The sequence below is a fragment of the Gastrolobium bilobum genome, unplaced genomic scaffold (genome assembly GCF_033153095.1).
Source record: "Gastrolobium bilobum isolate Gb01-03AN ecotype WA unplaced genomic scaffold, APGP_CSIRO_Gbil_v1 utg2887, whole genome shotgun sequence".
Classification (NCBI taxonomy): domain Eukaryota; kingdom Viridiplantae; phylum Streptophyta; class Magnoliopsida; order Fabales; family Fabaceae; genus Gastrolobium; species Gastrolobium bilobum.
Window position 1 is genome coordinate 177,863 of NW_026897225.1, and position 121,597 is coordinate 299,459.

The 121,597-nt window shown below is 34.3% G+C and overlaps 7 protein-coding genes and 1 long non-coding RNA gene across 12 annotated transcripts; 5 read left to right on the plus strand and 3 right to left on the minus strand.

Moving 5' to 3' along the window:
• Window positions 1-27,090: 27,090 nt before the first annotated feature.
• Window positions 27,091-34,455, plus strand: LOC133304965 (serine protease SPPA, chloroplastic-like). 2 transcript variants are annotated; one of them, XM_061505051.1, is made up of 13 exons: window positions 27,091-27,531; window positions 27,629-27,812; window positions 28,113-28,250; window positions 28,440-28,610; window positions 28,687-28,790; window positions 29,123-29,190; window positions 30,047-30,213; window positions 30,940-31,009; window positions 31,318-31,472; window positions 32,736-32,841; window positions 33,328-33,415; window positions 33,500-33,643; window positions 33,741-34,455. In XM_061505051.1, the coding sequence occupies exons 1-13, from the start codon at window positions 27,136-27,138 to the stop codon at window positions 33,969-33,971; spliced, it is 2,022 nt and encodes a 673-aa protein (XP_061361035.1). In that variant the 5' UTR covers window positions 27,091-27,135; the 3' UTR covers window positions 33,972-34,455. The 2 variants fall into 2 exon arrangements, with proteins under 2 accessions (XP_061361035.1, XP_061361036.1); XM_061505052.1 differs by lacking the exon at window positions 27,091-27,531 and having other exon boundaries at window positions 27,734-27,812; window positions 28,097-28,250.
• A 2,295-nt stretch (window positions 34,456-36,750) lies between these two features.
• On the minus strand, window positions 36,751-37,395 carry LOC133304960 (basic leucine zipper 43). The gene has a single exon (XM_061505045.1). The coding sequence runs from the start codon at window positions 37,393-37,395 to the stop codon at window positions 36,751-36,753; it is 645 nt and encodes a 214-aa protein (XP_061361029.1).
• A 2,563-nt stretch (window positions 37,396-39,958) lies between these two features.
• Window positions 39,959-41,470, minus strand: LOC133304966 (uncharacterized). The gene has a single exon (XM_061505053.1). The coding sequence runs from the start codon at window positions 41,310-41,312 to the stop codon at window positions 40,131-40,133; it is 1,182 nt and encodes a 393-aa protein (XP_061361037.1). The 5' UTR covers window positions 41,313-41,470; the 3' UTR covers window positions 39,959-40,130.
• A 12,834-nt stretch (window positions 41,471-54,304) lies between these two features.
• Window positions 54,305-59,566, plus strand: LOC133304973 (uncharacterized). Of its 3 annotated transcripts, none has more exons than XM_061505063.1 (3): window positions 54,305-54,618; window positions 57,443-58,751; window positions 59,099-59,566. In XM_061505063.1, exons 1-3 carry the CDS (start codon window positions 54,343-54,345, stop codon window positions 59,326-59,328), a joined length of 1,815 nt encoding a protein of 604 aa, XP_061361047.1. In that variant the 5' UTR covers window positions 54,305-54,342; the 3' UTR covers window positions 59,329-59,566. The 3 variants fall into 3 exon arrangements, with proteins under 3 accessions (XP_061361047.1, XP_061361048.1, XP_061361049.1); XM_061505064.1 differs by having other exon boundaries at window positions 59,114-59,566; XM_061505065.1 differs by lacking the exon at window positions 54,305-54,618 and adding an exon at window positions 56,391-56,682.
• Window positions 59,567-66,748: 7,182 nt separating this feature from the next.
• Window positions 66,749-70,779, plus strand: LOC133304977 (uncharacterized). Of its 2 annotated transcripts, XR_009750700.1 has the most exons (6): window positions 66,749-66,833; window positions 67,153-67,198; window positions 67,277-67,360; window positions 68,041-68,156; window positions 69,354-69,821; window positions 70,292-70,779. It is a non-coding gene; the product is annotated as an uncharacterized LOC133304977 (long non-coding RNA). The 2 variants fall into 2 exon arrangements; XR_009750699.1 differs by having other exon boundaries at window positions 67,277-68,156.
• An 8,404-nt stretch (window positions 70,780-79,183) lies between these two features.
• Window positions 79,184-91,604, plus strand: LOC133304975 (peroxidase 47-like). Its single transcript, XM_061505067.1, has 5 exons — window positions 79,184-79,229; window positions 88,691-88,857; window positions 89,435-89,623; window positions 89,897-90,059; window positions 91,215-91,604. Exons 1-5 carry the CDS (start codon window positions 79,184-79,186, stop codon window positions 91,592-91,594), a joined length of 945 nt encoding a protein of 314 aa, XP_061361051.1. The 3' UTR covers window positions 91,595-91,604.
• Window positions 91,605-95,068: 3,464 nt separating this feature from the next.
• On the plus strand, window positions 95,069-102,859 carry LOC133304963 (uncharacterized). The gene is made up of 6 exons (XM_061505047.1): window positions 95,069-95,390; window positions 96,786-96,839; window positions 98,060-98,133; window positions 100,608-100,725; window positions 100,817-100,875; window positions 102,303-102,859. The coding sequence occupies exons 1-6, from the start codon at window positions 95,229-95,231 to the stop codon at window positions 102,379-102,381; spliced, it is 546 nt and encodes a 181-aa protein (XP_061361031.1). The 5' UTR covers window positions 95,069-95,228; the 3' UTR covers window positions 102,382-102,859.
• A 307-nt stretch (window positions 102,860-103,166) lies between these two features.
• Window positions 103,167-106,243, minus strand: LOC133304962 (4,5-DOPA dioxygenase extradiol-like). The gene is made up of 3 exons (XM_061505046.1): window positions 105,789-106,243; window positions 103,674-104,044; window positions 103,167-103,497 (listed from the first exon to the last, which is right to left on the minus strand). The coding sequence occupies exons 1-3, from the start codon at window positions 106,194-106,196 to the stop codon at window positions 103,305-103,307; spliced, it is 972 nt and encodes a 323-aa protein (XP_061361030.1). The 5' UTR covers window positions 106,197-106,243; the 3' UTR covers window positions 103,167-103,304.
• Window positions 106,244-121,597: the final 15,354 nt, after the last annotated feature.

The window sequence follows — 121,597 nt, forward strand, 5'->3', positions numbered from 1 at the left end:
AAGTGGCATGACACACCTTTAGGTGTTTAAGCTGCGTGCCTCAGCATTGGGCTAGTCTCCATTGCTATGGTAGAAACACTCACAGCTACTTTGGGAATCAACAATGAAGGGGGGCAAAATAAAAAAGAATTCAAAGTGAAAAGGTGAATGAAAACTATTAACACATTAATGTATGAGATCATGCTAAATGAATAAAACAGTGTTTACATAACTTTTCAATTATGTATTATTATATTACTAAAAAAAGTGTTATATAATTGTTATGATATGATCAATCATTTTACATAACATTATTTAGTTTGAATTGCATCTTGCTTAGACAGTTAAATCCGATTGCCTTTTTACTATGTGACTTAAGTAATGAGATCTACCAGTTTGTTTACTATTTGAGATGCAAATGAATGGATGGATCTAAGTTAAATAGAAATTTAAAATAACCAGAGATTTTTTTAATCAGAAAAGCTATTATATACCATTTGCAAAATGCTGGTGTACTAATTAAATATCTTCTTCTATATGTGCCTTACGTAAGCTTAGCCACATCATCAACGTTTAATACAAAATGTCAGCTTTGTTAGTTATAGATTCTGTGCAGATTAACGAGATCAGAAATGATAGGAAAACGAACATTTCACTTTACTTTCTATTCATTAATTAAATATTAAACGAATTTAACAATTAATTTGCTATAATTATTTAAAGATTTGTAATAAAAATTATGACTAAGTGTAAATGGTTAAATAGTTAATAATAAATAATTTAACTGATTATTTAGATATATGTTTAAGTGATGTAAGGTGATAATATAGAAGTATTTATTATCTTGTTCTGTAAGGTCTAAACGAAATGAGTGCTTTTACATACTGTTTTTTCTTACACTTAATTTTCAGAACTTAAAATTAATGGAACTGGTTAGCCTAACAGATATTGGGTTGGGTATGATTATACACAGTTAAAGACAAAGAATGTTGATGAAGAGAAGAAAGTTTCTCTAGAGCTTTGCCGAGATGCTGGGCTGTTTGGGGAGATGGGGAAGCAGCAAGATTGATGTATGAGCAGTTTGGAGGAGACTGGTGGGGATGCATATAAGATACTTCGACGTTTAAGTATTTAAATAGAGACATCATACCTCTGCTGAATGCCTCTATATTTATATTGCGTGCATGTCTTGCTTCATATCATCTTTCATAGGATGATGCTCATGTTCATTGACGAAGAACGGTGGTCTTTTATAAGTTATTCCTTGGTCAAGAAGTCTAGAGATAAGCTAGTCCTCGCAGATGTGGTGGCAAGCTGATACTGTCATTTATTCATTCGGTTCATGTAGAGGTCAAGTTGTCTAAGTTACTGATTTCGACAATGATGTTTCCTTTCTAAGTTACCTTGACTTGCTAGCCAAGTTAGGTGAGAGATCCAGACAGCTTGTATGTGGGATGAGTTGTCTTGTTGGTCAAGTCTTGTGATAACTTTTGGGCCTCATGGGCTTTTATTAGATTGAGCCCCTATCTTGCATGTGATAGGTCGATATCAGTAACAATCTAGCAATCCATCATCTCTAACTGAAGAAGTATCTGAAAATAAATTCAGGCCAAAATCAGAAAACTGAAGAATGAGCAATAGTCTTTCACACCCTGCTAATTACTGGCATTCCGACATGACCGCAAGACAGGGAATGTCAAATAGGCAAGGAAATTTTCAAATATGATTCTTGCTCATTCATAGAATTTGTACTTAAGAATAGAATCAAGAACTGTTACCCATTTATTCGTTTTGGTATCTCAGAATATGGCTTTACAGAAGTTTTGGAATTTCTCTCACCGCCTTATATTCTATAGAAAAAAATCATGAGTTACACTGCTTATAGCAAACTCTGAACCTGCAAACAGTAGCTTGAAGGAAACCAGACTTCCGTTATTCATATTCACAATTAACATTGTTTTTGTCGTAATTTAAAATTGAATAAACATTATTATACTTTACTTAATAACTACGGTTCTTCCAATCCCCACCATTACTTTAAGATTTGTATCTCCTTGAGCCATGAAATGTTCAAATCAATATCTCTTGGATTTGTGATAAGGCCAACATCACATCACAGCCAACTTACGGATATGAAAAGAATAAATCTAAATTCATTCTTTACAAAGGGATTTATTTTATTTTGTTAATGCACCTTTATTTTACTTCTAAATTGAGACAAAATCGTATCGAAACTTTGTCACAACAAATTTGGGGATAGATTATTTTATTTATTATTTTTTCTGCTTATCTTTGTCTATCACCCTTCAATACCGTTAGATCAGAATTTCAATAGAAGAGAAAAATAAAAAAGTAAGCAAAAAAAATAATAGGTAGAATAACCTATCTACAAATTTAATAAATAAATTAATATCTATTAGTTAAAAATAATCCACATTCAGTCATTAAAGAATGTAAAAAGAATCTTCCAACTTGTCTTTTAAAATTAAATAATAGGGATGCATGACCACCTTTAAAAATGTAAAGCAAACCCATTACCACAGCAATTAAGAACAAAACAAAAAAAAATTAAAAGGTAAGCTTAGTTGAGTGAATATATGAGTCAGACATCAAGTAGCCATGGCACGTTATGGAACTGGAACTCACCAGTGTCATTCCTCTACGGTGGTCTTGCACCCATTTTTGGTGTGGTAGGGATAGCATTGCTCGTCTTAGCTTGTTCTAGGCGTCGCAGAACTGAAACAGAATCGTTGTGTAACTGTGACATGTCCAAAGAAGGAACAAGCAATGGAGTTGATCATGAACCTAACATTTTGGTAATTGTAGCGGGAGAACAGCACCCAACTCATTTGGCAAAACCCATCTCTCTCACTCATCCTTTGTAACACCAAACTACACATGATGTTTGCTAGAAAAGGGTGTTGTACGTAGATAAAATAATTCCCTCTTTTCACAGTTGTTGTGCTTCTGTTATATACGATGAATTTGTATACAAAAAATTGCTTTTATTGTTTTTATACAAATTCATCATTATATTGCTGTTATATAAATTGTTTTAATTATATATTGCTTCATTATAACAATATTTTGGTTCTGTTCTAGAGTTTTCTGCTACATAGTTGCTTCATTGTTAATTTGTTTCCTTTCTTTCCTTTTTTTTTTTCTTCTTATATTTTGTGTTGCAAATGAAACTATGAGCACTTAAATTGTAGAAGCATGTTAAACCTGTTAGTATTGTGCGACTTTTCTAGGTTTTTCACCTTCTCGTGAGCTCTTAGATCGTACAAGTACAACAGAGGATGCATTAAAATGCATACCTATTTTACCAAAAAAAATAAAATAAAAAATATATACCTATTTTTTTTTTATTTTTTTTTTGTAGATAGAAATACATACCTATTTAAATTATGTACGATGTATGATTTGATTAAATTTAATATCGATATGAGGACAATGAAGTTTTTATTTAATAGATAAATATTTAGTACATATTTCGATTAAAAATTGTGAGAAAAGTATATAAAAAATTATAAGAAAACCTTTCTTTAATTTTTTTAATGCAGAATAAATCAATCTAAACAAAATAATTATAATCTTATATAGTATAACAGGGGTATGTTTAAAAAAACTCATATTTAACATTTAATAATTAATTATAGAAATTAGCTTTATTTCATTTGTTTATAATTATATTTAAATACATAATATATACATATTTGTTTTTATGTTTATTCTTGATTTTGTTTTGTTTTTGTTTATGGTATGCTTACATGCACTTATTAAAAAAAAGCTACGGTTATTATATTTTTTAGATATATTAATAAAAAAAATTGTAACATTTTTTATTTTTATAAATATTTTTAACCCAATCTTAATTATATTTTTATAATTGTTCTCTTAGAGTTTTATGGAACTTTTTTTTGATATAATGATAAAAATTTGAAAGGATCAGAACTATGAAAAGTCAAGAAAAATACTAAAGAGATGAATAAAAAGTAAAAAAGAAAATAAAATGTAGTTATACTTTAAATGAATTTTAAAAATAAAAATATAGAAAAAAAAATGCCATGTGACAATTTTAGAAGAACAACCCTTATATTATTATAGTACTTAGGTTACCTTATGCATTATACGTAAAATGAGTTCTTTGTTTGCTATTTAAAAAAATGCTATTTGTTTTAAAAAATAAAAAATATTTATAGAAAATTTTAAAAAAATTAAAAGACTACAGCATATAAAAAATCAAGAAAGAATATAAAAGAGAGAAATGTAAAGTAAAAAAAAGGTTATAATTAAAATTAAAAATTTAGAAATGCCATGTGATAATTTTGTTTGAATAATTTATATATCATATAATAGATAATAGATAATAAATTAAACACAAAGATAAATTGATGATGTGCAACTAAATTTTAGAAATCTGTTTAAATTGTTTTCAAGAGAGAATTTGTAGAATGAGAACGGACCTGGAAATTGCTTTTGATCATTGCGATGCATGGTGGGGCGTGGCTCTTGATAAATTGAAAAGTTTCTATATAGAAACACTTAAAAAAAAGTTTTTAATAATGCTTGGTTTGAATCAACGATTTTGAGTAGATTACACAATTTTATCCACCTATTTTTTATGTGAATGTTGTTAAGTTCAATTTGTTTCTTTGGAGGACCTGACAAGATCACACCTAGAGTCACAAACAGCCGAAACCCCGAAATGAAAAGACAAAAAATTTAAACTTAAACTTAACACTAAATTACAACCAAATCAATTATGATATTTCTACCAATATATTTTTGTTAATCTATGTATACAATTGTAAATGAAGGTTAAATAAAGTTGTTAACTCTTGTATAGCTCGGAGGTTTTATTCAGTAAAATAAATCTAAAAACAGCGGTAAAAGGATTGTTTAATTTGTAATAATTTACTTTTTGTCACTTGTAGGCTGTTAATAATTTTCCCTTTGGGAAAATTATATTTTACCTCTTGAGGTTTGCAATGCAATAACTACATTTATTCCCCGTAATTGGCGGTCCAATTAAGATACTGATAGATACTCGAGCTCGAGCAGAGCATATGCCTGAAACGTGGCTACTAATGGGTAAGTTGTTAAATACGCATCTCCCAGTTGAAACTCTTAATATTCTGCCTTAGACAAGATTCGGTGTTCGAGTCAGATTGAATCATAGTGTTTAAGTCGTTAGCGGTGATAGAAACAATTGTAATTTAACTAAATATTTAGATCCGTTTGGTGCACTATAACGAAAATAAGATATAATAATTTATCCTATCATATGTATCTGTATGAACTGTTTGGTGTGTTACGGATACTAGAAAATTATAGAAAATTATCAGGTTGGCTAATAGGGACTTGGGTTAGCATATATATGGTAGGATAAGATAGCAAAATTAATTTTTGTTTTTCCCAACAAAATTGCAATGTCACAAACCCCTTCTTATTCCCAAATCAAACTCACCCCTGCCACCACCGTCTTTTAACCTCAGCCCATGAATAAAGATGGAACTTAAAGATTCTTTGATCATATATTTCTCTCCACGTACGTGCAAAATCAGAAAATTTCTCTGCATCTTCTCAATCATGATGTCCAACAATTTTCTCATTGTCTGCTCCAAAACGATGGCTGTACTACCTGCACTTTGCACTTCCACCTGCAAACCATAAACTATCATTTTACAGGATTCATAACTACTCCTCTTACTACAGGACGCTTACCTAGCCAACATCATCCGACTCTATTCAAACTTTTTTGGTTTATTCCAACATTCTCAGCTTGTCCGAATGTTGCTGAGCAGTTTTTGGATATCAAACATACCTCTTCATAAGATAATTTTAACGTGGTCCCCCCGCCTGCCCGCCTGCTCTCTCGCTCTCTCTTAGATGGGCCATTCACAGGAAAACCTCTACACTCCTCTAACCTCAATTCCAGAGAAAGAGAAATGCAAATTCTGGATAAGATGTTTGGACAGATGGTGAAACAGAAATATTACAACTATTTGCAAAAGATGTTACATTCCATAATCTGATAAAAGATTTAACATAACTATCAAAATCTTTTACTACTTATCTAATTATCATTAAATTAATATTTTTTCTCTCTTAAATTTTTTGTAATATTCTCTCTCTTTGATTCAATGAAAATATAATGTATAGTAAGTTAGTAGTGAAAGTTTTTAGTAGTTAAAATATCTTCACTCTTAATAAATAGCACGGCGTGTTTTTCTTTAAAGAATAATTTTGGTATTTTATAAAAAAATGAACACTGTCAACTGTCAAGTGTACTTTTGGACAGAAAATCAAGTTAGTAAGGTAGATGATAAAGCAACTTTAAATAGGGGAATAAATAACTAAAAATTTCAGGAAGAGAGGTAAGTGATTCTAAAGAAACTTACATGAATTTTTTTGAAATTTTTCTTATTTTTTTTAAGGGTTTGATCTTTGTCATTTTAAATGACATAAGTTATGCCATTTAAAGAAAGAGATAGACACAAGAAATGAAAATTATAGAGGAGAAAGTGAATGGTTTTTTTTGTTAATTTAAATTTTAAATAAAAAAATATTATTTTGTGTCTATCTCTCTTAAAATGACATAATTTTATGTCATTTAAAAAAATATTATTTTGGGATCATAAGACTGTGGCTAAATACTCTTCGTAAGCATAAGCCACCTTCATTTGATGGATCTTATGATCCCATTGTTGCTGCTAGATGACTTCAGACTCTGGACAAGATATTCAGAGTAATGCAGTGTACAAATCTTCAGAAACTGTTACGTACATACTGGAGAGAGATACTCACGAGTGATGGATGAATACCTCGCTTTTCCCTTCTTCTTTTTTAGATATAATTTGGGTCCAATGGATCTGTTGCATCCACTAACATAGGCCGATAGTTCGTTCTCTCACAAGTCATATTCAAGTAAAGGCCTCTGTTTATTTAGTCCAAAAAGAAAAGATCGTCACAGCGCTCATCCATACAGGGCCCGTTTGGATGAATTTTTAAAGAAATAATTTTTTATGCATTGCTTTTTTAAAATAACTTTTTTTAAAAGGAAAAGTTATTTTACGTTTGGATGTATGATCTGAAAATCACTTTTACATAAAAAAGTTGTTTGGATGTTAAAATAAAAGAAAACACTTTTTATATATAAAATTACAACAAAGGAGAGATAAAATAGCATTATCGTGGGATAATGAGAGATAAAATAGATATGATAGGATAAGGATAAAATTGTATTTTAAAAATTTATATTATCTTTTTTACAAAAAAAAAAATTATATTATCTTTTAATTTTTGCTTTTTTCAAAAGCAGTCAACCACTGGCTATAAAAAAAGCAGCATTTTAATTTTTATTTTAAATTTTGCTTTTTTAAAAAAGTTGTTATCCAAACATCTAAAAATTCTCAAAAGGACTTTTATTTTAAAAAAAACAACTTTTTTAGGAATAAAAGCTCATCCAAACGGGCACACTCTTATATTCTGTTGTTCCTATCGTCGAAGTCATGCTTATTTAGCATGATGTGTGGCATTTTTATTTCTATTTTAGATTTTCCAATCGATTTTCATCACTAGTTCAATTTGAGATGGGTCACGAAATTAAGATTTTAATTTTCTCTCAAAGATAATACTAGGGAAGATCAAACACATTCTCTTATCTCCATCTACTTGTGTTCGATCCTCCTCAGTATCACCTATGGCATTAGAATATCTGATCGACTATATTTTATAATAAATTACAATTTATAAGTGCAAAAATAGTCTATTTTTTAGGGATTTGAGAAAAAAAAATTAATAAAGAATAATTGATTTTAAACCTAAGGTGTATAGAGAAATTTTTTTTTTTTTATAACAATAGAGAAACTTTTTATAATATTAAAAGAAGTATTACTTTTTACAGAAAAAAGAGATGCACTATTAGTTTCATAGGTAACTAATTTTTTTTCTTATAATTCATAAGTAATTAATTAATTTATATCACGCTTTCATCCAATATAAATATATATATATATATAGACAAAATTATTTCTGCAGCTCCTGGCAATTAAGTCAGGATACGGTTCCGTATATTGGCTTCTTCTTTCTCAAAAAAAGCAGTGGGGCTCATTTTTTTTGTGTCAGCTGCAGATAGCAGCTCTCTGCAGAAAAAGTGTCCGTATATATATATATATATATATATATATATATATATATATATACATATATACATACATACATACATACATACAGAGAGAGATTGATATTTTTTTGATATATACTTTTTTTACTTTAAGTTTAAAATTTTAAACTAATTTAATATATCTTTACTAAATTTTTAAATTTTTTAGTATTTATTTTTGAATTTTTTTATTAAATATACATTTAAATTTTTTAGTTATTTTTTAATATTTTTGTAATCTCTATATATTTATGCATAAAACTTAAAAGAATATAGATACTGAATAATATCGTGTATGCCCCTTCACGTTTTTGTCATTTGTCACATGACAACAATTCCTACTCGACAACATGGTTTGTTGATCATTTTCGAATGCTAGGTAAAGTGCAATCGCCATATATGGATATATATTAACTTAAAAATATCCATATTTTTCTTTAAAACGAATTAAAATTATTAATATATTGGCCATTTATATTTTAGTTGTTTAATGAAGTAAAAAAAAATGAAAAATTGATTTTAATGAAAAAAAAAATATTTGTATTCTATTTAAACGAAGAAAGAAAATATAATAATGTTTAACTATTTGATTTGTCTTAAAATTACAAAATGATGTTTAATATATAAATTTTAAAATTGTATTCAACAAATACTTTTTGAGAAAACCCATCATATAATATATATAATAAAAGTTTGATTGGTAGATAATTTATAACTTATTATTTAATAAAATTGTATGAATTAATAAATTACTGTCTTACAAAAAGTTAATAAATTACGTATTTTGAATTACTTTTTTTATTTTATATGTTGTATTTTTATACTTATTTTTTATTTAATAAATAAATCATATTTCAAGTATTATTACATCTGTTAATGAAATTTTCAAACTAAAAATTATTAGTAAAATTCTATTTGTTTTATTAAAACAGAGCATAAGTATTTTTTTATGGATTCAATGATTTTTAACGACACAGTAAATAAAATTATTTCCTGTAGAAAAAGTACAACTCATTTTGGAAAAAAAAATATTTCAAGAAAAAATTAAAATTCTCAAAATATCATTTTTTTTTTTGGTAAACATCATTTTGTTTACTTAAATCCTAAACGTCATCATTTTATAATTTTAGCAAAAAAATTTATCTATTAAAGAAATATTTTTTATTTATTAAAATTAATTTATTATTGTTAATAATAAATAAAATTAAATATAATAAAAATATTAATAGTTTTGATTTTAGGCCTATATGAAGTGTTTTTTTCGATATAATGGGAGCAGGTACTCTCTTACCAAAAAGAGAAAAAAATAAGGATATGAAATGAAATAACCATAAAAATAATAATAATATAAATGTGTTACATTTTTTTATATTTAGTAAAAGATATACTGAGTGATGAGTACATATATAATACTGAACTAATATGCAAATTTTTTTAAAAGTACGTGGAAAATGTTTTATTTTTAAAAAAACCTTCGGTAACTCTTTGCAGAAGTAAATGTTGAGTGGAGAATGTCCTTTGATGAAGCTAGAGTCTCCTATCTTCCTAGGTTGCTATCCGACCATAACCTCATTCTCATCGAGCTTTTTGAAGAATATAGTGCTAATATTAAAAAAACCTTTTAGGTTCTTTGCTGCGTGGCAGGAGCATCAGCATTTTACAGAATTTCTTAACTCAAAGTGGGACACGAACTTTGATCTCCCTTATATGCTTCAAAGATTAATCCTGGATATCAGGGTTTGTAATACTAGGATTTTTGGAAACATTGATAGTAGGAAAAATACCCTGATGAAGAGGATTGCCCATTTGCAGCACAGCCGGGAAAGTAATGATACTCCATATTTGCAAAATGTGGAGAAAAACTGTCAAGAGTTACTAGAGAATGTCCTTCGTGAAGAGGAGCTGTTTTAAAATCCTCAGTAAAATTCTAGTTAACAGAATGAAGCCCCTAATGGAAGAGATGGTGTCCCCCTTCCAAGCTAGTTTTGTTCCTAAACGACATATCCAGGACAACATCATCATCACCCAAGAGCTGATCCATTCAATGCGTAGAATGAGAGGAAGAAAATGTTTCATGGCAATTAAAATCGACTTGGAAAAGGCTTATGATATGTTAAATTGGGAGTTTGTTCGTAAAGTTTTGGATGAAATTCAAATCCCACACTGGTTCACAAATATTATCATGAATTGTATCAACTCTGATAAGGTCTCAGTACTTTGGAATGGAGCCATTGCAGGTGACTTCCTTCCTTCAAGAGGAGTTCGTCAGGGTGATCCTTTATCTCCCTACATTTTTGTTCTAGCCATGGAAAAATTGTCTCATCTCATTCAAGATGCGGTTGACAATAAGAGATGGAAGCCAATCTCTGTGGGATCAAAAGGTCCTAAGATAGCCCATCTGATGTTTGCTGATGATTTGATGCTGTTTGCAGAAGCTTCTCTAGATCAAATCAAAGTTATAGTGGATTGCTTGGAGACTTTTAGTTCAATGTCTGGCCTAAAGGTTAGTATTCCGAAATCTAGTATTTTTTTCTCGAAAAATACAGATGCTCACATTGCAGATGATATCACAAATGTGTGTGGCTTCAAGCAAACTCACAATATAGGGAGATATCTTGGGTCCATGATGAAACATGGTCGAGTAACCAAAGACCATTATGCTGATGTTGTTGCAAGAATTAGGCACAAGTTATCTGGTTGGAGTAACCAGGTCTTATCTTTTGCCGGTCGAATTACTCTTTCCAACTCCGTTATTTCAGCAACTCCTATATTCCAAATGCAACACAGTCTGCTTCCTGTAGCCATTTGTGATGAAATAGAGAAGTTGCAGCGTGCCTTTATTTGGGGTGATAAAAATGGTCAAAGGAGATCTCATTTGGTTGCATGGGATAATATTTGCAAGCCTAAGAGCATGGGTGGCTTAAGGGTGATTAACCTTCGTGTCCAAAATATGGCTTTCTTTCATAAGCTTGCATGGACGATTCTTACTTCGCCCGATTCATTGTGGGTTCGAGTTGTAACAAGTAAATATAAGAGAGGTTTGGATCTTCGGAGGGAAGTAAATCATAAAGCATATGACTCATACTTCTGGAAAAATCTGTGTAGTGTTTGGCCATCTTTTCTTCAAGCAATGCAATGGGAGATTGGAGACGGTAATGATGCTTTATTTTGGACAGACAATTGGTTGGGTTTAACTGAGTGTCTTGCCTTTCTGGCTACTCGTACTCCAACAGGTTTGGAGTTGAATCTCCCTGTTAGTGCCTTCGTGAACAGCAATACTGGTAAATGGAACTTTCCCTATATTCGTCAATATCTCAATGATCAAGCTGTTGCAAGGATCCAAGCTGCTCTCATTCCTAGCGCATCGGATGGAAATGACCGCATTATTTGGAGAAATCAAAAGGTTGGCTGCTCTTTAGTTAAAACCGCGTATTATTGTTATAAAAAAAAAACCGCGTATTATAACATGCTTGGTTTCCCTCTCATGCCGTTGAAAAATTCTTGGACTACCATATGGAAATGGCATGGGCCTCAACGTGTTAAATCTTGTATGTGGATCATAATGCATGGCCGCCTTCTTACTAAAGACCGCACATCTAGATAGAGTGGGGAATCTGGTCATTGTAAAATGTGTCCTGGTGAGTTGGAAACAAATCTCCATGTTCTAAGAGATTGTAAGCATGCTAGAAGTGTTTGGAATTCTCTGGTTTCAGCTAATCGGCAAAGCTTATTCTACAGCTTGGATCTTAGGAGATTGGGTTGAAAATAATATCTCAAAAGCTTGGAATCAAAGTAATTCAGATGATTGGCGTGATGTCTTTTTTATCTCTTGCTGGTTCATTTGGGGATGGAGGAACAAAAGTGTCCATGATACTAACTTCAAGCATCCAACCCATGGAACGCACATAATTGCTATGTATATAGAGGAAGTTCGTAACTGCATGGGTAGGAAGGCTATGGCTACTACTAGCATTCATCCAACTCGTATGAGTTTATGGAAACCTGCAAGGCTAAATTGAGTGAAGATTAATATTGATGGGGCAGTTGAAAAGAATACTGAGGTGGCTGCTTGTGGTGGGATTATCAGATCTGATGATGGCTCTTGGTTGGGAGGCTTTGAGTATCATATTGGTGCTTGCACTCCTTTAATGGCGGAGCTTTGGGGAACTCTAAAAGGTCTGGAATTGGTTTGGCAACTGGGATTTAAGAAGGTGGAACTAGAAGGAGATGCTTCTGAAGTATTCTCTTTGCTTGCTGATTGCAATGCAGCTTGTCAGCCTCGTATAGTGGCTAAGATATAAGCACTCATCGGTCAGGATTGGGAGGTAACGCTTTCTCATATTCCAAGAGAAGCTAATTCCTGTGCAGATTGGTTAGCCAAGTCTGCTCTTCACAAAGATACTGGATTCTGGAGTCATAGAATTATGCTGTTTCACCTTGCTCAGTTATTTGATCACGATCTTCAGGGAATCTCCTCTTGTCGGGATATAGACCCTGGATAGTTATTTTTTGTTTCTGGTTGTTTGTTTGTTTTTGTTTGGGGCTTCGCCCCTTAATGTTATCAAAAAAAAAAAATATGTGGCTAATTATCAAAAAATTTAAAACAAAATTTGTTACGTTTATTTAGCTACGTTTGAAACGTGGCTAAATTAACCAATATCAAAATATTTTTTGGCACCAACGTGACTCTGCCGTAGTATTTTTTTTAACACGTTATTAATGGTCTCCTTTTCAATTTTGTGAGGTCCATGTTATTTCTCACGTGTGTAAATACTTTTTCCGATTTTATTTAGCAGACAACTTCAACAGAAAAACTGTAGGTACCCACCGAAAGAAAAAAAAAAGTTGAAAGGATTGTCTTGATTGAAGAACCAAATTATCGAATCCTTAGGTGGACCTCTCAGGAAGACAAGCACGCAAAAAAAATAAAAAAATACTTTTTAAAAAATAAATATTTATTATTAAATTTGAAAGAACTAAAAATAGAAAGAGATTATAGCTACTGTTTTTTTTTTCTTACTACTTCTTACTATTAAATCTTAACCATTAATTTTTGTCAATTTAACTGTTATAATTTATTGGGTCATGCTTATTAATTAATTATTAATTCCTAATAAATTATAACCGTTAGATCGACGAAAATCAACGATTGAGATTTAATAATAAGAGATAATAAGAAAAAGAGGTAATAACTATAACCTCTCTTACAAAATTATAACATATTGTAAACTAAATCGAACTTAAATACATGAGTTTGTTTTTTCTGATGTTACTTTAGATAATTTTATCTAATGTTCATCAAAACGACGTCGTTTTGGGACGGAAATCATGGTATTTTTGTAATTTTAATTTATTTCAGGGTTGTAATAGTCTTTTGTCACTCTAATTTTTTAATTTTTCAACCCCAAAACTACGTCGTTTCGATGAATATTAGATAAAATTATCTAAAGTAACATCGGAAACTTTTTTCCCTAAATACATACTAAAATAAACTCATAACTGAATTGGTATTAGTGCTATGATTAATTTAAGGAAAAACTTCAAAAACTCCCTATAAATTTCTTCAGAATCACTTACCTCTCTCTCTAAAAATTTTAATCATTTATACCTCTACTTAAAACTTTTTTATCACTTACCCCTTAACTTAATTTTCCATCCAAACTAAAGTTAACGGTGTTAGTCTTTTAAAAAAATACCAACACTACCCTTTAAAAAAAAAGAATTAACCCCTCGACACCTTATTTATTGCTAGCAAGAGATAACAAACTATCGTCAATGATCTACTGAAAACTACCATTCAAGTAACATGAATTTTTTTCCAGCCCCACTATATGCTTCACCTTTTTTTTTTTTTTGTATACCCTATATGTTTCACCTTTCGTTTGTCAAAGATGGACCAATTTTCAATGCTTCCATATATTAATTAAAGGACTAAAGGTGTAAATATTTTTAGCAAGTAAAAAAAATGGACAGCAAAAAAATCAATTAAAGGACCAATTTCATTAACTATTATCCATAAGATAACATGTCTGGACAGCAAAAAAAAATGGGTTTCCAAAAAATCTGAAAAAATAACAACAAGCTTAAAAAAAATCTCCTTTCAAGCATATTAATCTAAAAAAAAAAAAAAAAACTGGACAACAACAAGCAACTTCAAATCAATGAACCTTCAAATCAATGATTCAATATATATAGACACACACACGCTGATTTAAGAACTCGTACGCTTATATATATATCGACGCTGATTCAATATATATATATATATACACGCTGATTCAAGAACTCGTAACAGCATCTATATATATATATATATATTTCGCACAACTCGCAGATTCAAAATTTCACATAATTCGCAAAATCAAAAACTCGCACATGGTATATATATATATATATATATATATATATATATATATATATATATATATATATATATATAGTCCAAATACTCAGATAGAATGGAGATTTACCAGTCCAAATCTTTGATTGCTATGTGTTTCTCTCAGAACCCGAGTTATATAAGCGGCTAATCAGAAGCAGGGGCAGTGGAGCGTCAGAAGATTAAGGCTCCACTTCTCAATGACTATCTCTTGCAGCGGTAAGGTGCAGCGCTGTGTGTTACTTTTCTTTAAGAGTAGTTTTTGTTTTTTTTTTTAATTAACACCGTTAACTTTAATTTGGATGGAAAATAAAGTTAGGAGGGTAAGTAATAAAAAAGTTTTAAGTAGCGGTGTAAATGATTAAAATTTTTAGGAGGAGAGTAAGTGATTCTAAAGAAACTTATAGGAATTTTTTTGAAATTTTCTTTTAATTTAAAGAGTTGAAACTTATAAAGATAGTTAGAGGCAGCTCGACCCCGGTAATTAGGATCATATAAAAAAAATAAACTCATTTTAAAGAAAGTTTATCCTAATAAATGGGCCTTGTCCTATATGGTAATACCAGCTATCGCCTATCATTATAAGGCATACGGATGAATAAGTGGAGCTCTTTGATCAATTGGGGTTTTATTTTTGAGGTTTTAATTTATCAAATTGGTATTTGATCCACAGTATTTATCAATGCGGGTCATTTAGTGATGCGAGGGGGACCCAGCGTCACTGAGTGCCGCTATCATCCCCACGTTACTTACATTCTTTTATTTTTATTTTTATTTTTTTCAATTGAGTGACGCCTCCCTCCCCTGGGACACTCTCGGAATTGTGCCAAGTGGCACAATCTCGTGAGTCCCGTTACCGTAAAACTTTGAAAAGCCATAGCTTTTGACTCGGGTATCCAAATCAGATGATTTTTTTTTATTTCACATAATTTTTCAAAATCTACGCAATGACACATCATTTGACATATTTTATCTCTCACAAATATAGTTCAAATTTATAAAAAAGTGAAACTATGTTAATGGAAGATAAAATATGTCAAATAAGGTGTCATTGCGTAGATCTCGAAAAAGTTATCTGAAATAAAAAAAATCATCTGATTTGGATACCCGAGTCAAAAGTTATGGCTTTTCGAAGTTTTACGGTAACGTGACTTACGAGATTGTGCCACTTGGCACAATCCTATGAGTACCCCAGGGAAGGAGGGTGTCACTCAATTGAAAAATAAAAAAAAAATAAAAGAATGGAAGTGACACGGGAGGATGGTAGCGGCACTCAGTGCCGCTGGATCCCCTTCACATCACTCAATGATCCCATTAATAAATATTGTGAATCAAATACCAGAATAAAAAATTAAAAGAGTAAAAATCTTAAAAGGGTAAAAAAGCCAATAAGTGAGGAGCCCCAAAGTCTTCCTAAAGTGACAATTATGGGGCATGGTATGTCCGAAGCTTCTGGCTTTGATACTTATAAGTTCGTTTTGTTTTTTCTGTTTCACTCCCTTACCAATCAAGAAGGGCCCCTCTCTCTATCATTGCACAAGTATACACTTTCTTATTGTAAAGAATTATTATAAGATTAAGTGTTTAGCTGAGATATTATTTTTCTTTAATATGTCTCTCCGTATAAAAATTTATTGGACTTAAAAAGCAGATTATACACTAAAATCTATTTATATATGTTAAGAAAGTTCCCAATATTCAATTAATATTCTTTAATGGAAATAATATTACTTCTGTAAGATGAAATAATTTTATTTTTTACATTATTATAAAAATGGATGGATTCTACGAAGAAAGAATAGAGAAAGAAAGAATTGAATTATATCCACTTTAATGCGAGTGCAGAAGATAATATTATCTTCATTTTATAAAAAAAATATTAATCCTTTTTATATAAAATAAGGATGGTGAGATCAAACTCATAACTATTTAATTACAAAAACTTTAATACTTATATTATTAAATAAGATTGCATTAATAATTTGTATAATATATTTCTCTAATATTTATATTTTAACTTGAGAAACCATTTAGCATCGAAATATGGAAAAAAAATTGGTGCATTCGATGCACTTATATTTTGCCCAAAAACATTTTTTTTTTTTGGGACATGAAAATAGAAATACAAGGAAGGAATAGAATGCAATTTTTTTTTTCCAAAATTGAAAAAAATAATATCCATGTGGATACTTCCGCTGTACGCAAGTTTTGCTCCGCCAAGTGTTCAGACTGTTACTGTGGCAGAAGATGAACAATAATTCAACCAAAGGTTTATACTTACGATGTGCTATGGCGTAACACGGATTCAAGTAAAGTCACGAACCATGTACATTGCATGTTAAATGTAAAACGTCCTTTCAAATGTCAAAATGTCATATCGTAAGTTAAGAGTTTAGACCATGGTAATAAAGTCACTATTATTACTTCACCACCTAACAAATTTTATTTTATTTTTCAATGTATACACTTATCTTTACAAACAATGAGCTGATTTTTATGATATAAATTTGTGAAAAAAGGGAAATAAATAGGTACGTGATTTCTCTTAACAGGAGCTAGGATTTTTTCAGGGAAAAATTCCTTTACCAAACATTCCCTCAATTTTTTTCTGCTTTGAAAATTGTTTTTTAACTTGTTTATTTTAAAATTTTCTAATTATTAAATTATCATTAACATTAAAAAAATACTCTCATCGATATCGTTAACAAAATAATCCAATCTATTTCATCAATGATAATGGTGATGTTTTGTAACCTAAAACGAAGTTAAATGGCAGGAATAGAGTTTACCCAAAAAAAATAGCAGGAATAGAAAATTAGCTTAATAAAAATATTATATCAATTTAACAATTTATAGAATTATTTAAAATGAAATTTAATTTGACAATAAATTCAAAAACTTAAAAATGTTTAAAAATTGAAAGTATAACTTTTGCCTTATACAAGGTAAAATAAAAATTTTGTTTCTTATAATTTTCGTTTATTTTTAATTTACCTCTTATAGTTTTTCCTTTTGAATAAGTCATAAATAAAAAAAGTTTGTTTCTTATAATTTTTGTTCATTTTAATTTATCTCATACTGTTTTTTCTTTTAAATAAGTCATCATACTTCCAAATAATTTTAAAATAGCTACCATCGTTATAGCACCGTTGGTTGATTAACTCATGAAGTCTTTCTTTATCTAGTAGAAGCTTGTTTATGTGCTTTTTTGTTGTGTAAAACGTCTTATACTTTTGTAAGTAACGAGAAAAGTTATATTGACAATTTTTTTTATTACAAATTTATAAATTATATTATATCTACTAATTAGATTTCATTCAAGAGTATCTGATCGATTAAACATAATATAATTTATAAAAATTTATAAATAAAAAATTTATAAATATAATCTTCCTTCTTCTTGTAAAACAGATCTATGCTCTTTTATTCAATAGGTGCTCTTTAAATTTAATCACAAAATTACAATGACCAAATTTTTATAATACTATTTTGTGGAAGAGAAAAAAGGGGTATGTAGTTTCTCATTATAGCCTTATAGGAACTAGCATTTATTATCTTTATCCAACCATGCATCCCCTACCCCTAATAGATAGACATAACAATCTTGTCATTGAGAAACTTGTGATACCCCTTTAATATTAGGCTTAAAGTAATTATTCTGTCGCAGCAAAGTTGGTATTCTCCTGCCCGTGAGAGGTTGATTTGCGTGTTAACATTTTCTTTTTTTTCTTTTAAATCAGTGAAACCTATTTAATTGTATGAGATGCAAATTATTTTTTTCCTCGGCCGCGTGAGAAGATACAATCCCTTAATATTATGATGAATATTTTAGGAGAGTATTATATATTTTTTATTTTTGTCTATATATATAGAGATGGGGAGAGATCTTTTGACTTTAGAGTAAGATTTATAATTCTTACTCTTCATCTCAATCGTTGATAATTTCCGTTCATCTAACGATTATTATTTATTTAAAATAAATAATTAATCAATTGTTATAAATAACCGTTAGATGGACAGAAATCAACGGTTGAGATGAGGAGTAAGAATTGTAAGTCTTACTCTAGAGTCAAAAGATCCTCCCCGACAGAAATATACAGAAGATATATACAGAATAAAAACAGATACAACATAGCAAATAATATCTGCAGAATTAAAACCAGATACGTGTAATATGATATAATATGATAGAAATGTGAGTTGGAATCTAAATAAGATATATCCAATCTAATAGAATGTGATTTCATGTCATGACCCTTGTTCCTAATATTGGTACATGTTATCATGAAAAGACTTACATATAATGAGTTTTCAAAATTAGAATCCTTGCTGTCATCTGGGTATGTGTTTTGGGGTATGAGATCATAATAACTTGGTTACTCCCCCAAGAATCCAAGAAGAGGTTGCAGCTAGCAAAGAACCACAGGAATTTTCAAAAAGACTTCCCAGCTGGTGTGGGCATAGTTTAAATTCTGGAACTCCAGTTGGATTTTGAAGTTAATTTTTCAGAAGTGAAAAAAAAGCCTGCATGTTTCTCTCGACAGGACAAAAGAATTAAAGGTTTGAAAGCTAAATCAGGTAATGAAGAGGTCCTCTAGCGTACTACTTAAACTATGGGTCTTATATTCTCTCCAGTTTTGTAGACTGTGCCCTGTGCCAATCTCTACCTATGCATTTAAATCTGTCTTTCTTATTTATGACAGATTCAGAGAAATAATGATGATTGCATCTTCTCTTATGAAACCCAATGACTAAGTGAACGACCCTATGTCCTTTCAAATTCAAGAAACTCTTATATTTATGCTTTTTGTAAGGTTAATTTCACTTTCATTGACAGCTTCTAGCTGTCTGCTTGCTGGGTAAGTCAGAGAATTAATGGTTATTTAGATTTCCAGGTGGTGTGGTCTGGTGAGACTTATCCAATTCATTAAAGATATTCTCAATATTTTTTTTAAGTGACTTTCTTTTGAGACCGTGACATTAGTGTACAATATCTGAAGGATTAAGTGGTATTTTCAGGTGTCTAGAAGCAGAAGATACTTGTTATTTTTTCCTATTTTAGAGATATATACTGTTTCTTCTACTTGCTTTGTTTAACCATTCTCATTCTCCTTCTTCTTTGGCCTCAGGATGGAACCATCCCAGATCTTTGGAGGTGCAGAAGAATGTCACAGCAGTGAATCTGGATGGACCATGTATATTGGTTCCCCCATAGATGATGATGGACATAGTGATGATGGAAACAATGATAATAGAGACCATGAAGCTACTCAAGCTGATCCAGAAGATGAAAGTGATGATTCTATGGCTTCTGATGCTTCTTCTGGGCCTAGTCATTATGGGATTAATCCAAGGGGTGATTGCAAAGGAAGCTATGGCTTGGAAGATATCCAGCAAGGGACTAAAGAGGAATATGATGAAAACAAGTATTGCTTGCACAAGAAAGCAAATAAAACCCAAGAAAAGGAAATAGAAGGAAAAAAGGTGGAAAAGAAAGAGATGGTACTCATTGATAGCAAAGGTAAGTCTCCAGCAAAGGTGAGGAAAAATTATTGGGTGGGAAAAAGGAAGTAGATGTATTTTTATTTTCCCTGCTTAGCAACTAGTTTGTTCTTTAGGTTTTATTTCAACTAAATAATAGCTACAAGTACTGTGTAGTGATTTGTTGTTTCCAGAGTAGTTGTGAATCAAGAAATTGTCATGGCCATATTAGCTTCAGCGCATGCAAGGATTAAAGGGTAGGGATGCATATCTGGTTAGTTCTTAATATCTTGTTCAGATGTGTACTAGTTTGTTACTGTAATGTATGAGCTATATATGAGGCATTACAAACACTGAGGGTTATTTCTCTATTTTTTTTATAATTGAAAATTTTCATGTTTAGACTTTGATGATCTTAAAACAAGGCATAGATTAAGTATCCCATATTGCTTGGGATACCCACCAAGAAGTAGGGAATAGAATGATTTTCTTTGTATATCGATCAAGGGCTCGTTTGTATTGACCGTAAAAAAAAGTTCTTTTTATTACTTTCTTTCTTATTTTAAAAGTACTTTTTATAAAAGTTATAGCTACTTAGATTTTTAAAAAATATTTGATTTTTGAAAAAAAAAAAATTAGCTTTTGACTTCTGCTTTTTCTTTAGAAGCTAAAATTTTTAGCTTCTGAAAAAATTAGATTTTCAACTTTTTTTTTTCACGATTTCTGTTTTTTTTTAAAAGCAGATATTTAAATAGACTCTTTTTGAGAAGTGTTTTTTTCCCTTAAAAAAAGTAGTTTTTGAAGGAAAAAAAGTCCATCCAAACGGGCATCGGATCCCTAAATCAAGAAAGCATCTAGAAGGGGAACATTGTCAAGCATGGTTAAATCTCAACGGACCAAGATTCTTTAGAAAATGCTAACTCACAAGATCCAAAATAGATAGTTTTAATTTGTTCAGATTGTCTTATTCTTTTATGTGATTGTTCATTTTAAAGCAACTGTGTAGTATGACAACAGTCTCCTATGCAAGGTTTAACAAATAACTATTGAAAGTGAACTGTTACAATATTGCGCCATAATAAGAGTCTTAGCAAAATCATTTTAAATCATAGATGCTTGTAACTATAGTAGATACGACTCCAAATACCTTGAAAGAAAAATGTCTTATCTACATTAATATCATACTTTCTAAATTAAATTTGCTTAATTAGAATGCATTTATAAATGATTTTTATTTGAAAATGGATCCTTTTATATCTTCCATTGTTACACTTTTTGATTCTTTATCCTGCGTGTTCTTTCGTTTTTGTTAACCTTGATTTATTTATAAACGGTTAAAATGGTCTCAATTGGTCATGTTAAATGAGATATTAAAAATTCATTCCACTTTATTTGTTATTATTTAATATTTTTATACATTATTATATTATTTTTTAGTAATTAAAATGAAAGCAATAAATATGATGTCCAAATTAAAGCATTAATATTTTTACACAAACAGTATTATAGTAATTAAATTCATTAGATTTTGCTTGGTGTGAAATCAATGAATCATTGATATCTATATGGTTTTTATATATTAAATCATCAAACTTGAACTGCAGTTTATTTTTGTTTGACGACAAATGTTAAAAACTTAATTCAATATCCTTGTTCTTCATGGTCATACTTGGAAAGCAACAGCTGCCGGAAGGAGACAAGAGATGTCAACGTACTCCTACGTACTCCTGCTATCCAAACACTGAACCTTCTTTCAGTCGCGTTTCCGCTGACAAATATTTCACGGGAACACAATTACATTCTAAATGTTTTTACTTTTAGAGATGGAGTTAAATTCTTATTTGACTGATATGTTTTTCATGTTTTGAATAATGTTTCTCTTTAATTTATCTATGAAGTGAACAAATCTAATTAATAGTAAGTACTAAATACAGTTCTATTCTCAAATTGTTGATTATGTGCTAACTAGCTAGGTTGCGTTGAATTAAATATTTTTGTTAATAAACTCCACTAAGCAATGCCTTCTTTGTTTTACTGAATTAAAGAATTATAATTTTTTGGTGATTGAACCTTTATTATGAACTTATAAATTATTCGGAGTTATATAAAGTTTTTGAAATATTATTTGTTTTAATTTGATTTTTTTAAAATAATTTTATAACCTTGATGGTGATTCATGATTTTGTATCTGTTTTAAAATAATTTATCATTTTGTCATCTTTTCAAATTATATACCAAATTGTTCTTATTTAACCAAAATTTGATCAGCACTTACTCAAATAAATAAACTATTTACTGAAGTGAGTAATTTAGTTTGGTATTGACATTGGCTGAACTTTAGTCAAAGGAGTACAAATAAATATATATAATTTAAGAAAAGAAACAAATTGATATATAAATTGAGAATGAGAAAAATAATAATAATTTTTAAAATGGGGATAAAATGATCAATCAGTCTTGATGATGTTATAAATATCTATAGTCTCCTTCTAGAAGCCAAAATACAGTATCCTTCTATATGGTAAAAAGTTTAAATAGAAATATTTTTAGAGAATTTTTTCGAACTTTTTATGTATTTTATTTTTATTTTTATTTGAAATGAATATGCAATATTGCATTTTTAATCTAGTTACAATAATTTGGAAGGTAAATAAATTGAATAAGGATAATAGATTAATTTTAATTAGTTTGGAGCTTTAACAGACAACAATGGATAATATATATATATATATATATATATATATATATATATATATATATATATATATATATATATATATAAAAGGAGCGTGAGCCTGCCTAAGGAATTTGGTGGGCTTGGTATTATAAATTTAAGGAATCACAATGAAGCATTTCTCCATAATTGGAGAAACTGTGAGATTCATGGTGTAGATTTTTCAAGGCCCACGAATCCTGAATTCTGCATCTCATCCTTCTTGAATCAGATTTCCTTGAGCAGATCCCACACAACCTGCATGGTTTCCATTTGTTCTTACGTGAATGCCATACCTTCTTGAACCTGTCCTGAGCATGACACTATAAAGCTAAATGTTGATGGAGCTGTGAGTAACGAAAAGGCTGCTTTTGGGTGACTCCTCAGAGACTACAATGGTACATGGCAAGGTGGTTTTAACAATTTCTTGGGTTCTTGTTCCCACCTGCAATCAGAAATCTGGGCTGTTCTTCATGGTTTAATTTTTGTTGGAACAGAGGATGGAGGAAGATTGTCGTAGAAAGAACTCTCTTCAAGTGGTCAACTTACTTACCATTACTGGTAATGACACTCGAAAGCCTTATCTGGTAGCTAAGATTCGAGTCTTACTTGAAAGGAATTGGATTGTTTCCTTTGCTCATGTCCCTTGAGCTTGCTACACATGTGCGGATTGGCTAGCCAAAGAAACCAGCAACAAGAGCTATGGATTCTCTTCTTTTGCTTTTCCTTAGCATGATCTACAACTTCTCCTTTTCAGGACTCGGCTGACGTAGAGAGAGAGAGAAAAACTTTCATATTATAAGTATAACTATTTACTACTCGGAGTACATAGTTAGAAAGGGTAAAAGAATATAAACTTATATCTTTTAAAAGTACACACACTAAACCCATATAATATATACAACAACTATCAATTTATACTTGTGTAAGTCTTATGTAAAATAACAAGAGACGAGAGGAACATTAATAAAATATGTATATTGAATTGATTCACAAGAGTACAATATATAAAGAAATACTAACGAGCTTAGCTCATACCTAACCTAAATCCTAATAAAATAAGGAAATGGACTTTTACAAATAATAAAAATATTCTTTCCAACACTCCCCCTCAAGCTGGAGGGTAGAGATCATAAGCAATAAGCTTGAATAAGAAAGATTAAGAAGCATGATATCAAAATAAACGAGTGGAGATTGTAACAACTCCACAACTCACCCTAAAGAAAAATAACAAACATAATAAACTAAAATAAAATATTATCTATATCTTGAATATTCCCCCTCAAGATGGAGGGACACTTCATCTTAGGAAAAAAGAAAACTAAAACGAAGCTTCCGGAATATAAGTGGGAGAAATCGATAACAAATCAACTGGAATGACCATCAGTTTGAAGAGCTAGTAAAGAGACAGTGCTGGAATGGACATCAGCAAAGGAAGAAAAAGACATTACCAAGGAAGGGCTAAGATAGACATCAGCCAAGGAAGGGCCAGGAAACATATAATGTTACAACTGGAATACAAGCCGACAGAGTCAGTGTAACTGGAATAATCCGTGGACCAGGCAACAACGGATATAAATGCTCCCCCTGAATGGGAAGCCAAAATAAAATCAAACAATGGCAAAAATAAATCAAATACAAGCCAAATCAGACATGAATAACACCACAAATATATGTGAGAATAAAATAATTGGCCAAATACAAGCTATAAAAGAAAATCAAAATCAAAATAATAAATCAACAAAGAAGAAGAAAACATTACCGGAAGAAACAAGATTCTGTCGGAGAATAAAAGATGATACGACCGAAGGAAAGAGATGCAGCCAGAACAATGACTTGATTTGGTTACTGGAGAAAGAGAGAGAAGAGAGCTTCGCCGAAAAACAAGAACAAATCCGATGAACACATGTCAATGGATGCGAGTCAGATAGTGGACAACAGAGGGAATCCGACAAAAATATATAAAAAATATATCTAAATTAAAAAGAAAAAATAAACTAAGGAAAAATAAATAAAAAAATAAGACTATATATGTTGAAAGCTTACAATAGTAACAAAAAATATTGTTTATCAAAATAATAATAATACTAAAAGTAAAAAATAAAATATTCTAAATCAAAAAGAAGAAAATAGACTGAAGATAAAAAATAAAAAATAAGTCTAAATATGTCTAAATCAAAAAGAAGAAAATAAACCGATAACAGAAATAAAATTGAAAAAATAATAAATTGAAATTTTACAAAATTGATTCATTTTTTCTATTTCTTTTTTATCTTATTTTTATTTCTTTTAACAATGATAGAAAAGATTAAAAATGAAATAAATGAAAATAAAAGAAAAAAGGATAAAATATATCTAAATAATAAAAAATAAGATTAAATATATCGGAAACCTATTTCTTTTTTATCTTATTTTTCTTTTCTTTTTTTATATTCATACTATTTTATTATTTCTGATTAAGACTATTTCTAACATATTTGGCTTTATATTTATTTTTTCTTTCCAAACTATTTTTTTATTCTACTTTCATTTTCTACTTTAAATATTTTTCACGTAAATATTGTATGCTTTCTGTCATTAATTTATTTTATTCTTCTAAAAAGTGTGAAATTAATTAATTAATTAAAGAGAAATATATTTCGGTTTTTTGACCATTTTGTCCTTCATTAAATAATTAATAACTATTTTATCTCTTAGTCAGAACTATCTACCAATCTGCCCCTCTTTAATCGATTAACTTGAAGATTTAATCGATTAAATGGTCAAAATAGACAAAAATAGTTGACTTGGAGATTTAATCGATTAAATCTTCGAGTTAATCGATTAAATCTTCGTATCAACTTGTCACAAAAACCAAACATTCCTTTTAGAATTCCAGAAGCAGATTTACAACAAAAATGCATAAACATATTCCACTCAAATGATTTATGTATGCTTCTTTAACAATTACCAAAAAAGAAGAAGAAAAAAGGACAGGGATTCTCAGCCTTGAGTTAGTCTTCCATGATTCATTGGTTTTGTTTGGATGTAATGTAATGAAACATGAGCAAAAAGAAATACCTTGTTAAAAAAACACGACAATCTTGCGTTAGGATTTTCATGCCGGTAACACTCAGAATCACCTAAAGCCATTTCCACAGCATTCTACAAAAAAAAGAATAAAAATGATGTAACTCACTCACTGAATCACTTAGAACCAGACAAAAAATATACATGTTAGGTTTTGAAAGATGAAAGGGCTGACCCTAAAAATGGTGTCTGGAAGGCCACATATACCCAATAGAAGCGATGAACTAACAGTAGCAGCAGTTGGAGGAAACCTGTAGTGAAGGTTCGTTTATCAGATCAAATATTAATTCAAATTCACTATTTATAGGGGAAGAAGGATGAAAAGCAATGATACTCCTGGAAATCATCGAATTCTAAAAGGAATGTTTGGTTTTTGTGACCAGTTGTGCTTCTGAAATTCTAAAAAGAATGTTTGGTTTTTGTGACAAGTTGATATGAAGATTTAATCGATTAACTTGAAGATTTAATCGATTAAATCTTCAAGTCAACCATTTTTGTTTATTTTGACCATTTAATCGATTAAAACTTTAAGTTAATCGAAATAGTTCTGAATAAGGGACAAAATAGTTATTAATTATTTAATAAAGGGCAAAAAGGTCAAAGAGCCAATATATTTCTCATGTTCTATGCAATAAAATTATTCTATATAACACATAAAAAAGTGGATTGGATCCAAGGAGAAGAAAAAAAATATGAATATCATCCACTTTCTATGTGTGTATAAATAATATTATTCTATGTAATATTAGAGAAATATTTTCTTTAATTAAATTTCTAGTAGCGTTTAGAATGAATTTAGATGAAAAAATGATAGGGGAGGATATTGTAACAATCAAGTTGTGTTACTACCAAGTTACTACTAATCAATCTCACTGTTAGATCGATTATGTTGATCCAACGGTTATATTTATTTTTATCTTTGTATGGTTATATTTCCAAATTTTAATACTTTATATTTTTTTTTCACCTTTGTATGATTATGATTTCTCATATTTAATGCTTTCATTTTAAATATGGGGAATCATAATCATACAAAAATAAAAATAAATATAACCGTTGGATCAACATAATCGATCTAACGGTAAAATTGATTGGTAGTAACATAATAATAACACAACTTAATTGTTACAATATCCTTTCCCAAAAATCATAAAAGATAAATGATTCGAAGCAAAATAATATGAGATTTTTTGAATTTTTCAAGATAACGGTGATTGAGAAGAAATAAATAGCGCACGTAGGAACGATGACGTGGAGGGAGTCTGAACTCTGGAGCTTTTCCCCACGCAGTCTTTGCGTTTCCCTCCCACATTTTGCACTTCGTGAAGAAGCGACCAAGTCACAGAAATGTCATACACTCGCATTGTCATTCACCGCTTCCGCTTATTGCCGCCAATCCTATCATCGTTATCATCATCATCTTCACTTTCAGTTACTCGCTTTCAATTCCAATGCCGCTCTTCCCCTTTTTCTTTCCTCTCACATCCCAAACACTTTACGCGCCCACGCGCCACAGTTCCCTTCCACTTCCATTCTTCTTATTATTATTCTTCAGCTCCATCTCCGTCTTCCGACCCTAAACAAGGCTTGGTTGGTGACGATGAGGATTTTCCGAGTGGAGACTTTGATTTCGAGCCAATTACAGGTTGGAAAAAATTTATTGTCAAGCTCAGGATGCTAATAGCGTTCCCTTGGGAGCGTGTACGATACGGCAGCGTTTTGACAATCAAGTTGCGCGGCCAGGTTTCCCCCTTGTCGTTCATCCTTGCTTCTCAGTTCTCACTAGTTTTTTTTTTTTTTTCATTATTTATTTATCTGTGGATTTCGCATATTTTTTTAGATATCCGATCAACCGAAGAGTAGGTTCTCACGGGGATTATGTCTGCCACAAATCTGTGAGAATTTGTTGAAAGCAGCCTATGATCCTCGTATTTCTGGCATCTATCTCCATATTGATCCTTTAAATTGCGGTTGGGCTAAACTCGAAGAAATTCGAAGGCACATCTTGAATTTCAAAAAATCAGGTTATTTATTTATTTATTTTATATGGATCTTTATGTATGTTAATTATTAAAGTTGCATGTGAGTAGTATGCTTCTGTTGCCTAAGTCACTAGTCGGTATTTTTTCTCTTTCCATTGAGCACCGATGCATGTTATTTTCTGAGGCTATGATGCAACTGATGTTTATATTATATCGCAAGTGAATAACTGAATATGATGATTGGTGATATATTCTGTTATTCATCGGATTCTCTAATATTTTGATCTATAGTGCTGATCTCTGTTACTTATGGAAGGCTTTGATAGTTGATGGTTCTTGTAGGAAAATTTGTTGTGGCTTATGTCCCTTCGTGTAGAGAAAAGGAATATTACCTTGCATGCGCGTGTGAAGAGATATATGCCCCTCCAAGCGCTAATTTTTCTCTGTTTGGATTGGCTGTTCAAGCCCCATTCCTCAGAGGTAAGCTGGTTCTGCTTTGCCTTGCATCTTTTTAAGCAAAGTTTGACCATCAGTAATGGTGGTATGCCTCCCTGCTAAATTATTAAATAAAATCATAAAAATTTTGCTGTGTTAATTATTAAGAAGTAATTCTAATACCTAATGTATCAACTTACTCTCCCATCCATAACTTTTTTTTATTTCTTTCAGGTGTTTTTGAGAACCTTGGAATTGAACCGCAAGTGGAAAGGATTGGCAAATATAAAAGCGCAGGAGATCAACTGACCCGTAGAACCATGTCTGATGACAATCGTGAGATGCTGACTGCATTGCTTGATAATATACATACAAATTGGCTGGACAAAGTCTCTTCTGCTAGAGGTGCATTTGCGTTTGAAGTCCTAGTTGAATCTTGAATCAATAAATTGACTTCTGGGCTTCTGCTAATTCTATACAGGGAAGAAAAAAGAAGATATTGAGAACTTCATAAATGAAGGTGTCTATCAAGTAGACAGGCTGAAAGAAGAGGGCTTCATATCAAACATACTCTATGATGACGAGGTACATAATGTACTCTGGTATTGTATGACTGATTACTTGCACGTGTCAAGCTGTCACTTGTCAGCATGTTTAATATAATCATATTGAGAGAGTACGATGGAAACTCATCTAGTGGCTAGTGGTGGATACAAATTTAAATGCAAATATTCTGAAAAAGAGTTTTGTCTGGCTCCTTAGGAGTGTGTTGGTTTTATTTATTTACTTACTTATTCAACTAACTTGTAGAGCCTATTTCATTCATATGTATTGATAATCCATACTGGTTAGTTTTGAAGGATACTATCAATGGGGGTTAAAACTTGAAAGGATAAGAAACAGTAAATGTTTTGCAGGTTATTGCCAGGTTGAAGGAGAGACTTGGAGTGAAAACAGATCAAAATCTACCTATGGTTGATTTCAGGTATGTCCACCCCCCCCCCCCGCGCCCCTCCTTCTCTTCTCTTTTCTAGGGCATTAAAGAATGCACTATGGTTTTATATTGTAATATGTTATTTCTTCATATTAGATAAAAGTTAACTTTCAAAATGTCTACAAATTCATTGTCTGGCGATGATGATTTGGTCTCTGACTCTCTTGATTCAAGCAAATATATGTAGAATTTAAATTAGATACATACACTTTAAAAATGTTTTACACTTGCATCCAACAATGTATTGCCACATCATTTATGAGCTTGACTATGTTATCAAACATGAGATATTAAACTTATCAAATGATGTGGGAAAATATCATTGGAGGTTGGTGTAAAACATTTTCACACTGACAATGCATCAAAATTAAACTCATACATTAGCATGGGCTATGCTTATTTTTAAGAGTACTTGTGAGATTGAAAGAATCTTCAACTTTCACATGGATGTTTGACAAGCCTGTATGATCTTTTGAGGTCGGAGATCAATTGTAGATGCTATGAATAATTAAGAATTGTTTTTAACACGAAAATGAAAATTATTTACATTTCTGTTTGGGGTTTTCTGTGATCTTAGAAATGATTATGAATGCTCATGGACTCTCTCTTTTTTTTGTAAAAAGAAAAAAAAAATAGTATTGGTATGTATATTTTTGTGTTTTTCTAGAGTTCACGACATGAACCCTTACAGATAGAACCTTTTAGTTCTCATGACTTGTGAGATATTTATGTAAAGTACAGTTTTGTAACAGACTTTATAACAAGTAGACGCATTTTTTTGATAAATTAAGACATGCCAAATAACTCATATTAACTATATACAGATATTTTCTTTCCTCAAATACAGAAGATACTCTAGAGTTAGGAAATGGACTATTGGAATATCAGGTGGTAAACAACTGATAGCCATCATTCGAGCCTCAGGGAGCATTCGTCGTGTTGAGAGTCCATTAAGTGTCCGTGGCTCAGGTATCATTGGAGAGAAGTTCATTGAGAAGATTCGCAGTGTTAGAGGTACACTTGATCTTATAAATTTACCTTTAATCTTCAAATCACGAGGCTAAGTGAAATTGGGACATAATTAATGGAATGTTATGAGGCTTTTGCATTGGTATGGCAGTGTTCAATAATGCAGCATCATAGCTATCTTTGACTTTGTCCTATTAGAGTTTTATTATTCACTGTTGTCACTAAAACCGATGGGAAGCGAAGGTATTGCACTTGTTTTAAGCTTTTTCAGCTAAACATGGACCTTTAGAAATAAGGTTTCCCTCTCAAGACTTTGACAAATGTAAAAGGAAGTGAATTGTAGAAAAGAAGCTGCAAGAACAAGCTCAGGGATTACACTTTTTTAAGCTTTTACAACTAACGATGGGCCTTTGGAGGTATGGTTTTCTTCCCAAGTCTGAGGTATAGATTTGACAGAAACCTGTCTGCCATAGGAAATTGGAGAAAAGAAATAAACATATATGGCTTGCAGAGATCTTCATCCTTTAGTTCCAGGTTGTAAGAAGTGGGGTTACTTCTGTTCATTTAGGTAATAAACAGCAACATGCAACTGGTCTATTTGCTTGTAGGACCATATCAAAGGGATAGCATTTGTTTTCATTGTTCATCTATAATGCTGTTTTGCCCTTCCTGAAGTCGCTGACAGTATTATTATGCTTTGTTTCTTTTTGCTCATTATATATGTTCCATTGTTTCTGTCTTGGTCATACTGAGCCTTCTTTTTGTCCTCAGAGTCAAAAAAATATAAGGCTGCTATTATCCGAATTGACAGTCCTGGAGGTGATGCTCTTGCTTCTGATTTGTAAGTGCTAGTAAACTCCCCTCTGTTCAAAATGCATTGTCTGTTAATATGACGTACAAGAAATGGTTGGTCTGATAAAAATCTATACCATGGCAATAATACTTTGTGAGAACCTGTACTGCATTGAATTTTCTGAAAAACTTTTTTCATGTGCTACTTTTAGATTTGAGGGGAGTTAATATAGCCTAAATGGTCTGGTTAACTTTGAAATATGTCGGTGATCTTTGTGATGGAATTGTGATGCTAAATGTTTTGGTGAATTTGCATGTTTAGCTGATAAAGTTATGGTGTCACGTCATGATGTGCAGGATGTGGAGAGAAATCAGACTTCTGGCTGCCTCAAAACCGGTCATTGCTTCCATGTCTGATGTGGCAGCAAGTGGAGGGTACTACATGGCAATGGGAGCAGGAGCTATTGTTGCAGAAAGTCTTACCTTAACTGGTTCAATTGGAGTGGTCACAGGTAAACCTGGGTGTTTCAGTAGGAGAAAGGAGAAGAGCATGCATGGATGGCAACTTAACTGAAACTAATAATATAGATTTATTACAAATCAACGTACTCATGCTGGTATATTTGAAACAGATGATCCCATATGTGTTAGAACCTAGTTGTTATTTGCTCAATTTAGGAAACTCTTAGTTCAGGCAGGAACTAAGCTAAAATCAGTCTCTTTTTTCCCCCCCACAGCTTTAGATAGGTGCAGAAGATCTCACTAGATGTTCCTTACTGATTGTTGTGGTTTTGTAGCTATTGTTCTTTTTTACTTTTATTTATTTATATATACATATATTTTTATTTTATTTTATTTTATTTTATTATTTTATTTGTGTATTTTTATTTATTTCTTAATTTATTTATTTATTTATTTTTTATTTATTTTTATTTTTTTTTATTTATTTTTTTTACTTTTTTTTCAACCGTTTTGTATCTTTCATGTGGGTTCATCTACCACCGACCCCAATTAATTTGGGATAAAGGTGTTGTTGATGTTGATGTTGATGTTGATTGAAATTTCTCCAGCTCTAGTCTTGTTGTCTTCAAAATCAACTTTAATAGAAGAGGAGATATGCATGAATTTACAGTCTGCTGATTTCTGTTAAGTCTCCATGCACAGGAAAACCTTCTGATCAACAAGCTTTTACATAACAAATGCAGGATAAAATTTGCCTTCAATAGATACAGCAGAATACCAATGACTGATATATTCAACTTGTGTATGGGTGTAAATCTCTTCATCCATAAGATTGGCTTGTCTTGTGTTAATAAAAGATGTAAATAATGGTCTTTATTATACTTGATATTAACCATTTTCACTGTATAAGTTTTGTGTCAATACAGTAATAAAATATGGGGCAGGTTATATTTACAAACTTTTTTGTTTACAAACTCTTACAAACTACACTATGTAGGACTGGTCCTACATTAATCACACAGTGTACGACTGGTCCTACATTAGTGTAATTGCAAAAAAAGTTTGTAAACGGATCCTGTCCCATAAAATATAGGGTTTTGGACTTCTTTTGATAAAAAAAAATATAGCAGTTTGAGATATCATTTGAATGGTAATTAAATGCAACCAATGGAAACTGTAGCTGAAAAGAAAGTAATCATTTGAGCTCTGAAATAATGAGGAAAGACATTGTAATGTCGTGAACAGTCAGGATTCCATATATTGTCATTGGGTTTTGTAATCTAATAATTTGATGGTGTAACATATTTTTGTAGGTAAACTTAACCTTGGGAAACTTTATGAGAAGATTGGCTTCAACAAAGAAATTATATCAAAGGGTAGATATGCTGAGCTCGTTGCAGCTGAACAGCGTTCTTTTAGGTAACAGAATTTTGTTCTTTTTCAGTTATAAAGATTCTAGTGGAGCTGGAGAGAATACTAACCAGTGTACTGTGCCATCTGATATCTAACTGTCAGGTACTTTCTGTTTGAGAAGGGATGACTAAATGTTTCTGTCTTTATAGTCTCCAGTTCAGTTCTAATAGGCTGATAGTGAAATTCAATTTTCGCTGCAGTATTTGAAAATCCAGTTTAAATTCTGTCATTTAACCCCGTTTGGGTACAATCTTACTGTCTTCACTCTCTAGGCGCTACAGGATCACCTTAAGGGGCCCAGGGCTTGCAGTATAGGAATATAATTTTACCAATGCTTGTGGTGACTGTTATCTAGGGCTTATATATCCTGTTTGTCATGAATGCCTGGCTTTTGCAGTCATTTATATTTTAATTGCTTTTTGGTTGTCATGAATGCCTTTTTGATTTATGGGGCAGACAAATATGATCATTCTCTCTCTCTTTTGGGTACAGGCCAGATGAAGCAGAGCTATTTGCCAAGTATGCACAGCATGTTTATAAACAATTTCGAGATAAGGCAGCTCTTTCCCGATCAATGACTGTATGTTTTAAATTTAATAAGCTATTTCCCATGCTTTGTTCATCCTCCTTGTAAATCTAAGTTACCGCAATTATTCTGTGGCAGGTAGACAAGATGGAAGAGGTTGCACAAGGGAGGGTTTGGACTGGTAAGGACGCTGCTTCACATGGTTTGGTTGATGCTATTGGTGGGCTTTCTAGAGCTATTGCCATAGCAAAATTGAAGGCCAATATACCTCAAGACAGACAGGTTGGTTTGAGAATGAATACCTTTGTTTTGACGTTGTATTTGCTTATATTTTGAGAATTTCATGTTTCACATGGTGACTGTGCTTGAGCTATGCCAGGTTACTGTTGTGGAGCTCTCAAGACCTAGCCCTACTCTACCTGAGATTTTAAGTGGTCTAGGTAATTCTCTCGTTGGAGTGGACAGAACGTTGAAGGAACTACTACAGGACTTGACATTTTCTGATGGAGTTCAAGCACGGATGGACGGAATCATGTTTCAGAAATTGGAAGGATATCCATACGCTAACCCCATGTTGGCATTAATAAAAGATTACCTCAGTTCCGTATAATTATATATATATATATATATATATATGGGTCAGGATCATTTTACACCAGTATAAGTTACACTCTCAATATTGACCATTGATTCCACTTATATCTAACGGCTCAAGTTTTTTAGTAATGTGAGCCATTGGATACAAGTGAATCAACGATCAAGATTGAGTGTAAGACTTCTAACTCTTACACCGGTGTAAGAATATCCTGCCCCTATATGTATATATATGTATATAATTATATATATATATAAAAGACAGGATCCTTTGACATCGGTGTCAAAATTTAAAATTTGACACCAAATCTTATCCGTTGATTTTCGCCAATCAACGGTTATCATTTAATGGTAATCAAACTTATTAATTAATATTAATTCTCAATAAATGATAACCGTTGATTGGCGTAAATCAACGAATAGGATTTGGTGTCAAATTTCAAAGTTTGACACCGATGTCAAATGATCCTATCCCTATATATATATGAGGCAGGATCCTTTGACACCTCAGCTGAGAGTCGTTAGATCAAAAAAGATCAACGACTCTGATTTGCAAGTATGTGATACCATTGATCTTTTTTGATCTAACGACTCTCAGCTGAGGTGTCAAACTTCAAATTTGACACCGGTGTCAAAGGATCCTGCCTCATATATATATATATATAGGGTTCATTTAATCTTATGTTGAAGGAGAGATTTTCTCTCATGTTGTGACACATAGTGGCGGGGCCCGCCATTTAAAGAAAAAAGAAAAAAAAGAAAAATGAATGTCACGATTTTCAATAAGTGTGTAGGAGATAAAACTACTCTTATGCAACATAAGAGTAGTTTTTCCCATATATATATGGGGACACTATCAATTTATACTTATGTAAGTCTTGTATATTTATTATTAGCCACACGTGAGCAACAGATAGTAATGAATATAAGACTTGTTAAATTTATGGAAACATGTTCTTCATGTTACATAAAATAATTTTGTGTCATACAACACATAAAAAATAGATGAATTTTATTTTTTAATTTTTTTCTTTTTCTTAATGGATCTTATTTAAATTTTTTTGTATTACATGAGATAAATTTATCTGATGTAACATGAGAAACATAATCCACTAAATTTATACTGAATAAGTTTATCATTCCATGTACTAGATCTTCACTTGATGGAATCCGCTGTGAAGCCCATACCCATGAGAGAACATCTCATTCATCCGTATCTCTTGCACAATGGGAAATTTGGGAACGAGAAATTTTTATTCCAAAAACAAATCAGAAGTGCTAATTTGTATTAACAGGGGTGTTTGGTAGAGGAGAAATTTTTTTACAAGACAAATAATTTTTGGAAATATAATGGAATTTTTTTTTTCTTGGATAAATTACTAAAAGATGTTTGGTAGGTCAAAAATTTTCTGAAAATGTTGAGTTAATTTATTGATGTTGTGTGTTACTTTTCTCATCACATGGGAAAAAAAACAATTTCACCCCTTCAATGATAATTTTCTTCAACCATTTTACATACAAAAGCAAACTGATGGAAAAAAAAAATTCCAAGCCAAATTTTTATTTTACCTACTATCAAATATAGGTAAATAATTTTCCCTAACCCAATTTCCTAAGAATTTTTTTTTTACCTCCTACCAAATCTCCCCCTTAGGGGGCGTTTGGTACATAGATTATTTTTGGATTCATTAGAGAAATTCTATTTACCCATATTTGATAGAAGGTTTTTGAAAATTTTCTCAGGATTCTGATTCGTAAACAAATTGAATAGCGAAATGACATACAAAATACCACCAGGATGGTATTCTTGGAATCTCGGATGTTGGATAAATTTGATAATATTTAACAATCAACTAAACGTGTAAACTTGAGCCAATATTTTCAATAATATTTTTGCCTAACAAATAGAATTTTGATCACATTCAAATTCATTTTTCCATCATGTTATTAATAATCATGATTCTCGAGTAAAAAAAATTGTCAACTTTTATTAGTATGTATTCCATTGATTTTTAAGAATAATAAAGATAAAATTTCAAACCGTGCGTTGTCAAAGTTTGGGTTCTTCCCATGGAGACAAAATAAACTTTATTTATTTCATAGACTGATAGAGTATATTTTTGTCTTTTATAAGTTGAAGAGAGGTAAAGTCTGCATAAAACTAAAGAGAACTGGATTATCCATTCAATAGAAACTCTGTATAGTATATATGATAATCCCATAGTAGGATATCTAATCAAGATCATATTACAAGACGTAGCATTGGACCACTAGTATTTTAATTTGGCTTATTACACAATGTGCACCACCTCTCTAGCTCACAAGTCACATCTCTGATACTGCATGATTATTCCTACACTTGAAAGTTCAATATTTACCTCAGCTAAATTTCTAGGATTGCATCACTGAAATTGACCACAGCTTCACTTCTCAAATGCTTATACTGCACCCAGAATGTATCATTAAAGATAAAAAAAAAGATATAAATTAAAAAAATAAGTGTTCTTAGAGCACACATATTATGAAAAATAAACGCCCTTTTGGTCCTGGAAATATTTACGAAATCCTTTTTAGTCCCTGGCAATAAAAAAGGACCAAATTGGTCCCTAAAATTATGAAAAAAGGGTCACGTTAGTCCTTATGTCAACTCTTCCGTCACTAACGTGACTCTTTTTTCATACTTTTAGGGACCAATTTGGTCCTTTTTTATTGTCAGGGACTAAAAAGTATATCGTAGATATTGCCAGGGACCAAAAAGGATGTTTACTCTATTATGAAATTTTTATGTACCATCGCTATGTTCTGGAACTTGGAAATGGTCGAGTTGAAGGCTCGGCTAGGAAGCCAGTGTTGGGGATTTGATGAGGTTGCCCAGGATTTCCACCAGGAACTAACAAGTCAGAGAGAGCTAATTGGAGAGATGAAACTTTCTCTTTAAGTTGAGCATTCTGTTGTTGGATTTGTTGGTTACATTCCAACAAGTAAATGATCTTTTGTGACATTTGATGGTTCAATGTCTGCAAATGATCAACGTGATACTGTAGTACTTCAATTTGTTGCTTCTTTCGCATTCGTGACCTGCGTGCAGATTCTCTGTTGGAGAACATCCTTTTATTCTTTCTGTCATCAAGTAGAGCCTTTGCTTCATCAGAATTGTTGTTGTTACTGTTTGATGATGTGTTGGGAGAGGATTTATGAACTGGGATTTGAAGTGGACTGTTGTTGTTGCTAGGAAGGTGTAATTGGGAGTAGTAAAATGGAATATGATGTAAACCATGAGATTGATCCAAAGGGTTCAAAGTATGGCCTTCATCAGTTTCCATGTTCAAAAGGTTTGAGGTCAAGATGGGTGGTTTCTGAGTTGGAGAACGATAGTGATGGTACTGTGTTGAGGAAGCATAAGGTACTCCATGGAGTTCTTCAGTTTTATGGCTTTCCATGTTTGATGTCTCAACACATAGAGAGAGAGGGAGAGAGCAGGAATTAATAGGCTTAGAGTTTTCATAGATGAGAATGAGATAGTTAATGCAAATTAAACACAAGTAGATAAGGACTCCTCTTGGCATTTAATTTTGCTGATGTACTTTTAGATATGTTCAGTGCCGTGGATAATCTTGGTTCTGTAAACTAGGAAAGTTAAGAATCCGAATGTGATCAAGATTAATAAAAAAATAATGGTTAGATAACTTTCATTTGCAAAATGGTCGGGGAATAATTGACATAGAGACTCAAGAAAATTGAAAAGTTAAGGTGGTTTTAAAGCTGTGAAGGAAATGCCATTTACTTTTTGACTAAGTTTGCCTAAAACATGGTATAAAGGAACAAATTCAGTGACTCTCCAAGCCAAAAAAAGTGCTTAGCCGCATACCCAATTCAATAAAATGCTGGCTTGGTGACTCTATATATGCATTTCTTTTTTCTATTTATGGTCGTAATTATACAATTCTGCCCAAGAAATAAATGGCAATGCGCTTTAACTACATCTATTTCAAGCTAACTTTAGGATTCAATCCTAAGAACAAACTGAAGAAAAGCTCGCTTAACCCGAGGTTATTAATGCATTAGAGCAATGTTTTTAAGTTCAGATCGGTAATTGACTCAATTTTGGTATTAGGTTAAAAGGTCACTGGTCAAATTAAAATTAAATTTATATAAACTTTTTTACTAAAAATAATAATATGAATATTATGTATAACAAAATGCATTGCCTCTGTAGTAAAGTTGAAGTTGTCAAGGTTCGATCCCTCATGAGTCATGAGTGCAACTCTTTCAATGTTTTGCATAAAAAATAAAAAAATCCGGTCTGAATTGAAAACTGGCACCGGTTGAACCCAGTTGATGGGCCATTTTACCTGTTTCTACTGAGTCGAATGCACAAACATAAGCAAAACAAATCGGGGATCCGGTTTCCTGATTTACTGGTCGGACCGTCCCGTTTTGATCCGGGTACATTAGAATTATTGTTATTTAAGGATATATTCCAAAAATGAAGACGTTATGTGCAGTAGTTTCACGTTCTAAACTAAATAAAATGCCAGATGTCATGAGGAAAAGGAAATAATTCGCATTTTTAGCTTCTCCAAGGACTCTCTTATCATAAAACTTCTATCTTTTCCTGGTGGGCGATGACGATGAGACATTAACTTAAACGGATTATATATGCTAAGGTTTATACGTATGCAAAACGTATTTGCCCTTTTTATTAAAAAGCTTTTTTTTTTGGGTTACAACAGAGGGGCAGAGCCCCTATTAAAAAGGTCTTTACTTCCCTTTCATTGCGTATAAAGTATAGATACTAATCTAAAGTTTAATATTGCCTGTGATAGGGAATCTCTTCCACAGTAAATCACCAGTATTTGACACACCTGTCTTGAATCAGTAACTTTCCTTGCGTCATCATCTTTAACTCATGCAATTCGTAGCAGCAGATACCAGCAACAATACAATCGTCTCTTATCAGATAGACTAATAGAACAGGGAATTTTCTGATAGTGTTAATGAAGATCAGGTTTTATGTTTTCCGTTAGTCAACTTAATCAGATAAAACAAAGGGTAACATTATATGTTACCCACATTAATAATCTGCTTGAAGCTGCAAAATGAGCAGCATTTAGAAAAATAATAGTTTGCAAAACACAACAGCAAAACATAAGGAATGTATATTGTGGCTACCCTGTGTTTACTGTCATTTCCATTCCTAATTCTAATCTCAATTATTCTTCTCCTTTGTTAATTAAACAAATAGTTTTACTTGACCATCAACCAAAACAACATTTTCCACAACAAATATCAGATTTCAAGCAACTCACAAAAATATAATCTTCGTATTCCCTCATTATTCCATTATCAGGCAACTGCACCAAACATTTGAGTATATATGTAACTAGAATTCCTATTATGAGAGTCAAAAGAAAATGCTAATTATATAATTAAGTGAACGAGGTATAGTAATCTCACCCTGTCTAGTCTAATTACAAAAGGACGCCACATTGCTGAACTCTGATTGTCAAACCTTAGTACTATAAGGACAAGTCAAGAAAACACAATCCAACCAAAAAAGAGAACCAGGTGAGTTTTTTTTCCCTAAAAGGCACAAAAGCCACCACAAAGACATGATAAAAAGATAAGGCAACATAAGCCACTAGTAAATAACAGACCAGAACAGAAGCAGAGAGCTAAATGGCAAAGTTGGTCAATGCGTCTATTGAGATATGAAACGCTTTCAAGTCCTGAATCCTATGATTAAAGAATAACCGTTGGCAAGCTGTTTTTCTTTTCCAAAAAAAAAAAGACTTCCTCCACTCCGTTGTGGAAAAGATCATGGTTACTACTAATCGAGTTCATCAACCATTCAGGTTGTCACAGGGACCTGCTTACACTTCACAGGGTTCCAATATGCACGTGAAGAAAAAAAGATACAAGATAGCAATCTATAAGAACAGTAACATACTAACATTCAAAAAGCACAACAAATGAATATTTTTTGGAAATTTGATTCATTTCTATGATGTATTCCAAAGTACAATTGGAAGAGAAACATTCTTATACTTATATGTCCATGTGAAAATTTGAAGGAAAAAAAGTAAAACAAACACATGCATTTCTTCATGACCAAAAAATCTATTGTTTCAATTCAACAGCCTAACGCTGAGAAATTGTGAAATCACATCTGAACCTAATAATCAAATATATGTGACTTGACATCATGGGTGGGGAACTCATAACGACAGACAGGGCAGGTATTCCGAATGCCCAACCAAGGCACAATGCAATCACGGTGGTAGCGATGCGAACACGGCAACCTCATTGCTTTTTCCCCAACAGCAAAGTCATCTTTGCAAACAGCACAGAGTGCATTGTTGTTATCCACATCTTCTTTGGTCACAATCACTGATGGAAGGTTCTGAACAACGGATGCAGAAGCAGGAAGGGTAGCAATTAAGGGACTCTCATTGCTCTCAGCAAATTGACCAAACATCATCTCATACTCTCCAGTGTAAATATAATCATCATGTTCACCAAAATAAGGCTCCAAGTCATGAACTGTGTCCAAATTGTTGGCATTCAACAACACTTGCCATTCCAAATTATTATCCATGCCTCCTCCTTCCACCCTCACAACGTTCATTCCTTCTTCTTCTTCTTCTTCTCCTTCTTGTTCTTCAATTCCAGCTATTGCAGAAACGGAAACAGAAACTGACCTATCATCCTCAACAGTGAGCATGCTCAAGATATCCCTCTCATCAACTCGACCATCAACTTCTTCCCACTCAAAATCTTCGTTGTTGTCCAAATGAAGCGAATCCCAACAGAGAGGGATGCTCGAAACGTCGTCGTTTTCGTTATACTCTTCATCCGAATGCAAGCAGATCCCGAAAACCCCATTCCCTTCTTCCTCATCAGATTCCGATCCAAACCCCACGAGGCGAACGCAGTTATCAAAGGGTGCCTCGCCGGATTCAGATCCGGAAACCCTCCTCCCAAAGAAGAAATCATCGCCGTCAACGTCGTCAACGGCAAACCCTAAATCAAGTCCGAAACCAGAAGCGGCGTCGTTTAGGGGTTGTGAGACAGGATCGGTGTGACCCATTACCTGAGATTGCTCAACGCGCTGATGAAAAAGATCCATAACGAAATTCACCTGGTTTTCGCGTTCCATCATGGAGAAGTGGTGGTCAGCACGGTTCGGCGGAAATTCGGGATCGGAAGCGTATAAATCGAAGTCGAAGTCGAAATCGAAATCGAAATCGAAATCGTGAGGGGAACGGTAGGGTAAGGGAATTAGGGTTTGGTCGGGAAGGTGAGGGTGAGGGTCGTCGTCGGTGTCGTGGTGGCGGAGGTAGGTGACATCTGCCATTGTTGTTGAGAGGGAACAAAAACCAAAATCGAAGAAGTGTGGTGTGAAACTGTGGGCTAGGTTGTGGTTGGGGGCTATAACGTGTTGGGACGTGGAATGACCAAACTACCCCTCCGTCGTGTTTTTTCAGTGGCTTCTTTATTGCAATTCAATTATCTGTGCTTTGCACTCCGGAATGCGAGGAAGAATAGCGCCTTTCGCTCTCTTTACGCACACGTTGTAGGTTTGTAAATGCTTGTTTTGTTTGTAATCTTCAAAATCGAAGAAAAATAAAAATCGTTTTCCAAAAAAAAAAGAAAAAAAAGATCATGTTTAAATTTGGTTTTTTTGATTTAAAAAAAATTAAAAGACTTATTTGATAAGGCCTATTTTACAAAAAAATAATTTTAAAAATTATAATTATTTTTTAATTTTTAGAATCAAATTTAAAGAACAAGAATTATTTTTTTGTGTATTTTGATTTTTAACTTTAAAAAGTAATACAAAAAACACATATGTCATTAATTATTCTAAAAATAGTTTTCAGGAAAAAAAATACACAATCAAATATATCCTAAATTGCATTAGCTTTAGTTTAGGGTGCTAGTGAGCCTCAATTGCATTATTTTAAGGCTAAAATATTTTTTTAGCTACTGAAAATAAGTTATTTTGAGTGATTTTCAAAACTATGTTGTTTTGAATTAATGAATAATGTTTTTATAATTTTATATATTCTTTTATTATATGAATTTCATCAAAATATCCTTTATTAATTAACCTAAATTATAAAAACACTTTTTATTAATTTAAAACGACGTAGTTTTAGAAGTAATTGAAAATAATTTATATTGGAGAAATATTTTACTCATATATTTCTATATGTATATTTATGTATTTACTAATTGTCAAACATTTAAATAGTTAATTGATTCCGTGAAGAGATAAAGAATAGCTGAAAATTGACGAAAAAAGTAATTAACTGGAAAAGGAATGTTCAATACGTTTTTTCCTTTTACTTCCTTTCCTTTAAGGCAACGTTAATTTTTTTTTTTTTTTATATTAATCCTAATTATACTTTTTGAGGTAAATAGATTTTCCGAATATTTTTATAAGTTTGAGTTCTTTGAATCAATTATGAAACTAATCTTGAGTACGGGAGAACTTGGAGATTAAAATTTTGTTATTTTCAAAAGTGATATTAATGGAATCGAGCCGAAATTCTTTCACTACCTATTTGACACTCATGCATGCTGTACCAATTAAGTTACCATCATTTACTATCGTTAATTTTTTTTTTTTGTTTACAAAAAAAAGTAACTTTCATTCCAAAGGAACAATTTCAACGAAATCTTTTAATTTCTTATTGTACTATGTTCAACTCTATGTATTCCTCTATCCGTAGAGTACATTGAATGTACAAAAATGACTATAATAGAGTTTATGTTATGTGTATTAACAGCTACTCTAGGTACTCCGGAGAACAAATCCTGTGGAGACGGGGTGGGGCCTTTAGCTCAGAGGATTAGAGCACGTGGCTACGAACCAGGGTGTCGGGGGTTCCATTTTTTCTATTTTACAAACTATCCAAATAAAATAGAAAATATATTCATACAACATCGAGTTAATTTTAATTTTGTTATACTTCTTTACTTTATAAATTCTCTAGTCATATAGAGGGAAAACCAAGTCAAAGTAATTATTATAATAATTAATTTTATATAATTAATTATACTAATCTTAGTATAATATATATATACAACTAGCTAAAAGGAAATGGAATATTTGTAAGACTTGTACACTGATAAATCCTTGCCATGTTATTGTTTCATTTTATTATTTTATATTTAAATATTTTTCCTTTTCTTCTAATTAATTATATTTCATCATCGAGTAAATACCTTGAACTTTTATATAGCATACAACAAATTGTATTTTTAAAAAAGAAAAAGCAAAATTACTTGTAATATAAATTACCTTTAAGCTAAAAATTATGGCAATTCCTATTTCTAGGTTCTCCTATAAACACAAAAAGAGTTTGCTATATTGCTGTTTCACTTTGATATTTTATATTTTTGTTCTTTTTCTAGTTATGTTTTTCAAATCAATAATATTTCATCATAAAGTGAATATGATAATCTCTTTTACAACGTATATCAGGAGAAAAGTTAATATGATCCCGTGCACTGCACCTTTTTCCAAAACTAGAAAAAAAATTAGGACATGAAAGGAAATAAGTAAAATGATAAGGATAAAAGTGTCATAAAAAAAATTTTATTTGAAAAAATGGAACACATTGAATGAAGGTGCACCCGGTCCATATTAACTTTTTTCGTATATCACAATCTATAAATTCTTTTATCGTACAAAATAAAATAAAATAAAATGAAATCATTTATATTTCTAGCATTAATCGGTTGTTCTATGAAACGGATTACCGGATTACTCTTTCATCCAAAAAGGAACGGAATTATCATTTTCAAGCCTTATACACATTGTTTCACTTTAATATTTTACATAATTTTATGCATTTGCTTTATTTTTTCCTTCAAAATTATTATATTTCATAAAAAAGTAAATATGATAAACTCTGTTCTAACATACAACATATAAAATTAAGAGATTTGCATCTATCATGTCACACGACACCAAATTTTTTTCTACACATACAACATTTTGTGGGGTCTACATTCTTTAAAGTAAATAAAAAATAAAAAAATTAAGGCACGCAAAACGAATTTCTATAACATTACACAATTACTTTTCCTACAACATAACTCTTATAAAACCCTAAAATTAAATATATGTTTCAGACTTTCAGTATAAGTGATTTCCATCATCTTGTTGTTTCAGTTTAATGTTTTATAATTATGGTCCTTCAGTAATTTTTTCTTCAAAGTAATTATATTTTATCTTAAAGTTAATATGATGAACATGTATAATAGCAAAATGTATCAGCTCTTTTATACTTGAATCATTAATTGCTTGTTTCAAGTGGCGGAGTCAAGATGTCATTTTAGCTGGGGCTAAAAAATTTAACACATCAAATTATCAAAACATTTATCGTAATTACACAAATCTATTAGGAAAAAAAATTACCATGAATTCTTGCATATTTATTTAAATTATTTACTAAATAATGTCACATAACATTGAAAATTTAAATAAATAATAGCCAATTATTATATATCAAAGCAAACATATAAAAAACACTAACCTTTCCGGCAAGCATTTCAAACAAAAGAATCACACTTTTCCCACAGCATAATAAGTAATGGTCTTTGAGATGAAAGTTATTATTTATTTATTTTATATACGAGGGATCCCTACACTGGTCTTTGAGAATCATAAACCAATACCAAGTTGCATATATCTTTAGAATTCACATTTTTTACTTTTGCTTGATATTAAAATAAAGGTGTTGTAAGTCACTAAGCTATCATGAATTAATTTATACAACTTGCAATTTCCTAATTAGTTATAAAATAGTTAGGGTAAAGTGTGTGTCATTTTAAAGGATATAAAGTTGTGTCATTTTAAGAGAAAAAAAAAAAGAGATAGATAAAGGAGGAGAAAGAGTTGACAAAAAAATAAAGGTGTGGGTCCCACCTCTTTATGAGAGTGAAATAATATAAGTTATGTCATTTAAAAGTATAAACATTTTTCCCAAATAGTTATTGTGAGAAAGAAAAAAAAGGAAAATAACAATTTTGTTTTAAAGAGCAATGACATAAAATGCAATAGACTTTGTTGCTATGAAAAAAGCCATCGAGGTGTTGCATAATTTCATAATTTATCAAGAGAGTGTATAAAGTCATAAAGACGATTCAAATATTTAAGGAAACATGAAAAATCAAAACACTCAAAGGCACTCCACTCTAACCAAAACGTTTCTACCCGCCGGTTTTTTGAGCAGTATTGAACCGAACCGGTTCTTTCCCTTCGTGAACCAGTCACCGATTGTGTCTGCTCGCTGAACCGGTCACCGGTCGTATCTGTTCGTCGGAACAGTCACCGGTCGCACCCGTTCGCCGCCATCAGACACGGCGGTTCGCCGCCGGCGACTGTTCATCGTGACCGGTCAGTGTCTATAAATAGACACTGACACCTTCAGAAATCTATCCAGTTTTTTCTGCACTTAAACTCTGCCGGAATTTTTCTTCTTCCGGTTTTGCATACTGTTGTTCATCCTCCGGTGTGACTTCCTCTGGCATTTTGTTGTGTTCGTTTGGGCTGTTGGTTGGTAGTGCCACCATTCTTCAGACGAAATTCGTTCTATCCTGGGAGACAAATGTCCATCAACCTTAGGCATCAGTGAGGGGGCAAATTGTCTTAAGGAGACACGTTCTGTGGGCTCGGATTTAATTCCTCTGATACTGCATATATTCATCCTTTCATTCTGTCTGTTTCATCATTCTGCCACTGACAAGTAAGTCTGTTTTTAATATTTTTAATTACACAGTTATAATTCTGATCATCTACCTCCTCTGCTTTATACATGGGTTCAAATCTATTAGTGAGATAATATCACCCACTGTCTTCAATAACACTTTGAGAATCATAAACCAATACCAAGTTGCATATATATTTAGAATTCACATTTTTTACTTTTGCTTGATATTAAAATAAAGGTGTTGTAAGTCACTAAGGTATCATGAATTAATTTATACAACTTGCAATTTCCTAATTAGTTATAAAATAGTTAGGGTAAAGTGTGTGTCATTTTAAAGGATATAAAGTTGTGTCATTTTAAGAGAAAAAAAAAAAGATAGATAAAGGAGGAGAAAGAGTTGACAAAAAAATAAAGGTGTGGGTCCCACCTCTTTATGAGAGTGAAATGATATAAATTATGTCATTTAAAAGTATAAACATTTTTCCCAAATAGTTATTGTGAGAAAGAAAATAAAGGAAAATAACAATTTTGTTTTAAAGAGCAATGACATAAAATGCAATAGACTTTGTTGCTATGAAAAAAGCCATCGAGGTGTTGCATAATTTCATAATTTATCAAGAGAGTGTATAAAGTCATAAAGACGATTCAAATATTTAAGGAAACATGAAAAATCAAAACACTCAAAGGCACTCCACTCTAACAAGCATATCTTCACAAAATAAAATCAATCACACGAAAAACTAGAAAAATTTCAAAATTAAAAAGCACCAATTTAAGAGCAAATACCATTGGGATTTCTAACTCTGAGAGAACAGCAAACAAACACGAAGATACTGTTGGGGTTTCCAACTTCACTTAGAATGTATTAGGCTATTAGCTGAGAGAAAGAACATAGATGAGACCAAATTTTAACTTTAGAAGAGGTCAAATAATAATTAATTATAAAATTATATATAATAATAATTTATTTTTTTTAAATCAGTAGGGGCCAGGCCCATCTATGAACAACGTCGCTACGCCACTGCTTGTTCCATAAAAGAAATTACCTTTTTTTTTTTGGTAAACAGGAAATTACCTTTTAATTATTACATTGATGTAGTTTTTTCCCGTGAGCTAAAACATTAATTTTTATTTATTAATTGTCATACATTTAAATAGTTAATTGATTCTGCGAAAAGATGAAGAATTGCTGAAAATTAATTACAAGGAGTAAAAAAGCGATTAACAGGAAAAAGGAATAGTTCAATACATTTATTCCTTTTGCTTCCTTTCCTTTCAGGTAACGTTAAAATTGTTTCTGTGTTTATAAAATCAATTGCTTGATTTGTATAAAATAAAAATAAAAATAAAATAAAATAAAATAAAAACTTTCAGCTAAAAGGGATGGAATATTTTCAAGACTTATACATTGATAAATGCTTGTCAGATTAACTTTAACAGTAAATATCATTTTTGGTCCTCATTAAATTTTATGATATCCATTTTAGTCTCTAACAAATAAAAAAGTTATTTATGGTCCTTAAAAAATTTAAAGTGGACCCATTTTAGTCATTTCGAGGAACTAATGTAGGTTTTTTTTTAAATTTACGAGGGACCACAATTTTAACTAAATGAGTCCATTTTGAATTTTTTAGAGACCACGAATAACCTTTTTATTTGCTAAGGATTAAAGCGGGCATCGTGAAATTTGCTGAAGACTAAAAATGATATTTACTCTAACTTTAAACATGTATTTAACCGATTCTGTGTGAGGTGAGATGGATTGGATCTTACAAGTCTAGGTGAAATTGCCAAGCTTAATTTGTCATATTTAGTTGTAGTATTTTATTTTATTTTATTATGTTTTTATTCAAATTAATTATATTTCATCGTAAAAAAAAGTGCTAAAAAAGGTGCTCATCTTATAATCTAATTATGTAATTAAAAAATTCATTTTAATTGTATTTACTGGATGATATTATGCCCACAATTTATTTAAAATATTAATTCATAAAAAGTGGCTGCAATGTATTTTTAATACATGATCATAATTAATTTTCTATTCTATAACTATTCCATTGAACAACGTCTACTATTTTGTTTTCTTGATAACATCAACATCCATATAATTAACCCATATTGACAGATGATATTTTATAGGGTTTTATTAATCTTATGTTAAAGGAATTAAGTTATTTCATGTCATAGAGATAAATTTGTGGGCTCCATCACCTGAAAAATAAAAAGAAAAGAAAAGAAAAAGATGACACAGTAATCGAAAGGTATGTAGGAAAAGAATTTATCACATGTAACGTAAAAGTAAATTTTTTTATTTTATAAGTGTGAAAAGTAAAAACGCAAAACAGCCTTATAAGTGTTTTTTTTTTTTTTTTTTTCTAGCTGTTGTTTGGTTAACAAGATATTTGGTATTCAATGGATTCAAGTGGCCTTGATATAGGCCATTGCCACTCGCCAGTTGTTGGATTTAGAAAACATTTTTTCTTTTGGACTAATTTATGAAACACTAGTCAAGTGGACTGAAATGCACACACCAAAACGGGTTTTACATTGGCCCATAATCCCTTAAATCAGCCATTTCTGTTGTGTTATTTTTGTTGTGGGAAACTAGGGCTTCTTGCACTTAGCAGATGAGCAACAAAACTATCGGGAACTGAGACTAAAGTCGGTAGTGAAAAATGGAAGTATAATAGAAACGTGGATAAAAATAACTTGCAAAAAAAAAAAAAAATCTTGTAAATACAATTATGACTCAAGATAAAAATGAGTTACGTCTTATTTTTCACATTCTTAAATGTTTGATAGTTGTTAAACCAAATAAGTAGAAAGATTTTTTTTTTTATATATATATTTTAGTATAGGTAATTTTGAGCAGCATTGTATTTATAAACTCTTACAATTTATAAATTCTTACAAATTACGTTATGTATTCTGGATAGTCTAAACACTTAAATGTATTTCTCGAAGTACATAGTATAATTTGTAAGAGTTTGTAAATAAAATTTTTATAAATATAATACGGGGGAAATGATAGAACAGTGACCATTTTGCCACTGTTGGAAAAAAAAAACACTAAAATGTCACGCCAACAGTAAATTTTGTCAAAATATCACGTGGCATATTTCGCTACACTGTATAGCGAAATATGTGTCCAAATAATTCGCTTCACGATGTAGCGAAATATGCCGCGTCAGAATGCACAGAACAAAAAATGCCACGTGTTAGACAAGGAGAATTTCGCTACACTGTGTAGCGAAATTCTCCATGTTTGACACGTGACATTTTTGGTTCTGACGTGGCATATTTCGCTACACCTTGTAGCGAATTATTTACACACATATTTCACTACAAAGTGTAGCAAAATATGCCACGTGACATTATGGCAAAACTTACTGTTGGCGTGACATTTTGGTGTTTTTTTTTTCAACAGTGACACTTTGACCACTGTTCCGGAAATGATTTATCCTTTTAAAGAATGTCACTTATGTCATTTAAGTAATTTATAACTATGTACTAAATGTACTAGTACATAATTATAATATCAAAGTTATATTTTTTTCTCCTTTTTCAAATACTGTTTGCTTACATAAAAAGTAAAAAAATATAATTTTAATAATATAGTTATGTTCTCCCATACCCATTAATACATATATTCTTTTAAGAGAATAAATTTTTAACTCATATAACATACCCCAAGTTTCTTACCATCTTCTTCGCAGTGAGTACTGACGGTGGCGGGTTTATTTTTTCATACAAGTAGTTTTGAATTCCATTTTTCAAACGGAAGCATGGAATATCGTGCTGATATTTCAAACCTTTTGACTCCACGTGTATGGGAAATCTAGCCAAAAAGATCAAAAAGTAAAACAGTCAATGTGAAAATATGCAAAGTACTATGTGACAAAACAAGAAGATTGGTCTGGTCTGAACTTCATGAGAGTTTGTGACCAACTTTGAATAAACTTATCGACTACTGCGCAGAAGAAGATGTAGTTATGGTTTCACAATATATGATTTGACCTAAGCCTTTTTTTTTTTTTTTGGTAAAATGACCTAAGCGATTTGTATGAGTAAAAATTTGAATAAAAATGTATATAGTTTAAGTCATATATTATCTTATGAGAACTTCTTAAATGTGAAGAAATACCGTTTCAAAAATTTATTGCAAATTAGACATATATATATATATATATATATATAAGTTAATTTTTTTTCCTTTTCAGTCTGAAAAGATATAGCCCTCTCCAATTTTAAGACATTATTTATTTATTAATAAAAGTGAAATTTAATTTTATATATTTTGTCCTCATCAAATTAATGATTTTATTTGCTGAACAAACCGATACATTCATATATCAGAATTATACTATTTGCGATTATTTTAATTTATTCACCAAGTTATAATTTCTTTTATAATCATTCCGAAAACAATAATTATTATACACTTTTTATAATTTTATTCATCATATATATATATATATATATATATATATATATATATATATATATATATTCATTCAATACCACTAATAAAATGTCCAAAAGTTTGGACCCTTTGCATACATCCGGCCGGGCCTTTTTTTTGTTTTTTGTTTTTGTAAGAAAAAATGAACAACAACAACACGTGATATAGTTGATAATTTTCAAGAAGCTAGGGCATGTGTTGCAGTATCACAAAGGGTGGGAAATTACATTCAGTCTACAACAAGGGAAAGAAAATGGCATTTATTCTTCTCGGTTAAGGAAAATTTAATGTTGAAAATTTTAGAGATCATAATTTCATGCGCACACACATTCTGGGTCTATATTTCTTCGTTTGACATGCATGAATAAGTTTTGAACTACTTAATATTTTTATTCATCCATGTGAGGACCGCGTTTGTCGCGTCACCTGTCTCTGTTCTGAAGTTTTGAAACGAAAAAAATATTATATAAAACATCAAATATCAAATAGCTAACATTGAAATAGAAATGGTTAGTCTATGGTGTTTTCACTTTTCCATTAGTAGACCCCTTTTCTGCGGATAGGGTACCTATATGTAGCAAAAATGGAAGGCACGCCTATGTGGCAATGTCTTATAAATTATGTTAAACGTTAATTTAGTTAATTAATTTTAACACTTGTATAGTATATAGCTGGTGGTCGTGACAATGATATTGTTAATGTGATTCGATGGACAAAACACACAACCGCGCGCTCTTCAACCTTCTCCGTAGATTTTTCTCGATCACCAATCACCAATAAGCACACCACAAAATGCAGCAAATACAAACAAGATGTATGGTGAACACATTGTTGGATATTTGAGTGTGAAATATTGAGTATGTTGCATTTACATATTCACCATATGCTTAAATTCGTGAATACTCTTTATTTGATTGTTTCTACTTTCTGGCATCAAACATATAACTTTGAAAGTATACTTTTGTAATTTTTAAAATATAACTAAGAGTTTAATAGTATAATTATATCAATGTATTATACCATATATCAATTTTTAATATATAATTATATCAACTTAAGAAATCAGAGTGCCCCAAGCAAAGAAACCTGCTTTTGTTCTCTCTTTTTTTGGTCATAGCTAAAAATAAAAATAAGAAGTTGAATGACCAATATAAAGACGAAGCAAAATAAATGGTTTTAATATTTAATTATTTAAATAATTTATTTTTTATTACTGATAAATTTGTGATGCCATTTCTTTAAAAGATTTATAATAATTAATATAGGATTTATATTTAGAAAAAAATAATTATAATGGTCAAATGAAAACACTTCGCTCGAAGTACGCGATAGTTCGGTCAAATCGAGACTAGGGTTAAGGCTGTATATGGTTGTCCCTTACCTAAACCGCAAGAATAAGATATAACTATTAGTCTATGTAACTGCCTTTGTTTTATATAATGCACGTTACACACACACACAAACACAAATCGTGCCCACTTTTACCCAATTATTTAAAGACTAAGTCACGATAATAACTACTTAAATAGTTATTAACATTTTACCTATGAATGAGCTAAAATACGTTTTCAAAGTACTGTCGAAGATCGAAAAAGGTATAAGAAATTTCATGGGGTTACCCCATCATCGAAACAAGTTTTCCTCGTTGCATGCATGGCGGCCGACAAGCGCTGAACAATTCGTATCTCCCGTTTCACGCGATCATACACGTTTTTCTTCCAACACTTTGATTCGAAACCAAATACCATGAGTCACACAAACAAATAATTAAGCCATTTTCAACTCTCTTCGTTAACATAGCTCATTTATAGTTTTCCCAAACAATGACTAATTAGGAAGCCACAATATATATATTATTTAATATTAATAATAAATCATTCTTTTGTTCATAAATGTCCTAGAGAAGATCGCTAGCTTTGACATGGAATTGGACCCTATATAAATAAACACCCTCTTAACTTTTCCAAGGTTCCTCTCCTCTTTTTGTTCAACGACATACCCTTACCACCCTTAATTGTTATTCGAATCGCAATAATGGTGTCGTCAATTAGGTCCACTAGCTTTCTCTTAATTTTCCTTTTGCTTCCTCTAATAAGATTCTCCACCGCACATACCCAACACCAAGGTTCACCAGTTTTTTTCCTTCCCCGATCTCTTTTTGTTGTGTTGTTGCCATAATTTTGTGTTTAATCTTCCTCACCTTTTGTAAAACACATGTTCATATTATTGTTCAGGTAAGAAGAGAGTGCAGGTTATTACCACTGGAAGCAAGCTTGAAATGGCAAGAAGTGCAATGAACGTAGAGGTAATTAAGTTATGTACCGTACTTTCTACATGAGATGTGCATGTTGTGAAATTATTCAAAAAAGTGGGTGAATTAATTTTATTTTATTTTTTTGGTAAGTGTGGTAACAATTTTCTATAGCAGACTCACCATGGTGTTCTAGATCAAAGGGTGAGATTTCTTCCAGGAAGGAAAATGATGTCTAGAGGAGTATTCTCTAAGTCGAATGTGGTGAATAAGTCCGAGAATAATGAAAATATAGCACAGAGTTCAACCACCAAAGAGAAAGCCCTTTGCTTGATTGGAAAGTGTAGTCATGAAGAAGGGAAAGGAATTTTGAATGTGAAACGTAAATTCAGTAAAAGGAGTAGCCATTATACAAAAGCCAAGATGATGATGTCTGGTTTCGTACCTCTGAATGCTGATTATTATGTTCCAAGACCTCACCCGCCCAAGAATAACTGATTGAGGTAGCTAGAGTTAAGAGATCTGTTTTAAAGTAATCATCATCCTCTCAGGAAAATCCTCATCCAGGATGAGCAATTTTGGTTTATGTATGTGTATTTTAGCTTGGTTAGTTTTTTTCTTATTTTTAACTAATTGCTTTGCCTTTGTTTTCAGTTTTGTAGTGCTTTAGGATAGTCACAAGACAAAAAGTGCAGAATATGTATATGTAAACAGAGGTTTTAAATATGAACTTAACTGGTGTTTGAAAATATAGTTATTCTATAATTAACATTAGGGAGATTCCTTACGTACCTTTTTATGAGTTACTGGAATGGTTATTATTAATTACATATTGTTTGGGCCTAGGCCTCAAGTGAAAAAAAAACAACAACAACAACCTAGCATAGAAATGTGGAAGCGTGAAAACAAATGACTCTCAAGAATTTAAGCGGTTCATCTTAAAAGTACATCCACAAAGAATTCACTAAGAAAATATAATTAATATTCCAAAAGTAATCACAATTAATTCATTCAAAATTTTAAATCTAAACACACCAAAAAATATTTCATTGTATCTTTTGGTTGGTTTATACTCTTAGCATTCACAAAATATGTAAAGCTGAAGAAGCTTACATAGAAGAACCACGCTTCTTTACAAGATAGCAATAACAAGTCACAAGTGGTTTAGAAATAAACCAGATGTTTCAAATTACAATTGTTAGTTGGCAACACACGCTCTAGGTAGAAAATTAATTTAAATTCAATTCTCACCAAATATATTTTTAGATAAAAATAATAAAATTTAATTGTGATTAAATCCTGATTTAGAATTACTAAAAACTTGAAGCTTGTGAGCATATTAGATGCTGACTCGCCTCAGATAAATAATTAAGATCAATATAAATAAAATATTTGTTGCTAGGGACAATATTCTATGGCAACATTTAGTGCAAATAATGAAAGGACTATATTTATTAACTGCCCTGGGCTTCTTAAAAAGAACTTTTTATATCGTACTTATTTTAAAAGTGTTTTTTTACAAAATGTAAAATTATTTAAATTTTTAAAAAAATATTTAACTTTTGACTTCTGTTTTTTAGAAGCTAGAAGTAGGTTTTTGACTTTTCTATGACTTTTATTTAAAAAAAAAAAAAACAAATATTCAAACAGACTTTTTCTAGAAAATGATCTTTTTTATATATATAAAAAAAAACCAGTTTTTGTAAAAGAAAAACTCATCCTAACAAGCCTGCCCCCTTCCTTACAAATGTCATGTCATCCAGTAATTAACGACGGAACCACCAAGAGTATATAGTGTCTCTTACGAAGAGTGAGTCCACTAGTATTGGGCCAGAGGCCCATTTATATCATCATCGTCGTCTTATTCTCAATAATCTGTTATAGGCTCTTCGTTCATCGGAATCGGAAGGGAGTTGTGAAAGCTTCAGAGTTCAGGAGTACTTCAAAAATGTCGAGTTCGTTGGTTTCGCCGAAGAAGCGCGTCAAATCCGAAGTGGATGTGGATGATGATTGTTGCGGGATTTGCTACGCCGAGCGTGGGTTTTCGATCGCGGGGGAAATTGATTGCTGCAACCACTACTTTTGCTTCGTTTGCATCATGGAATGGGCTAAGCACGAGTCTCGGTGCCCAATCTGTCGCCAGAGATTCTCCAACGTTCGCAGGCTCCCTATGCATGGCGTCTTTTCTTCCTCTCGGGACGTTAAGGTTCCTCTTCGTGACCAGGTAATTTTCTTCTTCTCACCTCCACTATAACTGAACTGAAATGAAAGCTAATCAACATTAACTTCGCCATTTGCATTTACTTATTCATCCCTCTTGGTGCATGTGGACATATCGTTTGGTAGGTAATAAGAATATATGTGGATATAATAAAGGGGTTTGTTCACACCATGTCCTCAACAAACATTATTGAAGTGAATTAAATTTTGTTGAATATGGAGGGTTTCTGATGTAGAATAGGAGAGCTAGGAGATCTGCTACACAGTCATTAGAGGGCTGGATTTAAAGTTGACAACCAGGGTATATACTTAAAAATTAAAAAACAAAACAAAACAAAAACTACTCTCTGTTAAACCTGACTAGCCAGTGTGGGGTGGAGGTAATCCTTATACGCAGCCTTACCCTTGCATAATTGCGAAGAGGCTGTTTCAACCAGGGTATATACTATATAGAAGAAAAACTTTTTGTGGTTAAGAATATCTGAACTCCCGTTACAGCCAGAGGCTATTTAAGGGGTGTGCACTTATGGTTTTTTGGTCCCTAAGCTCACTTTCACATTCAATTTGCAAACATCATCAAAGAAGTGGAAGAGAGGGCTTAGAAGAGCCATTGAATCGGAACCCAAACACTTCACGTAACCCTTGAGTGTTTGAGAACAGAGCAATGGCGGGATGTATGATTCAATCCGCTTCTGTACGTCAATATTAAATGTGATGTTCAGGTTGTTCGATCATGTTTATGTGTCACATCTGGTATCAGAGTGTTTGGAATGCCTGTGTCTTGCTTGATTCTCATTTAGGTTATTTTGCACATGTGAAGCCCGAACTGTATTTTCCAATTTTGAAAACTTTGATTTCAAGTTTGCGATTTAGATGTTTTTAATAGAAAGTGGGTTTGGAAATCATTGGGAAATTGAATTTCTATTGATTCTATAATCTATGCTATGAAGCGTAAATTTTGGTGTAAAAATGGCTTGGAAACCGTCAGGTTTCAATTTACGTCACTATCCGGTCGTTTGGAGGTTGAAGATCACACAAAATGACATGTTGGTTTGGGATAAGTGTGAAAAAGGACTTGTTGTTTAGATTAAAGGGCACATAAGTCCTTCGTACAAAACTACATGTTTTATTTAGTCACGAAATGATCGAAAGGACAACTTTTACATCAATTCCCGTGGATGAACTTCTCATCATTGTTGAAGCATAGCTTGCATCTCTTCATCTAGCAGAAGTTTGATATGATGCTGTGTGACATGTGATTGGGAGGTGGAAGGGGCTGTCCGGCTTGGGGCTGCCGAGGGCAGCAATTGAAATGGCCGATTGTTGAGGTGTGTGTTGCCAAGTTGAGACTCATACACGTGTGCAAATGCGAATGTACATGCAAGTCCATAGGCCGTTGAGCTTGGATTTCCATGCGCACTCAAAGTTGCAAGTCAGAGATAAACAAATTGTGTAAATGATCTTTAGAGAGACCACACATCTGACTGGCAAGGTTTTTGAAGTTGGTTTAGAGCAAATCTGAGACGACTTGGCAGGGAGGTTGGTGGTATCCTCATAATCAGAGGAACCAAATCAGCAACATATGACGTGGACAATTGCATCACAATTAGGCATTGGGTTATCACAAACACTGGTACCAAGTGGCCGTAGGTGCATCATGGTCAGCAGAAATCGGTCTTCTTAGTACGTTATAATACTGAAACATGTTGAAAAGCCTTACGGTTTGGTCATGGGTTGTCCAAGAAAAAATGCGAGAACGTTAGGCGAAGAGTATTTCCATGAGTTGGTGTGTTGTCCAAATGGTGGCAAGGAGGCATAGATCACGCTTGTCCAGTAATGCCATGAGACATTCTACGGTAAGTTGGTTGGCTTGAAAGTCTAGGAAATCCTGGCATAACCATTTGACGGCAGTTGCTAGTTGTTGCATTATTGGGTTGCTGGCATGGAGAGGCAAGAGTCGATGAAAGCACTGGTTGTTAAGGGTGATTGTAGAATGACAAAATTCCAGAGAAAAAAGACAGAGAAGAAAGGAGAGAGAGAGAGAGAGAGAGAGAATGATTGGAAGAAGGTAATTGCTTAATTGCTTTCCTACTCAATAGAGCCATTGTGACTTATAATAGTATATGACAGGGATTTGAAATACTAAAATGGTAATTGATACTAATTGATACCAATATTTCATTAATAGAAGAAGCTAACAAATGCTAATTGATACTAATTAGGGACTAATTGATATCAATTCAATCTTTTATTAATGGAAGCTGGTAAGTGCTAATTGATACCAACGAAGAGCTTGGTATGTAACACACTATTGCCGTATTTGTGTTACATAAGTTAATTGAGCATGAAGTGCGGAGGGCTATTGCCTCGGGCCTTATATGCAATTCTTCCCTGGTCTACTTTTTGCCTCTTCTTTTCAACCTTTTTTTTTTTTTTTTTTTGAATACAACCTTTTTGTTTTGATTATGCATTGTCCCAGGAAAAGTGGTTGCTTAAAGAAAGGTCCTTCTACCCAATTTCCTTAAAAGTTTAATTCTGATACATTGTCAATTTTGCACTATAATCCATTAATTTGTTGCCACATGAGTTTGACATCTCCGGTGTTGTCAAACTCATTAAATGATCTGTCGAGTGGCAACACATAATTGGATGTAAGTGTAAAACTTTCTTGTTTACACTGACAGTGCATCAAAATTAAATTCTTTCCATAATTCTCTTTTTTATAAATTAATTATGTCTGGTGATGTGATGAAATCAAAGAATGGCTGAGCTAATATTTATGTAGATGCATTAATGTTAATATGCTAATGATTTCTTTTATATTGTAGGTTTATCATCCTCATGGAAATATGACAACTGGTCCTTCTGATTCTTATGCTGAAGTCAAATGTAGTATCTGCCATGTTGGGACAGATGAAAATCTTCTTCTACTTTGTGATCTTTGTGATACTGCTTCACATACATATTGCGCTGGTTTGGGCTTTACTATTCCTGAAGGTGATTGGTTTTGTCATGATTGTGCTATTTCCCGGGAGACATATGCTAATCAAGAATCAGACAAACAAAACGTTGTGCCAACAGCTGAGCCAAGTGCGACCATCTCTGATATTGTGAGAGTACCAAGCAGCCAGGTGGTTAGAAGACAAAGTGCATCTCCTTTACAACAAAACCAGTCATCTCCTGTTATTCCTTTACCTGATAGGGTGAGTAGATTCAAAGGTAAAAAACCTGTGTCAGATTTCCAACGTGTGCAGCGTAACGTACAAGCATTTCGTGAAAATTGGAATTCTTTGAGAAGTGGTTCATTACGGTTCCATAGCAATTCAGTTCAATCTGGTGGCACAAATAGTCAAAAACAAGATTCTAGTTCCTCATCACTTGGCAAATTAGATGATTCACATTCTATGGCTTCAACAGGCCTTCAACAATCCACTGTCCAAGGGGGTCCTTCTAGCAATATGTTGAATGAGAGAGGCTTGAAAGATATTGACAAGGCTTGGAAAATGATGGACCGGGCAAAGACAATGCAACAGACTCATCAAAGAACTAGCAGCATTCCACAGGCAGTGGATAATCCTTCATGCAGTGGAGGAGCTAGAAAAGTACCGTTTGCACATTGTAATTACCCAGAATTGAAAAATCAACAGTCCAGAACATTAATCTTAAGGTACACTAGAATGGAGAAGCAATGTAATTCTAGTCTCAGCAGGAATTTGGAAAATCACTGGTCTCCGAAGTTGGGAGAGAAAAAGCAAAGCAGGGTTCCATGTGAGGAAGAGATGATACAGCATGTGAGGGACCACACCACTCATTCAGAAGGTTACTGTGAACGTCCACTGCTCAGAAAGGTTCATGCTGGGATCCAGGGTTTTCCCTGTCGTGAAGATGGAGAGAGAAATGTTGCCAAGGAACAAAGCCGGTCGGCTTGCTTAGTAACTTCAGTAGGTTCAGCTCCCTCTCATGGCAAGTTTGGTAGTGTGTTAACCTCTAATGGGGATATGGATATTATAAATGAAAAAAATAGGTTGGCTAAAAGCTTTGGGGATGGGAACCCAAGCAAAATTGAAGATGCAAAAACCGAGATCCAGTCTCTTGTTAAACTGAATCTGAAGTTCTTAACTAGAGATAAACAATTAGGTAAGTCATTGTTAAACTTATTTTTTTCCTCAATATTTACATGATCATTATTGGCTGAAAGATATATAGATGTTTCACGTACACTTTTACAATTCATGGTTGATCATTAGGTGAACTCATTTGCTCAGTATTCTACATTTATCATTTCCACATACATCACTCATCTTTTCATTCATTTGATGTGAGGTGGAGAGAGTATACATAAATTCTGTACTTTATCGTGGTTTCTCAATTTTTCCCATGTAAGAACAAAATTGTTTATGAGAAACTACTATGCTCTAAACTGTTAAACAGGTTGCACGCAAATGATAATTATTGTTACTTGAATAAAAGTATTTTACTTGAAGCTGTTCGCGATGCAGGTGTCAATACCTTCAAGGCAGTTGCAAGGCAGGCTACCCATACCATCTTAGCTGCTTGCAGTTCGGAGCAGCCCTCAAGCTCGGTATGCAGCCATACTGACCATACTCAGTTTCCGAAATCTACCTTAATGCCTAATTGTTGCCGACAATGCTTTCATGCTTTTGTAAACAATGTTGTCAATTCCATCGTGTTGGAGAAAGTGGGTTGTGCTTAATCTATGTTATGCTTTCTTTCTTTTTGGTTACGAAGGAAGGCACTAGCCCAGCAAAACAAAAAAATTACTCAGAACATAAAACATCTACTTCTCCCCTGTTGTTGTACAACAGCACCTCTATAGAATAAAAATTTGGGTTACTCATTATCTTAGACAATCACATTGTAAATTTTTTGTTAGAGGTAAAAGATGGCAATGTAACTTTTTATTGTATTATATTGAAAATTAGATTATCGTTTATTGATGCTTCTGCTTTCTAGATTGCATAATAATCATCACCCAAAGCCAATACAATGTTATTTGCATATTATATGAATATATTACAACATTGTTTTGGGAGGTACAGAAAAGGGGGCTAAGCCCAACAAAGAAATTGAAAAGCGCAACACAGTACTAGTAGTCCCAGTGGGAGTATGGACTTCCATAATCAGCAATCATCAAAGCACTTAAACCACTAGGAGGCTACTCCTATTTACATGAACTCTGATCGCCGCCTAAGTAACTGATACAGACCAGCCAACAATCACACTAAAACAAATAGAACAATAATACGAAATGCAACTATATTGATTATAATCTGTCCAGAAACAGTATTACAACAACCACTCTTCAGTCTTAACAACAGTAACAAGCATGAAAGGGAAATTACAGAGTCACATAGCTCATTTCTTCATTACACTTCAACAAAATAGAAATACTGGAATTGAAATTACAAAGCAGAAAGGAAATGATAGTTGTGAAGCAGTTGGAGAGGCTCCACTCTCTCCCAAGGTCCAAAGTTCTCAATTCAGATTCTAGATGCCCTCCCCCCTCAACAGCATCGTTCCTTTATTTCCTCCACTCACGTCCTCGTGCGTTCCACCATTCTGTTGCAACAGAATTGCCAATTGGTTTGCTGAGTCAGTAATTGGGATTGGGCCTTGGTGGATTGGGCTTTCATCAGCAACTTAAGTGGCCAACCAAACTCTTCTTTGCTTGTCCCTCTTATAAACTTGACTGGGCTTGGGTTTGTTGGGTTGGGTCTTATCAATACTCCCCCCCAATTGAAGCACCTTGTCCTCAAGGTGGAAGTGAGGGAATTGGGTGTTGATGACATCAAATGGCTCCCACGAGTTTTCAAACTCAGGAAGGTGCAACCACTTGAGAAGTACCTGCAAGTCTCCGTTACTGGACAGCCGCCATTGAACCAACCTTTCTGGCTCCACACAGAGCTCCCAATCTGCCGAGAGAGCAGCAGGTAAGGGCTGAGCATTGGGTATTGGAGTTATGGCTTTTTTGAGTAGAGAGACGTGGAAAACCGTATGGACCAGACAACCTTGGGGCAGCTGAAGTTTGTAAGCTGCTTCCCCAATCTTCTCCAAAACCACATAGGGTCCATAATATCTGGGGCTTAGTTTCTCATTGACCCTCCGGGCAATAGTCTTCAGCCTATAAGGCTGAAGCCTTAGATAAGCAAGATCTCCTGGAGCAAAATTGACATCCCTGCGATGCTGGTTAGCATGGACAGTCATGCGGTCCTGGGCCTGTACAAGATTCTGTTTCAGATCAATGAGTATTTGATCCCTGGCATCTAATGAGTTAGAGAGAGCATCAACTGAGGAAGAATAATGCTCTCCCTTCAGCAGGTGAGGTGGGTCTCGGCCATAGAGAGCCTTAAATGGGGTCATGCCTGTAGTGTCTTTGTAGGTGGTGTTGTACCAATACTCGGCCCAAGGGATCCATTTAACCCATTGTTTGGGCTTGGGCCCGCAGAAACATCTCAAGTAAACTTCCAAACACCTATTGACTACTTCGGTTTGGCCATTAGTTTGGGGATGGTAGGCCGTGCTATAGTGTAATTTGGTGCCTGCACTTTTGAATAGATCTGCCCAAAAAGAGCTCATGAAGACTCTATCTCTATCTGAGACAATGGTGGCAGGAAACCCATGAAGTCGCACGACCTCTTTCACAAATAATTCAGCAACATCCTTGGCTGTATAGGGGTGTTTAAGAGGCAGAAAATGTGCATACTTAGTGAGGCGATCCACGACAACTAGGATCGTATCAAATCCCATAGCTTTGGGCAATCCCCCGATGAAATCCATCGATATATCAGCCCAAACCTTGTCCGGAATTGGCAAAGGTTGTAACAGCCCTGCTGGGGTCAAGTTCTGGGCCTTACTTTGTTGGCAAATAACGCAGGCTGCCACATAATTCTGGACTGTCCGTTTCATACCTTCCCAATAGACCAAACCAGCCAGCCTCTTATATGTTCGGAAGTATCCAGAATGTCCTCCAAATTTGGAGTCATGGAATTCATGAAGTAAGGTAGAAATAAATCTTGAAGTTTTTGGTAAAACTAACCTCTCATTGTAATACAACTTGCCCTCCCTCAACAAAAATCCTGGGTGAGCTTGTTTATCCAAGAGCAGGTTCTGCACAATGCTCCTTAGCCTACTGTCCGCGTGCAGCTCAGATTCTAAATCCTCCAACGCTGGTAGCTGAAGCCGAGTGATACTGGCCAGCTGCTCTTGTCTAGAGAGCGCATCAGCAACTAAATTTTCCTTGCCCGGGTAATACTGAATCTCAAAGTCAAACCCAAGTAATTTCACAGCCCACTTTTGTTGATCCTCATTTAGTACAGCTTGATCTGTCAAAAACTTCAAGCTCTTTTGGTCCGATTTGATGATAAAGTGTCTCCCCATCAGGTAGTGCTTCCATTTCTGCACCGCAAAGACTATGGCCATGAGCTCTTTCTCATATATCGATTTTCCTTGCGCTCTTGATGAGAAACCTTGACTCAAAAACGCGATGGGCCTGTTATCTTGCATCAAAACAGCCCCTATCCCCTTTCCTGAAGCATCTGTCACCACGGTGAACAGCTTGGCAAAGTCAGGCATTGCCAAAACAGGCACCGTACACATCTTCTCCTTTAATAGTTCGAAGGTCTGCTCTGCTTCAGTAGTCCACTGGAAGGCGTCTTTCCTGAGTAACTCTGTCAAAGGCTTTGCAAGCTTCCCATAGTCTTGCACAAACCTCCGGTAGTACCCTGTGAGTCCCAGAAAACCTCTCAACCCCTTGATATTCTTGGGCACTGGCCACTCTCTCATCGCCTGGACCTTTTTTGGATCGGCACTAACTCCTTGGGCTGTTATAACATGCCCCAAATACTCCATCTGATCCTTACCAAAGCTGCACTTCTTCCTGTTGCATACCAAAGAATGAGACCGTAAAACTTCGAACACCAGACGCAAATGCCCCAAATGTTCCTCTTTGCTTTTGCTGTATATCATTATATCATCAAAGAACACAAGCGCAAACTTCCTCAGAAAAGGTCGAAGAACGTCATTCATAAGAGCCTGGAATGAAGAAGGGGCGTTCGTCAAGCCAAAGGGCATTACCAAGTACTCGTAATGCCCTTGATGCGTCCTAAAAGCTGTTTTAGGTATATCTTCCTCACGCATCCTGATTTGATGGAACCCGGACTTCAAGTCGAGTTTGGAAAAAACCACTGACCCCCCAAGCTCATCCAGCAGCTCATCAACGACAGGAATGGGAAATTTATCTGGGATGATCAGTTTGTTCAGGGCCCTGTAGTCAACACAGACCCTCCAGCTCCCGTCCTTTTTCTTGACAAGGATCATTGGGCTGGAATAGGGACTGGTGCTTGGTCTAATCAACCCATCTCCTAATAACTCAGCCACCAAAGTTTCTATTTTAGATTTTTGGTAGTGGGGGTACCTGTACGGTCGTATATTGGGTGGCACGCTTCCTGGCTTCAGATTGATTGCGTGATCTTGATCCCTCCGGGGTGGTAGCCCATGTAGCTTCTGAAAGACAACCTCGAACTCGGCCAACAACCCATCCAAGGCTTCCCACGGCAAGCTATCCCTTGTTCGCTCCTCCTCCTCTGATTGCAAGAAGAACCCTTGACCTTGGTCATGCAAGGCTTTAACCACGGATTTCAATGATGCCTCAGAACGGAACAACGATGGGTCTCCCTTGATGGTTACTTCCTTATCTCCACTCACATACTTCAGAGTGAGGTCCTTGAAACTTGCTTTGACCTCACCGAGTTGGGTCAGCCACTCCAGCCCTAACACAACGTCTGCACTCCCCAAATCGAATATGTAAAGATCTTGAACAATAATGGTACCCTGAAGTGAGACACTCACCTCCTTGCACACCCCTTGACAACAGACTATATGTCCGTCCCCAACCTCCACGTTGTAAGACTGGGTTGCGGTCACGCATAAACCAAGTCTCTCTGCCACACCTCTTCCTATGAAATTGCTCGAGGCTCCACAATCCACCATCACGATGACCTTCGAACCTTGAATGTCCCCCCAAACCTTAAGTGTTTGGTTTGAAGCGAGCCCTAGCAAAGATTGTAAGGATAGGTGTACGGGTGTTGCTTCATCTCCCTCTGGCGAACCTTCTACTTCTGGTTCGGTGAACTCGGCCTCGACTGCCTTCTCTCCGTCTCCACCATCTTCCTCTACGATCATCACCTGAAGCTGTTTGAACGGACACTTATGAGAGGGATTCCACCGCCCGTTACATGTAAAGCAAAGTCCCTGGGCTTGACGTTCCCTGACCTCCGCCGGCGAGAGTCGCCGGTTGCTGCTTGCTTGACCTTCGGTCGCCAGCCCAACACCGCCGCTTGGAGTGGTGGTGTTAGTGGTACCCTTCGTGGCCGCCATTCTTACTTGCTCATCGTTTGGTGCCCTAGGTGACTGATGTGCATTTGTGAAATTAGTTTGACCCGTACTCGACCCGCTCCATTGTCCTCCTTTGTTGGCATAGGGTCCAGCCCAATTGCGTTGGGTTTGATTACCCTTTCCTGACCCAACGGGCCCGTATCGTCCCACGGCCCCCACACCTTCCTCCTTCAGCGCTTCGATTTTGAGAGAGAACTTCATCATCTCAGAGAGGCTGATGTCTGGGTTCATCATTAACTCCTCACGAACGCTGCCCCTGACTCCATTGAGCCATGCCCCCTTCAACACATCTTCATCATCAAAACGTAAAGCTCCAATCACCTTCTCAAAGTCGCTTCGGAACTCTGCCATCGTACCTGTCTGCTTCATCGTATACAGAGCCCTATAAGGGTTGTCTAGAGCCTCTGGTTGGAACCTACTCAACACTTCTCGCCGGAAAAATTCCCAGCTCACATTTGGGTTGTTTATTTCCCACCATAGATACCACTGCAAGGCTTCCCCTTCCAACGCCACCATAACGGAAGCTAACTTGTCGTCTTCCATCATTCCATTGACGTTAAAGTACCTTTCCACTCTATTTACCCATCCATATGCGTCCTCGCCGCTGAACAGAGGGATCTCTAAGCGACGGGTCATAGAGGTTGCTGGGTTAAACCTCCGTCCGTGAAACCCGGGGTTTTCTCTATTTAATCTGTCATTCTCTTCATGAGAACCATTCCGTCGTGGCCTAGCCATTTCTTCCAGTCTACGAATGATCTCTGCGACTCCTGTTTCGCTAGTTTCCACCCTCCTGAGTATCTCAACATTTTGAGCCTCATTCCTGCGCAGCCTTTCCTCCATAGCTTCAATTCGATTTTCCATGTTCCTGGTGACAACCATTCCACAGAGCTCCTAGATCGGAGCTCTGATACCAATTGATAAGGACCAACCAACAATTACAATAATCAAATGGAATGATGAACTAGAATGAAATTGGAATGTATTTATATAACCAGAATCAGTCTCTCAACCATGCGCCTTAACACCAATTACAATAACCAGAATGAATCAACAGTAGAGTTACGTAGTTCATCGACGTATTACAAGTTAACAAATGAAATACTAGAATTGAAATTACAGACAGAAATGAAATGATAGTGTGAAGCGATTAGAGAGGCTTCACTCTCTCCTAAGTCACAAGATTCTCAATTCAGACTCAAGGTGCCCTCCCCCCTCAACAGCATCGTTCCTTTATTTCCTCCACTCACGTCCTCGTGCGTTCCACCATTCTGTTGCAACAGAATTGCCAATTGGTTTGCTGAGTCAGTAATTGGGATTGGGCCTTGGTGGATTGGGCTTTCATCAGCAACTTAAGTGGCCAACCAAACTCTTCTTTGCTTGTCCCTCTTATAAACTTGACTGGGCTTGGGTTTGTTGGGTTGGGTCTTATCAGGTTGATAAATAGATTGTACTGCAAAGACACCAGAGATAATGAATGTTTCTCTGGTTGTGACAACTAATGTTGTTGCTTGCTGCCATAGTTGTTAGTATCGCATGATACGTATCGAATTGTGTATCGTACAATTCATAATCTTCGTGATACGTATCGGTTGGTTGTATTCGAATGGGCCTTGTATCACACCTGTATCATCGTATCGTGTGATACTATATCAAATTGTGTATCGTATGATACGAAAATCAAACCAAAACTGGCAGTTTCATATAAAAAATCATAAAGTATCTATTAATTGGGAAAAGAAAATAAAGATATAATTTTTTATTCATATTTTTTTTTTTTTGAAAAGTCAAGAATGACATTGCCAATAAGAATGACAAGGGAAAAAGACCTCAAATTGTTGAACAAGAAATGGGAGATGAGTAAGATGACTACACTGATGAAGAGGATGATGGATTAGTTATGTCACTGGTAGATGCTAATTGTGATATTGATAATATTAATCTTGAAGATTGATGAGTAGGAGAATAACTAGTTTGAACTTTAGTTACTTTTACATTTTGCTGATTGGATTCTTTTTGGAATTTGGATTTAAATGATATTATATATTTTTAAATTATTTTTTATTATATTTTTGTATCTTACGATTTGGTACGATTCACAATACAAAAAAACTGACTGAGCGATACACGATACCTATTGCAATTCAAGAACGTTGCTTGCTGCAGTATCGGGTGGATGGAGGGAAGAGCTCTACGCTAGGACATTATGGAAAAAGCATGATTGGGTTGAGATTTTTGGTTTCTAATATTAGGATAATTTCTGGTTTGAAAAGATATAATAATTAGAATGATTCCCAAGAGAATTGATTGGAAGATACACTATCCCTTTTTGGAGGGAATGGCAATTCCTTCATTTGATGGAATGAACATTCCCATTCTAAGGGTGATACCAAACATTCTGTTCTCATTTCCTTTCCCTTTCTCATTACATACAATCAATCCCTAGGTAATTTGCTCAATCATTTTTATGGAATTTAGTTTCTACTGCCTTATTAAATTATAAAGATATGTCCTGTTGACTAATTGTGGGACTTTTGTCTGGAAAGGTTTATCACAATGGAGGTTTGCATATTGGTAAGCTTGTTTCTTTATTTTGTTGGCTATATATTTGATTTTTCATCTGATTGAAAACATGCGTAGAATCTGTTATCATTTCATTTCCTCTTTTTGTTTTATGTTCTATATTATAAATCATCCTCTCTTTTTTTTACTTGATTTTCCAGGTAGTTCTCGTGTTGTTAACCAATCAAAGTGCTTACACAGTTGCATTGGTAAAGTTATAAGGATAAAACAACTTGGAAATGTGAGGTATGTTGAAATTTTTGAATTGCGGTACTCTATCGTTATGAAATTTGTATATTTATTTTTATTTGTATTTATTCATCAAGCTAGCTTCATAAAGAGGGCAAGCATGGAGTAGTGGTAAAACTACTCCTTTGTGACCGAAAGGTCATGAGTTCATATAAAGGAAATAAGTCTCTTTGCAAATATGTAAGAATAAGGCTTCATATGAGGATTGCCCTCACCCCACCCTCATTAGTCAGGATTCAATGGGGTATCAAGGTAACTTCATATAAGTTATGCCTAGAGTTGAACTTTAATCTTTTTTATTGTTATAATGCTACAGGTTTGGGATTATTATACGGTTTGATAAATATTCTCAAAAACACTCGGTAAGAGATTCTTTGGTTGGATTTTTATAACTTGAATGAAAATTGTTATTAGATATGAATATGCATTTACTTTTGCAGATCATGTTTGAGAATGGTCGTGTTGAAATCTATGACATGTCAAAAGAAGACTGGGAACTTGTGAGATTGTGAAGCAACTGTTGGGTAGGAATTACTTCCTTGTGAGATTGTGATGCATTTTCTCTTGCAAATGTTGATTATTTTATTATTTACATTTGCATTCCGAATGGCTTCCTTTGCCTTTATATTTAGTATTTACTTAACTTTTCTTCTCTATGGATTACTTTAATATTGGCACGTGGGCTTTGATGTAATCTGACACATTAATTTTTGTGATCATTTGCATTTAGTTATGGGAAATAAGTGGAATAAACATTCACTTGTCTTGTTTTGTATGGTTAAGAAATGAATGACCTTTTCATTCTAGTCCTATGTTTGGTATGCCAAATTAAGAGAATAATGGTATGGGGAAAGAAGCTATTAAAATTAACAGTTCAACCTTGGCCTAAAAAATAAATTCTTTTTAAAAACATTTAAAAAATTGTTATATATTTTAGATTCCATATAATTCTCAAATTGAGTGGGAGTGTTGTAAATATTTGTAATTATTGTATTCTTTATTAGCTAGATTAGTGTTTCTTTACCATAGAATTAGTCTTTTCTTATTATAGTATTTGGGTTTATTCCCATTCGGTCCATTAGTCTCTATATGTATTGTAATGCTTTGAACCTGACAGCTTGAGAAATAATATTATTTACTCTTTTTCTTTTCAATTGTATCTCTCCAAATTGCTACACTTCCATTTGATTTATTGGCTTGAAAGTGGTGAAAATATGGGCACCTTCTTCAAGTTAATGGCAGAGAAGGGGTTTCAAGATTTCTTTCTGGCTGCCATATCGTGAACTTCTGGGATCGGCTCTACAAGACACTTTAAGTCAGGTTAGGATTCACTATTTTAATTATTACTTCTTGACGTGGTAATTACTATTGCACGATATGATCCGATATAGAAAAAAATGATGCGGATCGAATGTGTGAATCAGAGCAAACCATCTGTATCGCAAATCAAATAAGGATTTGTGTTTCAAAATCCAATCTGATTTTGAAAAGAGAAACAATCAAAAAGCGTAGGATTCAAAATTTGTAGAATCTGGATACTCGTTTACTGTTATGGGAAAGATTAGGGAATTTGGTTACTTATGTGTTTTGGTATTTGTATTTATATGATATTATATATTTTGAAGTCATTTTTCATTATCTTTATGAATCTTAAGAGTCTAAACGGTTCAGATTACAAAAAAACAGCCGAAGAATTCACGATACGTATTTGCTTCTTTATTGTTTCTGATTCAGTAGTTCTTGTTGGAAAATATCTATTATTTAGAGATAATTTGTCCTATTTAAATGCTTTGTTTAGATGCTGTATATTTGCTGTAGATAGTTGGATTTGATTTGTATTATTTTCTAGTTCTCTTGTTTCCTTGTGTTGGCGAGCTTGGAGAGGTGATAAAGCTATTCCTTTGTGATTGAAAAGCCATGAGTTTGAATACGGAAAATAGTCTCTTTGCAAATATACAAAGATAAGGCTACGTACCAGGATTACTTTTACCCCGCCCTTGCTAATCGTAGTTTAATGAGGAGTGGTTTATCTTGTTTCCTTGTTTACTGATAATAGAGATTGTATATATATATATATATATATATATCCAATCACGCTGACGATTTCATCAAGAAATTCAGTCATCTCTCTTCCTATTTTGATGTGTTCATTCTTTTAGGTCTTTGATCAAATTCTTTCAATTTCTTTCATGTACTTATCTATCATCCATGACACTTTTGTCACCTATTTGGCAGTGTGTTGGGAAAATTTAACAAAGAAAACTTTCTTAAAAAGCTGATGATTGCTTAAATTAAACATGACAGTACTTTTGAATCTGCCTATTCTGATTAGGTTGGGAGCATGGATGTTTTAGAGATAGATTTAATACAGTAAACTTACATTGCTAATTTGTTGGGCATCTGGAAATTCCTTAACCTTCTTGAAATGGAAGAGCACCTTTGTTTAACATATTTGTTCTTATATGGACTTAGCTTTGAGTTAAACTCTGATGTGTTCTTACTTTTCTTCATGGGCAGTGTAAATTTAGCGTGATGGATTTTTCAAAGAAATATGGGCTTGGTACTGCCTGCTCCATGCCATCACAAAGGGACATCCCTGGTTTGGTGACTGGGGTTATCAATTTGGCTCTGCTGGCTATGGCCTCACACTGGAAGCATAAAGACTACTTTTGAAAGCCTGTCCATTTTGTTTATTGATGGGTTTGGTTCACGATGCTCGTGAGACTGCATCAATGACATCACCTGCAAGAAGTGCCAACTCAATGGTGACATGGTGCGTGTTGAGGAAGTGATGCTCAGAGTGTTGCATGCTGCTTCCGGGTCCATTTGGGTGAGCTGGCATGCTCTTAGGGGTCTACAAGGTGGCTTCTGCAGAGCTGCTTGATAACCTGCCTTGGAGAACTGGGTGGAAAAGTGGTCTTTGGTGCAATGATTGTTAATACGCGATGCAATCTTCAATCTGGAGCTTTTGAGTACTGAGTACAGGTTAGACTTTATTCTGATGTAGTGGAATAGTTTTATTCTTCTGTATTTTTCACTTTTGTGACTTAAAAAATTGTCATAGACTCTGGCATAGGAAATTGTCATGTTTCAATAAACATACTAATGCATCAGTTTTAATGATTTATGAAACAACCTACTGCACTGTTCTGTTTTTACTTTTATGAACTCATGGCATATGCTGAATTGATGCTTTTTCTATGGATTGTTATGCATGAGGATTGGCCAAAGAATAACTTATAGTACATTCAATCTATTCTTTTTTTTTGTTTCAATTGTGTGGTGGGTTATTATGGTTGTACCCTCTTGTTTGGATTATTAGTAATTAGTGAAATTGATGCATAAGAAGTCTAATAACATTCTTAATATTGAGTGCGAGCCTTGAAATACTGATGTTCTTCTGAAAGCATTTTATGTAATTGAGTAGTATTTTATGTTCTTTGCTTCATCCTCAGATTATGATGAACTATGTTCCCGAGGACACAAGGACTCTTGCAATGAGCTCAGCTCAGAAACTTCGTGACTGCAAGCTGTTTGTAAAAGATTATAGGTCTGAGATGTTGCCAATGGCACATTTGTACAGAATACGCCTCACATGTCACGTGGAACTTGTGGAAGAATCTGAAAATTCTGCCGCTAAAATTCCCGCAGAATTGGTTGTGCTACTGCCGCCCATAAGTTTCACGCTGTCTGACCTTAAAATTGAAGCAGTAATATTCCAGATTAACAAGTGGTTTCAAGTTCGAGTTCTAGGTATGTAGCTGTGTTAAAAATTTGATAAGGAGAGCTTTACCGCCTTTATAGTCCTACCTAGCTCAACTGATTAATCGATTAATTGATGAATCGGTGAAAAAATCTCAAAAAAAAAAGCAGCAAATGCTTTTCAAGATGTATATACCTCATGATATTTACGCAATTTTTTTCTAAGATTTTTTTTTTTTTAAAGGCGGACCTATTTTGTATTTTGATGCAATATTTAGAAAATATTTTTAAGTAAAAAATCAGTGTTTTTGGCAAATTTTTTTAGAAGTCAGGATTGTTGGGTTTAAAGAATAGTATTTTGACATTTTTTTTGGCTTTTATTTTCTTTTAAGTTGTACTTCAAATGCATATTAAATGCATTTAAAAAAAAAAAAAAAAAAACTGCTTCATGAAGAAGAAAAAAAAACCATCCAAACGGGTGTTTGTATCTAAGGATGATTTTTGGGAGAGAATGTTGGTTTGTGATATATGTGGATTGTGGCGGCATACTAGGTGTTCTGACATTCATTATACAGAACTTGTTCCCCCCATTTTGTTTGCCCAAGTGCCAAAACTCTAGTTTTAAACCTAAATCAAGTGATTAGACTCTGACTAACATTATTATTTGTAGCAGTTGCTTTGGAAACAAGTTCATCAAGCCATTGACTAGGTCTGTGTAGAATGTTACCTTGTTTCTGTTTTTGTTTGGGCCTGAAAGGACTTGTACATAAGAAACAAGCTTAATAGATGCCATCCTCTATGGTATATGTTGTTCACATTTCAATTTCTACCTTTGTTTATCTTGTGCATATTCAGTTGACTGAAATATTTAAAAGAACAATATTATGTTGACTTGCTGCCATGCCCTGGATACGTATTTCTCTTGTAACCGAAAAAAAAAAAAACGATATACACATTATATCATTCTTAAGGTGATCAAAGATTGTTCATTGAGACCAAATGATGGTAGAAGCTGAGTAGGTGAGAGTGAGAAAATGTGTTCGATTCTCTCAAATACTATCTTTGGAAGAGATTTTTTTTTTTTTTTGAAGGGGGGGTGCAGGGCAGATAATCTCGAAAACAAAAAAATTGTTCATTGAGAAAACAATCGTTAAGTGGTGATTGGCGTTGGATGCCGTAAGCAAAGATCACTTGCTATACGCCATGATTTACATTTAGTGGCGTTTGGTTGAGGAATTTTTTTTTGGAATAGTAGGGAAATGTAATAGATAGAAAAATGATTGGAAAGATAGATAAAGTGAGATAGGTAGAAAAATGTAAAAAAAAGTTGTTTGGTGGGGAAAAACTTTATTGAGAAAATTAGGTAACTTTATGAAATCAACAGTGCAAAAAGTATGTCTACAGTAGCATATCCGGGTTTTCATCAAAAACCACATGCAACTTTGCTTTCTAAACAGTGCAAAAACGTTGGTTTCTGAGTCAAAGTTGTGAAACACATGCAACTTACATAGATGGTTATGTAGAGAAAATCCTTCGAAACAAACATTGGCTTTAACAAAACCTTAGTTCATATAGATAGGTAAATATTGAAAAGACCTAAACCAAACAGCACCATAGTTTCTACAGAAAGTGACACAAATAGCATGGGAAAGTAACAACAAACAGAAGTTCTTGATAATGCTTTCATTAGGAGGAATAGTTAACTATTGAAGTGATTAATTAAGTTAATTATATATGAACTCAAGAACTTTTTAGTTCAAGTGTTAAAAATTGTTCTTTAATCATGTTGCTTTGTTAATACTTATCATCTTTTTTGCCACGCCGGTTATTCACTTTCTTTGTAACAAATAATGTTATCCAAAAAAATATATAATGGTTTTATGAATTTTTTAAAGTTTAAATATTATTATTATTATTATTATCATCATCATCATCTTTTTTAGTATTTTATATAATTTTCCGAATAATAATATAATATTATACAATTAAACAGTGTCATTCAAGCAGTCTAACACTCTGCCCATGAACAAATTGATTTGCAAGTACATATGAAGTAAGAGATGATTTACAAATTGCTTTGTAACTTAGCCGCGTCCAAAAGCACTAGCAAAAACATGTGTTGAATTTTTATGCTTTATGCACTATTGGCCCTTCTTCCCTGATTACTTTCGTCCCATTTCTCATAAAGATAACACTCCAAATTTGTACTCAACACCCTATAAATGGGAGCCAGCTAGCTGCACCACCCCACTTAGTTTCTTTTTTTATTTCCGTTTGACCCAATTCCAGCAAAGTCATTGCATCATGGAGTAAGAATCATACTACAACGTACTTTGATTTTCTCAGAATTATTTTATCATATGACTCAATTAGTGATGGACTCTATACTTATTAAAAAAAAGAAAAAAAAAATTTACATACAAATCAAAAGGTCATAATATGAGATTACATTTCACAAATTGAGAAGTATTAGATATTAGGTATAAGGGTAGTTTAGTATTTCAGTGATATTCTAGATCTTTCTCTTTTCTCTTATGCTCTTCTATATAAGAGCTCACATATTGTACAAATTAACCAACCAAATCAATGAAATCAATATTTTCTCTTTACTCTCTTTTACCTTCTAATATGGTATCAGAGCATTTTTATCCTCCATGAACGGAGATTCCGCTGCAATCACTATTTTTTTTTCTTCTTCATCGATCTTCCTTTTCTATATGTCTGTTTCCTTTATTTTTCGATCATTAAAAAAAAAAAATCACTATTCCGGTCATCTTCTTTGGTGTTCTTTTCCGAGCCATGATATTTTTTTTATTTTTGTAGATCTACTTGATTTTTCTACAGATTTGTGTCTCTTTTTTCTCTAAATTTTCTTCCACATCTTATAGATCAGATCTGTTATATTTTTTTTTCCTGGCACTTTTCGTCTGCCATAGTAACTTTTCTAGATTTTCAAATCTGGTTATTCATCTAGCATTTCCCCTTTGTTCGTGATCAGATTTTCAGATCAGATCTGTTATCATTTTCACTTCTAAATTTCTCCTTTTGTTTGGTTTCAGATCGTTCACATTTCAGATCTGCGTTTTTTATCTTCTCCCGGCTGTGTCTCCTTCTCCGGTCATCATTTTCGGTCGCAGTCTGCTTCCCCTTCCAGCTTGCGTCTCCTGTTCTTGATTCTTGAGGAAGTTCGCCTCTGTTTGTCGGACATGTTTTCCATTATCGATACAGCTTAGATTCAAAGTGACATTCATTTCTCCTCCTCGTCAGGTTCAATTTCTGATTCGAAGATCTGATCCGATTTTCAATTTTTTTTTTTTTTTTGGTCCAAAAGCAAACTCAGGAAATATCATTTGCAACTGATTGATGCGCTAATTGTAATTGCACTGTGGCCGTCCCTCTGCCCGAATCGGAAGATGGGTTTAGTATTTACGATATTGTTTTATTTTTATTTTTTATTTTGTTTTTGTTTTTTTCTGGCTTGTATTTGGCCACTTTGATTTTATTCCCACTTATGTTTGTGGTGTTATTCAAGTCTGATTTGGCTTGTATTTGGTTTATTTTTGCCATTGTTTGGCTTTATTTTGGCTTCCTATTCAGGCGGAGCATTGTTCATGTTGCTGATGTTCATACCAGCACATTTGATTTTGCTGATGTCCATCCCGGCACCGTTTGGTATTTTGTGGCTGATGTCCATCCCAGCCCTCTCTTCCTTAGCTGATGTCCATACCAGCACTATTGATTTCGCTGAAGCTCATTCCAGCACACTGAAGGTTTGGTATTTTGTGGCTGATGTCCATCCCAGCCCTCTCTTCCTTAGCTGATGTCCATACCAGCACCATTGATTTCGCTGAAGCTCATTCCAACACACTGAAGATTTTGGTTTCTCATTCGAGATTTTTTATTTAGTTATTATGTTTTCTTTATTTTTCTTGTTCAAGATGGAAGTTCTCTTTGTTCACTCTCGATCTTGAGGGGGAGTATTAGATATTAGGTATAAGGGTAGTTTAGTATTTTAGTGATATTCTAGATCTTTCTCTTTTCTCTTATGCTATTCTATATAAGAGCTCACATATTGTACAAATTAACCAACCAAATCAATGAAATCAATATTTTTTCTTTACTCTCTTTTACCTTCTAATAAGAAGTGTTTTTCCCTATTACAACACAGAGAAACATTCCTTAAAACTTAACATTTGGATTTGAAACCTTGAAGTTCAATTTCTAGGCTTCTCTTTTCATACACATCCTGTTGCTCGATTTCCCCAAATTATAAGTTGGCAGTCTTGAGATTTGGCTTAGTAGATTGTAGAATGTTAATTGGAATCACACTTCCTCCTTATAATTATTAATGGACCAGCTTAATAATCTTCATAATTACTTTAAAATTATGAGATGCTTTTTGTTCACAAAATACTAAATGCTTATGACTTTTTATTTACTTTTCACTTTTTTAAGTAATTAATTTTTTTTTTTAAGTTGATTAGGTATTTTTTTTTTCACAAGAAATAAGTTAAATAATAAACGAGACTTAAGAGTTTGAGTTGTTGGATGAATTGGTTGCTTTATATAATATTAGAGACTCCATGACCAAAGTGGTTACGAGTTCAATCCCCATCGCCTCTTATTTAATTTCACGTATAAAATTAATAAAAAAAAAAAAAATTAGTCAATCAGTTGGATAAGATAATTGTTTATCAAATTACTTTTTATGTTTAGATATTTCCGCAAAGAATATTTCATTTAACGACGGTTGAAACCGACGCCAAACACAAAATCAGATACAGTTATGATCAGCCGCAAAATATTTCATTTAAAGACGGTTACAACCGACGCAGAATACAAAATCAGAGACGGTTATTAACTGCCGCAGAATATTTCATTTGACGTCGGTTGAAACCGACGCTAAATACAAAATCAGAAACAGTTATGATCAGCCGCATGATATTTCATTTAAAGACGGTTACAACCGACGCAGAATACAAAATCAGAGACGGTTATGATCAGCCGCAGGATATTTCATTTAAAGACGGTTACAACCGACTCAGAATACAAAATCAGAGACGGTTATGAACAGCTGCAGGATATTTCATTTAAAGACGGTTACAACCGACGCAGAATACAAAATCAGACGACAGTTACCAAAACGAATCAAAATATATAATTTCACGACACCCTGCCAAACGTTGCAGAATATACAATTTCATGAATATGTTTTTTGCGAACGTTCTTTGCGCATAACGACACTTAGCAGGATTTGAACATAGTATACATTAGAGGAATTCAACGACAACAACCATTATGGCTTTAAATTCATAATTATATTTATTAGATACTTTTGTATAAATTTAAATGAAGCTTTTCCACCGAGTCAATGATAGGTGTAGGGTGTACATCACAACCATTTTATTCCATAGCACTGTTTCTGAAAAGAAACAATTCTTTTATATTTCTGTGCATTGGAACAGTTTTTGAGAAAAAAATGTGTTTGATAACACAACAAATAATATACTAAAAAATAATATTCCTATTAAATATAAAAAAAATTTGGATCATCATTTTGCTTTCCATATGGTGTGGTTGTGGTGGTGGTAGCGGCGGGGGTGGCATGGTGGTGGTGTTGCGGCGGCGGTACGGTAGTGGTGGTAGCAGTGACATGGTGATGATCATAATGGTGGTGGTTGTGACGACAATGGCTTTGGTGATGGTGGTAGTGGTGGGCATGTTTGTGGTGGAGGTGACGGTAGCTGCGATAATGGTGGTGGCGTATGTGGTTGGTGGCATGGTGGTGGTGTTTCGGCGGCGGTACGGTAGTGGTGGTAGCAGTGACGTGGTGATGATAGTGGTGGTGGTTGTGACGGCAATGGTCGTGGCGATGGTGGTAGTGGTGGGGATGGTGGTGGTGGAGGTGACGGTAGCTGCGACAATGATGGTGGCATATGTGGTTGGTGGCGGCGATAATGGTGTAGCGCTGGCATGGTAATGGTGTTTGTGATGACATCTTGGTGGTGGTAGTGGTTGCGACAGTGGTGGTAGTGGTAGGTGACAGTGGTGGTAGCAGTGGCGATGGTGTTGTTATGATAGTGACGAGGGTGGTGTAATGGTGGCGATGATGGTGGTAGTGACGGTAGTAGCTGTGACGATGGTGGTGATGGTTGGTGGCAACAGCAGCGGTGACGGTAGTGACTGCAGTAATGGTAGTGGTTGTTGGTGACAATGGTGGTGATGGTAGCAGTGGTTGTGGTGGTGGCGGTGGTAGTGGTGGCGAAGGTGGCAATAGCGGTGATGGCAGTGGTCGCGATGATAGTGGTAGTGGTGATGGTGGTGGTGACGATGACGATAATAGTGGTGGTGGCGGCAGCGGTGGTAGTTGTGGTGGTGGTGATTTAACTTGTTGTAGTTTCAAAGTACCATATATACCCATTGTGGTTATAAAAATGTATGACTAAGATCCCTTATGGTCTTATATATATAGAAAATTCATTTATTTAAATATATCCATTTTGATTCACAATAAAAATAAATATTTTATTGTAAAAAAAATATTTGGACCTTATTTTGAATTTAATTCATTACATGATAGGGATTTGAATCTCATGTCTTATATTTTTATCATAAAAATAAATATAAATCAATTTTTTTATCTAATATTGTTATAATATCATAGAAATAAATTTAAATTAAATAATTTATCTAGCTAATACTCTTTAACTTATCTTAAAAAATATTTTTAATTTTAAATATATTTTTTAGATATAAAAAAATCAAGGTGATTTTTAAAATAATATTAAATTAAAAAACTTTTAATATTTTGTAATTTAATATTTAATTTCATTTGATAATATCATAATTATATTAAAATTAGAAGAACACGTAAATAATTTTTTATTTAAAAGACAATGTGATTACCAAAAAAAAAAAAAAAACCATTAGATGTCTACGTGATATATTGTTATAACTTAATTAATAACGGGTGTGAGTTAAATGATAAAATTATTTTAGAAATCTATGCTCCTAACCCTATTCTTGTTGAAAAAGAGCTTCAAGCAATCTAAATTTGTTAGTTAACGCTGCTAGTTGTTACATTGCAAGTGCTAAATACTGAAGAATGTTGAATGATTAGCCCAATTTTGTATTTTTTTTGTCAAGGTAAGCTAACTTTTTTTTTGGATTGAACTCAGATCTTCATATTCAAGGTAAGCTAACTTTTTTTTTGGTTTGTGGTGGCTGACAGAAATTTGAGGGGATGGTTTGCAGCATATTGACTAAACCAGTTGGCCATTCGTACTAAGTATAAATTGGTGTGTATGTTCAAATGGATTTCAGTATATTATTTTATGACTATCATGTTTTATGACTCGTTATTCTAGTTTGTTTAGTATTGGAAATTGAATCATGCTTATCTTTAAGTTCAAATGGATTGCTTACATTGATATTTTGCAAACGCCATTCGTACTAAGTATAAACTGGTGTGTATGTTCCAGTGTAGTAGTTTTTTTTATTATTATATTGTATCTTATCTAATTGTATTTTCTTTTAGGTGCTTTGCTTGTGTCCCTCGTTGCCGTTCCGTTTGTGTTAACTTCAAGGTTACTTTGGTTCTGTTGATAATATGATTTGAAAATAACTCACTATATTGATTTGGTAGGGAAGAAGGAAGAGAGAGAAAAGCAAATAAAAAGTATAGTACTACTAGTATAAGCATTGGTGTTCTAATACAAATTATGCAGTAAGACTACTAACCTTAATTAAATAATGAAAAAAAAGGAATTATAAATTAAATTAGGAAACAACTCCCAAGATTGCTTCCTCAATTAGATGACTAATTGATTCCCTGCTATATTTTAAATATCTTCGTAGATACTCCAAATATAGGTTAAAATAGTCTAATAAGATATACTGAATATATTATGACATATTCATACTTGCCTTTTTTTTCATCTTGTATAGATGAGTGTTAACTATCTGGTCTTCTTTTGCAGGCTGTATTGGAGACTGTAGCTAAAATTACACATGAGAAAGCAAAGAGAAATGATACACATGAGGGAAAGTATGGTCATATGTTGCCTGATGTAGTTTCTCGATTTCAACTTACAATGCATAATTGGATGGAACTTATATTCATTGATAACTTTTTTTCTTTTTGAATGATTATTTTTAGTGTCACAAGATCATTTCAGTTGCAATATGTGTTCTCCCTGGAAAATGAAGATTCTGATGATGTGACAACCTTGATTGACAAAAAGGTGGGGTTGTTCTTCACTGTGATGTTAACTACTTTTTTTTTCATGTTTCAATCTTCTTACTGGTTTATGTAACTGTATGGCAGGACAATGTCTTTGTGATGTCAAACAAGAAATCCAAATATCCTGTTAACAGGTCTTTATTTGTGATTTGTAGGCTTCATGTTTGGATTCCTCCATTTGTATCACAAGGTCTTCATCAAATATTAACATATCATCCACACAACAAGGTCAAAATGAAGGATTCGCAACTCCTTTTGATGACTCTTAATTTCATGGATGACATTTAAATTCTAAATATTTTGAAAACTTGGTATTGACATTTTATTGGGTTTTTTTGTGATCTTTAATTTCTGTTTAGATATTATAGTACTTTGAGATTTTGGGATCTTTATTTTGTGAGCTATGGGAATACATTTTGTTGGACTTTTTTTTGTGATATTTACTTCTTGTTTAGATTACAATATTTTGAGATGATATTTTGTTACACTTTTTTGGAATCTAAACTTTCTGTTTAGATGATATTACAAAATATCAAGTTTGATGTTTTTGAACATTATGATCGATAAATGGTTTAACAAAAAAAAACACATTATCATAAATGACATTTTTATGAATGATCCTTTTTTGTTAATAATTTTAATTATATTTGGACGACATGTGATCATGGTTTCATTGCTAGTAAAAAATTAAAGATATATTTCATAAATTATGTATGGAATATAATATTGTATATTTAAATATATTTATGAAATAAAAAGTATTTCGATAATAAAATAATAACAAATCACTATTATTCAAATTTAAAAAATTGGATTTTTGAAATATTTCATACACAAGTATTTCAAAAATTGATTAATTTTTTTTAAATTATTGAATAAAATCATAAAAAAGTATTATATAAATTTTTTAATTAAATTATCAAAAAATTTAAATTAATTATTGAATTATTAATCAGAGATGGTTTCAAATTATTCAAAGGCGATTCGTAACCGACGTGAAATAATACAGTATTACTTAATCAGCGACTGTTAAAAACCGATTCTAAATGTAAATACAGCGGCGGTTAGTAACCGACGTAAAATACAGTATTACTTAATCAGCGACTGTTAAAAACCAAATCTAAATGTACATACATCAGCGGTTAGTAACCGACCTTAAATACAGTATTACTTAATCAGCGGGTGTTAAAAACTGCTTCCAAATTTACGTACAGCGGCGGTTCATAACCGTCGCTAATAATGGTGGTACTGAATCAGAGGCCGTTACAAACCGCCTCTAAATGTAAAGACAGAGGCGATTTGTAATCGACGCGCAATACATTGTTACTTAATCAGAGGCGGTTTCAAACCGCCTCCAAAAATAACATATACTACACTCGATGGTCATCCTGTGGCGGCTACACCGCCTTTGTAACCGTCATTATATTGTTTTCGACGGTCGTTCCAGCGGGTCATTTTGACCGTTGTTGATTCCCTCCCGACGATTTATTTGGCGACGGTTGGTTAACCGCTGCACTACTATTTTTGCGACGGTTATAACCGTCGCAAAATGATAATTCAACCGCCGCTAAATGCACCTTTTCTTGTAGTGTTAGGTGAATTGGTTGTTTTATATATTATTAGAGACTTCGTGATCAAAGTGGTTACTAGTTTAATGTTCACTGTCTCTCACTTTCTAATGGAATTAACTCAGCACAATGTATAACAAAAAAAAATGGACTTATACAATATCCACCCTTCAAACCCAAATAACTCTTGTGTGAAGGGGTGTGAAAGTCGTTGATGAACTTTCACATATAAACCTATGCAGTTAGATGAGATAATTGTTTACCAAATTACTTTTGATTAAAGACTTCTTATTTTACATAAAACTAATTTCACTTCCTACACACACAATAAATATGTGGGTCTTACTGAATTTTTTTTCTCTTTCCTCTTTTAAATGAGACCCAGAGATCTTTAACCCAATTACTTTTTATGTTTAGATATTTCGGCAAAGAAAAAAATAAAATTAATAAATATTTCTTTTATTAATCTTGTTGGTGTATTCCATGTCAATCAAAATGGAAACTGATTTAATTATTTTAAAGTTTTAGTATTGCGCTAAAGCGAGGAATTAATCTACCTATTAAAGTAATTAAATAAGAGTCTTGTTTTATTACTTTTGACCAACGAATAAATGCATAATAGTAACTTCTATTATAAGTAAGATAAAATTATCATAGAAAAATATAAAAAGTTCTTATCATGAATTTTTTTTTGATATTATGAGGAAATAATTATTGTTCGAGAAATCTATATGAGGAAATTTTTATTAGCATCATGTTTCCAATCTTAATCCTCTGCAAATAACTGCAATCCAATATGACCTCATAACTATATACAGCAAGATGAAAGGGTTTGCATCTCACTCTTGTATCTTTTCTTCCACAGATTGCACTTTTTTCCACCTTCAATACCTTTAAGATGTTATGAGTTTCAACGTACGTGTTTCAAAGAATTTCATTGTCTTGCAAAATTCTAGGTTCTATGCTTATACAGATTCGATAGTCACTGAATGGTGAAATCCCTTACAGCGTGTCAGCTTGCATGCAATCAACATGCATATATAGTATAGTTTATTAAAAAGGGAAATATATGTGTTCTGCAACAGGACAATAAATTTTTTTTTCTGCATTAATAATTTTTGGTGGGCTCCATTATAAAAGGAAAGAAAAATTAAAAAAAAATGCAAGCACAGTTTCCCATGTATAAGTAGGAATTGTCTTACTTTTCCTGTTAAAGGACCGATGTATTCTCCGTTATTAAAATAGCTAGCTATATATCTTCGAGAAAAATGACCAACTTCAATTCGAGAAAAATGGTTCAGATAAGGTAAATGATAAGCCACTATATATCTTCATATTCCCCTTTCAATCTCTACTCAATTTCTATACCTAAATATGTTTGTATATATATCTGCATTTATATATCTTGTGCTGAAATTAAAATTTTTATTAAAAGAATAACAATGAATAAGAATTAAACTTCAAATTATTTAGTGATCATTGAATATAATAGTACATTATGAATTAACTAGTCCAAGAAATTTTACCAAAAAAAAAAAACTAGTCCAAGATGTTAGGAAAGAAAAATATCAAAGAAAGAAAAATAACCCCACTCTAATGGGTTAGGCGCGTTGCTACACGCGCGCGAAATTTTCTGTTCTGATAGGGTTTCTTTTCTTGCTGATTTCCGTTTTGCTGGTGCGATGGGGGATCCGATGGAGAGTAGCTCGGAGTTGTTGACTATGCTTAGAAAGAGTACAAAGCGAACCAAAAGCGGTGTTGAAGTTTCGACGGAGGCTCGTATGAGAAATGTGATCAGAGAGTTTCAAGCTAGCGATGCTGTTCATGAGAAACAGCGAACGTTTGCTGATGTTATAGGGATGGAGAATGGTGTCTCGGGCGAGACCATTCCATGGCTGACCGAAGAAGAGGAACCCGATCCGGAGCCTCTTGACCCGAGTCTTGGTGAGATCTCAGAATGAGGCTTTCAAACTATCTTCAGGGAAGATGGAACTGTGGAGATCAGGAGTAACAAGGAGGCTCGAACCAGAATGAGGCAATGTTGGAAAAATGCCTTGATTGTAAAGCTTTTGGGGAAGAAAATTGGTGTGGGATTCATGAAGAAGAAGCTGGAGACGCTTTGGGCGAGAACTGGGAGCATCACAGTAGCTGATTTAGGTAATGAATTTTTTTCTGTACGTTTCAGCTGTTTGGAGGATTTAAATTTGGCTATTACTGGAGGGCCTTGGATCATTTTGGGTCATTATCTTGCTACCCGTAAATGGGAGCCCTGTTTTGACCCAGAAAAGGGCTAATATACATAAGGTAGCTGCCTGGGTTCGTCTCCCAGGAGTACCTCAAGAATATTGTGAATTCCCTTTCCTTAGTCAATTAGGGGCTGTGATTGGAAAAGTGTTGAAAGTGGATAGGACTACGTCTACTGGGGACAGGGCTAGGTTTGCAAGGGTATGTATTGAAATTGATTTATCCAAACCTCTTCGTGGGGAGTATATCTTGGATGGCTGTATTAAGAGAGTTGAATATGAGGGCTTGTTTCTCATCTGTTTGAAGTGTGGACGCTATGGACATAATTCTGAATCATGTCCTGACTTTGTCAAACCAGCTCCTATGGCTACACCTGCTAAGGCTCCAGATCACCCAGTAGCTCAACCTGGACCCCATGGCATTGGACCCTGGACTATAGTCCAACGCAGAAAGAAAGGTGCTCAAGGATCACAGAAGAAAGAAACTAGTTCTAGTAGAGCTTTTGGAGAAGATATCTCTAATAGAAAGAAAGGTGCTGGGAATGCTGGTAGTCATAAGGAAGTTCATGTCCTAGCTCTTGTAGAGAATTTGAATGGCCCTTTGGTCCACAAGGAAAATGTTTCTACGGATAGTAGCTCTCTAAATCAGGGCTTGGGGACTCAACCTGGTGCCAGTGTGGAGGTAGTACTTGGAAAAAAGTATCTGATAATAAATCAGAGGGGAATGTAGTTAGTAAGCTGGTGAATAAGGAAAATATGGTTATGGGTACTAAAATGCAGACCAATGAGGGGTTATTGAATTTTTCAGCTAAAGCTTCGAGCATTGTTAAGAAGACAGCTGGTAGCAAACAGGGGAATGTTATTGCTAAGAAGAATGCTGCTAGGAATCTAGTAGCTAAAGGGAAAGGGGTTCAATCCTGTTCTGTTGCTAAACAGAATTCTGTCAGTTATAATTTCACTCAGGAGCCTGTTTTGACAAATGTTCTGGTTAATCATGACCAAAGCAAGAGTAAATCCTGGGGTGACTTGATGATGGAGGCTGAATCCTCTTCTGCAGAGGTTATGCTAGAGATTTCTGTGAGTGATCAGCAGATGAATAATCAGAGTGATGGGAAGTGTCTGAAGGACTCAATATCCCTTGACTTTTCCATGGGGGAGAATGTTAAGAGTGATGGTGTTGCATTAGGTATGGATTTGGATCAGACTTTTGTTACAACTCGGGCTACACCCATGCTTGCTGTGGGTGATCGGGTGTGTGAGGAAGGAGAGGTTGTTATCCAGGAAGCTCATGATGTGAGTCAAGAATCAAGTTGCAAGAACTTTGTAATCTTGCAACAGCCCCAACTTTCTCTATGAATGTGATGTCTTGGAACTGCAGAGGTGCTGCCAAGAAGCAATTTAAGAGCACCTTCAGCAGGTTTCGAAGGAAGTATGGGGTGGGTGTTGCTGCCATTTTGGAGCCGAGAGTTAGTGGGTCTAAAGCTATAAGTATTATTAGGAGTTTGGGTTTTACCAACCACATTATTGCAGATGCTCATGGCTATTCTGGTGGTATATGGGTTGTGTGGGATTCCTCTGATGTAAATATTACTCTTATTAAGAAACATGATCATTTATTCATGTTTGGGTTGAATTCCCTGGTAAAGAAGGCTTTTATTGGACAGCAGTTTATGCTAGTCCTCAAGAGGAGAGTAGAAAAGTGTTGTGGGAAGAGCTTAAACACATTGGGAGAACTATGAATAATCCATGGATGATGTCAGGAGACTTCAACGAAATAGCTTCTATTTCTGAGAAGAAGGGAGGAGGTCCAGTAGATGTTAATAGATGTAACCTGTTTAGTGGTGTGTTGGATGCTTGTGGGGTTATGGATCTGAGTGGTGGAGGTAATAGATTTACTTGGAAGGGGCCTAAGTTCCTTCACTTGGAAATATTGTATAAAAGACTTGATAGAGCAGTAGCAAATGATCTTTGGAGAACCTGTTTTGAAGATGCAGATGTTCTTAATCTCCCAAGGTTGTTTTCTGACCACTGTCCTGTTTTGGTTCGCATGGAAAAGGGGGATTCTGTTTGGAGGGAAAGACCCTTCAGATTCATGGCTGTTTGGCAGAATGATGCTAGGTTCAATGCTTTTCTTAAAGATAATTGGGACTCTGGCTCTAATCTGATAGATAGCTTAACTTCTTTTATTCATGTGGTTAAGGAATGGAATAAGGAAGTCTTTGGCTTTACCTTGTTCAGAAAAAATAGGGTGATTGCTCGGTTAGAGGGAATTCAAAGGAAGATGTCCTCTCATAACAGCTCTCACTTGGAGGACTTGGAGGCCAAGTTAACCAAAGATTTATCTGAAATCCTAGATCATGAGGAGCAGATCTGGTATCAGAAATCAAGGGGTGATTGGATTAAAGGTGGAGACCGAAATACCAGGTTTTACCACACTAGCACCTTGATCCGGAGGAAAAGAAACAAAATTCTAAAGTTGCAGAATAATGAAGGTGGCTGGGTTTCTAGAGAAGAAGAACTTATTGATCTTGCTAGGAATTTTTATTCCAATCTTTTCAAAAAAGAACTTCTGGAACCAGTATGAAGTTATACTGCTTATTCCTGGCCTAGCATCAGTGAGGAAGATAGAAAGTTTCTGTCTTTGGATATCTCTTTGGAGGAAGTCAGAAAGGCATTCTTTCAAATGCCAGCTCTGAAGACTCCAGGACCGGATGGATTCCCAGCTCTTTTCTTCCATAGAAATTGGGAGTTGATTAAGGATCAAGTCCTTAATAGTATGAAGTGGTACTGCAGCAAACCAGATCAAATCAAAAAGATCAATCATACTCTTCTTACTTTGATTCCTAAGGTTGACAGACCTTGCTTCATGAAGCAGTTCAGACCCATTGCACTTTGTAATACAGTTTATAAAGGTCTTAGCAAAATCCTTGTTAACAAGATTAAGCCCTTGATAGGGAACCTTATCGCTCCTAATCAGGTCAGTTTCATCCCTAAGAGGAATATACAAGACAACATCATCATTGTCCAAGAACTCATTCATTCTATGCATAGAATTAAAGGGAGGAAGAGTTTTTTTTCCATTAAGATAGATTTGGAGAAGGCATATGATAAACTCAATTGGAGTTTTATTAAATTTGTTCTTGAAGAAGTGAAGTTACCTGGTGATTTGATTGATGTGATTATGGGCTGTGTTACCAGTCCTTTTATTGAGGTACTATGGAATGGGGCCAGAACTCCAGGATTCCAGCCTCAAAGGGGAATAAGACAAGGGGATCCATTATCCCCTTACTTATTTGTTCTTTGCATAGAAAAGCTGTCACACTTGATTATGGATGAAGTTGAGAGCAAGAATTGGCATCCAATCAAAGCTGGCAGAGCAGGGCCCCAGATTCCTCATTTAATGTTTGCAGATGACATCATCTTGTTTGCTGAAGCTTCCCTTAATCAGCTGGAGTGTATTACTGATTGTCTTGCTAAGTTCTCCAGAATGTCAGGGCAGTGTGTGAGCTTGGATAAATCTTGCATTTATTTTTCCAGGAATACTCCTCAGGAAACTATGAACACTATCTCAAGTGTCAGTGGCTTTAGGGTGGTCAGGAATATAGGCTGTTATTTGGGAGCTTTAATGAGACATGGAAGGATAGGGAGAAATCACTATGCTAATGTCATATCTCGAGTGCAAAATAGGCTCCAGGGGTGGAAATCCAAGTCCTTGTCCATGGCTGGGAGAATTACTTTGGCAAAGAGTGTCATTTCAGCCATCCCACTATATCACATGCAGAATAATGCTCTTCCAATACATGTTGTCAGGATATTGAGAAATTACAACGCCAGTTCATTTGGGGAGATTCAGATGAAAAAAGAAAGGCACATTATGTTGCATGGGATCAATTGTGTAAGCCTAAGGATTGTGGTGGTCTTGGTTTTATTAAGCTTCAGATCCAAAATAAAGCCTTCATGCAAAAGATATCCTGGATGATTATTAATGAGCAAGATAGTCTCTGGGCCAAAGTCCTCCTTGGTAAGTATGGTAGAAATCTTGACCCCAAAAGAGGCTTTATTGCAAAAAAGAGTGATTCTTCTTTATGGAAGAACATCTGCCTAGCTAGAACAAAGCTGAATCCTCACTTGACCTGGGAGGTGGGAAATGGAAAAACAGCTCTGTTTTGGTTGGATTGTTGGTGTAATTGGAAGCATAGTTTATTTGACCTTGCTTTGGTGAAGCCTCCTGATTTTGACCTGGAACTGAGGATCTGTGATATGACTGATCCTGTAACAGGTGCCTGGAAATGGGATTATTTGAAGACTTATCTTGATGAAACAATTCTTGGGATATTTCACAGCATAGTGCCCCCTATGCCCAATGATCCGAGTGATAGACTATGCTGGTTAAGGAATAGTTCTAGCAGATCCATGGTTAGAAATGCTTACTGTCAATTAGCTGAATCTAATTTGGAGAAAGACAAATTCTGGTTAAGCATTTGGAAATGGAAAGGTCCATATAGAATAGCTATTTTTATATGGTTAGCTTGTCTCAATAAGCTACCTATTAGAACCATTACTTGTCATTGGAGTGGTGGAGAGGTCCTTTGCCCAATCTGTCTAGCTGAACAAGAATCATTGATGCATGTCCTCCGTGATTGCAGAAAAGCAAGGACTGTGTGGGAAGGCTGGTTTGGAGGTAATATTCCAGTTTCCTTCTTGTCAGTTGACAATTTTGACTGGTTTAAGTTCAATATTTGTGGATCATTTTCATCCAATATGTGGCATTCTTGGAAGGAATTCTTCTTTGTTTCTTGTTGGTGGCTTTGGCAATGGAGGAACCGTGTGGTCCACGATGAGTTGTTCACATGGCCTGTAGATCCTATCAGCTTGATTCTGAGGTACTTAAGAGATATGAAAATGAATAGTAGTAGTGATCCTTTTCTCCAAATCCAAACATCTCCCATATCTTTTGTTGGATGCAATAACAAAGATCAGCAACAGGCTGTTAAAATGCTAGTTGATGGGGCTGTTAATATGCACACCAATGCAGGAACTTGTGGAGGATTCTTATGTAACCCAAGTGGTGTTTGGCTAACTGGTTTTTCATATAATATTGGTACTAGTTCAGTTATGGAGGCTGAATTATTGGGAATTTGGCAAGGTCTCCAATTAGCTTTGGATTTGAAGATTCAGAAAGTATGGATTGGGTGTGATAGCAAAGAAGCCCTCCTATGCATTAACTCCCTAGAGGATTCGAATAGCTGCTCTACTTTTACCAGGAAAATTAGGAATATGGTGCATGCTTTTGAATATGTTCATTTTGATTTTGTCCCTAGAGAGTTGAATAGTTGTGCTGATAGTCTTGCTCACTTAGGTTTCTATTGTAGGAGTGGAGAGTTGAAATTGTATTCCTCTCCTCCTGCAAGCACTTTTCCTTTTTGGAAAGACTTTTGTAGTTTTTTGCTGATGGAGCATGTTTCTTTTAACATGCATCAGCTCTCAATATAATTTCTCTGGGCTAGGCCCTCCATTTTTACCAAAAAAAAAAAAGAAGAAGAAAAATATCAATGCTTTATGTATATTGAGGAATATTACATAAGTAGTTGAGTTACACAAAAAATTTGTTATAGCTATTTGATGACTAATGAACATAGCTAAAAAAGTTTGTAATATTCATGAATTTTTTCTTTCTTTTTTTGGTACTTAGGATAAGATTTTGTAACAAAAAATTAGAGATTTATGGTGTTATTGGGATAATGAAGGAGTGATACTTATAAATAAAAATTTATAAGTACTTTGTGATTCCGTGGAGTTTCTTTTTGTACAATTGTTAAATGTTTTTTCTGCAATACTTGAATGAAAGGGACCTTATATTCAGCACAATGTACCGATTGCAGTTCCCCGCCTGCCAGCTATTCCCAACTTAGTAAAGACCTTTATTCTTTGACCTCGTTACAAACTTAGTCAATTCTCTCACTACATGCTGCATATATAAATACATGTAGTTTCTTCAAGGTGCTGTGCAAAACATCTTTCAAGTCTTTGAATTAAGATATTGTCTCAATAATATGGTTAATTTGCTAACATTGTTTATTGTGATGGAAGTGATGATAGTGAGTGGTTTCAGATTGGGAGTAGAAGCCTTGAACATGAATTACTACTTGTTGAGCTGCCCTGTTGTTGAACCTGTTGTTAGGAACAAAGTCAGCAGAGCCCTGCAATATGATCCCACCCTAGCAGCTGCTCTTGTTAGATTGCATTTCCATGACTGTTTCTTACAGGTCACTTCTCTTCCTCCCCCCAATTTTCTCTATATACAAGATGATGAGTCTTGAACCAGCTTTAAGGTTATTGTTTGTGATCGAAAGGTCACATGCTCGAGTCTGGGAAATAATCTCTTTATAAAATATAAGAATAAGATTGCATACAATTGATTTTCACTTTTGTTCTCTCAAGTCGGGGAGTCTTGTGCACCAAAATTTCTCCTTTATAGGACACAAATAGTCATTCACTCACATTAACACACATATGGATGAAGTAGTGTAACGGGAGAATAAATCCTCTCATATTTCATTTTAACATAACACTTCATGTGAAAATTCTTGATCATTGACCTATGAATCAATGTCAACAATTAAAATGGTCATTTATTTGTAAATTAACAAATATGTAGATTAAAATGTATCTTTTATTTGTAATTCCTGATTATTTAATACTAAGTTACTAGCTAGAAGATGTCATGCTTGTCTTTCAAGGACAAACTCATTTAGTTGCATCCATTTTCTACATTATAAATTGCATATGATAATTATTATTTCATATATATGGCAATTCAAATGATTTATTTTTGTCTACTAGGGATGTGATGGGTCAGTTCTGATTGACTCCACTAAGAATAACACAGCAGAAAAGGATTCACCTGTAAATTTGAGCTTGAGAGGCTACCAAGTCATAGATGACATCAAAGAAGAGCTAGAAAAAAAATGCCCTGGAGTGGTTTCATGCGCTGATATTCTTGCAATGGCTGCTAGAGATGCAGTTTTCTTTGTAAGATTAAGCTACTACACGTTTTCTTATTGTGCACATGATTTTCCATTTTTTGGCATAATATGAAATTATCTTAATTTATTGCGAACCAAGTCTCCAAACAATTTAAACCCTAAATTATTTGGTTATAGAGTTTCTGATACTATGTCATGAAATAACTTTATTACAAACTTAAGTTATTAAGTGAAGATATATTAATGATTTTATATTATATCTCTAAATTTGAAGTTTCATTTTTTTCCTAATATTATTATATATCCGTGACATGAGTAGGCTGGGGGTCCAGTGTATGACATACCAAAAGGAAGGAAGGATGGAACAAGGTCCAAAATTGAGGATACTCATAATCTGCCACCCCCCACCTTCAATGTTTCTGAGTTAATCAAAATGTTTGGTGAACATGGATTTTCTGCCAAAGAGATGGTGGCTCTCTCTGGTAATAATATGTCTAAGTATTTTTGCTATTTTTATTATGTTCTGAATCATTTAAATTAAGAGACTCATAACTATTTTTAACTATTGTAAGCACTAACTAAAGTTTGAGAAAATGGTTTATGGTTAGAGGAATGATTGTTTCACAGATGAAGAAGACAGAAACATAAATGAGTGGAAGAAAAAAAGTTGGAGTGTATATAAAGTAATAAATGGAAGAAATTCATCACCTCCCACTAACATATCTATATATTCGAGATACATATGTGACAAAATACTTCGTTTACTTTCAAATAGAAGAAATGATATTCATATATGCTGGGGTTATATTTACAAACTTTTTTGTTTACAAATTCTTACAAACTATATTATTTTCTCTCGGGAGAATACTACGTTTCACTATGTTCTCCCGGAAGAAAATAGTGTAATTTGTAAAAATTTGTCAAATTTTTTTGTAAACGGATCATTTTCCTATTCATATATGTACTTTTGTAGAGTTAAGAAGGGTTCGAAGGGGCGATTACCGAAGAAAGATATATCTGTCCCAAAAAAGTTAAAATTTGAGATTTGATGAAAAATACTTAGAAAGATATGAATTAAATGGGAAGAAAACGTTTTCTTTTTGAAAAAGAGAAGTACAGAAGAAATTTTCACGATAACCCTTCTTAATTTCATTTAATCTCAATTTTAAAATTATATTAAGACTTAAAAAAAAAGAAGGCACTGTAGCAAAAATTCGCCTCCCTTTATTTCTCGTATATGAACAAAGGGTAATAGTTTTCTTATGTGACAGGAGATAAGTATTATCTCCTACAAATTCATTTGTGTAGGTGGGGTCTACTTTCAAGAGGGGAGAGAAAAAAATAGAGTGGGACCCATCTTAAATTTATGAATTTATGTGTGTAGGAGATAGATTCTATCTTATGTAACATAAAAATAACAAATCTCATGAAGAAAACTTGAAAAGTTCTTCAAAAGTGACTATGTATTGACCCACTATCATGTTGCCCGGCTTATGTTAGTGTAAATTTTGCTTTCCTAGTCCTTGATCTGATCACAAAACTTTCTAGTTATGCCATTTATTGTCACACATGTTTGAAAATAATCAAAATTAGAGCTAGCTATTTAGTTTGAGTTTGGGAAATTTTTTATTTTGCAGGAGCTCACACATTAGGAGTGTCAAAGTGTGTTTCTTTCAAGAATAGGCTGACCCAAGTGGATCCAACTTTGGACTCAGAATTTGCAAAGACACTGTCCAAAATATGCAATGCTGGAGACACTGCTGAGCTGTCCTTTGACACCACAAGGAATGATTTTGATAATTTATACTTCAAAACTTTGGTCACAAACAAAGGGGTTCTTACATCAGACCAAACACTGTACACTATCCCAAAGACGAGGAACATTGTGAACTCTTATGCTATGAATCAAGCCTTGTTTTTCTTAGATTTCCAACAAGCAATGGTGAAGATGAGCATGCTCGATGTCAAAGAAGGTTCCAATGGGGAAATACGAGAAAATTGCCGTAAAATAAACTGAATTATTGGTTTGTCATATTGTATGGAGTGGGAGATGTGTTGTTACATTTGTTTTAGGAAACTCAAAAAGATTGCCATTTAATTTGTTGAAAGCACATGATCTATATATATTATATAGAAAATGTGTATTTTTTGCTCAAAATAATTGTTTCCATTCGATATGTTTACATTTATTAATAATATTTTTCTTCTTGCAAAAAGTTAGAAAGAGAATGGTGAATACAAACTATGAAGTTTGGGAATAAATTTTTACTAATCCTTGCGTGACTAACGTGACTTGCAGTTAAGGGAATTTATTATTAAATTTATAAACTGTATGTGCTGATTATTGACTTGGTTTTTAAGGTGGACCATTAGATTTTACACATGGTGGATTCACACATTGTAATTCACTTATTTTATCAACAAAGTTTTGGCCGAACGGTAGCAGCTTAAGGTCGAATCTGGGAAGCACATTTGTTGGGAGGAAAATCTCTTAACTTCTATTTTTCCCCAACATCATATTAGTTCATAAAAGGTTCAAAGAGTCAAACTTTGTGGAATCACCGATGAGTACTTGTACTAAAAAAAAGTCACTTGTTTTTCACATGAAAAAAGATTGTTACTACGATTGGTATTAACTTGATGAAAATAGTGCTTGCGCAAATTCTAAATATATTAAGAAAAACACAACAAATGCTTTAAAGAAAGAGTTTTAGTTTAGAGAGAAAGCTCAAGTTAGAGCTTTTTTGGAGTGAGGGAGTTAGAGAAAATAATTGAATTAATTTTCCAAGAGAAATAAATTTTTTTTTTTATAAAATCTTGTATGCAACTATTATTGGTATTTTGTTATACATGTTAATTTCTTGATAGATAAAATTAAAGATAAAGATATTTTATACCGTTAATGTCTAAGAAAGTTATTCAAAAGACAACGCCTTAAGTTCAAATATTTATTTAATTAGTTACTAGTATATCAAATTTTATCTTCACTTACATTTAGCTGACCAACTAATTAATAATGTGTATATAAAGAAGAGTTTGCAAACTATTTTTTATTTGATATGACCTCCGTTACACGGACACGCTTTTTTTTTTTTTGAAATTTACGTGTCGGACACGTGTCCGACACGGACACGCTCCGACATGCTCGGACACGCGTTCGATACGCGGTCAACATTTGAGGACACGCGGTCAACTCTCCGACACGTTCTGACACGCGGTCAATATTTGGGGACACGCGGTCAACATTTGGGGACACACTCGGACACATTTTTTTATTTTTTTAAATCTTAATTTTTTTTGTTAACTAAATATAAAAGAAATAATTCATAAATTAATTTTTTCTGTTATAAAATTTGACATTAAAAATTAACAAACTACAAAAAATTATTTATATTTATATTTATGATATAAAATTTAAATATTTAATTGGTTATATGACTTATTATGAACTCTTATATGTATTAAATATAAATCATATTATATATATTAAAAAATTTATTTAATATCAAAACGTGTTCCAACGTGTCCAAATATGACATTTTTTAGAATTAACGTGTCGGCGTGTCGTGTCGTGTCGTGTCCCGTGTCCCGTGTCCCGTGTCCGTGCATCATAGGATATGACTCATATTTCGTATACTGACGAGGGTCTTTATTGACAGAGTTTTTCTCGATTTGTGCGTGTCGATTTCTAACATTTAGAATCAAGAGCTTTGGTTTTGTGACCGGGATTTCTGTGACAGATTAGGGTTTCACGATTTGGTCAGACAGGTCTAAGGAAAGCCCGTGACGAGAGACCACCACCAATGGGTTAAAGCTACACCACCATATCAAGTGGGTCCGACACCATGAATCAACCTAAAACCTTAAGGTATTGAGGTCATGGATCTTTTCACTTATATGAATTTCACTTAGCTCATTATCAATCAATGTAAGATTCATCACACATAAATATTTCAACAATCTCCCCCTCAAGTGTAAAACTTAGCATAGGAGACCACCACCAATGGGTTAAGGCTAGCCTACCATATCAAGTGAGTTCGACACCATGTCTTAATCCAAAATCTTAAGGCATTAAGTTCATAAATCCTTCCACTTATATGAACTCCACTTAACCTATTACCAACCAATATGAGATTAACATAGTTAAATATTCCAACATTATCAAACTTAATTAAGCTTATATGCAATGTTAAGGCTCAATTTATTCTTACTTGTACATATACAAAGCAAAAACAGTATCAACCAGAATGTGAGGCATTACCCATCAAATTAAAGTGTTCAAACTTAGAGCCAAAAAAAAAAAAAAAAAAAAAATATATATATATATATATATATATATATATATATATATATATATATATATATATTCTAGTCGATCTAACGTCATTCTGAGCTCAAATTAAAAAAAAAAAATGTTTTGTTAAAGAACACATTGTAATTTTCAAAACTAGTTACTTGGAATTATCTTTCAAAAGATCTTTTGTAAAAGAAAATACTAAACAACCAATTTTATTTTATTTTTTTAGAATTATTGCCAAAATAAACTGGCAATATTAGCGACTTTTGAATAACTGAATTGTCCCCAATATCTTAACTTATTCAATTCCCACACTTGAATCTTTATAAAATTTACCTGAATTATGCCAATTTTATTTTATTTTATTTTATACGCGTAATTTTAATTTTATTTTAGAGTGAAATACTTTATGGGTCCTCAACAAAAATTACGGGGCCCATTTTAATCTCTTAAAAAAGAAAAGACGACTTATAATCCCTCTGAAATTCAAAATAGATCCAGTTAGTTAAAATTGTGGTCCCTCTAAAATCCAAATAAGACTCACGTTAGTTCTTTTCAAAAGAACTAACATGGATCTATTTTGAATTTAAAAGAAATCAAAGTCGATTTTTTTCTTCTAATGAATTAAAATGGATCCCGTAATTTTTGCTGAGAATCCAAAATGTACTTTACTCTTTATTTTATTTTCAATATAACGTTTCCTCATTTTCGAAATGCATCCTCATATTAAAAATTAAAGTCACTTAAAAATTTGATATTTTTCACTGTCTTTATAAATATTCAAAAACTTTAACAATAACTCATCTACTTAATATTTATCCTTTTAAAGGACAGTCATTTTAGTTAAAATGATTATTTTTTATTTAATATTTAAATTAAAAAACCTCACATTTTATTTTATTATGATTCTTATTGTGTAATTGTTTTTCTCACCATAAAATATTATAATTTTGACTAAAATAACATAATTTTATGTTCTTTAAAAGAACAAACACTAATCCCAAAAAATCAAATATAAAATTTTCGCTTTAATTGATAGATTTTAACATAATACATCCATTCCTATGACTTCACTAATGGGCTATTGACAACAGGTGGGCCTCATAACTATGGGCCTAATTTTAAGCCCAACTCAATCAACAGAAAAAACGAAGAGAGAGAGAGAGAGAGAGAGAGAGAGAGAGAGCTCCTCCATGAGCTTGGTTTCAGTAAAGTGTAGTCGTTGTGGTATCTCTATCGAAATTCCAAACGCAATTTCTGAAAATCGAAGCAAGTTTATTTAGTTGTTAGTTACTGTTAGTACAACCACAGATCCGCAGGTTTTTCCATTTTCCCGAGAAAGTGCGAGAAAGCGATGGAAAAGATGAACAGAGCCTTCATGAAAGTGAAGACGATGGTTGGATTGGAAGTCGAAGACGAAGAGCAACAAGCTTCCGCATTGGAAGACAACAACAACGCAAGCTCCTTCGCCTTCATGGACGATTTCAACCGCAACTGCACCTTGTCTACCACACAGGTTTTCTCCTTCTTTCCGTTTCTGCTCTAAATTCGATCCTTGTTGCTTGTTTGGTGTCCGAGAAAAGAAAAGAAAAGAATAAATAAACAAATAACATAGAAATGAACTGAGAAAGGAAAAGAAAATTTGAGTGAATTGAGCTGATTCAATAGGGAAAATTGATATGCTTGGTTTTGAACATGGATCTGCACCTCAGTTGTGGTCTTTGACTTTGCAATCTCGTCACATTTGATTCTCCGTTTTTGTTATTTTCAAAGTTCGGATGTTTTTGATATTTTGATTTGTTTTTACTTTTTTAAATCAGAAACTGTAGAGAGTTGCATGGTCAGTGGTCATCACATTTTTATTTTATTTTTTATGTTTTTAGAAATCAATTGCTCATGCAGTGAGGAGGTATTTCAATATTTTCCTCCGCGGATGATATGGGATTGAGAAATTAAATGAAGAGAAAATATAGAGATTATCTTTCTTATAGAAATGTTCATTGTAGATTTTTTTTGTATTGTTGGAGACAACTTATGGTGGCCTTCATGTGGTAAATGAAAATGATTCACTGGCGGATTGCAGAGAAATATTAAATTTTTCACCAAATCAATCATAAAATGGTGAAATCAAGGAAATGTTTGTTGCAAGATGAAATGAACTGCATGGCTGGAGTATATTTTGTTTTATGAACTGTATTGATGGATTGAATTCAGCAGAGCAATAGATATCCGTTAAAACGAATAGAATAAATTTATATAAGAACGGCATTGCATAATTTCTTAGGATCATATGTGCTTTTAGATATGACTTGGTTACTGAGTGGCGACAAGCAGTCTATTGAAGGATCATGTTTTGATGTTCCTGAGAATAAGGTCTCAACACATTGAATGTGTAATTTCAAATGTATTATAATATCTGCTGTTTCAAAAACTAATGGTTTTGGAGGATGATAATTTTTGTTGTTCGGAGGACCCAGAACTTAATGCTGGTGTTAGATTGGTTTTAGGAATTTACAGAATCGAACCAAAACAAACAGTTTTTTTCTTTTCTTTTCATTCAAGTTACTTGTTATTGCTGGGGAATGGAGGTTGGCTTGTTAGCACTTACGAAATATGGAAAAGGCCTGAAATATCAGTTTTTCTTGAAGGTTTCACATAAAACCCACTAAAGTAGTTGTTTAACTCTTATGATTCATGCCATTAGGCTGTTTTTAGATTATATTTTTCTTGTCTTTTGTTGTTGCTACCTGCTCCTATACTTTGGATTTTTTAACTGAATTGTACGTCAACCACCTCAAGTTTCCTTGCACAAACATCTGTCATACTTACATGTTCGTTTGATTCCAACGAGTTTCTATTTGTAAATTGTCTTTCACAGTTTAACTAATGAGCTCTTTGCCTGTGTGACCAGAGACTTTATGGTTTTGCCATATGCTTTTCTGCGGGATTAACTTTTACACTATTGGTGAGTTTGATATCATGATTATTCTCTCTAGTTTAGATTTATATACTAGTTCTTTGGTTCAATTTGGAATATAAATCTCATGCTTGAATCTATTGCCACACATGAGCACCTTCAAGCTTTTGACTACTTGAATTGTTTTTAATTTTTGTTCTAATTTTCTTGAGTGCTTGGTAACATACTAAACTTCATGCTAAATATACAGTAAAGACTGTATAATTTTGTTTTGTAAAAAGCAACTTATACGCTCATGTTTTCTTTCTTCTTTTATGTTCATGCAATTAAGGTTGTTATCATGTTAGTTTTACTTCCTGCATGTTAACATGATTGTCACAAACTCAATTTGCAAAGCATATCATTTTGTAGAAGTTAGATGCAAACTATTATCAATTTTCCAATATGTTGTTTAAGTTCACATTCAAAGTTTATATGGGGAGAGTCAGATGTACGCACCCTTAGCCCATGAGTGGAGAGGATATTTCTATGACTATATAACCCGTGATAACCAAAGTCACAACACAAGGCAACAACCTTACCGTTGTGCCTAGTCTCACCCTTCAATTATGATCACTTAGTCCAATAAATATTTTATATTTACATTGATGTTGGATACTTTATTTATTTATTTCTTCTCTCTTATTTATTTTTCTTTTCCCTCAATCTTTTCTGGTTTTTTATTTTGAGTTCATTGATTGTTGACCTCGGCTAGTTTGGGATAAAGGTGATGTTGATGTTGATTGATATTGGACACTGAAATCATAATTTATAATAAGGAGGTTTCAATGGTTCCTTTTATCACATTACTTCTTATGCTATTAACCATTAGATTATACATTGTAATATGTTTAAAAATTATCCAAACAATTATCAATCTACAAACTAGGTAGTGGTGCCACGGAATTCTCCTTATAGTTATAGACCATAAACAATAAACTCCTGTACTTTTGGAATTCGTTACTCAAATTGACAGTTAGAATAGAATATATGGAATACAAATTGCATCTACTGTATGAGGATAGTGAACAAAAATCATAATGATTTCTCAACTTTGTCATGTAAATTTGATGGGAATAGGATTCATTTCACTGCTTCTCTGAAAACTTGATTTACAAATGTTATTCTTTCAACTTTTATGTATGATATTAGCTTTTTAATTTATATTGGCAGACATGAATAGGCACTAATTAATGCCACCTCTGCCCCCTCTCCCCCAAATTTTACAGTCTATGCTTGTTTTCTTGAAACCAATCAAGTTTGGGATAACATTCACTCTTGGCAATTTGCTATCACTTGGAAGGTATGTACTGTTTTACAGCTGTATAATTACACTATGGTGCCGTCTGATTATTTTACTTCCTTGTGCTTTGCAATTTAATGTATTAGAAATGAGGATAAATTTAAATAGTCTCTAATTCACTGGTTTTCAATTCACAAATATTTTGAGAAGAATGTTGCTGTTGTCAGCAATGGAAAATGGATTTTTTTTTCAGAGGGGAAGGGGGAGGGGTGGATTATGTTCCTTTACTTCTTATGCCACCATACACAGCACTAATGCTATGAAGATATTTTAGGAGACAATATACTATGATACGAATTCAACATGTTTTCTATTGTATATCAGTAGTTAACCTCTCATGTTATATCTTTACACAATTGCTTCTTAAGGGTGAAATACGGAGGAATTAAGAGATACTTTCATCTTTGTGGGAAAGAGCTCTCATTTTCACTTTTTTCCTATCAGTTTTGGTCCAATCAATCAATGTGTTATGTCCTGCGTTGATCAAAATAAGGAAGCTCAATGTAGAACTTAAGCAATAAGGCTTTCCAACCCATTATAGACTAGTCTTTTGGGTTGGGTTCTACTCACAGGCTTGAGTAGTAATAATTGGTGCTTTAATTAAGAGTTGGGCTATAGGAAGGACTACCTGTAGGCTGGATTAAGGTGTAGTACTATCCTGTTGGGGGTGCTTATGAAATACTGATAGATAAATGAAACCACTTAAAGGGTGAAGGCACCGTGGGGTGGCAATGTTATGTGCCACATTGAGTAAATTAGGAAGCTCATTGTGGTACTTAAGCCATAAGGCTCTCTCACCGAATAGGCTAGTATTTTTGGATTGGGCTCTCCTTATGGGCTTGACTTGTAACAATTAATTGATAGAAACTCATTAAATATTGCAGAAAACTGGGAATTAACTCAAAGATTACAGAAACTGAAATTAGAAAGAAACATAAATGGAGCATTACAGTAACCAGGCTAGCTCTTCGAGGGCCCAGCTTCCTCCCAACTAGCACTGTTCCCTTGCCTACCTTTCCTCCTCTCTCTGCTTTTAACACTATAGCAGACTTTACACCTTCCTCCCTCTTCCATTCCCCTCTGTCTGTTTTTAATGCTCCAACAGACTTTACAACTTCCTCTTTCTTCCTCTCGCCTGCTGTCATGTGTGTAGGCAGATACAAGAAAATCCCGTATGCAAACTCCCTTTTGCCTCACCTCTCTTTCTCATGTGGGTCATTAATCCACTACCTCTCCCTTTGTTTCTCCTCACATAGGCTCTAATTAGAGTAGGGTATCTGTCACAGTGCTTAAAAATTAAGAGATGTTTCGTGATTTAATTTCTCTTCTTATGGATGAAAGTCACCAAATATTAGGAGTTCATTTTGATAAAATAGATGTTATATAATGTGGGTTCCCACTTCGTAGTAAACAAATTTTAGCAACCTTATAGAACTACTTTCTTAAGATGCCAAGATGAAAAATAAGCATGACTGATTTTCATAATCTCCTTCTAGACTTCTGTTTTCTGTTTCTTTCTTTCCCTAGATAGTGTAACACTCTGTATTATATTATATTATATTTATTTGATGTCTTCCTTGTATAGTTAAAGGTTGTGGTTTGAAATTGATGTAAAGCACCAATTTAACCTAAAAGCTTAAGTTGTTAGGTGAAGGCTATATTAATGGTTTTATATTATATTTCTTTAACATGCATCCTCATACAAGATCCCACTAGACTTAAAAGATGGACAATGTATAGGCCCACCTACTCGAGCTAAGAAATTCCATGATATTCAATTATTTATTAATAGAATAGAGGCAATGAGGATCAAAGTCGTGACCATTTGGTCATGTAGGCTCTAATACCATGTAAAATATCAATTCAACCCAAAAGATTAACCTCTTAGGTGAAGGCTACATTAATGGTTTTATATTATATTTCTCTAACAATTAAGCTGTGTTGCTAAGTAGCTTAATTGATCAGTGATGGGGATTGCTGGTATTGAAGTATTAATTTTCCATAGGTGCTTTCTTTAAGATTAAATTATGTTATATAACAATTAAACCTCTCTATCATTAAAAAAAAATTATGTCCCTCTTTCTGTCTTTTGCTGTATAAATTGTTTTCTAGTTACTTGTTATTATTTCATCTTACTCATAGAAGTTTAACATTTTAAATTAAAGTTGACTAAATAATCTAAAGTTGAAATTGCGGATGCCTTAATTTTTTGTATAATATCTTTTAATAGAGGGAAAACTGGAGCAGTGGTAAAATTGTTCCTTTGTGACTGAAAGGTCACAGGTTCAAATCTGGAAAATATCCTCTTTGCAATTATTTACAAGAGTAAGGCTACGTACAAAGATTTCTCTCACCCCACACTCGCTAGTCGGGTTTAATTGGGGAGTGAATTTTTTTTTTTTTTATCTTTTAAACTTGGTGTCATATCTGTTCTGTTTTCTTCAAATGCTAAGTGGGAGTCCTTTTTATGGCAGCACAGCATTTCTCATAGGTCCTAAAAGGCAAGTGACAATGATGCTTGATCCCGTTCGTATCTATGCAACAGCCATATACATTGCAAGTATGATAATTGCCTTGTTTTGTGCACTTTATGTAAGTCAAAGTGCATCTGTGTTTGCTTCCTTTTACTTAAAAAAAAAATGTTTTTCTTTCTTTTGATAGCTCATTATTTTGCTCTGAGCAGGTTCATAACAAGTTACTGACACTTCTTGCAATTATTTTGGAGTTTGGGGCTCTAATTTGGTATGTCATAATTTTTCCAAATGCCTTCCCTGTAACTTTCTTCTATATTTCCTTCAGTGTGCTATATGACACATTAGGTTCTCATAAATCTAACGAGGCATAAGGAGGAGTACGCCAATTGTAGGGAGAATTATAAGATAAATTCAATCAGCACATATTCCTTGAAGAAAAATGCTATATGGCCAGTCTGGCGGTACCACCTTGAAATAAATAGAATGTTGTTTCCATTTCAGTTTGTTAGGTCCCACAGTATCTTCAACTGGTTTAGCCACATACTTGTTGGTTTGTGATAGTGGTAGTAGGATTTCTCAGGCGATATAGTAGACATATGATAAGTATTCTTGTTTTTAGTTTAAGCAGAAATAGATACTGAAAACGTATTTAGGAAAGATGTATGTTTTTAGTTGAGATGGCTTGGGTGTTCTGTAATTTCCATTATAGGGGCTATGCAGATGGTGGGGGAGAAAATAGATAAAAGGAGAAATTCAACCAAAATGTCTAGTGGCAGAAGGAGGGAAGTTGGAAATGAACCAACCATAACTGGTAGTGAAAACTTCAAATGTTCTAGATTTGTGATTGGCTCAGTGGAGGAGTTTTGAAGCAGGAATTATGATGTGGGGATGGTGAAGCTCAACCCTTGTAACCTTTTAGCATTAAACCATACAAACTGGCTCCAAGATGGGTGAACTGTGCGAATGGCTGCAGTTTTCATGATTCAACTGGCCTTTGTTTGGCTGATATGGCAAAATCTGATGCCACTACATCTCTGCTAAGACCTACAATTATAAGGCATAAGAAGTTCAAAACTAAGGATCAAAGTGGCACCCACTCATGCAAGGCCTGAGCTACCACTGCACCTGTGTTTTATTGTATGATGTAAATTGTGTATACTTAAACACTGAAGATAAACTAACGCTTAAGAGTTTAATTTGATCTATTGTCACATTATTATAAGAGTTCGCCTACCTAGGTACGTAGTTGTTAGTATAGTCATTTTTTCATAACAATTTAGCAGTGCATGATTGGATGATAGTGCCAAAAGGTTTTGGCATTGATTAAATCCATAGTTTGGACTATACAAATTTTGTTATTAATCAAAAACTTACAAAAGAATAAAAATACTTTTTTCTAAATCTCAATATTAATGATATATATACTTAAATATTTGTATAATTTGATATTTTTCATGAATATGTCTTCTTCAAGTGTATTAAATAATGTCAATAACAATAAACGGATATATAATGATTATTCTTAGTGTAGACATATATGGATAGCAGATTAGAGTTATCTTTTATCTTTACTCTAGCATATGGCATGATATGTATTCGAGCATGCAATGTGATTATCCAACTGAGATCCCATGCTTGTATCTACTTCTGCGTAACGCTTTAATATTTCCTCTATTTTCTGATATTTTTTAACAGGTATAGTTTGAGCTACATCCCTTTTGCAAGGTCCATGGTTTCAAAGATCATGGTTTCATGCTTTGACACAGAATTTTAGGTTATATACTCAAAAGACTAGCATTATCTGTTGAACTGCATTGATCCCCGCAATATCCTTGCAACCTTGCACAAAGGTTTTGTGCCGCTGAAGTACAATGTATGGATTGTGATTATCCATTGCCTGTCCGTTTCTGTTATGGAGTCTTGTCTATGTTCTACTTGATTGTCAGAAGTAAACTCTTGTGCATTTGTATTATGTTGTCTATGGGCTAATGTAAAGATTTTTGTTTCTCTCAACCTGTTGTCCTTTCTTTCTTTACTCGTCTTTTTCACCATCCGCAAGTTGCTTTGGAGAAGGTTGTCTCAAAGAGTCAAAGTCTGCAACCTTTTATTCAAAAGATAACAAGGAGAATTAAGGCGTTTTGAAGGCTTGGGTACGACATTTTTGTTTGCAATTGTTGAAGGTTGAGAAAGTTGTTATTTTATTTTATTTTATGTTCTTTATTTTGATGCATGCTTTAGACAAAATATATTTGTATTGCAATTTTTTTCTTCTCTCTGTATAATATGATTAATAGAATTGCAAAAATTATATTGATTTTAATTAAATCTGACCGTGTTCTTTTGTTGTTGGGATTGGATTTTTTTTTCTTCATTTCATTTTGTTTCATATATTGATTAAATGAATCAGGATAATAAGTAACGCAACTATTTACTACTGGAAAATATGGGAGAGGTCCTCGTAGATAATTTTTTTTTTCTTGGGGGTGGGGGAGGGGAGTGGGTGTTATGAACTTGAAAAAGAACCAAGCATTTCTCCTTGAATCAACAGCTTGTATGGCATCAACTTTGGTACTAGTGATTTATTAATAAACAAACGCAGTTTACATGTAATCATTGATATTAACAATGTACATGTAATTTTAATTTATTTAACAATATATTAAAACAACAGTATAGAGAAGTTGTTAAAGTGCTGTATCAACTGGCTGCCTTAAAACCAAAAGAAGCATAAGAAAAAGCACATCCATCCCAGCTATCGTGTACAATTTCGGCCTTAGCGTTTTGTCCAGCAGCCCCCATTGCCACATGCAACGGGAAGAAGTGATCTGGCCATGGATGAGCCTTTTTTGCATATGGGGCCTTCTCTTCGTAATCATTCACTTCCTCATATCTACAAGAACCATGAATTAGCATTAAAAGATCATAAGAATGCTGTCTTTTCAATCAACTCAAGAAGTTTTAAGCATTCGTGTGGATAGTACTTGCAACTTTTTTAGTGGCTTAGCATGACTATGCATATGAATGTGTGTATTAAAATGAACAAGGAGAACAAAGCAAAAGGAATACCTTCCATCAAGAAGAGAGCTTTTCAACCATGACATAAATGCCACAGCCCATGGAGGAGGAGGGCTATCACGAGGTCCAAATTCTCTCAGATTATGGGTGGCACTACCAGACCCAATGATTAGAACACCTTCATCCTTAAGAGGGGCCAATGCCTTTCCCATGTTGTAGTGAAAAGTACCACCTCTGTTGGATGAAACAGAGAGTTGACACACTGGGATGTCTGCTTCTGGGTACATCAACAAGAGAGGCACCCAAGCACCATGGTCAAGCCCACGTTTCCTATCTTCATTCACACGGCTGATCCCTGAAGCTGTCAGTAGTTCCTTTACCCTCTTGGCCAAGTGTGGAGCACCTGCTGCTGGATACTTGAGCTGCCAATAAAGGGTACATACAAGTTAAAGTATTTGCGGTACTATTTGAGCTATACTCCCCGACTTGCAATGGTTTGATTGTATGCATATTTATCCTTATATTTTTACAAATAGATTATTTCCCAAAGTCGAATCCTTAAAGACACACATTTATATATATATGGATTTAAAGTTTTTTATATCGTAGGAGATAAAACTATCTTTCATATACACATAAAAATATGTGGAAATGTGGAACCTAGTATGCTGTACGATATAATTGTATATAGTTTCTTAAATTACATGTTATCAAAATGTTAAAAGTGAAAACAGCTTCTTAATATAAAATTGAAGTAGACAAATCAATTGAAAACTTGGTCAGTTGGCATTTGTTGGCGTAAAAAAATGAAGCCAACTTGCAAGTCAAAGTCAGAAATGAACGCAAGAAACTTCTAAGTACACTGTTTCCAAAATATGAAAATTCCCACAAGCTAAGCATTTTTTTCTCCTCCGGTCAACAACCAGGTATGCATATTACGAAAATAAAAAGAAAACAACTGCAAAGGAAGAAATCAAACTGTTTCTTATTCATACCTACCAGTACCAACACTTCCTTTTCTATTTTATTTTTTATTTCACACCATTTGCTACATATACCTAACTTAGGCAAACTTAAAAATTAGAACATGTATTTAGTTTTTATTAGTTTCCTGGTGAGTTTTCCCCCCCCAAAAAAAGTACACACAATTTATTTATGTTTAATTTATTTAATAAATATGGAGGAATTTTTTGACCCTCATATAAGAATAAAAAATCTCACTCCTTATCTTAATTGCTGATATTCGTGTATCTAAGCTGTGATTCATTAAGAATTAATAATTAATTAATGAATAAAAAACAATAATCATATCATTTCTTTTGTCATAAAAATCAATTTATAAAATAATTTAAAATATTTGTTTTTATTAATTATTTATGAGTTTATTATCTCTTATATTGTAGAAGATAATTTTATCTCCTACACACACATAAAAGTATATGAAATTTATGTTTTTTTTTCCTCTCTTTTTTTTCACATGATCCCACATTAGTCCTATATATTTTTATATTTGTAGGAGATAATTTTATCTACAATAACATGAGAAACATCAAATTCAATATTTATATTATAATGTATTATATTTCTCATTAACTGACGCGAGTTACGGACACATGAAAAGGAGAAGAAATACAAAATGCTTGTTGTTACGGACACATGAAAAGGAGAAGAAATACAAAATGCTTGCCATGTGAACAAGTAGTTGGCTGATGATCAATTTCACCAAACACATTCAAATAAAGTGCACATACGAAAATAATAATTATACAGTCATCAAAATCCATCCTTTTTCAAAACAATAGTGGCCCATTAGAAAAAGTTAAAGGAATAAGGAATTTTACTTAAAAAAAGTACCAATAACACAAGAGGCTGAAAGATTCAAAGATATTAGCCAAACAAATTTTTTTGCATTAAGTATCATTTTACATTTCTGCTACCAGTTTAACTCAAATATTTTTTATTTTTCCAACTAACAAAGCATATTCAAACAAAAGATCTCAATAACAATAAAAATAAAGGTAGGGTGTATTTATAATTTTTTTTTTTACAATTTTTTTTTTTAAATCAAGATCATTAAAAAAATAATTATTAATAATAAAAAAAATAAAATTGGCAAAAGCAACAAAGAAAGACCAACATGAAACATGAGAGAGAGAAAGATCAAACCTTGTACATAGATTTGGGGAAACCATAGAAGTCATAGATGGTTTCGTTGACGTCAACAGCGTTGACGGTGGGGACATCGGTGTCCCAGTGGCCGGAGATGATGAGGATGGCAGAGGGTTTCGTCGGAAACACCTCCTTCCACGACTTCAAGAACTTCCTTGCAGGGATTGAATCATCTATGGCAAGAGAGGGTGATCCATGTGATATGTAGAATGTGTCTTTCAATTTCAACCCCATAATATTATTCTTCTCTCTCTCTTCTTCTTCTGTTCCTCTCTCAATAATCGAATCACCACTTTCTATCTTCTTTTCTTTCTTTGGTAATGAATTAACAGAACTGTAACAAAATCTGAAGATGTTATTCATAGATAGTAAATATATAGGCTTTGGAGAGAGAGAGATTAGCATAAGAAAGAAGGAAGGAATAAGATTACATAACAAAGAGAAGTTTATAACATAATTTGTATTGTATCTTACGCGTATTTGACATTTGACCTGAAAGTTTTTTAAATTAATAATTAGCTGTTTCATTGATATAACTATAAATATTGGGATTTTTGTTTGTCCTTTAACATGACACGAAAAATTTTCTTATACACACAACATTTTGCGGAGTTCACACTTTTTAAAGCAAAAAAAAAAAAAAACTAAAAAACGAATCTCTATAACATTACATAATCACTTTTCCTACAACATAACTCTTATAAAACTCATAAATATTTAATATCATTATAATGAATAAAAAGATCGACTTTTAAATCAAAGGCGGAGATGATTTCATCCATCTTATGACCTACCATCTAGAGAAATTTGAGCCATTGATTTTGATAAAGCGAAATTCTAGAATTCAAAAAGTTTAAGTGCACCTAACCAGATTAACTAATACGAGTTTATTCTAACTTGATCAGTAATATTAAGGTTAAATCTTGGGTACATAACTGTATTAATTAAAAGTTTATAGAAAGAGAATTTTTGTCACTTTTGTAATCATACTTAAAACGACGGACTAATCAATTAACCAGAAAAATCTAAAAAAGAATAATAATAAAAGTTTGCGGGCCCCTTACTTTTTACAAACAAAGAATTTTTAATTTACATTTTATAATTAACATGCAGTTATTACTTTATTGATGATTATTTAAGTCCTGCTTTGAATGTGAAATAGTCTAAGTTGGAACTTTCATCTATTCATGCAATAATAAAAGATTGCCATCAGTGTTTTTTGGGTTAAGAATGTCATTTCCAGTTGGGTCAGATAGACTTATTCATGTTAATCTGTTATTAGGTCATATTTATTCTCTTTCGCGACTAATTCTTGTTAACACATGATATACAAAAAAAAAAAAAAATTCTTGTTAACCCAGCGCAATGCTCTTCCAATTAATCTGTTATTAGATCGTATTTATTCTCTTTCACGACTAATTCTTTTTTTTTTTTTTTTTTAATATTTCACGACTAATTCTCGTGAACACAGTACAACGCTCTTGCAATTATATATATATATATATATATATATATATATATAGGGTGAAGATCATTTTACACCAGTGTAAGTTACACTCTCAATCTTATCTGTTGATCTCACTTATATCCAAGGGCTCTAATTTTTTAGTAATGTGAGTCATTGGATACAAGTGGATCAATGGTCAAGATTGAGTGTAAGACTTTTAACTCTTACACCGGTGTAAGAATATCATGCCCTATATATATAAATATATATATATATATATATATATATATATATATATATATATATATAGGACAAGATCCTTTGATACCAGTGTCAAACTTTAAAATTTGACATCAAATTCTAACCGTTGATTTTTGCCAATTAGCAGTAATCATTTATTGGGATTAATATTAATTAATATGTCTGCTTTCCAATAAATGATAACCGTTGATTGACAGAAATCAAAGGTTATGATTTAGTGTCAAATTCCAGTGTCAAAGGATCTTTTATATATATATATATATCAAGCTATAGGAAAACAATTTTCTTCTACCATAGAAAAAAATTACGGGTGAGACACACTCACTTATAAAAAATAATAAAATAAAAATTTAGCTATACAGAAATCGATGGGAGTGTAGTAGATAGAGGTGTAAATAGGCTAGGTTAGGTTAGATTTTGACTTAAATAGGCTAGGTCTGCATAAAGTATTTCAGATCTAGCCTGGCTTGTTAGCTATGTGTAGGCTTAAATTATGAGTCCGGTATGACCTATATAAAAATAATTAAAAGCCTTAGCCTAAGTTTGTTTAAGCCTATTAAACAATCAATAATAAAAATAATATTACTTTATGGGTTCACTTTTTCTGCAGTTACTGCAGATAAGTTATCTGCAGTAAGCCCAATACGACGTCGTTTTGGGGCGGAAATCACAGTGTTTTTGTAATTTGAATTTATTTTAGGGTTATAATAGTCTTTATACTTATAATTTTTTAAGATTTCAATACCAAAACGACGTCGTTTTGGGAATAAATGCAGATAACTTATCTGCATTAACTGCAGAAACATTTTTCCCTTACTTTATTATTCAAAATCATTAAAATAATAATATTATTTATTTTTTAGAATAAATAATATTATATAGGTCTCCCTGTAGGCTTATAGGCCCGATATATAAGAAAGCCTATGTCCTATTTTTTAAATAGGTTTTTTTAAAGTCTGCCCTGTTCTATTTAACTGTATGTAATAAACTGAGTCTAGCCTAATATAGGCTAGGTCATAAGCCCCTGTAGGCCGGCCTAACCCATTTGTACCCCTAATAGTAGGGGTGTAAATGAGCTAGGCTTGACTTGATTTTGGCCTAAATAGGTCAGACCTGTTGTAAACACTAATATTTGTCCGTTTCATTTTTCTAATTTTATTTAATAGTTTTTCTTTTCTTTACTCAAAAAGAAAAAGCAACAAGCAATATTACAAAGAGGAAATAAGGATAGGGACGAGTCTTGGGGTCAAAGATCTTTTTCTAGGTGAGAGATCAGGTATAACACATCGTATTTCTAAATGTATAATTATATGTGAAATGTGGATTAAAGTGGTAGGATTAGTGAAAATCCTGAAATTAGGGTCAAAATACGTAAAATGGCAAAATGGTAATTTACCAAACACGTGACCCTAGGCAAAAAAAATTGAGTAGAAGGTCTCATTGGTAAAAATAATGCCGGAAATGGATTCAGAACAAAAATCGAGTGGATAAGTAAGTTTTGAAAAATTTGATGAATACTGATTTTTCCAGTGTAAAATACTGCGGTATAACTGTACTGATAAGCGCGAAAATATGATCAGTATTTTTAGGAAGTAAAAATATGACGTGAACGAGAAAAATACGTAGGTTATGAATTTAAGGATTTAATTGGATGATTTAAGAAAGTTAAGTGACATGTGGGACCCACTTTAAGTGGCTTAAGTGAATTAAAGACACCAAAGTCATGAAGTCAGCCTATTTCTCTCTCCTCTTCTCTTCTCCCTCCGGTGGCTTTTCTCCATTATTGTGGTTGGAAGATTTGTGATTTACAACTTTTTTTCTAGACACTTTTGAGATAAACTCCCAACTACAAAGTTGTTCTTCACCTTCTTGTGAGTGACTTTTATGTAGAGTGCATCTTGTGGGGAGCATGGTGGAATGAGATACACCCCAAAATCAGCCACGAAACTTATGTCATCTTGGAGAATTTTTGGGACCTTTTGTGTTGATTCATTGGAGAGACTTTCTCATTGGATCCTAGGAAGCTATTGGTGGTAAGTTTTCACATTCTCATTGAGTTTTTCATGAGATCATAAAATGGTGAGGGTTTTTGATTATGTGAGTTGAGTTGTGGTAGTTAGGAGCATTAAATAGTATGCCTCCTTTGAAATTAAATGCTTAGAATGATTAATGATGATGATTGATGCAATAAAATTTATGGTGATTTGTAAAATTGTAACTTAGTGAAATTTTGGGTTGAATTCCAATACTTTGAGATTTGGGATGATGGTATGATTGAATAATTGAGTTGTGGAGCATTGGTACGAGTTAATTATAGGATTGTATGAGGTGTAAGGAGTGTGGAATTGAATTAAAAACCTTGGAGGATGTTTCCTTGAAGAATTCGACCTATTGAGGTCATGTATGTTTGGTGATGTAAAAATTGTGTAGTTGAGGTTGTATGGTTGAAAATGATGTTTAAATGGATGGTAGGTTGATATGAAGTAAGGGAATTGGAAGGAAGAATGTTGGATGTTTATGTGTGTGTTAATTCGACCTATAAGGGAATTTAAGGAAAAAACGATGGGAAAAATGTTGTACAATTAATTGTGGATGTTTTGATGCATAGAATAGTGGATGGTGAATTAGTTTGATGATTAAAATGATTGGGGTAGTGAATTAGATGAAAGTTGGCCATTAGGCCTAGGTGATTATGTTTAAGTATTATTGTTGTGAATTGTATTGTTGATCATTATTGTTTGATCGTTATAGGTTCCCTCTCACGGATTCGATAGAGGAGGAATAAGCTTGGAGCTTACGTTGAAGAGCATTGTCTTCGGAGTTAAGGCAAACTCTTGGTACTTGGGTTTTATCCCTCGTGTGTTCCGCCACACTTAGTGGAAGGTAGTAGTTGGATTGTGTGCTCTTTGACTTGTATGAAATGTATGGTCATGCATTATTGCTTTATTGTGTGACATGCTTGGAGCATGTTGTGTGACATATCTGTGATCTCTGGCCAGTAGATGTGTGTGGTTTGGACTTCCGCTGGAGATACCCTTTGGGGGATTCCGGTCGGGTTTTGGCATGAGGCCGACTCTGGGAGCGGCACCAGGATGATCCAAACATGGGACTTCCGCTGGATAGGGCTCATGAGGAGTTCCAGTTGGGTTTTTCCATGGGTTTGTCTCATCCATGGGAGAGGCACCAGGAAGCTTCTCGGGAGTTATATGATGGGGTCCTTGAACGTAATCCTTGTATGGATGTTCTTGGATGTGAGCCCAGTGTTGTGATTTTGTATTTATGCATTTTATATGATGATCATTGTATGCACATTAAGTGAGCCATAGGGTGGAGTGATCCTCTAGTGCCCTTGGTTTAGTGAGATATATTTGTATATCTCACCCCGCATTTGGGGACATCATTTCAGGTTATGTTAAGCATAGAGGATCCTCGGGCAAGAGGTCCACTTAGTGGATGAGTTGAGCATGAGGTGCATGTGGAGGGCATAGCATATTGGAGGATTCTATTTGATGCACATAACATAGTGTTTAGTATTTTGGACTTAGGTTATGAATATATTGTATGTTGATATTGTCATGCTTTTGTGTGTTCATGACTATATTCTAAGTCTTTTGAAATTGATGTATATATATGCCTCTTGTTATATTGACATCTTGGTGAGCATGGGACTTGTCCATGGCCACACATTTTGTGTTTAGAGGTATTTGGAGATTTGTGATGTAAAATGAGTCATATAATGTTTATATGGCCTTGGAATTGAGAATTATTGTAATTGAGACATTGTATAATGAATATGCATGATGGAAGGGCCTAGAGCCTACATTAGTACTTGAACATATGTTATATTAAGTATTAAAGTGTTAGGAGTGAAATTATGGATCCCTCTTGAAGTCAAAAAGCTGTCAAAAATGTGATTTCACTGTGGGGAATCGATTCTCTGCTGTTGGGAATCGATTCCCTGAAACAGAGCACGTAAATTTCAGCCATTGTGAAGGTTGGGAATCGATTCCTAAGGATGGGAATCGATTCCTAAAAACAGGGGAGAAAAAATTAAGCTTCTGTCTGTTACTGTAGCTGCTGGGAATTGATTCCTGGCTGTTGGGAATCGATTCCCACTGAGCAATTTTCGAAACTGAGTCATTTTATAACCTAGAGTTAATGGTATTACTTGGAAGGGTTATAATAAATAAGTTTTATGCTTTCGCATGTCTTGCATTTACAATTACGATGTTGTTTTAATTTATTACGGAATTGTTTAATGTTTTAAAGTAATGATGTAATAAAAGAAAAAAGTTTTCCCGTAATTTAATTAACTCAATTACTGTGATTGTAACTGCGCTTAATACCATATGCAATGATAATATTGCCGGTACGTAACAGGCTGTTTCATCAGGCTACCAGTTAGTAAGACAAAAACCTTCAATGTTGAAGCTGCAAATAGATACTGGGAAAAATGAGAAGAAAAAAAAGAGCTTCCGAGGACTATCACCAAAATGAAGAGTCCGAATGGCATCCCTACTACATTACGCAGAAGCTGTATCACTTCAGGTTCTCAGAGCAGGTATATTGGGTTATAAAGAATACAATTCAGCAACAAGCAGAGGGGAGGAAACCCAAAAAAAAGAGCCAAGGGAAGAGGTAGAAAAGATCTACCCACTCTTCCATCCTTCACAAGATCCTCCCTCAATCCCATCATCACCATCACCGTTGAAATACCAAAAACCTCAGAATATTTCCAAGCATCAAGAAAAAAAATATGAGAAAAAAGAATAGAAACTAGAAAAAAAACCCATGTTACCTTTGAACCCAAAGACACCTAGAACCTAAAAATCTAACAAAGCAAACACAATGAAGGCGTGACACCAACCGGAGCATCACCACCTTACAACCACGCTTGCGACTTCGACCACCGCTCCTAGTCATCGTGCGCCATCGCACTACATCCACTAGTTACCAATCAGTTATTATACAACTTTTCGAGAGAGAGGAGAGTCATCAGTGACTGCTGCCATTGACGCAAGCTGTTGATCACCATGAGCTCCACAGTGCACCGAGCATCGTCTCGCCGTCAGACCACCAGGAGCTCTGCAACTGCACCTTAGGCTTCGCTCCAACACATCCAAGCTCTCTTCACGGTTCTTTCACAACGGTAATTGTGGGCATTTTATTTCTTCAAATACCAAGAGTTTTTTTATTAATAATGCTTTAACTCTACTTCATTATTATAATATTGTTTCATCTTTTTTTTTTATGTATTTTGCTAGCTGTGGTATGTTTTATGGGGAATGATCCGTTTACAAATTTTTTCTACAAATTACACTAAGTATGACCGGTCATACACTCTTGATTGGAGTATGACCAGTCAGATATAGTGTAGTTTGTAAGAGTTTGTAAACAAAAAGTTTGTAAATATAACATTCCCCATGTTTTATTAGTCGAAAGTGGTCCGAAGGTGTCATGACCATTACATGGTTCTGAAATATGAACTTGTCGGCCCGTGTGTTTGCTTCCTTTTTATTGAAACCCATTTCACTTTTACGATGTTTTAACTTTATTTGGTTATTATAATATTATTTGGTCCTTTTATGTTAGTATTGTCTAGCTAATTATTAGTTGGGTCTGAGCCGAAAATACAGTAAACCATTATATTGTTTATAAACTTTTACAAATTACACTATCTGACCGGTCATACTTCAATCAAGAGTGTATGACCGGTCATACTTAGTATAATTTGTAAAAAAAATTTGTAAACGGATCATTCCCATATTTTTCTTCTTTAAAAGATAAAAAGAATCATCAGCGGCTTTTTTTTCCTTCTTGTCATGTTTCATTAATTAGATTATATGTAGAAGGTACTTTTGGCATGATGTTGAATAAATAAAAAAAAATCAAAAAGAAGAAATGACATGATTGTCTACAACTTCAGCTTTTTTTTTCTCTCAAGTAGATTAGGCAGTCTTTTTCTTGATATTAATATAAATAAAAAAACAAACGAAAAATAAAAAAAATAAAAAGAAAATAAAATAAACATAAAAAACAAAATAACCAAATTGTACATGTTTCCTTATAATACATGGTTATCTTTTTGTATTGGGTATGTATATATCTATTAGTTGATAAAAATGATCAAATATTCTGGAAAAAAATTGTGATTGTATTATCGGCTCTGTTACTTTGATTACTAGTACTTGTTTGTTTACGTTATGATATATATTATATGCAACATTAAAAATAAAAACTAAATAAAAAATATGGAAAATAAATCAATAGAGCTTTATTTTAAATCTACCCAACGATTTTTAATGTTGATGCATGGTCAACCATCCTCAAGTGATAATTTAACCGTGACGGTTTGTTAATCCCATGATCTTTTGAATCATTTTAGCCGTGACGGCTTGGTGATTCAAAATTTATTGTAAAATTTATAATAAAAAATAATAACGTCAAATCTATTTTTAAAATAATTAGCTGAGTTGAAATAGCTTGTTAATCCCGTAGTCTTTTGAATCATTTTAGCTGTGACCAGTGCTTTAAAATCCTGCCTCACCCCCCGAGTTGACCCGGGTCAACCCTGACCCCTCCCCTCTGAGGGTTGGGGTCACAAGTTGGACCCTATATGCATATCGACCCCTCCGACCCCCAAAACTCGGCTGGGTTTCAGTGACTCCCAGGTCAGAGGGGTCAAAGGGGGTCATTGTGTAACACCCCGTGTATACCCGAAATATTAACATTACATCGCATTAAGCGGTGCTTAATTAAACATGCGGAATATTCTTTTTCTTTTCAATTATGACGTCATTATCAATTACCAACTTGATTACTTAATCATTTTCATAAAATAACGCTTGTATGTAAATTGCAATAAGACATCTACTGAAATACCTCAATATATAGATAAAGTGTGTATCTAAATCACGACATTACATCAAGTAATCCGGACAATATCCTGATACATTATTACAACTCCAAAAGACTCAAGACATAATAATACTATGTGTCATGGACAATCCCCATGCTCACCAAATAGACATAGTAAACAACAATCTCAACATAAAACTCCAAAATCATAACTGAAGCTATAAGCATAAAAACAGCATGCAATTCCAGCATCCAATCATGGCAGCATAAAATAACAGCACTCTAACTCAGCTCCGGCCTCCTGCCGCCTGAGGTCTCAACATTACCTGATCCTGAAATAAGCATTCCCCAAACGTGGGGTGAGATCTCTAAACAAGAAATCTCAGTAAGACAAGGGGTCCTCAAGGATCTTCCACCCCAAGCTCACTTACATGTGCAATATAAGTTCAAAAGCATTTATATCATTATCAGTTCCAAAAACTATATAGTGCAACAGATATCTATGGCATGTGTGTAATCACTATCTACTGGCCAGAGAAATGTAGGAATACGTCTATTCCCTACATGTAGTACAAGGAACACCGCTTGCACCTCACCCACAGCCTCACCCTCTTGTATGTTCTACATACTCAGGCTTACCGTATAGGTGGAACACCTCCATGCATATCAACAAGGCACTAACATATAATAGCTCAACAGCATTTCCAAAACATCAAAAGCATGTAACACAGCATGCATATACCATATCCCCATGGGAAATGGTGGAACCACAACATGGCTAAACCGAGGACACGAAAGCTTACCTCTAAGCTAGCTATCCAATGCCACAAGCTCAAAGTCCAATCACAGCAGATCACAATCTGATATGGACCAAATATAAATCAGTAACATGTACCACATGCATACAAATTAAAGACAACGCCTTTTCATTACGTTTTCAAGTCTTAAAGCTTCTAACAAAGCCACAAGCCCTTAATCCCATGATGCTGGCTTAATCCATTAAATACAGAAGTTCAACTTCATCAAACTAGGGTCCACAAACCCCCAATAGCCTACTGTACACACAGCACAGCTGCTGTTCTGCGAAATCCCAGAATATCCGGATATCTCACTGTCCATATCCGGATATGCAATATCCGGATATACAGATTCATATATCCGGATATCCAATATCCGGATATCCCAAAACCACATATCCGGATATCCAATATCCGGATATCAGTTCGACAAATATCCGGATATCTCACGAATGAATGCAGTTTCTGCATTTTCGTGAAGATATCCCTTAAAGGTTCACTTTGTACCGATTTTAAACACCTAATCATGCATTTCTAGATGTGTTAAGCCTCACCCAACAACAAGTTATCATCTTATAACCTTAACATGCATCAAGCTACCATTTTTAAGCCTTAAAACTCAAGATCAAAGGTTGGTATACATACCAAAGGTCAAAACAGAGGTTCAACGGCTCAAGAAGCTCCCAAAACAGCTTCAACAGCTACTGGAAATATGGTGTACGTAAATGCTACACCAAGACTTGACCTTTCTACCCAAAGGTTGCTTCTTTAAGCAACAAAATGCCCAACTCAAGCTTCCACAAACAAGCCAACCAAGTCATCCCCAAAACTCTCACCAACAGCAGCTGGAGTACCTCTGAAGAACACCCTCACCCACCCACAATGATGTCTCTCACTCACACCAAGTGTTTAGGATGATGAAACAACCAAGAAAATGGGTTCAAGGCTGAGTTTTGGTCAAGAACAAGAGAAGAAAGCAATGGAACAGTGCTCCCTCCCAAGCTGATCAGCTCACTCACGAAGGAAATAAAAGAGTCTAGGGTTTTGTGCCCATAATGGGAGTATTTATAACCCAAACACACTTAAACACACAGTATTAACTTTAATTGCTACGCTTAGCATTTTAAACCCAAACTTTGGATTCTGAAACTACATAATTTTCTAAGAATTATCATATTTTTCTTATATTTTTCTGAGCACCTTCCGGTACGCGCTTTTCAAAGCCAGTACCGGTTTCTGGCACCAGTTCTCATTATTTGGACTTGAAACTCGTTTTACAAATCCTACATGTTATTCTAGTAATTATCATGCACTTACTTTAATTTTCCGGGATACTTTTTCGGTACACATTTATATCGACTAGCAGAACCGGTATCTGCACTTTTCTTCCGAAAAGCGACTTTCAGCATTCTTAATCACTTATTATGATTATTAAGCCTCATAAATAATTATTAAGGTCAATTATGGAATCATTTCTTATTTTTGCATAATTAATTAAATAAATACCTTAATTAACGGTGCGGGTTCTTACATTCACCCCACCTTTTTAGGATTTTGACCTCAAAATCAGAAACATACCTGGTCGAAACTCGGGGTACTGCCGAAGAAGCTCGTCCTCACGCTCCCAAGTACACTCCTCAGGAGTCCTTCTGGTCCACTGCACCTTGACCATCGGAATGATCTTGCTCCTCAGCTGCTTCTCGCCACGATCGAGAATTCTGAGTGGTCCGACGGGAGTCTTTAGGTTCTCCCGAACCTCCACATCATCTGGTTGCACCACGTGCGACGGATCTGCTATGTACTTCCGAAGCTGAGACACGTGAAACACGTCGTGGATGTTAGTCAGGTTCGGAGGCAAGGCAAGCCGGTAGGCAATAGGTCCAACTCTACCAAGAATCTGGTATGGCCCAATATATCGCGGGCTCAGCTTCCTCACTCCGAGTGCCCGACCTACACCGGTGATAGGTGAAAGTCTCACAAACACGTGTTCACCCTCACTGAACTCCAGCGGACGATGCTTAACATCATAGTAGCTCTTCTGGCGATTCTGCGTCTGCTTCAACTTTTCACGGATCATCTGGATCTGCAAGGTGGTATCCTGGACAAAGTCCAAGCCAAAAAGATCCTTATCCCCAACCTCAGACCAACAAGTAGGAGTCTGACACCTCCTACCATACAGTGCTTCGTAGGGCGCCATGCCCAGGCTAGCATGAAAGCTGTTGTTGTAAGAAAACTCAACCAACGGAAAGTACCTATCCCATGTCGAGCCCTGCTCCAACGTGCAAGTTCGCAACATGTCCTCCAAGGTCTGGATGGTCCTCTCAGTCTGTCCATCAGTCTGAGGCTGATAGGCGGTACTCAATCTCAACTGCGTACCAAAAGCCTCCTGCAGCGCCTCCCAGAACTGAGAAGTGAACTTCGGGTCCCTATCACTAATGATACTCTCGGGCACCCCGTGAAGCCTCACAATCTCGCGGATATAGAGCTTGGCCAAATGCTCTGTAGTGAAGCTCACCTTCACTGGAAGAAAATGGGCAGACTTCGTCAGTCTGTCCACAATGACCCAAATAGAGTCACAACCCGCCTGAGTCTTCGGCAACCCCACCACGAAGTCCATGGAAATACCTTCCACTTCCACTGTGGTATTTCAAGAGGTTGAAGTTCACCAGACGGTCTCTGATGCTCAATCTTCACCTTCTGGAAAACCAGACACTTAGACACGAAGATAGCAACATCTTTCTTCATGCCCGGCCACCAGAAGTTCTTCTTGAAGTCTTGATACATCTTAGTAGCACCAGGGTGGATAGAAAACTGACCCTTATGGCCTTCTGCCATAATCTCCTCTGTCAACGGGCCTCGAGGAACTACAATCCTCTGCTGAAACAAAAGCACTCCATCCTCATTCCAAGACACACCGTCTTGGTTCTTCACATAATCCAGACACTCTCTCTGAACTTGTGCCTCTTTAATCTTTTCAAGCAGCTCGTTCACAACATCAGATGCTTCCAATCGAGAAGTACACTCTCACACGGAGCGGTCACTGCCAAGTTGCGGAACTTCTCAACCACATCGAAGTTACCAAGTAACAAACTGGAAGAACTACTGGATTTCCGACTCAAAGCATCAGCTATCACATTGGCCTTGCCAGGATGATACCTTAGCTCGAAGTCGTAGTCCTTTATGAACTCCATCCATCTCCTCTGCCTCATGTTCAACTCCTTCTAGTCGAACAGGTACTTCAAACTCTTGTGGTCACTGAAAACCACAAACCTCAAGCCAAAAAGATAATGCCTCCAAATCTTGAAAGCAAACACAATAGCAGCCAACTCCAAGTCATGAGTAGGGTAGTTCTCCTCATGAGGTTTCAACTGCCTCGAAGCATAGGCAATCACTTTGCCCAACTGCATCAACACACAACCTAGCCTCTTCCCGGAGGCGTCGGTGTAAAGCTCAATCTCAAGCGCAGGATCAGGAAGGACCAACACAGGAGCAGTAGTCAGTCTCTCCTTCAACTCCTGAAAACAGACCTCACACTCGTGAGTCCACACAAATGGAGTCTCCTTCCGAGTAAGGCGAGTCAATGGCAAAACCATGGTGGAGAATCCCTTGATGAACCTCCGATAGTAACCTGCCAAACCCAGAAAGCTCCTCACTTCCTTAACTGTCTTGGGTCTCTCCCAATCCAGTACGGCCTCAATCTTGTTCGGATCCACTGCAACTCCCTCAGCAGAAATAAAATGCCCAAGGAACTTCACAGACTTGAGCCAAAACTCACATTTGGAAGGCTTCGCATACAGCTTCTTCTCCTTTAGCACTTGCAGAACAGTTCTCAAAAGCCCCACATGCTCCTCCTCCGTCTTGGAGTAAATCAAAATATCGTCAATGAAGACGATCACAAACTGATCCAGGTACGGCTGGAAAATCTGATTCATGTAATCCATGAACACAGCAGGTGCATTGGTGAGACCGAACAGAATCACCAAGTACTCAAAATGACCATATCTCGAGCAAAATGCGGTCTTTGGGACATCCTCCGGCTTCACCCGAATCTGATGGTATCCAGACCAGAGATCAATCTTGGAATACACACAAGCACCCCTGAGCTGATCCAACAGATCATCAATCCGAGGAAGAGGATACTTGTTCTTGATTGTCACCTTGTTCAGCTGCCTGTAGTCGGTGCACAATCGCATTGTCCCGTCCTTCTTCTTCACAAAGATAACCAGTGCTCCCCAAGGAGACACACTCGATCTAATGAAATCTTTCGCTGAAAGATCCTCAATATACTTCTTCAGCTCTGCCAACTTCGGTGGCGACATCCGGTATGGAGCTAAAGAGATTGGCCCCACACCAGGCAACAGATCTATGGAGAACTCTATCTCCCTCTGTGGCGGAAACTCAGGAATCTCCTCAGGAAACACCTCAAGGAACTCCCTCACCACAGGAATGCCAGTGATGTCCTCCTGTGTACCACTCACCAAACCTCCCAACATGACATAACCAAATGCCCCTGCTCTCAAGGCTCTCCTAGCCTGCAGCAACGAAATGTACGGCGAGGAATTGGCTGTGGAATCACACGGAGACAACACTACACGCTTGGCACAACAATCAATCATCACACAATTTCTGGACAGCCAATCCATGCCCAGAATAACCTCCAAGTTGGCCATCGGTAACCCTATCAGATCTACCGAGAACTCACGGCCATCCCACTGAAACGCCACATCACGATGAACAGTGGTAGCATCACATCTTTCTCCGGTGGCGGTAGTCACCCGCATCGGTGGAAAAAGCACATCACTGGGCAACTCAAGCCCCACAGCAATCGGGGTAGCAACAAAAGAATGCGTAGCCCCAGAGTCAAACAACACATCAACAGCTGATGAACCAATCGTAACAGTACCTCTAACAAGGTTCAGAGCTCGATCCGACTGCTGACGATCCAAAGTATACACTCTCCCAGAAGATGGTGGCACTGCCGGTGCCGAAGTAGGTGGAAGGGGAACCATATGAAGTGGCACTGCCTGCACTGCAGTAGCCCTCGTCGTCGCCGACGGACAATCTCTAGAGAAGTGGCCCTCCTTGCTACACTGAAAGTAGATCAACTGGCCGGTAGAACACGGCCCAAAATGAGTCTTCCCGCATCCCGAACACCTGGGAGCAGGAGGTCTCACTGCACTCCCCTGAGCAGAAGTCCTCTTGAACTGACTCGACGCCTGCCGAGCTGCCAACGGTTTACCCTTGCCCTTGTTCCCAAACTTCCTGTCTCGCCAAGAAGTGGAACTACCAGCTGCAACCTTCGCCCTTGTGGCCTTACTCGAGCTGTAGTAATCTTCAATATCACGACACTGCTGAACCAGTGTCCCAAAATCTCTAGAAGCAGAACCAGCTAAGTAACCAGTAATATCCTCACTAAGCCCCCTGCGGAACTTAGCAGCCAGAAATGTAGGAGTAGGCCTCGCCATCCTGAAATGTGCAAACTTCACCAACTGGTTAAACTTGGCCAGGTACTCGTCCACAGACAACGAGCCCTGAACCAATCTGTCAAACTCTCCTTGTTGCCTCTCCTGAGCGTCATATGGAAAGTACTGACCCAAGAAGAAATCCTCGAACATAGGCCAAGTCATCACATGACCCTGCATCTCGTAGACATGAGAAAGGTTTGTCCACCACTCATGGGCATCGCACTCCAGCATGTAAGTAGCGAACATCAACTTCTGCGGATCTGTGCACTGCATGACCCGAAAAATCTTGTCCAACGCCTGAAGCCAACGTGCAGCAGCAACAGGATCAAAGGATCCATCAAAGGCAGGTGGCTTATGCTTACGGAAAGCATTCAGCAGGCGATCGATCTCATCACGATCCTCAACAAAAACAGGGACGGTCTGCATGGCCCCCGTAAGATGACTGCCATCTCCCATCTGACTCTGAGAGTCGTCCAGCAGACTGGGTGGAGGTGGTGGTGGTGGTGGCGGTGGAGCATGACCAACATCAGGGCCATTCCTCATCTCCTCCAACATGACTCTAAACATCGTCATGTTCGCCAGACGGTTGGCCTCCACACGTCCTCCGTGGCCTTCCTGTTCGCCTCTCTGACGGCGTCCAGCATGGCCTGGTTTGCCATTCTCATGGCCTCCTGGTCGGCTAGTCGGGCCGCCTGCATCTCAGCTAATGCAGCCAGGACAGGATCGGGCCGATCCTCCGAAGTCTCGCGGTTTCTCTCGGGTCTTACCATGATTCTGCACAAGTTACACAAATTATGAGTTGACCAGGCCCACGCAATGTGGTCACATATGCATTATCATAATAATACTCGACGGAGCAAACACACAAAACAGACACAACCACACATCCTAATCATTGCAATACATACAGGCTTTTTCCTTCGCAACCGTTGCTCTAAATACCATAAAATGTACATCGTGTATACCCGGAATATTAAC

Excerpts from the sequence above, each read along its gene's own strand:
- LOC133304965 (XM_061505051.1), top strand. The coding sequence starts at position 27,136 with ATGTCATACACTCGCATTGTCATTCACCGCTTCCGCTTATTGCCGCCA. Across the intron at positions 27,813-28,112 it reads CTTGAATTTCAAAAAATCAG|GAAAATTTGTTGTGGCTTAT; the intron begins GTTATTTATTTA and ends TGGTTCTTGTAG. Across the intron at positions 33,416-33,499 it reads CTCTTTCCCGATCAATGACT|GTAGACAAGATGGAAGAGGT; the intron begins GTATGTTTTAAA and ends ATTCTGTGGCAG.
- LOC133304960 (XM_061505045.1), bottom strand. The coding sequence starts at position 37,395 with ATGGAAAGCCATAAAACTGAAGAACTCCATGGAGTACCTTATGCTTCC.
- LOC133304966 (XM_061505053.1), bottom strand. The coding sequence starts at position 41,312 with ATGGCAGATGTCACCTACCTCCGCCACCACGACACCGACGACGACCCT.
- LOC133304973 (XM_061505063.1), top strand. The coding sequence starts at position 54,343 with ATGTCGAGTTCGTTGGTTTCGCCGAAGAAGCGCGTCAAATCCGAAGTG. Across the intron at positions 54,619-57,442 it reads AGGTTCCTCTTCGTGACCAG|GTTTATCATCCTCATGGAAA; the intron begins GTAATTTTCTTC and ends TTTATATTGTAG. Across the intron at positions 58,752-59,098 it reads AACTAGAGATAAACAATTAG|CTGTTCGCGATGCAGGTGTC; the intron begins GTAAGTCATTGT and ends TTTTACTTGAAG.
- LOC133304975 (XM_061505067.1), top strand. The coding sequence starts at position 79,184 with ATGGGAATACATTTTGTTGGACTTTTTTTTGTGATATTTACTTCTT. Across the intron at positions 89,624-89,896 it reads CTAGAGATGCAGTTTTCTTT|GCTGGGGGTCCAGTGTATGA; the intron begins GTAAGATTAAGC and ends TGACATGAGTAG. Across the intron at positions 90,060-91,214 it reads AGAGATGGTGGCTCTCTCTG|GAGCTCACACATTAGGAGTG; the intron begins GTAATAATATGT and ends TTTATTTTGCAG.
- LOC133304963 (XM_061505047.1), top strand. The coding sequence starts at position 95,229 with ATGGAAAAGATGAACAGAGCCTTCATGAAAGTGAAGACGATGGTTGGA. Across the intron at positions 96,840-98,059 it reads GATTAACTTTTACACTATTG|TCTATGCTTGTTTTCTTGAA; the intron begins GTGAGTTTGATA and ends CAAATTTTACAG. Across the intron at positions 100,726-100,816 it reads CCTTGTTTTGTGCACTTTAT|GTTCATAACAAGTTACTGAC; the intron begins GTAAGTCAAAGT and ends TGCTCTGAGCAG.
- LOC133304962 (XM_061505046.1), bottom strand. The coding sequence starts at position 106,196 with ATGCTAATCTCTCTCTCTCCAAAGCCTATATATTTACTATCTATGAAT. Across the intron at positions 104,045-105,788 it reads TCCCCAAATCTATGTACAAG|CTCAAGTATCCAGCAGCAGG; the intron begins GTTTGATCTTTC and ends CTTTATTGGCAG. Across the intron at positions 103,498-103,673 it reads AGCTCTCTTCTTGATGGAAG|ATATGAGGAAGTGAATGATT; the intron begins GTATTCCTTTTG and ends TGGTTCTTGTAG.